At 37.3% G+C, this 144,179-nt stretch overlaps 6 protein-coding genes, 1 non-coding gene and 1 pseudogene across 11 annotated transcripts; 5 read left to right on the top strand and 3 right to left on the bottom strand.

Moving 5' to 3' along the window:
- Positions 1–20,943: 20,943 nt before the first annotated feature.
- LOC122276762 (probable methyltransferase PMT2) lies at positions 20,944–22,500 on the bottom strand. The gene is made up of 3 exons (XM_043086667.1): positions 22,474–22,500; positions 22,234–22,379; positions 20,944–21,421 (listed from the first exon to the last, which is right to left on the bottom strand). Exons 1-3 carry the CDS (start codon positions 22,498–22,500, stop codon positions 20,980–20,982), a joined length of 615 nt encoding a protein of 204 aa, XP_042942601.1. The 3' UTR covers positions 20,944–20,979.
- Positions 22,501–65,639: 43,139 nt separating this feature from the next.
- On the bottom strand, positions 65,640–67,511 carry LOC122276761 (zinc finger protein 3-like). The gene is made up of 3 exons (XM_043086666.1): positions 67,497–67,511; positions 66,393–66,431; positions 65,640–66,219 (listed from the first exon to the last, which is right to left on the bottom strand). The coding sequence occupies exons 1-3, from the start codon at positions 67,509–67,511 to the stop codon at positions 65,644–65,646; spliced, it is 630 nt and encodes a 209-aa protein (XP_042942600.1). The 3' UTR covers positions 65,640–65,643.
- Positions 67,510–71,689, top strand: LOC122276569 (cysteine-rich receptor-like protein kinase 10). Of its 3 annotated transcripts, none has more exons than XM_043086396.1 (6): positions 67,511–68,517; positions 69,313–69,374; positions 69,748–69,958; positions 70,210–70,447; positions 70,746–70,896; positions 71,009–71,689. In XM_043086396.1, the coding sequence occupies exons 1-6, from the start codon at positions 67,692–67,694 to the stop codon at positions 71,339–71,341; spliced, it is 1,821 nt and encodes a 606-aa protein (XP_042942330.1). In that variant the 5' UTR covers positions 67,511–67,691; the 3' UTR covers positions 71,342–71,689. The 3 variants fall into 3 exon arrangements, with proteins under 3 accessions (XP_042942331.1, XP_042942330.1, XP_042942329.1); XM_043086395.1 differs by having other exon boundaries at positions 69,313–69,578; XM_043086397.1 differs by lacking the exon at positions 70,746–70,896 and having other exon boundaries at positions 67,510–68,517; positions 69,313–69,578; positions 71,009–71,227.
- Positions 71,690–71,783: 94 nt separating this feature from the next.
- LOC122276582 lies at positions 71,784–74,317 on the top strand. 2 transcript variants are annotated; one of them, XM_043086415.1, is made up of 4 exons: positions 71,784–71,923; positions 72,019–72,301; positions 73,774–73,853; positions 73,935–74,317. In XM_043086415.1, exons 1-4 carry the CDS (start codon positions 71,908–71,910, stop codon positions 74,009–74,011), a joined length of 456 nt encoding a protein of 151 aa, XP_042942349.1. In that variant the 5' UTR covers positions 71,784–71,907; the 3' UTR covers positions 74,012–74,317. The 2 variants fall into 2 exon arrangements, with proteins under 2 accessions (XP_042942349.1, XP_042942348.1); XM_043086414.1 differs by having other exon boundaries at positions 72,001–72,301.
- A 1,048-nt stretch (positions 74,318–75,365) lies between these two features.
- On the bottom strand, positions 75,366–75,437 carry LOC122277915. Its single transcript, XR_006229219.1, has one exon. It is a non-coding gene; the product is annotated as a small nucleolar RNA snoR60 (small nucleolar RNA).
- Positions 75,438–97,147: 21,710 nt separating this feature from the next.
- On the top strand, positions 97,148–108,622 carry LOC122276568 (cysteine-rich receptor-like protein kinase 25). 2 transcript variants are annotated; one of them, XM_043086394.1, is made up of 8 exons: positions 97,148–98,103; positions 100,455–100,595; positions 101,257–101,375; positions 101,483–101,693; positions 101,910–101,935; positions 107,291–107,502; positions 107,801–107,951; positions 108,027–108,622. In XM_043086394.1, the coding sequence occupies exons 1-8, from the start codon at positions 97,269–97,271 to the stop codon at positions 108,360–108,362; spliced, it is 2,031 nt and encodes a 676-aa protein (XP_042942328.1). In that variant the 5' UTR covers positions 97,148–97,268; the 3' UTR covers positions 108,363–108,622. The 2 variants fall into 2 exon arrangements, with proteins under 2 accessions (XP_042942328.1, XP_042942327.1); XM_043086393.1 differs by having other exon boundaries at positions 101,254–101,375.
- A 298-nt stretch (positions 108,623–108,920) lies between these two features.
- On the top strand, positions 108,921–110,091 carry LOC122276581. Its single transcript, XM_043086412.1, has 2 exons — positions 108,921–109,419; positions 109,770–110,091. Exons 1-2 carry the CDS (start codon positions 109,140–109,142, stop codon positions 110,039–110,041), a joined length of 552 nt encoding a protein of 183 aa, XP_042942346.1. The 5' UTR covers positions 108,921–109,139; the 3' UTR covers positions 110,042–110,091.
- A 10,773-nt stretch (positions 110,092–120,864) lies between these two features.
- On the top strand, positions 120,865–128,892 carry LOC122276572 (annotated as a pseudogene).
- The last annotated feature ends 15,287 nt before the right edge of the window (positions 128,893–144,179 follow it).

Raw genomic sequence — 144,179 nt, 5'->3', positions numbered from 1 at the left:
ATTGATTAAAATTCTATCAAGCTTAGCCAAGCTTCTGGCTAATCCTTACTGCCCATTGCACCATGATAATTGTCTCCCTACTAGTGGTAGATCCATTAATCTGAAGTAGTTGATATACTCATTAAATTCTTCCATTGTTGATGGAGGTCTAGACCTGCCCCCCACTCTTTCCATACTGTATCATATTATATTAAAATCCCCCATCACCACCTAGGCCTCTGTGGTATTCGAAATTCCTTTCAGATGGTCCCAAAGTTCCATGCGTTCAGCTTGGGAACACTTTGCATATACAAAAGTAGTCAACAAAGTACCCCCCCGTTCTGTAACTACTGTCGTCAGCGATTGCTTATTTACATCCACTATTTCCATTTTTATTTCATCCTTCCAGCAAACCCATATTTTTCCACATGATTCTGCATTAGAGCAATAATTTGGGAACTGCAAACTAACAGCTCACTTGTGAAGTTTTGAAACCTCCTGGAATGGCTTCGAAACAACCAAAATCGATACCTCATATTTCCTCACCAATTTCCTTAGTCTTCTTTTCAATGTGCCTAACCCCTAATGTTCCACACCATAATTTTATCAATCATAGGTTCAGTTAAAATGGTGTCTTTTCTTGTATCAAACTAAATTAAGTTATACCTAATTATATTTTTATTTAAAAGTTATTCTTCTTACTTTTTGAGATGAAAAATTGCTAATTAAGTTTTTATATTCAAGTTTTTCTAATATCTCGCTATCAATTGATAATATGGCTAGTCTATTTAATCTTTCCTAAAACAATGTTAATAGGGGTGTAACTAGTCCGATTCGGTCCGGTTTTGGACAAAATCTAAGACCGAACCAGTAAGCACCGATTTTACATTTTTCAAAACCGATTACGCACTGGTTACCCTCCTAAACCGATACTCCAATTTTACCAGTTTTTTATCCAGTTCGGTTCTATTTTTCAGTTTTAATAAAATATAAATTTGTCATTAAAAAAAATCTGTTTTAAAAAATAAACAACTGATTTTAAAAAATATATATGTTTTATTAGAGTACAAGGCCTTTTCTTTGGAGTCAATATATATATATATATATATAGCAACCCTTGATGCAAGGTATTAGAATATTTCCAAAGTTGATACCAAGATTATGGAAGACAATTACCATGCACTTAGAATCTAGCTAGAACAATAACCAAAATCATCTCAACCCATAAAGGGACTACATTTATGTCGGCAAAACCATACCCATGAGACTACATTCTTTTCTTGGCAACCAATCAACCAATGAGGACCTCTTTTCTGGTTAGAACAATAATCAAAACCAACTAGCAAATGTTAAATGGTTCATTTGTTTGGACTTTGGATACCAAAACAGAATGAAAAATATTTTACATCCTTGATTTTTTTAATAATATGATTTTTAAGTTCAGTTGCTCGCAAGTGTATTAATTCATTTTGTATATTATGCCCAAGATAATGATTATGGATTTCACCATATTGAATACGTCGAATGTGTTCTTGCATTACTGGATCAAGCTTAGAAATCATTTCAATCAAACTTAAAAAATTTCTGTTATTTTCTTGGTAGATCTTTTCATTTTTTTCTTGAAATGATAAATTATTTTTACCAAGGGTTTTTACTACAACAACAATTCTCAGTAATACTTTTTTCCAATGATCTTTTTCTTTGTTAATTTGTTCTTAAGCTTTTTTGTCAATTGTTTCATTTCTTAACAATCTAATATCTAAATCAAGCCAATCAGTCATATTAGTAATATGCTCATTGGTTGTTTCATGGATTTTAAGCTTAGCACTAAGATTTTTCCAGTCATCAGTTCCTTCACTAACTAGTTGACTATATACTAGGTTTTGAATTAAACAACTTGCAACAAAAGTAGTATACTCTATTCAAGTCTTTTGAATACACTAACCATTTTCTATCATGTTTCTCCCCATTTGACAAGTTTCGTATATAATTGTAGTAGAAAAATGTCTAGAGTTTTCATCCTTAGGAAGAATTATATCGCTATATCTAATTGGACCATTTTGTACTAATAAATCTCTTAATTTTGTATCAACGTGTTTCCATTGACCAGGATCATAAATATTTGAAAGAATATAATCAGATATATCAACGTGTTTCCCACAACCATTCGGTTGATCCTTTCCACTACACCAAATTGATGTCAATAACGTGTTTCTTCATGGTCATCTCACCAAGCAAGTCTTCTTGCAATAACCAGTTGGCTTTGTTGATCAATCTAATTCTCATCATGTTTGTGCTATCCAAAAATCAATCTACGGTCTCAAGCAGGCTCCTAGAACCTGGCACAATGCTCTGAGGTTTGGTTTGTTAGAGTTGGGGTTCTTTAGTTTCAATTCTTATAACTCCTTGTTCATCTACAATAGGGATGGGATCCTTTTCTATGTCCTGTGTATGTTGATGATTCAATCTTCACGTGCAAGAATAGTCAGTTTTTGCAGCATGTTGTCAAATCTTTGGGTGATAAATTTTCTTTGAAGGAAATGATTGAAGTGCATTACTTTCTCAGGGTAAAATTCATTCTAGTCCAGTAAGGCTTGTTCCTTTCTTAGATTCGGTATGTTCATGATCTTCTTACCAGGTTGAAGATGACTGGTGCCAAGGAGGTGCAAACACCTATGTCAGTGTCTGCCAAGCTCCTTCTTAACTAGTGCACTCCAAGCTGTGATGCCACTAAATTAAATATAGACGCACCATTGGCTCTCTTCAATACCTATCCCTTACTCATCCAGACATAGGTTTTGTCGTCAACCGTTTTGCTTAGTTCATGCACAAACCTACTGTCTCTCATTGGCAGCATGTTAAACAACTCTTTTGATATGTCAAACAGACCATTCATTTTGGTATTTTACTATGACGCTAAACAAATATAGTTCTTTGTGCTTCTCTGATGTTGACTGGGGGGTGATTTTGATGATAAAAAATCCACTACTACTTACATAATTTTTCTAGGCAATAATCCCATCAGCTGGAGAACTAGGAAGTAAAAGGCAGTCGCTCGTTCCTCCACAGAAGCAGAGTATCGGACACTAGCTACTGTAGCTTCGGATATTGCTTGGATTCAATCACTTCTTGATGAACTTGATCTTAAGCTCTATGAAACTCCATTGCTTCTTTGTGATAATGTTGGGGCCACTTAACTCAGTCTCAATCCAGTTATGCATTCTAGGATGAAACATACTGCCATTGACCTTCACTTTGTATGTGACTTTGTTCGTTGTGGTCAATTGCGCATAGCTCATGTTCACACAGATGATCAATTTGTAGATTTACTCACCAAGCCCCTCGCAAGGTCTTGTTTCCAACCGTTACGTATCAAAATCAATGTTATTGATGAAACCTTAATTTCGAGGGGTCATATAAGGGAATCTGCATGATATAAGGGAATTCCCATGAATCTTGTTAGTTACGAATTTCCCTCAATATAATCAATCTGTATTGCACCTTCCATTCATAGCTGTATATTCCTTAATTAGCTACAGCTTTGTATTATATTAGGACAAGTAGTAATGGAAATACTATTGAGCATTTTTGCCAAATTACTTGTGTAAACCTTATATAAGCTAGTTTATTAAGTTTTATGTAAACTCTAGATATTTTTATATCACATTAATCATATAATACTATAATATAGACTTTAAATAAATTTTTTCTTGTTCAATAAAGTCTAGAGGATAAAACATCTTCACTATTTTCTATAGAGATCATCTATTTTAAATGATTTTTGTTGTACTTTTACTTTGGATTATATATTAAAAAGCCTAATATTATATAATAAAAAATTTTGGGATCCATATTAATAAGTTTATTATTTTTCCTAAACTTAGTTTTAATTTAATTTTAGTGAAACCACACTCTTGAAAATAAATAATAAATAGAAATTATACAAAATTTTGTGATTATAGTAAAAAAATTGGAGAGACATTTCTATGTATATTGAAATTTTCTAAAATTTTGTAGAGCATATGGAGATTATCAATTTTTTTGAGAGGGTCATTTTCTATATTTATAAAATCATAATTAGGGTATATTTTGATTTTTTTTTTTTTTTTTAAATTTTTGGGGAGGCCATGACCCCTTAGATACATGTAGGTCCGCCACGATTGTTATAAGGCCAGTGTTGAGATGTAACCTTAGCTTAACACGACTATTTAAAATATATATATATAGTTCTTTCTCAGTATAATTTATAATCAATCAATTTGATAGCATTGTCTTATCAAAATCAATATTTTCTAAAAATTTTAATCTGATTTAAATTTTAAATATTACCTAAATACTATTCATTTAAAATATAATGGTAAAATTAGTTAATTATTGTAAACTAATTGAAAGAGAGAGAAGAAAAGCTCAAGACAAAGAGAGAGAATGAGAGAGGTTCTTGTTATTGATTCATGAACCTAGAAATATCCCTATATATATAGGAGTACAAAAGTCTTATTGATGACTAAGATCTAGTCAATTATGACGGCTAAATTTGGTCATATAATACAAGTTGGTTTATAACACTCCTCATTTAGATGACCATATTTAAATAATATGCCTCGTTAAAATCTTGCCAAAGAACAACCCTGTGGGAAAAAACTAGTGGCGAAGGAAAAAGAGTACAGTATTCATGTGTACCGCCAAGTGCTTTAGGATTATCTCATTAAAACCTTACAAAGGAAAACCCAGTGGGATAAAACCTTAACGAAGGAAAAAGAGTACAATCAGCACAAGTCTTTAAGACATTACTTCTCCTGAAAAGTGCATGATAATAGGTCTTCAAGTCTTCACATTCCAATGTTCTGCATAATCTTTTTAAATGTTGCAGTTGGTAATATTTTAGTGAATAAATTTACCAAATTATCACTTGACCGTATCTGCTTGACATCAATTTCATATTTTTCATCATGAATTGCAATGATCTTTTTATGTGGATCTGAAAAATAACCTGTATCCGTATATCTAACTAATTGTGGACTTGATCCATGTTAATAAAATTATCACATATTCAGGGCTTCAATTGCACTGAGATAAGGTACTTTAGGACCAAGAATTTCTTCATTATCTTTATAATGACGAAATGGATCTTTCAGCTCATCAAATGATCGAGCAACCATTAGAGTACTCAGGGGATGAGCTTTGTCTATATAAAAGTGTTTCAAGACTTTATAGTGAAATTCACCATATTGACTCAAGATCATTAAATTCACTACTCTTCTGGAGTTGTGCTCTTCTGGAGTTCTTGTAAATAATATAGTTAGTGGAGAATTCATCAAAATTAAGCCGCTAACCTCATTTTTCAACAAAAACAGTGGCCATCTTTTTAGACCAGACAAGCACCGTAGGTTTTTATAACTCTTCTATAGCTGTCAGGCGCTGCAGGGTTATAATACTACATCTTTTATCTCTTGTAGAAAGATGCTTCACAAAAGATGCAGTGAAACAATAGAGATGCTTTGTTGTAATTTTCTCTATAAAAGAAATATTCAGCTCATCTTCATTCACATCTCATCTTCTTCATTTTTCTGTAATTAGTCTGTATTCTTACTCTGCAATCTCTTTCTGCATTCTTACTCTGCAATCTCTTTCTGCGTTCTTACTCTGCAATGGCTAAGCAATCTTCTCATGACCAATATATCAGGTATTCTGCACCTCGTTCAGCAGTTATTTCTGCTTCTTCCGTAGGTGCTATAATGCAATACAATAATGATCTGATTAATAAGTCAGATAATGAAGCTATCTACGAGCTTGTGAGTCTCAGTACCCGATACTCATCAAGCATTGTCGCATTTTCTCAGCGACTACAATCCAAAACTTGTGAGGTTGACAAACTCTACGAGAATATTTCTATCCTTCAACGACTTCTTCTGGAGTCCAACATGAAGATAGAAGTAACAAGTAAGAGAATATGAATTTAAAATTTTTGCTTAAATTTTCTTTTCGATTGCCCACTCCTTTAAATAAGGATGCTATGCAAATTCTTGAAGAACAAAAGCGTTTAAAGAATGAGGCGAAGAGCCTTAAATTTCTGTAATTTTGTTTCGAAATAATGAACTAATATTTCACAAATATTTATATTTGTATTTTTATCTTCTGGTAGATATTCTGTGTGCTCCATTTTATTTCTCTTTTAATAATGCATACTTCTTACAAAATCATAATATGAATCCGTCTTACAAATTGTATTTAAGAAATGGTATTTCAGAACTAATAATTTCATTCATCTCCCCCTTGAAGACGCAAGGGTTTCAGATTTATATTTCAAATATGTACAGTTTTCATGAGCTCTTCTGGAGCCTTAATGACATTTAAATCATTTATATAAACTGCAATAAGTTAATATAGATATTGAAAATAGCTTGTTCCACGTGTGTTTGGATTGTTTTAGATCATATAAGGATTTTTGAAATTTGCTATAATACATATTTCTGGATGTATTCAGATTAGAAGTTTCAGGCATTTTATATCCTTCAGGGATTTTCATATATATGCCATGCTCCAATGATCCATATAAATATGCAGTTAATCATGCATATCCAAACTTTTGGTAACTTTCAAGTTAATAAAAATCTCAATATAATTTCAACCACTTTAAAAGCATATCAATATTGTTTCTGCGAGAAATCGACTTGTGATTTATATATCACATTTTCAAATTAGAAATTTCAGGCATTTTATATCATTTATATAAATATATACTAATATTCAACAAGCATCACTTCTTTAAGTGTTTGGACTACGAATCCATATGTATCACATTTTACTAATGATATCAATTCTGCAGGAATTGTCTGCGAGAAACTGACTCGTGATTTATATATCATATTTTCATTTCTTTTATATAAATACCCACTGATATTCAGCAAACATCACCTTTTTATATGTTTGGACTACAAGTCTCTATGCATCATATTTTACTAGTGATATCAATTCTGCAGGAATTGTTTCTTTCAAATTTTGGCCAATATTTTTACGTCGGTATTCTTCGACGGTTCTTGATTCACTTTCTTCATTACTTCTAGTAATGTCAATTGCCATCTTATATGAAAATACGTTGTCGACAACAGTTTTATTTCTATCCAGAATTTCTCCAATATTCATGAAATGCATCGAGATCTCGTTATTTTCAGGTATCTGTCTCTCTTCAAGGGAAGACATTTCATGAAAAATCTCTTCAGGAGGTACTCTTCAGGAGGTTTATACTCTTCAGGAGTTTATATGGGAGAATTTTATATAGAAAACTTGGATGGATCTTATTCCTTATTTTGTGGGTACAGCCTCTTCAGGAGCACCAAATTATTTGTGCTTTTCTCTTTCAAGATGGTTTATCTTTTGTATCAATAGGTCTCACATGTTTTTAGACATGTCTTATGTTCATTAGACTATTAAATTTCTTAATTGTCCTACAGGGACTTCAATTCTTGCTGGAATTTTAGCAGCTAGAATATAAGACATTTTTATCTTATTGCATCCATAATTTAATTATCATTTGAACTTCCAGTTCATCTATAATAATCAAGATAACGTCGAATTATTTCATTTTATTTGCTTTTAGCAAATTTTTCTTTCCACTCCTGGTGGGAAGACTTTATAGTAAAAGAATCTTCTGGTTCTTTTATGGACGTCCATATGAAAATTTATTCGACTTATCGTAATTGATTTCGGATAATCAAGATAATCATGAAAAATATACAAATATTTTGAATCATATCACTTTTGATGCATCATAATATTTGATTCAATAGTTGTATAATATCTTCTCAAAGAGAAAGCTGGTAGTTTTTTCAATGCGAGCTTCTGGCCTGAAATCATAGAATTACTATAAAGATATTTATTAACACATTCAATCTCTTAGTTTCTTTGAATAAAATGTATCATTCTCTTCACTTCAGGGAATAAAATGATATAAATCCAATATCATTCACTTCAGGGAATGATATGGAACTATTAGGACATGACTAATGATTTCTTAATAAAAACTCATTATTTTGCTTAGCCACTAGAATGCCAGATATAAATTTAGAATATATTATGAACTTTTACACTCGATATTGCTACTTCAGGAACACATTCGAGGCATTCATTTTAAACATATATTTTTTAGTGACTTTTCTCTACACAATTTCAATTATGCAACTTCAGGTGCATTAATCATAATGAGCTTTTGGTACACGTATCACTCATTTAAACTATCTCACAAAATCAATAGATCTTTTATTATGAGATACTCAATAAAATTATTGGTTTAAAGAGATCCTTCAGGAATACTCAATTTCTATTCCAAGATAAATCTTAATATGAGATACTCAATAAAATTATTGGTTTAGATCGATCCTTCAAGGATGCTCTATTTTTATTCAAAGATAAAACTTAATATGAGATATCCAATAAAATTATTGGTTTAGAGCGATCCTTCAGGGATGCTCAATTTCTATTCCAAAATTAAACTTAATATGAGATACCCAATAAAATTATTGGTTTAGGGCAATCTTTCAGGGATGCTCGGATGCTCAATTTCTATTCCAAGATTAAACTTAATATGAGATACCCAATAAAATTATTGGTTTAGGGCGATCTTTCAGGGATGCTCAATTTCTATTCCAAGATGAATCTTATTATCAATAATTCATAACAAGTATAAAAAGTAAATAGAACTTGTATATAAACTATGTGAATAAAAATTTACCACAGATATAACTGAGATGTAAACTATGTGAATAAATATAAAATTTTATCAAGTAATAATAATGAATATAATCTTTAATACTCACCTTGGAGATTGCAAATAATATATTGAAAAACTTACTTGAAGTATAAGACTACTAACTTCAAAATCGTCAGAACCTTCATGCTGATAACTTATTGTAAACTAATTGAAAGAGAGAGAAGAAAAGCTTAAGACAGAGAGAGAATGAGAGAGAGGTTCTTGTTATTGATTCATGAACCTAAAAATATCCCCATATATATAGAGTACAAAAGTCATAATTGACGATTAAGATCTAGTCAATTATGACGGTTAAATATGGTCATATAATACAAGTTAGTTTATTACATTAATATGTATCTATCATTTCTATTTTTTTTTTCAGTTGTTTGTATAGTTGAGGACACCACACTAATCCAAAATTAAATCTTATAGTATAGTCCGAATTATGTTAATTATATCAACGATCACTTTAATTATTACTAACTAATTATTATATAACCAGAGGGGAGACTTGAATAATTCATATTCTAACCTAAATTTTGTCCGTAATCATATAACCATCATGTCTCAGAAAGAACTTGACTTGAGACTTGATAGCCAGGACGTTATAGTCTATCAGAGCTGATCATCTGAAAAATTAATGATTAAACTAAATGAAGTTTTAAGGCAGTTGATCTTTTTGTCCATAACCAGGGGCTAGATGGAAGACTTTTTATATTGAAAAAATGTAATTGTAAGTATAATTGTGTATTAATATGTACAACAATCTAATATGATTAGTCAAAAAATAAATTTTATTAAAAATAATATCATTTTAAATTTTAAATATAAATATATCAGTATTGATATGCAGATTAATATGCGATTATATTTGGATACCACTCTCAGTTTTAGCTGTTCTATACGTTGTAGTACATGAGCCTGCACTTGCACGCTATGGGTAGAATCGTTCAGCAGGTTGATCCTTTTCCCGTTAGAATTCTTATGTAAATGGGCTTAATGTTTCCAGTCTTTCTCCTCGTTGAACACTGGCAAGATTTCCTTTTCCCTTTTTCCGTACGTCTAACTGAAAAAGTTTTCATAATTTCTGCGAAATAGGAAATGGGTGCAAAAGTTTGCGTATCATGTGGAGGAATTTCTAACATGATATTCATGTATCTATGTAAAATAAACAATGGTAGTTCTTATTTCAAAATGAAGTTGGTGTTCTCCAATAGAAATGAGACTTTCAACATGATGCCAATAGGAAGAGAGAAAGAAAAGGATCTGTCAGTACCTGCATTCGTTGAATAATTTTACATATTCCATTGATGAACTTCCATGGTAATTAATCACATATCATGTGTAGACGAACTAATTGCCAATTGGGGTTGGGTTTTGGCAATTGCATACGAATTATTTTCCCTTGTCATTTGCAACAATGTTTAGCAATTAATTGTGAGTAAATAACGTAATTTGATTGAGTATAAATACATAATATTTATAAAAAAAAAAATACAAAGAGAAAGGGAATGAAATGACTGTATAGTGAAGGTAGAAATACGACGAGTCCGTACAAGCTTGAAATTCCCAATGTACCCCTGTAAAACCACGAAATTGTCTACCAATTTCCTTGAACAAATTAGTTAGATCTCAATTATAAAGATTATGAAATGAATCAAATACTTTAAAATAAATAATCAAACTTGCAAGACACAACGATTGGTTACGAAGGGAAACCCTTTAAAGAACTCTTTAAAGGAAAAACCCTACGGGGCAGCCAAATCCAGGAAAGTCAATCTCATTATTTGAAGAACAATTACAAGTAATAATCAATTACAAAACCTTTGCAATTCGACTCTCTTACTTGCCTAGACAAACGACCCGTTTGTCTTCTACCACAGTAGCAGCCAGAACCTCTGGCGATCTTCAAATGTTGACCTCCCTTCTGGAACTCCAAAGGCTGAAACTCAATCGATGTTGTTTCCCACTCAAAGCACGATCACACTCAAGAAGATATGTAAAATCCCATGAAAATTCTCAAGTGAATTTTCTCTCATAAACACACAGAATATCCTCTGTAAAATTCGTGGCTTGAAGTCCTTGAGGAGATACAAAACCGAGTCCCCTTTAAATAGAAGATCTGAAAAAAATTCTAGTTGCAGTAGGACTCTGCTGACGGTTAGCAACAGACGCGAAAACGCGTCCCGACGGACTGCTAACACTTCGGGATAACTTCTTCTGATATAGATTGAATTCTGTTCCGATTTCTTCTGGATAAGTGTACTGCTAACAGAACTCGATTTTGACTTCAGGAACTTATCTAAACAACTCCTAATATTTCTAGATAGACTCAACATTGTTTAAACATAAATCAATAATTATTTTTACATTCATCCAACAATAATAAATAAAATGATAAGATAAGCCTTATCATTTACTCATCTAATCCTAGCCAACTTTTTTTCCTTTACAATCTCTCCCTTTGGCGGATTGATGACGAAACCAGTTTGATGAATGTAGATTTCCTGAAAATATGTCAACTATCAAATCACAAAAAGTATAGAATATTATAAAGAGTTGTGATTTAATAAAACCAGAATGGTCAGTTAGCTTAATCAAAATACATGCCCAATTGTATCTGCATTACAGTCCTAAAAAAAAATAACATGATAAGTTTTTCAAATGTACTCCCCCTTAGATGTTGTTGCTCCCCCTCAAACGTTTCTCCCCCTTTTTGTCAACAATCAGCCATGGAGGGCTATACATCCTCGTCAGAATCTGCTACGCTTGCCATAATGTGTTGGACATCCAAGGACAGTTGAACTAGTCGATCATTTGCTTGTACACAATCAGAGCGTACTGCAGCCAATTGTTGCTCCAACTTGGACTGACTGGCTTCCCACTTAGCTGTGAAGCTATCCATCTTCTGAGATAACAAGGAGATTTGCTCAAGAAGTTGAGAGGTGGAGAGGATGCTGACTCAGTAGTGAGGGGGCGCTTCTTGGTGATGACAGCTGCTGATTTAACCACGGTTAAGGCAGAAATAGGCCCTGGCAGCTTCATGGTGGGTTCATTCGCTCGAAGGGGCACTTTTGCAATCATGGCCAATTTTGTAATTAGACTTCCAAAGGGGAGATTTAACTCTTTTTCCACATGTGAGCGATGAATAATATCAATGACATGTCGTGGAAAATCAATAGACACACCAGTAGCAAGAGCATACATAAAATAAGCTCTTTCTAGAGAAATTTCAGTGTGACGACTAATGGGCCAGAGATTGGTCAAGACAATTTTGGCCAGAAGCCGATACGGAGGAAGCATATTGTGAAGGGGCAGTCTGTGTGTCTTGGCAGTCCATTTGGGGCCAGTGACACCAACAAATAGATTGCGCATTGCAGTCTTGGTTGGGGCTCCCATGCCCTTATATGGATATAGAGGGGATTCAACCTCAGGAAGAGTAAATAGATTACGGAGAATAGCAGGAGATACCTCAATCTGAATCCCACGAATAGTAGAGATGATGCTATGATCATCTAAATTGAAGTGGGCTATATTTGAATAAAATTCCCGGACCACCTCAACACAAGGTGTAGGAAGGGCATGAGTGAGCTTCTCCCAACCTCTTTCAATGAATATTTGGCGGATAATTTGGAAGTCATCCGAAGGAAAGTCATGGATGCTTACCTCCCGCTCACCCAAGACGGGTCTCTTGGAAAAGGTATTTCTATAGGCATTTTCGGCTTCAATGGAGGTGAAGCGATCAATAGGTGCTTCTGTGGGCACAGGCACCGATGGTGATGGAGATGGAGGAGGGGCAGAAGTGTCGCCTAATTGCAAGGGTTCAAGTGATGGGACATCCTCACTTGAAGAGTGCTCGGATGGCACCGGAGTAGTGAACTTTTTGCGTTTTGCCCTTTCTTTGAATCTCATCTGACATAGTACAAGAATCAAGTTTAGAAAGATAATTCTCAAACCTTATAGAGGATAAGAATATATAAAACAAAAATGTGATATTAAAAGGTGGGTTGGTGTTTTTTTTTTTTGTTTTTATAAGCTTGAACGTTGAGAACAACCCAAACACAATATGTGCAGAAAACCTTACTATGTATAGATAAGAAAGAGCCATCCTAACAAGTGCCCAAAACAAAAGAGAGGTGAGTCAGGAAAAAACACAAACACTTGGTGTGCACCCGTGGGAAAAAAAAACAGAGAATCTGTGTGTAATAGAGATTTGTCCTCAATACATGCATAGAATGAGAAGAATCAATACACACAACCTAATTCCGAGTAGTGTAGCTCAATCCAACAACCAAGATAAAAAAATAAAACCCTTCACAGAAACTGTAGATATCAACAAAAACCGAAACTTGAGAGAAGAAAAGAATAGAAAAAAAAAACAGAGGATCCGAAAATACTTACCTTGAAGATGGAAGGATGGAGAAATGAGAGTGGAAAGAGCACCGTGTATGGAGGATTAGGGGGAAGGAAGCAAGCTGCCATGAAAATGGGTAAGGGGAGGCTGATGAGAATCGGGCTGAGTGTAGGAAACAAAGGCCAAGAGGTATGCTTAAGTGTTTTAAAAGAAGACCCTCCCCATGCACGTGCTGGACCAAAGAGTCCTATTAGGACTTCTACACTTTGGCATAAAAGACCCGATACATGTATGCAACACACTGGGAACCCCCTTTTTTTTTTTTTTTTTTTTTGTTTATTGCTCTCTTTTGTGTTATATTTTTGATACCTTTGTTCAAAGAAAGGTAATATATTTTTTTTATAAAGATGCTCACTAGAGTTTGTTTCTTGACCTTAAAACTCAAACTTTATGCTAGGGCCTAGATACATATGCATCTCCTCCAAACACTAGTTTTTACACCACCTTTGTTCATGTTGGTTGCTCATCTTTTTCCACAATGATTGGAGCAATGATTTTTTCTGTAAGAACTCAAGGTGATAGATCCGTGTAGGGTGTTTGTCTTTTTCCGCAATGAATAAACACCGACTTTTTCTATATGGATCACTCTTTGTGTTTGGCAAGAAGAGAGCTCTTTAAAGAAGTACTAGGTTCAACTAGTATTAGTCAATCCAAGGCATGAACTACCTCTTGATGAGCATCCTCTTTTTTTTTTAAAAAATAGAATGCTTACATATAGGTTCCTCACAGTGCATAAAGATGAACTTTGCCAAAAAGACCTATAGGGTTAGTACACTTAAAGAGCGCTGCACAAAGAGGAGTAACACATAAGATCAGAAAATTTTTTAAAGCAATTCCATACATGCTCAACCTGTGATGTAATAAACATGTACCTTAAAGAAAATACATAACCCAGTTTTTTTTTTTAAGATAAAAACAAAAAAAAAACTGAAACATTTATGCTTTTAAAGAAAGGAAAAAAAAACTGGAAGAAAAGATCCTAAACTAGTAGGATAGAAAACCCTCACTTGGGATCACATATGCCAATGGCTTTTCGTAAAAACTCAAATCTAAGTCCATCCAAAGGTTTAGTAAACAAGTCAGCCAGTTGATGTTCAGTAGGCACATGTTCCATGGATATAATTTTAGACTCAACCAAGTCTCTTATAAAATGATGTCGAATATCAATGTGCTTGGTCCGAGAATGCTGGACAGGATTTTTGGAAATACTTATAGCACTAGAATTATCACAATATATTGTCATAGTGTCTTGAGAAAAACCATAATCATCAAGCATTTTTTTCATCCATAATAGCTGAGTACAACAACTCCCTGCAGCTATGTATTCAGCTTCAGCAGTGGATAAAGAAATAGAATTTTGCTTTTTACTCATCCAAGCTACAAGATTTCCACCTATATAAAAACATCCACCGGTAGTACTCTTCCTATCATCAGCATTCCCAGCCCAATCAGCATCCGAATAGCCAACAAGTGTAAGATTAGTGTCTTTTGAGTACCATATCCCATAATCAACAGTGGCATTAAGATATTTTATGATTCTTTTTACTGCAGTAAGATGGGATTCTTTAGGATTAGCTTGAAATCTAGCACATACACCAACACTGAAAGCTATATCAGGTCTACTTGCTGTAATATATAAAAGACTTCCTATCATGCTTCTATAGAGAGTGGGATCAATATTTTTACCTGTGGAGTCATTGCTGATTTTTACTGAAGTGCTCATGGGAGTCCGAGCATTGCTTTTTCCTTCCATTCCAAACTTTTTTACAAGATCTCTTGCATATTTAGATTGTGAAATAAATATTCCTTCTTTACATTGTTTTACTTGAATACCCAAGAAGAAATTTAACTCACCAATCATACTCATCTCAAATTCAGATTTCATTTCATTTGCAAAGTTATAAGCAAGAGATTCAAGTGTTGCTCCAAAAACAATATCATCAACATATATTTGAGCAATTAAGAGTTGTTTACCTGATCTTCTTATGAATAAGGTCCTATCAGCTTGTCCTCTAACAAAATCATGATCAAGTAAGTAGGCAGTCAATCTTTCATACCAAGCTCGAGGTGCTTGTTTCAGTCCATACAGCGCCTTCTTCAACCTGTAGACATATTCAGGGTAGAGATGGTTAACAAATCCTTTTGGTTGGTTGACATATACCTCTTCTTGTAACACTCCATTTAGGAAGGCACTCTTGACATCCATTTGATATAATTTGAAGTCTAGATGACAGGCAAGTGCTAGTAGAATGCGAACAGATTCTAACCGGGCCACAGGAGCAAATGTTTCATCAAAATCAATCCCTTCTACTTGTGTGTAACCTTGTGCAACCAGCCTTGCTTTATTTCTCACAATAGTACCATGCTCATCGGATTTGTTCTTAAAGATCCACTTAGTCCCAATTATGTTAGAATTTTCTGGTTTAGGAACTAACTCCCATACATCATTTCTAGTAAATTGATGGAGTTCTTCATGCATGGCGTTGACCCAACTTTCATCATTTAGTGCTTCTTCGACTTTCTTGGGTTCAACCTGTGACAAATAACACACAAAAGAAACCTGATTTAGTACTCTTCTTCTAAGTCTCATACCTCCTTCTAGCTCACCGAGAATGTTTTCTTTAGGATGATTTTGAGTTATTCTTGAAGAAGGTTCTTTGATTTGTGGATTTTGTGGTGTTTCCTCTATATTATCTTCCTCATTTTGCACTTGTAAGTCTTCTCCACTGGTCTGCCCCAGTTCCTTCATATTCTCAAGCTCCTTCATGGTAGTTTCTGCTGAAATGTCATCCACAACTACGTTAATTGATTCCATAACAGTTTGTGTACGTAAGTTGTAAACTCTATAAGCCTTACTATTTGAGGAATAGCCAAGAAACAATCCCTCATCACTTTTGCTTTCAAATTTATGATTGTTTTCTCTGTCTTTTAGAATATAACACTTGCTACCAAAAATTCTGAAATACTTTACCGTAGGCCTTTTATTTTTCCACAAACCGTAAGGTGTTTGATTGGTGCCGGGTCTTAGAACCACTCGATTCAAGATATGATTTGCTGTATTCACAGCTTCTCCCCAAAAATATAAAGCCATCTTCTTGTTGCTTAACATTGTTCGTGCCATTTCTTGGATTGCTCTATTTTTCCTTTCCACTACTCCATTTTGTTGTGGAGTGATAGGTGCAGAAAATTCTTGGTGTATTCCCTGTTCATCACAAAAAGAAGTAAAATTAGTATTCTCAAATTCTCGACCATGATCACTGCGTATTCTAGAGATAGAAACTTCCTTCTCTATTTGTAGTTTCTTGAACAGCTTTTTGGCAAGATCAAAAGCTTCAGATTTTTCTCTTAAGAGCATTATCCATGTGAACCTTGAAAAATCATCTACAATCACCATGATATACTTCTTTCCTCCAAGACTCTCAGTTTGTGTGGGACCCATCAAATTCATATGCAATAGCTCAAGAGGCCGAGAGGTAAGAATATAAGAAATCTTCTTGTGTTGGGCTCTAGTTTGCTTTCCTTCTTGGCATGCTCCACATACTATTTTCTTCACTTTTATTACCTTGGGCAGTCCATCAATACTTTTTCTTTTTGAGATTTTTGACAAATTTTTAAAATTAATATGCCCAAGGCGTTGATGCCATAATTCAGCTTCATTAAGTGTGACTCTATGACATTTCTCCAATGGTTTTGGAGAAATTCCATAACAATTGTCTGTAGTTCTAGTACCTTTTAAAACCCATTCTCCACCTTTATCATATAGGTTGCACGCATCCTTTGAAAACTGCACAGAAAAATCATTGTCACAAAACTGACTAATGCTAAGTAAATTAGCTTTCAAACCATTAACAAATAAAACATCATGCAACACAGGTAGTCCTGGTATTTCAATACTCCCTTTCCCTTCTATGACAGCCTTGCTCCCATCTCCAAAAGTCACGGTGCCTCCTTGAGATGCTTCAATTTTTTTAAATAAGTTTTTGTCTCCAGACATGTGCCTAGAACAGCCGCTGTCCAGGTACCACAGACAATCTTCCTTTGATTTCAGTGCTATGTGAGCAACAAGACATACTGCATCTTTCTTTCTCACCCATTTTGTCTTGAGTATTGACTTGTGTTTTTCTTTGTTTTGAAGGCAAATATCTACTAGTTCCCCAAGCTTAAGATTTATGAGACTGATTTGTTGACTTATGTCATCAACTTGAGTCTGTAGGCTCTTCTCTTTTCTTTTTCCTTCAGATTTCTGCACTTGATTCATGTTAAAACAACGTGGTCTTATATGACCTATTATTCCACACTTATGACATGTAGGGACAAATTTATCATGCAGATTTTTTGAATAAACTGGCTTAAGTTCAGCATGATTTTGAAAACTCTTACCTTGACTTCCTTTAACAAAAACAATACCTTTGGAGGTTGTAGCAGCGGATGATGAGGCAGATTTTTCTTTTCCTTTAGAAGTCGTGTATCCTAGACCAGTTCTGTCACTATTCATTTTTTGAAGACTCAACATTTCTTCTAATTTTTGTGTTGCTGTTTTTTCTTCAACCTTTTTCAATTCCTTTTCTAGTGCAGTATTTTGATTTTCTAACCTGGCTATTTCATTCTCAGAGACTTTTAAAGCTTCAGACAGGTTGTTTTTCTCACTTTCCATATCAGTGAACTTTTTATACAACTTCTTGTTGAGTTTCTTTAATTTAATCACTTCTTCACACACATCATTGTAAGCCTCCTGTAAACTTAGTTCTTGATCAGCCTCAACAACTGATACATTTGAATCACTATATTCACAACTACTTTCAGATTTTGTCAGTGTAATATCAGGAAAATCATTCACAATAGTAGAGAAAGCCATAAAAGATTTTTCATCATCAGAGGATGAATTTTCAGAATCTGAACTATCACTAAGTGTGACATTCAATGCTTTCCCTTTATTTTTCTTGAAGTTTGGACATTCAACTCTTATATGACCATACCCAGAACATTCATGACACTGAACTTTATCTTTTCTCTCAGTTTTTTCTTTTTTCCAATTTTCAGTTTCATTTTTCTTAGAAAAAACATTTTTTCCTCGTTTTTGTTTACTACTTTCTTTATTAAACATGAACTTTCTGAATTTTCTAGCAAGTAAAGCAATCTCTTCATCATTCAGACTTTCTTCATCAGAAATATTTTTATAGTTTTCTTCTATAGTCTTTAAAGCAATGGACTTACCTTTTCTTGTTTGAGGAAGTGAAGATTCATATGTTTGCAAAGAACCCACCAGTTCTTCTACCTTTATTGCATCCAGATCTTTACTTTCTTCAATTGCAGTAACTTTGGGTCGAAATCTTTCAGGTAAAGACCTTAGAATCTTTCTTACAACTCTTGAAACTTCCACATTTTCTCCAAGATTGAACCTGGAATTCACAATATCATTTAGTTTAGAATAAAAATCATCAAAACTTTCCTCTTCCAGCATTTTAATCTCCTCAAATTTGGAAGTTAGCAATTGTAATTTTGAGTTCTTCACAATTTTTGTTCCTTCATGTGTAACCTCCAGGATATCCCATGCCTCTTTATCAATCTCACACATGGAGATTCTCTTAAATTCTTCTGGAGATACAGCCATGAATATAGCATTCAGCCCCTTGCTATTCCAATTACAGTTGGTGATTTCTTCTTTCGTCCAATCATCAATATTTGTTTCTGGTCTGGTCCAACCTCGTACAACTGCGTTTCACACTCGCTCATCTAATGATTTGAGAAAGGCTCGCATGTGTACTTTCCAATATGCATAATTTTCACCATTGAAGTGCGGTGGGGCAGTCAATGATGACATATTGCAGGGGCACGGATCACACTCGAAAGAGTGAACCACGCTCTGATGCCAATTGAAATTCCCAATGTACCCCTGTAAAACCACGAAATTGTCTACCAATTTCCTTGAACAAATTAGTTAGATCTCAATTATAAAGATTATGAAATGAATCAAATACTTTAAAATAAATAATCAAACTTGCAAGACACAACGATTGGTTACGAAGGGAAACCCTTTAAAGAACTCTTTAAAGGAAAAACCCTACGGGGCAGCCAAACCCAGGAAAGTCAATCTCATTATTTGAAGAACAATTACAAGTAATAATCAATTACAAAACCTTTGCAATTCGACTCTCTTACTTGCCTAGACAAACGACCCGTTTGTCTTCTACCACAGTAGCAGCCAGAACCTCTGGCAATCTTCAAATGTTGACCTCCCTTCTGGAACTCCAAAGGCTGAAACTCAATCGATGTTGTTTCCCACTCAAAGCACGATCACACTCAAGAAGATATGTAAAATCCCATGAAAATTCTCAAGTGAATTTTCTCTCATAAACACACAGAATATCCTCTGTAAAATTCGTGGCTTGAAGTCCTTGAGGAGATACAAAACCGAGTCCCCTTTAAATAGAAGATCTGAAAAAAATTCTAGTTGCAGTAGGACTCTGCTGACGGTTAGCAACAGACGTGAAAACGCGTCCCGACGGACTGCTAACACTTCGGGATAACTTCTTCTGATATAGACTGAATTCTGTTCCGATTTCTTCTGGATAAGTGTACTGCTAACAGAACTCGATTTTGACTTCAGGAACTTATCTAAACAACTCCTAATATTTCTAGATAGACTCAACATTGTTTAAACATAAATCAATAATTATTTTTACATTCATCCAACAATAATAAATAAAATGATAAGATAAGCCTTATCATTTACTCATCTAATCCTAGCCAACTTTTTTTCCTTTACAAAGCTAAACAAATTTAATCTAACAATCAAATTATTAAATATTTGACCATCGAAGCACTACAACAGATTGCACTTTTCCCGGCGATTTATAATCGCCGGGAAAAGTGGAAAAATCCCCGCCAAATACATATACCGGCGATTACAAAATCGCTGCATATTCACCGGTACTATTCAGTCATTTCCGATATACTGCGGCGGAAACTAAAAAATCACCGCTAAAACTAACGGATTTCCTAGCGAGTTTTGACTCGTCGGCAAAGAAATTTAAAAACAGAAAGTCATTTGCCAGCGATTACAAAATCGCTGCCAAATCCTTTGCCAGCGATTTTTGAATCGCTGGCAAAGGAATTTAAAAACAGAAAGTCATTTGCCAGCGATTAGAAAATCGCTGCCAAATCCTTTCCCAGCGATTTTTGAATCGCTGGCAAATGACTTTCGGTTATTAAATTCTTTTCCCAGCGATTAGAAAATCGCTGGTAAAGGATTTTCCAGCGATTTTTTATTCGCTGGCAAATGACTTTCTGTTTTTAAATTTCTTTGCCGGCGAGTCAAAACTCGCTGCCAAAGGATTTCCCAGCGATTTTTGAATCACCGCCATTAAATATCCTTTGCAGTTTTATCAGCCTATTCCCCGCGAAAAAATGGCCTTTTCCGGCGATATTTAATCGCCGCAAATAGTATTTTAAAAAATAAAAAAAATATATAATACAGTTGAACCTATATGGCTGTTATAGCCTAAAACACACAACATCCTTATCATATAATTAAATCAACTTATTATATCTTGTAAATTCATCAAAATCTATATGCATGAATATAGATCATTCTCCTAGATCTAGACAACTCCACAGTAGTAGGCACATATTAGTGGATTTATAACCCTACACAAGATGGGCCAATCTGAACATGTAGTTAAACAGATCACCATAAGCAAGTAAACATTTTCTAGTAAGTACTACAAAAACCATATACATTTAGAACAAAAGCGAATTTATATTTTTTACAAGCAAAACAAAAGCAAAGATACTAGGGCAAAAAGTAATTACAAAATGAGTAAGTAGGCAAAAATGATTATTCAAAGCTGAAATGATCAAACAGAAGCAGAAAGCTGGGAAAGTTGTACCAGTCATGATAGATGCCAATCAATCCTCGCTCATATATGACACCCAATGTATTTTTCTCAGATATAGTGGGCACAACATTCATGACCCACAATTTGGGAGATTCAAGTGCAGCAGCAAAACTTCCTAAACCAGCATTCATGTCCATGATGTTGCGATACCTTCCAGAGTCAATGAGTTTATTAATCTTCTTATAAGCTTTCACATGTTTCTTCCATTTACTGTTGTCCTCCTGGTATGTCTCAACAGAAACTCCAGGAACAGATCCACTAGAAATTCTAGGAGGAACAGAATAAAGCCTTTCTGGAAAGGCCTTCAATTCCCCACCAGCAACTTCATCTGGACTACTGACCACAGGGTATGGAGTTATGCATGCCTCCATTTTCTCATACCTGTATGAAATACATAGCATCTTCTTAGGTGGAATCAAAATATAAAACATAATAACATTAAATAACTCAAAAGAAAATATAGCAGTGTACATTGCTAGGTTAACAATACAGATGTTATTTGTTTGGATGATGGTAAAACCTGAGTTACCATCAATTTTTTTTAAGGCAATGCTCTAAAAGCATGCATACTAGACATTATCTAATTCGACATCTTTTGTCCTTATAATTTCTAGTTTGTTTCAATTTAGTACCTAAAATTTAAAAATTAAAATCAAATCCTCGACATTTCAAACTCATTACAATGATATACTTCACTCTTTTAAACTTGCTGATATGGCTTTTTTTTTGCCAAACATAGTACATCGGAAGACTAGATGGAATGTAAAATTTCAAAAAATGTCCATCTTCTAAAAGGACAACAAAAGAAGAAGAAACAGACAACTAAAGAGGAAAAACCAGATGAGGGCAGAATTTAAAACTTCTTATAAGTTATTGCTATGGCCATTTATTGATTTTTTTTCCCTGCAACAATAGTCTACCATACAACTTCAACAATAATCATGAAACGCAGTAAGTTTTATTGATCAGAGGATGACACTGCAACAATTTTAAAGGATTTACTTTTTTAATTTTGTAAATTTGACTGGATTGAAACTAGCTATAAATTATAGAGACCAAAAAGGTCTTGTACCCTAAATCCAAGGTCATTAATTTGGGTGGTGGTGAAACCTGGGTTACTCCCAAAACATATATAATGGATTAATATAAACTTGGATGAACTCCAACATTTTGTTTTCTAAACACATGCATACCAGACATTATCTGCTTCAACAGACTTGCAAAGAGGAGTCCGCAAATCATCTTTTCTGCCACGACATGAATCAGCATTTAACCTCTTCCTCCAAATGGCAATTTCACCCTTCTCATACTTCTTTTCCCAGCAAAGTAGTTTGGCAGTCTAAGAACTTGATCAACTTCCATCAGATAGATTCCATCTGTGAAGAGAAATATATCAGATCCAGTGTCACATGATACTACAGTGCTGCCATCACAGTTTCAGTACAATATAAAGGTGCCATATAGGACAGGATGCAGGGGAAAGGTATGTATATATATAGCAGTACAACGGTTCCTTAGTCTTGTTGACAAGACCATGCACCTCTTTCACTTTAAATATTCATGCAGAAAAAGAGACAAATACATAGATAATTAATTACAAATAACTAAATAGAAAGCTGTTATTGGTGCAGCTAGCAATGGAGAGACATCTCATTCTCAACCTTGGATCTTTTTTCATGCATCTGGTTTGAAAAAGGTCATAATGAGTACTTAATTGAAATGATATTCATAAAGGAAAAATGGATTGGATGTGTAACATGGGGATGTGGTTGCCCAGAAACTAAGACTTTTTGCTTTACTTATATCTTGTGTTTAGTATTTTTTAAAGTTATTTATTGACTGATTAAGAGCGATCCATTAGTCATTCTTTGCCTGCTAATTAAAAAACAATATAGATGCTGATTGCCTTATTCATCACTTGGTGTGTAAGGAACCTAATTTCTTTGATATAAGCACAATGAAAGGATAAGTGGTCGATGGATATTCTTAATTAAAAACAAGGAATAATACAAACCAGTTTTTATTTATTTTTTTCTGTGATGAGATCAGACAAGACAGATAATACAAACCATTACTAAAACATTAATTCAGTACTTGAGGCACATAAATTAAAGAAGATGCACAGGTAATTCATTGGCCACCTTATACCAATCACTATCAATATTAGGAAGATCAGCTTTAATAAAACACCAGCTGTGAGATGGAGAAAGGAACCATCTTTAATTACTTGGCACAACTTATATTGCATTGATCTTTTTCTTTTGCTCCATAATCAACACAAACTTTTTAACAGGTTGATGATGAGTACCATCACCTCTCTTTTCTTCACCAGCCTACAGTAGTTATATATAATATGATCTCTTTGGTAAATTTAAAATATGATCAGTACTATTCTAAGACCCCATTTCCAATAAAAATCAAGCTGAAAGAAACAACTGTGAACATTTTATTTTGGGGGAAGGATAGGTAGATTTTAGTTGAGATGGTTTTAATATAATGAAATGGGTAGATTCATGAATATTTCAAGCTTAAGGTCATTCATGAGAGTATTTTTATTCATATTCTCCTCCGTGGACTTCCTATATAAGAATATTTTTATTTTTTAATAATGATTAATTAAGGTTTTCACTGAGACTATGCAAGACTTATAAACAAAAATATAGTTAAGATATATTTAATATTGATCCTAACTAAAATAACTAGAAATCAACTTTTATGATCTTATAAAATTAGAAAAATATGAAGAAGTTAGTAGTCTAATAAATCTGAAACAGTTTTTAAAATCTATCAATTTGTCACTTATATGAGCTATCCCTACCTGAAGTTGGCCTATTTTTTCCTTTTAGGCGTTTAATATACGAAATTCATTCTGGCATAATATGTAAGAGTTGGTTTTTCCCCTTTACCAAATTAATATTTGTTCTTGTAGTTTGGTACATTTTCCTATAGGATTTTAACTGTGAACTCAAATCTCAGGACAAATTTTGAACGGTTGTTTTGCAACAGTTCAAAAAACAGTTCGACCTTAAGCTTGCTCTTGATCTAAATCTATATATAAACACTAAAAACAGTAGTATTACACAAAGAAAACCAAGCCTTGTTTCCAAAATCAGCACTTAAACCAAAAGGCAAACACACAACATTTTGAACCAAACAGAGGAACTAATACATCAGTTTCGCATAAACAAAAATATTGACCAAAAAAAAAAAATACAACTTTTGCAATGCAACCTACGCATGAAGGGGGAAAAACAAATAAATTGGCAACAAGAGATACCTGTTCGGCTTGGAAATATTCCAAGGAGCAGATGACGATTATACTAGACTGCGGCAAAAGTTCAACTTGGGAAATAAAATGGAGGCACAGAACCTCAGTTGGAACGGAAGGAAACGTAGGGACAACATCGTTACTAGCCGAAACAAAGGGAAATTGATTTTTTCATTTTGGAGGTAGTCGAAAATGGAGAAGCAACGACGGAAGGGAGAAGAGTGTGGGAAAATAGGACAGTGAAAACGAGGTATGGCTGAAGACAGAGGAGGTGACGCTGTGCGGAAATGCTGGGAAGGGGCCAAATGCAGGTGCTCGCAATCGAGGGTCCGTCGAAGTGGGTGTTGGGGGGAAATGTGTTTGGTGGGGAGAAAAATGGTGGGTCGGAGGCGGCGGGGGAAAAATTAAAAGTACTGAGAGTTGGCGCCCCGTCTAAATCAACGTAGTTTTGAGCGTTAAGAAAACATGTATATGTATTTCAGCGATTGACTATCGCTGTAAAAGTTCAAATTAATGACCCCTCAATTGATTTGCTGGATTTTATTTTAAAAACTACGGCGATTTTTAAATCGCTGCAAAAGTGTGAATTTTCTAACAATTTTATTGACAGCGATTAAAAAATCGTTGAAATAGATTATATTTCTTGTAATGAAGAGGCGGAGAGAGAGAGATATGATTATAGACTGGTACACCTGGCCTAGAGCTTTCACACGGTTTCATGCAATAATAATGATTACTCTAAATTTGTGATGTGATCCGTAGATTGATTACCCTTGAATCTTCCTATCTCCTAATATGGACGCGTGTCCTTAAATTTGCTTAAGAGCATTTACATCTCTTAACATGGACGCATGTGCTTAAACTTGCTTCAGAGTATTTATATTGGGTTCTCATCAAATTTTTTATAATTTAATTAAAAATAATATTTTTTATAAGTTTTTTTTTAAATTTTATTTATATTTTAAAAATCTCATATATCTTATTTTTTATATTTTTTATATTCTATTAAATTTTATTTTATTCTTCTTAAATTATTTAAATTTTTCTATTCATTATTTATATAACACATATTTGATAGGAGGAGAAAATAAATAAAAAATAATATCTGATGAGTAAAGAGTGAGAATAGTAAGTAGAATTTTCTTCTTCCAAACAATGCTTCCACCAACAGCATAAGCTCATCTTTCATTCTAGACTCAAGTGCATAAATTTGTTTATACAAGTTTCATATAAAATTTGAATATTTTGGTGACACATTGGTATATAATACTATAATTGAGACTTTAAATAAATTTTTTCTTTCTTAATGAAAGGATAAAAATTCTCAACTATTTTTTCATACAAAATATGTGACGCCCCCAAATCCCCATGCCCGAACACGGGGAAATCGAGACGTCCGGATGGTGACAACCCGGACCACCATCCTAACGACGTGTGCCAAGTGTGTGCAAGAGCGACAAAGTGCACAAGACAAACGCAGCGGGAAGCAAGTCAATAAATAAGTACCAGAATTTTTCTTAATGAAATACAAACTGTTTAAAACATACTTAAATAAAATATTACAAGAAACACAAATACAAGTTTGAAAACAGATAAAAAGCACAGCATCAGCAACCCGGCGGAGCCGCATCCTCGGGCTCAGCCTCCTCCTCCTCTTCCTCGATCTCTGCACCAAAAGCTACGGAACCAAGAAAGGTTCCGCAGGTAAGTATGACCCAAACACTACCAGATGAAAATACATACAACCCACACAACAAGAAAACAAGATCAAACAAACACACGCCCCGCTACACATATATTTTAACACGCACGCCAAAACCCAAAAGGCCCACCAACCTCCATAAAGCCACACCTCGCCATTATCCCAGATAATGGCCCAAACCACCATTTTTCACAGAAAAAGGATCATAACCGAAAAACCATACCACAACCCGCTCCGTATGCACCATGATCTCCCCTAGGGATCATCCGCACACCCTGGCTCAGTGCCACACCGTAGAGAACGGCTACGCGTGCGACACCTAAACGAGCGATGCCCAGACTCGTGCCATGCACGTACCGGGCCGGGCCATCCTCTAGCCCTCGCCAGCGAAGGGCCACGGGATCGGTGAATAGAGCGATGCCTGGACTCGTGCTCAGCACGTACCGGGCCAGACCCATCCTCTAATTTCCGCTCCCGGAGTCAGTGAGTAGAGCGATGCCTGGACTCGTGCTCAGCACGTACCGGGCCAGACCCATCCTCTAATACTACTCCGTCATCGCGCAGGGCCTCAGAATCGGTGAATAGAGCGATGCCTGGACTCGTGCTCAGCACGTACCGGGCCAGACCCATCCTCTAGTACCGAACTCGTCAGCGCCCAGACGACTACTCAGGGGATGTCACTCAGTATTGACCGCTCCCGAGTGATCAGAGGAGCTCCACCGTGATAATAACCCATCACGGCTTGGGCTCGTGAGACACACGCACCCAAACGCCAAAACGCCGATAAGCATGATGCACATGCACGCGATATGCAACGCACACAAATAAAATGCAACGCACGCCACACGGCCCAATCAAAACAACCAAACACAACCAACCAAACAAACACTCCGTCCTCAATCCATCCGACCCCCGAAACTCCTCGGACTCAGTCTGGAATCAACAACCAACAATAATCAATTAAATATATAATTAATTAAATAAAACCATTGAATGAGCAATATATATTAAAATCTGAAAATAGGGTTTGGAAAATACTTACAGCGCTATACGGTATTTTTAGAAAGCTCGCGGCGTTGCTAACGGCGGAAAAACAACAACGTCACAGTGAAAATTCACTGTGGCCGTGGGTCCGAAAAACCCACTTTTGAACGGGGACAAACTAGGACACGAGATTGATAGGGAATGGTCTAGAGGTGGTTGTGAAGCTAATGGAAGCGACGGACGGCCGTGGGTGGCGGCGGAATGGCCGGAAATGGCCGAAAATGGCAAATCGGAAAACAAGCTCGTGGGAGCTGCTCCGGTGGTCGATGGAGGCCGGAAATGGGTGGGTTAGGACGGCAAGAGGTCGGTGATGAAGTGGTGAAGAAATGGTGGCCGGAGGTGGAGCGACGGCGGCGGATCGGAGGAAAAACCGTGGAGGCTTTGGAGAGCTTTTCCGGCCAAACGGCCGGCCGGATGGGGGTGATTTTCGGTGGGGAGGTGCGCCGGAGGTGGACGAACCGAATGGCACCGGCGGTGAGCCGCACGGTGGCCGGACGGCGGTAGATCGGGGGCAAGACCAGTCCGGCGTGAGGGAGAGGGAGGAGAGAGAGAGAGAGCTCGGGGGGGGGGGTGAGCCGATCGGGGAGAGAGAAAGGGAGGGAAAAAAGAAAAGAAAAAAAAAAAAAAAAAAAAAAAGAAAGAAAGAAGAAGAAAAAAGAAAAAAAGGAAAAAGAAAAAGAAAAAGAGAGGAAAAAGGGAAAAGATGTAGGGAAAAGATGAGGTCCAAACCTCATTCCGGAAAGCAAAACTAACCCGCCAAAAAGATTAAAAAAACACAAAACAACTAAATAAAACACAACACCAAATAAAATAAATTAATTTAAAAACCAACATTAAAAACGCAAATAAATTAAAATAAATAGCTAATATATTAATTAAAATAAAAACAATTATTTCAGCGAAAATACACTCAAAAACGGGTCATCACATCCTCCCCTCCTTAAAAACAATTTCGTCCTCGAAATTGCAAGATCACCACCAACTTAAACCAAGCCACACCAACGCACATGAACCAACTGAGACCAAGATTAAAATACATACCTTCATCATTCAAACAAATATGGATACTGCTCCCTCATGTCCGCCACTCGCTCCCAAGAGATGTCTTGTGCTAGCGGATCTCCCCAAGCCACTTTAACCAACGGTATCGTCTTGGACCTCAATTGTTGCTCCTTCCAATCCAAAATCTGCGACGGAACAACTTCATAAGTGAGATCCGGTTGCAACTGAATACTTGCTGGGTCGACGAAGCGTGGCTCTTGCTGTCCAAAGCTTTTCTTCAGGGATGATACGTGGAAGACATCATGAACATCCCCAAAATAATCTGGCAAAGCAACTCTATAGGCGACGGACCCTACTCTCTCCAGAATCTGAAAAGGGCCGACATCCCTTGGATCTAGCTTCCTCTTTTTACCAAAACGCTTGACACCTCTCATGGGAGAGACTTTAAGATAAACCCAATCACCAACTTCAAATGACAATTCTCTCCTCCTGGTATCAGCGTAGCTTTTCTGGCGATTCTGAGCTGCCGCCATTTTATCTCTGATGATCCGGACTTGGCTTTGCATCTCTTGAATTATTTCGGGTCCAATCACCCTACTCTCCCCAACTTCATCCCAACACAAGGGCGACCTGCACTTTCTCCCATAAAGAGCTTCGTAGGGAGCCATCTGAATGGTCGCATGGAAGCTGTTATTGTAGGTAAACTCAATGAGCGGCAAATGATTTTCCCAACTCCCTTGGAATTCCATGACACACGCTCGCAGCATGTCTTCCAAAGTCTGAATGGTGTGTTCTGACTGGCCGTCTGTCTGCGGGTGATAGGCAGTACTGAACTTCAATTTAGTACCCAAAGCTGCCTGTAAACTCTTCCAGAACTGCGATGTGAACCTCGGGTCCCGATCCGACACTATACTCTTTGGTATGCCGTGTAGCCGCACTATCTCCTTGACATACAAACGGGTTAACTTACCCAAAGAGTCGGTGTTATTAACAGGCAGAAAATGAGCACTCTTCGTTAATCGGTCCACAATCACCCAAACAGAATTCTTCCCACTAGGCGTTCTCGGCAAACCCACAACAAAGTCCATCGTGATGTCATCCCATTTCCACTCAGGAATAGGGAGGGGTTGGAGCACACCTGCAGGTCTCTGATGTTCGGCCTTTACCTGTCGGCATGTGTGGCATTTTTCAACATGTAAGGCGATGTCCTTCTTCATTCCATCCCACCAGTAATTCTTCTTCAAGTCCCGATACATTTTTGTACTGCCTGGATGAACAGAATAAGGGGCCGCATGAGCCTCCGCCATGATCCGCTCTTTGAAATCTGAGTCCTTTGGAATCACTCTGCGATCTCGGAACCGTAAAATCCCATCACTATCCAAGCTATAGTGCAACGACCCTCGAGACTTTCGAACTCTTTTCCTGATGTTCAGCAGCTTCGAATCCTTTCTTTAGAGAGCTTTCAATTCTTCAAAATCGGTTACCCGAATATCAAGAACTGATGATAAAATCTCCACTTGCTGCGAACTCTCTAGTAGGAGCCTTCTCATCCCACAAAGTAACGAATCCACTTCCGACGGCTCAGCTTCGTCTTCCAAATGTGACTTCCGGCTCAAAGCATCAGCAACTATATTAGCCTTTCCTGGATGGTACTTGATCTCACACTGATAGTCACTGATTAGCTCCAGCCACCGCCTTTGCCTCATATTCAAATTTTTCTGGGAAAACAAATGCTTCAAACTCTTATGATCAGTAAATACCTCACAAGCTTCCCCATACAAGAAATGCCGCCAGATCTTGAGTGCAAAAACAATCGCAGCCAATTCTAGATCGTGCGTCGGGTAATTCTTTTCATGGTCCTTAAGCTGACGAGATGCATAGGCTACAACCCGTCCTTCCTGCATAAGGACACAACCCAACCCAAACTTGGACGCATCGCTGAAGACTACGAAAGGCTTATGCGGTTCAGGGAGTGTTAACACTGGTGCCGTCGTCAACCTGTTCTTTAATTCCTGGAAGCTTCTCTCACATTTATCTGACCATACAAATTCTGTATTCTTCCGAGTCAAGGCTGTGAGAGGTCCGAATAGGCGAGCAAAACCTTCTACAAATCTTCGATAATAACCGGCGAGCCCCAAGAAACTCCTGATCTCCCGTACTGTAGTCGGGCGTGGCCATGACAAAATGGCTTCTATTTTACTAGGATCAACTGCCACCCCGCCCCTGGAAATTACATGCCCGAGAAATTTAACTTCTTCCAACCAGAACTCACACTTGCTAAGCTTGGTATAAAGCCGGTGTTCTCTCAATCTTTCAAGTACCAGACTAAGATGATACACATGCTCTTCAACATCTCGAGAATAAATCAGTATATCATCAATAAATACCACCACAAAAGAATCCAGATAAGGTTGGAATACCCGATTCATTAAATCCATGAAAGCAGCAGGAGCATTAGCTAGCCCAAACGGCATCACCTTAAATTCATAGTGTCCATACCTCGACCTGAAGGCAGTTTTAGGCACATCCTGCTCTCTGATTCTCAGCTGGTAGTATCCCGACCTCAGATCAATTTTAGAGAACACGGCTGCTCCCTGAAGCTGGTCAAATAAATCATCTATCCGCGGGAGAGGATATTTATTTTTGATGGTCACCTTGTTCAACTCCCGATAGTCAATGCACATACGAAGAGTTCCATCTTTCTTTTTAACAAATAAAACTGGGGCACCCCACGGCGACGTACTAGGCTGAATAAATCCCTTCTCTACTAATTCTTGCAACTGAGTCTTCAACTCTTTCAATTCAGCCGGTGCCATGCGGTAAGGAGCCTTATGCACAGGAGCCGCTCCAGGTTCCAAATCTATAACAAACTCCATCTCTCGCACGGGGGGTAGTCCGGGCAAATCATCCACAAACACATCGGGGAACTCTTCCACAACTGGAATGTCTGCCAAGGACTTCTTCTCAGACGGCGTGGATACCATCTGGACCAAGAATGCATCCGCTCCCCATGCAATTTCTCTTCTTGCCTGTATCGCCGATATAATCATCGGTTTTTCTTTCAATTTACTCCCCGCGAATTCCAGACAATCACCATCCGGAAGCTGAAAGCTAACTGTCCGACTTCTGCAATTAATAGTCGCAGAATATCGGTATAGCCAATCCATCCCGAGGATGATATCAAAACCCAACAGCTTGAACACTACCAGATCAGCATCCAAAAACCTTCCCTCAAAATTTAACGGGCATCCCGAAGCAACTTTGGAACACCACACCCTCTCACCATCGGGTAGGGCCACTACCATAGCCTTCGGCAACGGTTCCGTGACCAAGTTACACACCCGAGCAAACGTGGAAGACACAAACGATTGTGAAGCACCGGAATCAAACAAGGTACAAGCATAAAACTCATACAAACGAACTCTTCCTGAACCAAACACACAACCCATGAAATCCAAAAAACAAAGAAAGAGCCAAATGCACCAAAAATTAAATCCAACTTAAAATTAATTTAATCCATACCTGTGATTACTCCAGCATCATGGGTCGCTGGTGCCTCATCATCTACCTCTCCGGGTGTGACAGCATAAACCCGGGCTTGCACTGGTTGTCTCGGGTTGGTTCTTCCACCGCGCCTACCTCCACGGTTCCCTTGAACCATTCTTGGACATTCTCGGGAAAAGTGGCCCGGCTGGCCACAAGTAAAACATTGAGCTCCACCAGAAGAGCACTCGCCCGCATGAGCTCTATTGCAAATTCCACATACAAGTACACGTCCTCCCATGCGAACACTTGAGGATGCTTGCGAGCGAGTCCCGGACCGCTGAACAAACTTCTGGGGCGAACCCGAGCTACTTCCTTCACCAGAAAAACTCCGCCTCTTTTGTCCTGGAGGGGAGCCCATACCCAGATTATTTTCCCGCTCTATAAGGGTGGCCACATCCACTAACTCCTGAAAAGTGGATATCCGGTGGCTGACCACCAAACGGCGTATATCAGGGCGTAGTCCCTCCTGGAAACGCTCTGCTCGCAACTCCTCAGTGGCAACAAGATGAGGAGCGAATTGCTCAAGTTCTATGAACCTCCGGGCGTATTGTTCCACTGTTGCGCCCCCTTGGATCAAATTAGAGAATTCTCTTGCCTTTTGTTTTCTTACTGAGGCGGGAAAGAAGCGGTCATTGAACTCCTTCTTGAAACGCTGCCAGGTCACTGCAGCGAAAGATCCCAACTCAGCTTCCAGCATCACCCTCCTGGTACCCCACCAATCAGAAGCGATACCCTGCAAAAGATAGCTGGCGTAGAGTACTTGCTGAGCTTCAGTGCATCCACACACCTCAAAGGTTTTCTCCAAGTCTTTGATCCATCTTCCAGCCTGAAGAGGATCCTCATTTCCAGTGAAGTGTGGAGTCCGATGCGCTAGGAAGCGCTCATAGGTGCATCCGGCTTGCACCATGCTACTTGACCCGCCCGAATACATCCAAGGCCCTCCCTGATATGGCCAAGGACCTCCTGGTTGTGGCCAATACACTCCCTGTGGCGGACAAGGCCCTCCGGGTGGTGGACAAGGCCCTCCTTGTGGTGGCCAAGGACCTCCTTGTGGTGGCCAAGGTCCTTGTGGTGGCCAAGGCCCTGCCTGTTGTGGCCTAATATTCTGTTGCATAAACTCCGTCATCTGCCTTATTGCCTCGGCTAAGGAGTCATCTCTGGAGGTATTGTCTTGCGGTTCCTGAGTATTTTTCCTTGGTCTTCCTGGTCTTCCCATTTTCCTGACACAACACCACACTTGACCCTCCTTTAAGAAAACAAATAAAACCATCACAAAACCAACATAAACAAAAACAACACAACACAACAAGAAACAAAAGAAACCGGCATGTTAAAACATAACTAAATAAATAAAAACAAGCAAACAAGCTCAAACAAATAAACAAATAAAACAACTATACTTAACATAATTTTTAAAACACAACTTTAAAACATTCTGGTACTACCTACGGGACATGTGGTTTTACCCAGAGCCAAACTGCTCTGATACCACCTGTGACGCCCCCAAATCCCCATGCCCGAACACGGGGAAATCGAGACGTCCGGATGGTGACAACCTGGACCACCATCCTAACGACGTGTGCCAAGTGTGTGCAAGAGCGACAAAGTGCACAAGACAAACGCAGCGAGAAGCAAGTCAATAAATAAGTACCAGAATTTTTCTTAATGAAATACAAACTGTTTAAAACATACTTAAATAAAATATTACAAGAAACACAAATACAAGTTTGAAAACAGATAAAAAGCACAGCATCAGCAACCCGGCGGAGCCGCATCCTCGGGCTCAGCCTCCTCCTCCTCTTCCTCGATCTCTGCACCAAAAGCTACGGAACCAAGAAAGGTTCCGCAGGTAAGTATGACCCAAACACTACCAGATGAAAATACATACAACCCACACAACAAGAAAACAAGATCAAACAAACACACGCCCCGCTACACATATATTTTAACACGCACGCCAAAACCCAAAAGGCCCACCAACCTCCATAAAGCCACACCTCGCCATTATCCCAGATAATGGCCCAAACCACCATTTTTCCCAGAAAAAGGATCATAACCGAAAAACCATACCACAACCCGCTCCGTATGCACCATGATCTCCCCTAGGGATCATCCACACACCCTGGCTCAGTGCCACACCGTAGAGAACGGCTACGCGTGCGACACCTAAACGAGCGATGCCCAGACTCGTGCCATGCACGTACCGGGCCGGGCCATCCTCTAGCCCTCGCCAGCGAAGGGCCACGGGATCAGTGAATAGAGCGATGCCTGGACTCGTGCTCAGCACGTACCGGGCCAGACCCATCCTCTAATTTCCGCTCCCGGAGTCAGTGAGTAGAGCGATGCCTGGACTCGTGCTCAGCACGTACCGGGCCAGACCCATCCTCTAATACTACTCCGTCATCGCGCAGGGCCTCAGAATCGGTGAATAGAGCGATGCCTGGACTCGTGCTCAGCACGTACCGGGCCAGACCCATCCTCTAGTACCGAACTCGTCAGCGCCCAGACGACTACTCAGGGGATGTCACTCAGTATTGACCGCTCCCGAGTGATCAGAGGAGCTCCACCGTGATAATAACCCATCACGGCTTGGGCTCGTGAGACACACGCACCCAAACGCCAAAACGCCGATAAGCATGATGCACATGCACGCGATATGCAACGCACACAAATAAAATGCAACGCACGCCACACGGCCCAATCAAAACAACCAAACACAACCAACCAAACAAACACTCCGTCCTCAATCCATCCGACCCCCGAAACTCCTCGGACTCAGTCCGGAATCAACAACCAACAATAATCAATTAAATATATAATTAATTAAATAAAACCATTGAATGAGCAATATATATTAAAATCTGAAAATAGGGTTTGGAAAATACTTACAGCGCTATACGGTATTTTTAGAAAGCTCGCGGCGTTGCTAACGGCGGAAAAACAACAACGTCACAGTGAAAATTCACTGTGGCCGTGGGTCCGAAAAACCCACTTTTGAACGGGGACAAACTAGGACACGAGATTGATAGGGAATGGTCTAGAGGTGGTTGTGAAGCTAATGGAAGCGACGGACGGCCGTGGGTGGCGGCGGAATGGCCGGAAATGGCCGAAAATGGCAAATCGGAAAACAAGCTCGTGGGAGCTGCTCCGGTGGTCGATGGAGGCCGGAAATGGGTGGGTTAGGACGGCAAGAGGTCGGTGATGAAGTGGTGAAGAAATGGTGGCCGGAGGTGGAGCGACGGCGGCGGATCGGAGGAAAAACCGTGGAGGCTTTGGAGAGCTTTTCCGGCCAAACGGCCGGCCGGATGGGGGTGATTTTCGGTGGGGAGGTGCGCCGGAGGTGGACGAACCGAATGGCACCGGCGGTGAGCCGCACGGTGGCCGGACGGCGGTAGATCGGGGGCAAGACCAGTCCGGCGTGAGGGAGAGGGAGGAGAGAGAGAGAGAGAGAGCTCGGGGGGGGGGTGAGCCGATCGGGGAGAGAGAAAGGGAGGGAAAAAAGAAAAGAAAAAAAAAAAAAAAAAAAAAAAAAAAGAAAGAAGAAGAAAAAAGAAAAAAAGGAAAAAGAAAAAGAAAAAGAGAGGAAAAAGGGAAAAGATGTAGGGAAAAGATGAGGTCCAAACCTCATTCCGGAAAGCAAAACTAACCCGCCAAAAAGATTAAAAAAACACAAAACAACTAAATAAAACACAACACCAAATAAAATAAATTAATTTAAAAACCAACATTAAAAACGCAAATAAATTAAAATAAATAGCTAATATATTAATTAAAATAAAAACAATTATTTCAGCGAAAATACACTCAAAAACGGGTCATCACAAAATATTAACTTTAAATTATTCTTTTAGTGTTTATTTCACTTTGAGTTTCATGTTAAGAAACTTAATATTGTGTAATAAAAAACTTTAGAGTTCATATTAATAAGTTTATTATTCTCGTGAATTTGATTTTAAGTTTTTTTATTTTTTATTTTTTAGAATTTACCCATTCAATTAAAAGAATTGTTGGGGACAAAGAAATTAATTTTGAATAGACCATGTAATGGTAATACGTGATATATAGAAATTAAATAAGATTTTGGGCCATATAGGAAAAAACTAGATAGTGACATTTCTATACATGTACATATTTTAAAAAATTTTAGAGAGTATATAAGGTTTAGCACGGCTAGAGGGAAACTGTGGCTCCCCCTAACCTCCCAAAAAAATCAACATTCAAATTCAAATAAAATTTGATAAAAAATAATATCGATCCCAAAATATTTTAGAACTTTTTAAAATCTTCAAAGTAATAAAAAAACTTATTCTAACTCCATCTAAAATTCTTGAATCTTCTTAGAAGTATGAAAAAATCAGTTTCTATATTTTTTATAAGTACATAAATTGTGCCTCCAAAATATAAACCTCCAGAAATTTAAACACTTGAAGATATGAGTAAGACAAAAAACTCAAAATTCGGTGGCTAAATTATGAGTATCTATAGGCGTTCATATATATATATATATATATATATATATATATATATATATATATTTCTTTTATAAAATCTAAAAGTCATTCATTTTAAGTATATTTTTCTAAACCTTAAATTTTGCATATTCTCTCTAAAGTTTCTTCAATTAATTAATCAACATTTTATTTAATGAAAAATAAATGAACAAAAATATATATTGGGATTTCTTAGTTTATTTGAGTTAAAAAATTTAAGATGATTAATTATCAAATTAAATAAAATATATTTGTTACAAATTGAAAAGATATGAAATTAAATTGCATTTATAATATATTTTTTATAATTATAAACCAAATGTCTTCTTATATATAAAAGCATTTATCCCAAAAACAATAGTATTTTTTCGTCCAACATTTACTTTTCAGTTTTATCCCTCTTTATTTTTCATTTTACCATATCGTCCCGTGCAGCTTTCTTTCACCGCTTGACTTTTTTGGAAGTTGAAAAACATAATATTTGTCTGTAAGTTGAAGAAGTTGAAAAACATAATATTTGTCTGTAAGTTGAAAAGTAATACTTATTTCGCACATTCTCCAGAAAAATTTTCCTCCCCACTTTCTCAAGAAACCTTTTGATGGTGTTGACGTTTATGTTCTTCCTTTGTGAATCTCAACATCAGTTGAGTAGATGTCTATTTGTTTGTCCTCTCAGTTGAACATTTTCCATTTTCACAAGATAACTAATCATTTGTCTCATCTTTGATTGAAAAAAGGGGATGAATACACATACATGAAATAAAACCAAATCAAACTAAACAAAATCTATAATATTTGCTTAGATCTAAAAAAAAAATATAGCGATGAGAAGATTGAAAGATGCTGGTTTAGATTCAGATATAGAAAGAAGAGAGATCTAAGAGCTGCTACATCCAAAATCGCATGATTGGTATCTTCTTTATTTCTCTTCAGACCAGATTGTGTTAGGAACCCTAACACTCTACCTCTTGTGATTTTGTAAAGGGTTGCGGTGGCAGCTGATGGAACTTCGACCAAACAGAGACGAGAGAGGAGGGGATCCAACAAAAGGGAGAACCCTAACACTCTTCCATACAGACGTCTCAGCCCCAATCAAAACCAAAATAAACCCACCCGACATAAATCCACTACCACAACCTTGCTTGCTCTTTTCCACGATATCCCAAAACACCTCTCTTTGTTTTCATTGTCGTAATAGAGAAATTGAAAATTATAAAAGAAAAATTGCAAAACGGGTTGCTTTTTCAAGATAAAGAGATATCAAGGCACAACAATTGAGGAATCACAAAAAGTACAATGGGTGATTAAGAAGTGGGTCCCACCCTGGTAAATGGAGGGGTGCCCACATGGGGCAGAGCCCTTATTGGGTTTGAATAATGCATGGCTTTAAGCCATGCGTTACTTGCTTATAACGCATGGCTTAAAGGCCATGCGTTACTGCCATTTATTGGCAGTTTAAGGCTGGCCTTTAAGGCTAGCCGTATAGCCCCCTCTTTTGGTTCTTGGTAATCATCATAATAGTGAAAATCTCTCACTTTTTTGTTCTCTCTTAAAATAGTATTTAGGCTGTGGATTTGTTAAGTGTTACTCTAGTTTTATACTACGTAGTACACTTTACCACCAAGTGAAAACTCTTGAGATTTGTCGATCTGGAGAAACTTGTGGAGCAACTTTATAAGCTGAGCTTGAGGTACTTTCCGCTGTGCATTCTTACATTGGTATCAGAGCTTTTATAATTGCTTCCAGTTTCTTTTTTGCATATGCATGTAAACTGTAACTGTGCCATTTTTTTTTTATGTTGTTCACGCACATGTGGTGCTGCAATGTTTTTAAAAAAAAAAAAAAATCCTGGGCTGAGCTGCTGAGCAGCAGTGCTGCGCGCACCACCTGTGCATGGAGGTGCAGCGTGCACCACCTGTTTGTGGAGGTGCAGCGCACACCAAGGGGTGCTGCGCGGCATCCCTGTGATGGTGCTGCGTGCACCATGGTGCCGCACACACCAGAAGGGGCCCACGATGCTCCGTGCACCGTGGGGGCACCATATCAGTGTTGTAAGCATTGCCTCGATGCTGCGACAGCACCCAGCTTCCTCTGGAAGCTGTTTCCGATGAACAGCAGCGCCAGTGACCTCCTTAAACGGCGGCTGAAGGTTGCTGGTTTTTGAGTTACTGTTCACATGAACAGTAACTGCTGGAGGAAGAAGATGACTTAAGTCATCTTTTTTTTTTTGCATGGGCTTGGGCTTTTCGGCCCAATATGTTTTTTCCTTCTAAATAAAATGGGCTGAGCCTTTAGGCCCATTTTGTTTTCCTATTTAAAAAAAAAAAAAAAAAAAGGAAAAGGGACATTGAATTGGGCCATTTTCGACCCAGTGTTTTCAGCCCATTTTTTTAAAAAAAGATAAGCCCATTTTTTTTAAAGGAAATAAAACAATAAAATGGCACAATGGGGTTTTGAACCCAAGACCACCTACTAAACTAAGGAGATGGGCGCATCACTGGGCTGCGAATATCCTTTAGTTTAGGTGGGGGTTTTTAAATGTTTTTATAATATTTTTTTTTTGTTAAAAAAAAAGTTTTTTTGGCATGATTTAATATATGCTTAGATATATTGTTATATTACATGTGATCTTTTATTTAATGTTTTAGATTAAATGTGATTACATGTGAATATTTGATTATATTCATACTATTTTTTTTCCATAATGTTATATTACATGTGATCTTTTATTTATTGTTTTAGATTAAATGCGATAACATGTATGTGTGTATTGAACATGTAGAAATGTGATTATTTTATCATCTATGAATGTTAGACTTGAATGTTTAGACATTAGTCTTTATTTCTTTTAGTGATAAAATAGAAAATCTCACTAAGTAGTCTTAGTTAGAATTGTCAGTGTGAATGATAGGCTGAAAGAATTGCAGTGGCCCCAATAAGAACTGTAAATGCACTGTATAGCCAAAAAGACTACAGTGGCCCCAATAAGAACTGTAAATGCACTGATGGAACAAGAAAAATAGACTGTAATGGTCTTATATGAACTATCTTTGTAGACTGGCCCAACAGGTTACTGTAGTCTGGCTGTCTTTGTAGACTGGCCCAACAGGTTGCTATGGTCTGGGTAGCTGTCCCTGTAGATTGGCCCAAAAGGTTACTGCGATTTTAGTAGGTTATATCTTTACATGTGACTAGGGCTAGATGACTACTTAAGATAGTGGGAGTATAGTTGAGATTTATGATGATAAATTCTCTCATATTTGGTTTTTAAAATTTGCGCGGGAATTAGGTTAGAAATTTAATAATTGGATATTGTGGCGCAAGAGATGATTCTGAAGCCTAGCAATTTTTTGATCTTGCGACATATCTAAATTATTCTTTTTCTAGCTTGAAAGGATGCGGCAGATTTCTTAGGTATGTGAGTAATATCCCTTCTTTACGTATTGTAGTGAAATGACATCCAAGAATATTGTTGTCAACTTAAACAAAGGGGAGAAATTAGATGGGGAAAACTTTGACATATGGCATCGTAAGATCCAATATGTCTTAGATGAGCAAGAGGTATTGGAGGCCTTATCTCACACCCTTACTGTGCCTGGGGAAGGAAACTCGGAACAACACAAGATAGATCAACAAGCCTATACTCAATGGACTAAGAAAAATCGGTGCGCACGTATAATAATGTTAAGCAGCATGCACAATGATCTAATGTGTAAGTTCGAGGTCTATGACACTGTCCAAAGCATGTGGGAGGCTTTCAAATTGAAGTTTGGTAGAACTTTAGCCACTAGGTTGCTTGGATTAACCATGAGGTTCGACTCCTATAAGATGTGCTCTGACCACACGATGAAGCAGCATCTTAGGGCTATGTCAAATATGATCCGTGAACTTAGGTCGGCAGGAAACAACCTGACAGATGAATAGCAAGTACAGGCAGTGATAAGATCACTACCGAATTCTTGGGAGAATATGAGCCAGAACCTGACGCATAACGAGAATATCAAAGACTTCGATGATGTCTCGCATCACTTGGAATCGGAGGCTGCTAAGCCCAATCATACGGCCTATGTGGCTAATGCTGGTTCGCGCAAGGCATCAAGGCCTAGGCGCAAGAAGTCCAAGAATGGGGTAGCTGCTGGACAAATTAAAAATGTGTCAGAAACTTCTCAGTGCACCAAGTGGGGCAAGCGTGAGAAAAACAAGTCAAAATTAGAGTGCTTCAACTACGGAAAGATTGGCCACTTTGCTCGTGACTGCACTGAGCTGAAGAAGGTACAATCTAACTTTTCTCGTATTGTTTTTGTAACTAGTCATGTGATGGTTGCTCACTCCTATCCTTTGTGGACTGTTGATTCAGGAGCGACCGAGCACATAGCGCGAGATAGAGTCAGATTTGTGGAATATCGCCGGATTCCAACTGGGAGCCATGATATCAAGGTGGGGAATGGAGCTAGCGTGGAGATACTGGGACTTGGTACCTACAAGCTGGACTTGCAGGGTGGCCGCACTCTTTTCCTCCACAATGTGCTATACGCTCCCGAGATCCGACGAAACTTACTTTCAGTTGTTACTCTATCAAAACTTGGTTTTCGGATTGTTTTTTAAAACAATTATGTTTCCTTTTATTTAGGCCATGTGTTTTATGGCAATGCTTTTCTGCAAGATAGTTTTATGATATTGGATTTGGTTTATTCTAATATAAATGAATCTATTGCTTTTCTTTCTTCATCTGCTAATAATTTAGATTCATATACATGGCTAGGGGTGTGCTCCGATTCCGACTCTGTCGGAATCGGGATTCCGACTTCCGAATTCCGGTTGGAATTCGGAATTTCGATTCAAGTCAGAATTCGGAATTCCGACTTCCGACTTCTTTATTTTGATAGGTTTTATCTTCTTTTAAATTTAATTATATACTAATTTATGTATTAGTTTAATGTGATTAATCAAAAAGTAAATTTTATTAAAAATAATATTAATTTAAATTTTAAATATAAAGAAATCAGTATTTATACGTAGATTAATACACGACTCTGCTTATAATTTCTATGTAGTAAAATTCTTTATAAAAATATAGGTCTTGATCAGTTTTTCACGCTTTTTTATAATGAAGTCAATCTTTTTATAAAAGACTTGAATTTGTATTTTTGAAATTAGTACATGGCATTTCTCTTTTACCATTTATGATTAATTTACTAATTAAGGAGACTTGCATTACGGGAGATATAGTACTTATATATATATATGTGTGTGTGTGTATAGGCGGCTCATGATCTAGCTAGCTCCCTTTGCATTTTCGAGCGAAAATCACAAAGAAATTTCCTGCATGCTTGAGGCAGGTACTACTAGCTAGTACTATTTTTTTGGAAAATCTTATAATAATTATGGGCATGCATGCAATGATTTGCTGATTGCTTTTTTTTAGTGATCGTGATCAGATAGATCAAGATAAGTGCATACAACGTCACAATTAATACCGTTTACGTTAGATGGGTGCGCATACTGGTATACAGAATCGTTTACGACAATATATTTCCTTTATAGCTAGCTAGGAGCTAATTATAAATAATTCAGAAGATCATAAACAATGAATAGTAGAAATAACAGCCGAGTTCAAAATTTGATTAAACAGTCCATAAGAATAAACATTTTGATTCAATTAAAAAAAAAAAAAAAAACATCATTTGCAGCATCGTAGTTGGTCATTTGAAGTACCTGAAATTAAGATAAAAAAGTATTCAATCAATAAATGTAACCAAATATTGATCCAGAAAATTGAACACAGTAAAAGTAAAATTTAATTACCATTAATACCAATAAAGATTAAGTTAATTCTGATGTCAACTTATCTTTATCCATACTCCATCAGTCATCGGCAACTATACTAGGGTTCACAATTAAATCTGTGAAATGATAAAAAAATATAAATTAAATAATTTATGAAATCATAAAAACAATTAAAATAATCAATAAAAAAAAACAAGTAAAATAAGGTTACCATCTTCAAGCCTATAGCTCTCATCATCAATGCCAATGCTATCTAGTCCAAGGGGTGTATCACTGATCCAGTTCTGTGTGCAAACGAGGGCCTCCACAGTTGACGGTGACAAAGAACTCTGGAAAACATCCAACACTCGACCTCCAGTGCTAAACGCCGACTCAGATGCAACCGTCGTAATAGAAATGGCTAGCATATCTCGGGCAATACGGGAAAGGATTGGATACTTGATAGAATTAGCCTTCCACCAAATGCATATCTCAAATGCAGGACTAAGTGCCTCGACCTCTTCCATAAAATACCGTTCAACCTCTGAACTACACCCCATAATATTCTTCGATGCAACGAGCTGATGATACTCATTCATGATGTCGTAATTCCTACGGCGTCGAGGCAATGTGTCAGTCGGGCTAAAGTCATCAGAGGGAGGTGTCGGAGTCACGTGTGAGGTACCCACTGAAGATGAAGGTTGTCCACTATTTTTGTAGTGGTTGTACAAGTCATCGAGATCAGTTTTCAGCGCTGTAATAAACGATGCAGCCTTTATTGCTCCGAGGACTGAATTTGCCCAATAGTCTATCACAACCAACTTGATTCGGGGGTCAAGGATCACAGCCACAAAGAGTAATCTATTTATCTTTTCAATTTGTCCCCAATATTTATTATATTTGGACAACATCCTCTGAGCCATACCAAATAACAGTTCGCTAGGGTCATCACAACCATCTTCCAAGTGGTGGTGTAGTGTCGAGATCTGACTGAACCACAAGTTTGCAGTCGTGTATGCGGATCCAGATATTTTCATTGTAATATCATAAAAAATCTGCAAAAATGTGACAAAGAATCCTACACTCGTCCAATCATGTGTGTCCGGCGGACCGAGCCCCTTTCCTGCAGGCTCCAGCAAAGCATACCGCAGACCCCCATCTTCCACCTCCATCCGCTCAAACACTTTTTAGTACCTCTATGCCACATCCAACATCATGTATGTAGAGTTCCATCGAGTGGGAACGTCCAAGCACAGCGTCTGAGAATGTTTTATCCCAAGTTGTTCTTCTATTGTCCTGAATTTTTTTAGCCTTTGCGGGGAAGCCCTCACATACCGCACAATGTTGCATACTTTTGTAATGGAATCATCAACCTCTTTTAACCCCTCAGTCACAATCAGGTTGATTATGTGAGCACAATAACGAATATGGATAAACTCATGGTCCTGGATGACATCATCTCTCACTCTCGTATTCCGCTTGAACCATTCAATTGCAGTATCATTGGCACTGGCATTGTCAACTGTAATGCACAAAACTTTCTGAATTCCCCAATCTTTCAAGCAATCATCCATCACTGCCCCAATTGATGCACCCTTATGATCACTGATTTCTTTAAATCCAATAATCCGTTTTTTTAAAGTCCATGAACTGTCAATGTAGTGTGCTATAATACACATGTAGGAAACATTCTGTATAGACGTCCATGTGTCAGTCGTAAATGAGACTCTCTGGCCAGTCCTCACAAACATTTGTCTCATCTCAGCCTTCTCTTTTAAATGCCTTTTCATACAATCCCGCATCACTGTATACCGTGACGGCAATGGGAATCGTGGCTCAATGAGCTTGATAAACTTTCTGAACCCTCTTTTCTCAACTGTAGTAAAAGGCATCTCATCTTCAATGATCATCTCGGCAAGCGCATCTCTCAACATCTTCTCACTGTATTGAGGGATGACCATTTTCTTAACTTGCATACCATCAGTCGCAGTAGAAGTTTCATAACTCAGTGTTGTCTGATCCTTGGCCGCCAATCCCTTCTCTATCTTATACCTCTGGCAACCATTTAGATGTGATATCAAACAAGTAGTGCCTTATTTCTTTGAATGAAAAGCAACTTCTTGGCCACAATGGTTGCAAGTCGCGTGCGGTTCCGAGGGATCACCGTCAACCTTGGTGAAATTTTTCCACGTCCACGATCTTTTTTTATTTGATCGTGGACGTGGTGGCTTGGCCCTTGCTGATGGAGGTGGTACATCCGGCTCATCCCCAATACCCATCTCAACCTCCTCATTAAATGTATCCTCATCTTCTATATTTACCGGGAGTGGGAATCGACTACTTGCACATGAAGTTTGTGTTCTGGAAGTGGGTCTTGATCTCGGTGCTGGGGACGACATTGTGGCATCTTGATCCTGTTCTGGGGTCCCATATGGTTCTTCCTCCATAGCTTCAAATTTGACACATATATAGAAGACCAAATTAATAAGTTTATTAAAAAAATAATAAAAGAATCTGACACATATAATAGGTGATGCAATTGCTCCTTTGTGATGTTATATGGTTGTTTCCACTGAGACAAAATGCATTGATTGGTGTACGTGTATCTTGTACATGAATGAATTTTTTTTTATTATTATTTGTAAGCATTAGACAGTAAAACTATCAATGCATAAACAAATTAATATCATTGATGGTAAGTGATAAAAAAAAATCATATTTCTTGTAGTTTGTATTAAAGCAGTATGTAATAATTAATATCATTGTAGTCATGCATGGATCACAAAACGTACGTACGTATATATTTAATTTTCTGGCAAATGTTTTCTAGACATTAATCGAAAGTGGTTTAATCCATATTGACGTGATCATTACTACAGATTCTTGCATGGTGAATGAGGCTCATGATTATTAGATTGCTGTAGTTTTTAATATCTTTATCTCATGATAATTTTCAAAGAAGTTATATATATATAATATACCATGTTTTCCTCATGATTTTTAGATTAATCTCTGTAATAATTTGGTATTAACTGTTGACAAGTCTTTTACTTCCACTGCACATTTATCTTTAATTTGACGTAGTTTAGTGTTTATCTTATATTCAAGCATGCATAGGCTTTATATAATATTTACTAATTTTATATATATAATAAGCTTGATTCTTGGGATTTTCTTATAATATTTACTAATTTATATTTGAACTGGCCTAACCTTTAGTTATATATTTTTAGATTTTTAGCTAATGTATTATGTATATATATAGTGCCACCCCTGTAAGCCAAAAGATCTGCAAAATTTAACTTTGATTAGGATTATGATAAGATGTTATCTTAAAACAATTAACTTTGGGTTTTGATGTTTGTATAACAACCTTAATCAGACATTGCAACAACCAATGTTCTTTCATCACAAATTTTTTTTTTTTTTGGATGGAAAATGCTTCACTGCATATATTCATAAACGAAGTTACAACTGTGACTTAACAAACTGGAGAACCAGACTGTAAGCCAACTAACGCAACTGCTCAGGAGCTTCCCCGTCAACAAATTTTTTTGTGACGGACATTGTCTAAACTTCTATATCTCCTCTCTTGACAGCAGTCAAGAGAAAAGGCTCTCTGTTAAGACAGAGATAAACGACCTCTCTTTCGACGAAGAGAGGTACACCCACGCTCCATCCTCCCAAGGAGGAGGAGTACAACCACACTCTCTCCTCCCAAGGAGGAAGAGTACCAACACCTACCTTCCTCCAAAAGAGGAATAGGACAAACACCCACCTTCCTTTAAAAAGGAGTGGGACACTAGATAAATTTTTATTTATAAAAGCTAAAACAGAACAAAAAAACAAAAACCAAATACAGAACCACAAAAGGGCAAGAAAGGGCTGTGCAAACAGAGAGCCCAGCCCAAGCCAATGACCCAAGCCCAAGCCAATGACCTAGCCCAAGCCCAACCCGTTACAAAAAGAGGCGCCTAAGGATCGGGCTAGGGTTTCATCACTACAACCCGCCGCCCCTTCTTCCCTCTCTGTTACTGTGCAGCGTGAGCTGCTGCTGCTGACTACCACCACAAGGCATGGGAAGACCCACGATGCCTAGATAAACCCATCAAAATCGTCGACCAAAACCAGATAGAGAAAACCAGCAGCCTCATCGTTATACGAAACCCATCACTCTGTTACAAAACAGAGTATCAAGCCTCTTGCCATCGAGCCACCCCGCCGTATCCTTGCCTCTCCATAGTCCATCGCCGTCAGCCTTGCGTCAACAAGAAAGGGTAGCTAGCTTCTCACCCGTCCATCGCCCTCTCCATACGTCTCCTCTGCAAAATGCCATCTCACAGGGTTGCTCGAGGCCCTTATCGGATAACCTCGCTTTAGGCTGGCGCTGTAAAAGGGCCAAGAGCTATCTGTTATGCCCTCTCCGCACGTCCCCTCTGCAAAGCGCCACCTTGCCGGTGATCCTCACTTCAGGATGGTGCTGTAACTAGGGGCGAAGAGCTAACCACCATAAAATGCAAGAGCCGACTGAGATAAAACTAAAACTAGCCACAAAAACAGACGACACAAGAAAAAGAAATAGAGAAACTAAAGAACAAACTAAAGGGAGGCGAGAGGGAGGAAGGGAGGGAGGAGCCGAGGCTCCCACCTTCCTCAACGGCGAGAGCCAATTTGTTGTCTTTCTAGAGAGGGGGCAGAGCTTCTCTCTCTATTATTTCGTGCGTCCCCTTCTGACTTTTCATCACAAAATTACTTTACTTTACATATGGTGTAATAAATTATGGAGAGGGGTGTCGGCAAGCCCTTCAACCAGCTTTTAAATTGCCAGGCTTAACGCTTGGCATTACTCAAGTTGGTATGCCTATAATTAAGGGGTAATGAAGGTTGGCCTTTAAGGATGATCATGTGTATATTTTCTTGAGTTCTAACATATGGACTTGGCAGCCTCTTTATGTATGAATTCAAATCCAACAAAAAATATTTCTGTCTCTCTCTTCCCCATTTTAGATCTTAGAATTTAGATAAAAAAAATAATATTTTAGGCCTGCTTTCTCTAATGTGTACTTACGTTTTCTTACTAAGACACAAGCTTAATCATTTTTTATTATGTTCCTTTGATGATGTTATCACCAAAATCCATACAAGATTCAATCCTTCGTACCCAATTCATCAACACTCATATTCGGATATTATATATATATAAAAATTAGGACATATATATTATAATGTATATATAAAGTGGACCCCAACATCCACCAAACCACGGCTGAATATAGCCCATTGCCAAGGAAGCTTTTATCAATTATTTCTTTGTGATATTTCCACAAACAGGTGCCTTCAATATCCAAAATCACAAACAAATAAAATACTGAAAATGAAAAACGGTTCCTCAATCCATAATCATTTCACAACTCAATTCACCATTCACAGAAAAATTTCATACATCAAATAATCCGTTTAAAATTTTAAATAAATTTCGGAATACACAAGAGTCACCTATATTTACCTTTTGGAAAAAACTAGTCGGATTCGGCACTGCGGCAGTGCGGTGATGGCAGTCTACTGCGGACGGAGTCACGGTGGGGGGCGGCCGCTTCGTGCGGCTTGAGAGGTCTGTGGAGCAAAAATCAAAATCGGCGTGAGAGCACTGAAGTCTCTGTCTGACTGTCTTGAGAGCGAGAGGCAAGAAACGTATTGAGGGATTGAAACCGTGAGCCGTCCGGAGTGAGGCAAGTGGGAAGTTAATTCAAAACGGCGTCGTTCCCATTTAAATGGAACGACGCCGTTCCACTTTTTTTAAAAAAAATATTCCAGTTGCAAAACGACGTCGTTTTGCAGCTGGATTATTATTTTTTTTTTAAATCAGAAGTCGGAATTCGAAAGTCGGAACCAACAGGGTACCGATTCTGATTCTGACTTTCGAATCAGAATCGGAAGACTTCCGATTCCGATTCCGAGTTCCGAATATTCTGATTCCGCCGGAGTCAGAATCTGAGCGAAAATCGGTCGGAATCGAAAGTCTTAGAATTTTGAACACCCCTATACATGGCATGCTAGGCTTGGTCATATAGGACAAGATAGAATGACTCGGTTAGCTAGAGAAGGCCTGATAGGCAATCTCGCTAAGGTCATCTTGCCCACGTGTGAACATTATCTAATGGGAAAAGCTAAGAGAAAACTGTTTGGAAAAGCCACTAGGGCATCTTTTCCATTGCAATTAGTCCACTCAGACATCTGTGGTCCAATGAGTGTGAGGGCAAGGCACGGAGGTGTCTACTTCGTCACTTTTATAGATAATTTTTCACGTTACGGTCATGTCTACTTAATCTCCCATAAGTCTGAAGCATTGGAATGTTTTAGGTGATATCTAAGAATGGTTGAGAATCAGTTAGACAAGAGTTTAAAAAATCTAAGAACTGACCAAGGACGAGAATATCTCTCTGAGCAATTTAAAAGGCTCTGTGATGAAAAAGGAATCAAAAGACAGTTAACGATGCCGAGTACGCCACAGCAAAATGGAGTGGTGAAAATGAGAAATCGAACACTGCTTGAGATGGTTAGGTCAATGATGGCGCAAGCAAACCTACCAATTTCTTTTTGGGGGGATGCACTTTTGACTACTGCCTACATTCTTAACCGAGTACTCTCCATCAGTAACTTCCACCCCATATGAACTATGGACCGGCAAGAAACCAAATTTGAGTAACTTGTGGCCATGGGGTTCAACGGGTTTTGTTCATGATCTTTCTCATAAGTATGGGAAATTAGGCCCTAGAGGAAAGAAGTGTATCTTTATAAGGTACTCAGAACACTCTAAATGGTATGTGTTAATAGGTGAACAAACTGATGGAAGTGTAACTGAGATTGAATAGCGAGATGTGGACTTCATTGAAAATGAATTTCCAAGTAGAGGTGAGGTTGATAGGAGTTTAGAACTTCATGAGATTGTGGAACAAGAGGAAAGTGCTCCAAGGAATTTAGTTGAGAATGAGGAAGAAATTCTTCAAGCTCCTACAAATAATAAAAAGGACTTAAATCCTATTGGGAGCACACCACTTGTCAATCAATCACAACAATCTCAGCCTCGTAGAAGTACACGTGAAAGTATTCCTCGTCGTCGTTTTGAGATTGAAGGGGAAGCTTTTATGATAGCTCCGCATGATGATAATGAGCCTAGGACAATTCATGAGACTCTCTCATCTTCTACTAAAGATGAGTGGATAAAAACTCTTAATGATGAGATTGAGTCTATGAAGACTAACCAGGTCTGGGATTTGGTTGATCTACCGACAGGGCGTAAGACTATTGGGAACAAATGGGTTCTTAAAGACAAACGCAAGTCGGATGGATCGATAGATAAGTACAAAGCTCGCTTAGTGGCGAAGGATATACCCAACAGGAGGGTATAGACTATGAGAAAACTTTTTCACCAGTGGTGAGGTTTGCTTCAATTCGCCTGATTCTAGCTATAGTAGCAAACATGGATTTGGAACTCTACCAGATGGATGTTAAGACAGCATTTCTCAATGGAGAACTAGATGAGGAGATCTATATGGATCAACCAACGGGTTTTCTGGTCAAAGGTCAAGAGCGCAAAGTGTGCAAGCTCAAACGATCAATATATGGCCTAAAACAATCATCTAGGCAATGGTACCTCAGATGCCATCGAGCCGTTCTTTCGAATGAGTTTACGATGATCACAGAGGACCATTGTGTCTATGTCAAAAGGTCTAAGAAGAGTTTCATTATGTTGTCATTATATGTTGACGACATACTACTAGCTGGAAATGATAAAGGGTTGATAGTCGCCACAAAAGAGTGGTTATCCTTCAATTTTGAGATGAAGGATATAGGTGAGGCAGAATACATTCTGGGAGTTAAGATCTATAGAGATCGCTCAAAGAGACTTTTGTGTTTGTCCTAACAGACTTACATAAAGAAAGTCATCGAGCGTTTCCTAATGAATGGATGTAAATCCATTGACACCCTTGTTGCAAAAAGCGAGAACTTATCTAAAGATTTGTGTCCTAAAACTCAAATAAAAAAAGAAAAGATGGCTCGTGTCCCTTATGCTAATGCTGTGGGTAGTCTGATGTACCTAATGATGTGTACTCGGCCTGACATATGCTATGCAGTTGGCTTAGTGAGTAGATTCCAATCTAACCCCGGACTGGCTCACTGGAAAGCAGTCAAGAGAACTATGCGATATCTCAAGGGAACTGCAGACTATGTGCTATGATATCAAGGTTCAGATTTGCAGCTAAAAGGTTACAGCGATGCCGACTGGGGCAGTGACCTAGATGAGCGTAAATCAACCAATGGGTATGCCTTTCTGCTCAACAATGGCGCCATTACATGGAGCAGCAAGAAACAACCTTGTATAACTTTATCCACCATGGAGGCAGAATACATAGCTTGTTCTGCAGCAGTTCAAGAAGCTGTTTGGTTACGGAGATTCCTCAAGCATTTAGACATTGGCACAGATACTTCAGATCCAGTGACAATATTCTGCGATAGCACGACTGCTCTCGCATATGCTAAGGACTCTAAATACCATGGAAGAACCAAACATATAGATATCAGATATCACTACATCAGAAACATGGTAGCACAAAAGAAAGTGGTTCTGAAACACCTCTCTACAAGTCGCATGGTTGCTGATCCCTTAACGAAGCCCATAGCAAGAGATGTCTTTGAGGCTCATGTTAGGAATCTAGGACTACGTAGACTGTAAATGTATTTTGTGTTTCAAATGACATTGAGATGTAACCTTTCCTTTGGGATATTAATACAATATGATTCAGTTATTGTCTTTATCGTATTGTTTTTCTAATTCACACACAAGATATGTCAACAGGCTTAGATCGGCTCACTCACACGAGCGATCGCCTCTAGTACTTGAGAAGCGAGTAGAGATGAGACATTGTGTTCTTAGATACTTGTCCAAATGGATAAGTTAGTTGACACAAAGATATGTCATTTTAGTGGGAGCTAAGATGAGGTCCAATGAGAGGACTATGCATAGGTTACCCCACAACCTATGTAGCCTGTGGTTAGCCAGATGTGAGATCCTCTTTGACGCCTTGGAGGCGAGCAAATGGAGGAACTCGGGTTAGACGCTTAAGGAGCGGCTAGACTAAGATCTGTACAGTGTTGATATAGACATATGCTCTTTGAGAAAGAGAAATCCACCATAGCATGTGTTTTATACTACATGTGCTTATTCGACCAAATGAGTAAGTAAGTAAATGGTTCCCCTCTTTCTCACTGTGTGAGTCTCATTTTTTTTAAGTGTCTTTTACTTTTGACTATGTCACGAGATGGAGGTTATGATGTCTGCTACTTTGGCATGTTGTCTATGGTCATGATTAATACGGTCTAAAGAGGCATTCTTGGGAAAGTGGTTCGACCAAAGTTGAATGATATGAATGCAAAGGGAAGATTCTTCGATATCGCATCTTCACTAGTGTTTGTTGACGTCAAACTATGACGTACATACTAGTAGCGACTAAGGTTGTGAACATATTGAAATGATTTGGAGGTAGTCAAGCATTGTTCTGAGTTTTCTGAACTCAAGAGGATTTTGAAAATGCTTGATCTGATGCGATCGAATGAGTCTAGGACATAACCAGACACTTTAAGGATGTTACTATGCTAATATTCTCTGAGAGAGATTTAGTGTATGTACTCCCACCTTTCTACAGATGTGCTTCGTGGTCGCATGACCTATTTACTTGTATGAATAAGATTGAGAACATTAGAGAGATGCTGACCTGGGGTCATGCCCACTGTGTGCGAGTGAGAGATGTTAAATGGAGAGACGCCCACGTGGGGCAGACCCCTCATTTGGTTTGAATAACACATGGCTCTAAGCCATGTGTTACTTGCTTATAACGCATGGCTTAAAGGCCATGCGTTACTGCCATTTATTGGCAGTTTAAGGCTGGCGTTTAAGGCCAGCCGTGTAATAGCCCCCCTTTTTTGGTTCTTGGTAATCATCAGAATAGTGAAAATCTCTCTCTTTTATCCTCTCTTAAAATAGTATTTAGGCTGTAGATTTGTTAAATGTTACTCTAGTTTTATACTACGTAGTACACTTTACCACTAAGTGAAAACTCTTGAGATTTGTCGATCTGGATAAACTTGTGGAGCAACTTTATAAGCTGAGCTTGAAGTACTTTCCGCTGTGCATTCGTACACATCCAGTTAGAATATTTGGAAAAAGGAGCGGGAAACTCTGCTGTCTGAATAGCACTGCTTCATTTGACTGCTAGTTGCTTTTTATTTTTTTTTAATTTTTCTTTTCATATTTTTTTTAATATATTTTAAATATTTTCAAAAAATAAAAAATTTATTAATATACTTAAAATTAGTTCTTTAATCACTATATAAAAGAAAATTACCAAACGATATGCTTGAGAGGTACCTTTGGAATGCAAAGTAGCACAGGGTACAAGGAGACACTACCACGCCTCATTATGACTCTATGCGGCCTCTCCCTAAAAAGATTATCCAATACATGAATGCCTACGGGTTTATGGTGCATACATTACACATCTAGAATAAAAAATTTAAAATCAATTCTCTTATAAAATGGGTAATAATCTGAGTGGCCGAGGGCGTAAATATAAAAAGCGTGATCATACAATTCAAATTTAAAAAAAAAAAAAAACAACTACTTTTGTTCGTGTCAATGGCTTGTAAAGGTGAATAGAAGAAGATCATTCCTACCGTCCTTTTAATATAGCAGGAACTAGGGCTGGGCAACTGGGCCGGATTTTTTTTCGGCCCAGTCTAGAACCCAGATAACCGGGTTCCGGTTACGGGCACCGGCCCGGAAAACACCCGGGCCGGTACCCGGTTTCTAAAACCCTGTGTACCCGGGTTTTTAAAAAACCCAAACCTAGTGCCAAAACGGGCACTGGGTTATATGCCCATCCCGATTCCCCCCCACCCCCAATCTGACTCTCTCTCTCTCTCTCTCTCAACGAATTTTCCCGAAACCTTAGCCTCATCCCGTCGTTGCCATCATCCCGTCGTCGCCGTCAAGCTGTCATCGGTTTCATCTGGTCATCCTCAGAAACACTACAAATCAGATTAGTTTTTGATAAACTCTTCTTTCATTTCGGTTTCTGATTTTGGGTGTGATTTGTTTAGTGGGTGTGATTTGTTTGGTGTGGTTTCTGATTTTGGGTGTGATTTCTTTTGGGTTTCTGATTTGGGTGTGATTTGTTCTTTCACAGTCGATTTATCTATTAGAGACTTAGAGTTGATATTTGGGCATTCTGTAATTACCGTTAAAAATTGGTTATTCTGTAATTGTCTCTGTCATTCTTTACATTCTGAATTTTACTTTGGGTCTATTTGATTCATTTTTGTGCTTGAAATAGTGCTAGCACATTGGTTCAACGATAAAACTGAGCCCTGTAATACCAAATATGTTTCTTTTTAATATGGGATATAATCTAACTTATTTGCAATTTTTGCTGCTGTTGAGTCAAAGATCAATGTTTGCTAAGAGAAATTCTGTTATTTTTATTTTTCTTTCTATATGTTTGAGGATATAGAATCAGCTTCTGAGTTCTGGTTGTGTTTTTCCTTTGTGATCCATCAGTTACATAATTTTACATCTGGATGGACTTTTATGAAGAATCAGTATTTTTTAAAGAAAAAATATTTTAAAAAAGTATGTGAAGAGTGCAATTCTCCTTGATTAACTTTTTTTTTATAGGTAAAAGTAAGTTTTATTAATAAAAGAGGCATAGCCTGAGTTTTATTACAATACTTTTCCTTAATTACTAAAGGAATTATTTGCATGGGCCTATCCTCAACCCGCACCCTTTCACTCGACATTGAAGTAGCAAGTTTTGCTAGCATATGAACAATATTGTTTGCCTCTCTATAAATAAAACAAATGCTCCAGTTGTGTCTTTCTGCAAGTATATTGTGCACATCCTCAATCATTATACCATAATTTGCATTGATTTCCTCAAGGCTATTAGTTGTTACTACCACCTTTGAGTCACCTTCTAACACAACATTAGGCCGTCTCGGTTCTTGATACAGATTTATTGTGCTTCTAAGTGCACATGCTTAAGCTATTACAGATTTTATTGAGTGATTAATATTTTGACACAGAGAGGCCATAAGCTCACCTTCATTATTTTTTATTACAACCTCAACTCCCTCTTTGTTTTTTGTGTTGTCCGCTGCAGCATCCCAATTTTCCTTGTACAATATCTCGGTTGGTTTTTGCAAGTGGTCTGTTATCTCCCTGATCCTCTTGAGTGGATTTCTTCCTTACTGTTTCTTTGTGATACGATAAATTCTTCTAGACTTCATTTTGTTCACTGAAACAATTGTCTTGGGTGTCCAAACAAGAGGGAAATCCATCTAAACCACATCCTCCCCATTTTATGAGCTACCAATTCAATATCTTTCTCTATTTAGTATGTCATTTAATCTCATCTATAGCTTCAAGAAATTTACCTCCATATTGGACCATTTTTTAACTGGACACTTTGTTTCAGCTCAGACATCATTTTATACAGGGCAACTCCATAGTGCATGAATTGTAGATAATGTCTCCCTCTAGCAGACTAGGCACAAATATGTACAATTTAGGAGTGTACAGGAATTGAAGGGACTGACCATCTTTGACGGGAACTGGCATTTACTTTTACCTATCAAAAAAAAAAAATCTCTATCATTTACTTTTGAAAGTTTTGATTTGAAAGTATTGATATTCAGATGTCGATTTCAATAAAGAGCCGTTAGATGAGTAGTGATTAGTTGACTGGACCATTTAACTGCAAATGAACCATATTAGTTGTTATGCCTTCAAACTCACCTCCTTTTGAGTTTCAAGAGTTTCTTTGTCATACTTGTGTTTTAATTTCCTGTTTTTTTTTTTTTTTTTTTTTTTTTTTTTTTTTTTTTTCTGGCATGCTCATTCCTGCCCTCCTCCTCATCTAATCATTTCTGTGATATGGGGTATTTTTCTAACAGGAATGCCAGGATTCACGAACGAAAATTGGCTGAATTGGTTCACAAAAACCAATGACTGGATGAAAATTAATGATCAAACTATCAGTACCAGTGATCCTATGGCATTACTGATCTCTCCCTTTTCCCCATTACAAATATGTTTATTTTATATTACTACTGGAAAGAGCTAAATTTTTCTATTCATCATGGAGTAGATGATCACAGCATTGCATCATTAATTTGCCAATAACACGTCAAACTGCTCAACAAGATTATCTCAATGATCATAGCGCAATCACCATCCGTTAATTTTTATTCATATGCTGATGTGTGTGACAAAATACACTAGTGAGCAGTATAAGTGGGTCTCTCTCAAAAACAGTGTCTCTACCATAATATTTTTTTCCTGAAAAAAGTTTAATAATACAGGCTTAAAGAAAAAAGAAAAAAAACCCAGGTAGAGGCCGGAACCCGAATTTTCGGGTTGTAAAAACCCGGATCAATCAGGGTTCCAGCCCGGGTCATAACCATGGTATATCCGGGCTGGATTCAGGCCAATCCGGCCCGGATTTGGAATCCGGGTTTCGGGCCGGGTATACCCGGATACCCGGTCCGGTACCTGGTTGCTTAGCCCTACTCTTGTTTTAGAGTAGTCTCATTGGATTATCTATATCTAAGAGTAAGTGTACTTTTTAACTATGGGATAGAACATTCACTTGCAAGTTTGCAATAGATTAGTCATTAGCAAATTTTGTAGCTTTTAACTATAGTATTTGTAAAGAGAATATCAAATTTGATGTGTACTATACATAGAGCAAATTGTTATTTTATTATTTATTTGCAACTCTGCCTCTATCTTCTTTCAACATAACTGTCACCGTTTATTTCTCTCGAATTCTTTTTTCTATTTTTTCATGATAAAATAAAATAAATTAATAATTAAAAAAGTTAAATTTTTTTTAATTATTAATTATTCATTACTATATAATGAATAAATAGATAATCTAATGTGGAGATTTGATGTAAATAGTCAAAGTCAAATTTATCTCTTATTATTTTATTGTTATATAATAATAAAAATAATTATTTCAATGTGGAGACTTATGGAAAGGAAATAGTCAAAATTTAAATTTATCTTACATTTATCAAAAATATCCTCTATATATGCATAATCCATTAACAATGCTCTTATATCTTGTGCGGGGCGGTGGCAGTCAACTTAAACTAAATGAGTGGCCCATGGATGGGCTAGTGGCTGATCGGCCACCCTTCAACCGCGTTGGAAAAGTATATGCACACACTCACCCTAGGAGCCATTAAGGTCCATGTTTAATCAATTATCATTTAATATCTAGATATGATTATTATTTTGGCTGACTTTTCTTATTCTTCTCTACCACTCACGTCTTAATCATTTGTTTTTTTTTTTTTTGAAATGGTGAATTCATTCATCATGTCAAAGTTACAAATGTTACTTATCAATAAAGAAAAAACCAGACTATAAGTCAACCTATGCATCAGCTCTAGAGCATTCCCGCGCACAAAGTGGCGGACATTATCTTAACTTCTATAACTCTCCGAAGAGATAGAGCACACTCTGAATAAACAGAGTGACAAGGCCCCTTCATCTCCCTAAAGAGACGGAGTATGGGATATTACTGCTATGGACACTAAGTCCAACAGCCTATTACTACAATATTACTAATAAAACTACATAATACTATACTACAAAACAATAACAAAACAACCAAAACATAAAACACAAGCACCAGCAAGAGCCTCGACGGCACACCCTCTACAAACATCGGCATCATGAGCCCAGGAACGACATGAGTACCCAGTTCGCGTATGGACCACAAAAACCTCCACTGCAGAGGTCGGTCGTACGTCCACTGGCCATAACTTCGTTCGCCACTCTCGACTAGCACTAGCCCCAGATTGTGACCGATCAAAACACTCCTCACCCTGCTCGGTTAAAACATAGATCAAGAATAAAACACCAAAACAGCACCAGAGCAGAGGGATGAAAAATAAAACAGAGGTTGTGGTGCAAGTATAGCAAAACCACTCTTGGAGGAGCACCAACGGTCAGTCTATGTTTTCCCTGAGTCTGAGGTCCCAGAAAAGCCAAGATTTGAATCGGCCAATGGCTCCCCGGTGGCGCGTGGTGGCCACGCTCTGGTGTCGCAGAAAAACCAAGACTACGTCCCGCGCGTGTGGCTACATGCCACTCCGTTTGGCGCCGCGTTCGGTGGACTTGAAGATCGGCTGCTAGCCAACATTCTGACGGGAAGTGTGTTGGCGGTCGACGGTTAGAAAGACAAGGTCAGCACTCCACCCTTATTTGCCTGAAAACACAACTATAAATGAAAAAACAAAAAAAAAAAAACATAGAAAGTAGAAAAATGAAATGAGAAAGGGAGGGGGAGGGAAGAGAAGGGAAGAGGGGGGGAGCCGAAGCTTCCACCCCCCGTCGAGGGTCAGGGGATTTAGGGTTAGGGTTTGTTAAGAGAGAAGGGAGAGAGTCTAGAGAGAGAGACCAACTTATTCAGAGTTAAGAGTCTGGTTGTAGTACTGTTAGTGAGAATGATTTCTAGGACGTTGAAAAAGCAAAAACAAGTTGGTAAGCATTCGCTCTTTTGAAAGTTGCAAAGTATACACGGTGAATTCCATCGTCAATGTAGAAATTAAGAAATTTTATACATAAATGATGCTAAAAATATGGGTCCCTCTACGGGGACTATGGTGTGCACTGATAGATGAGTTTTATATATATATATATATATATTTTTAAATATTAAAAAAAACACACAAAATACAAAATCGCTGTACACCATCGGAGCACTTAATTTTTTCTAAAACTAAGATTGTAGTCTTATATGACTCTTGATTCAATAGCTATGATTCATCTGATGTGCTTGCACCCAGAACCTAAATATATCCAACTAATATACAAAGAATTACCAAGTCAAAATCACAAATCATTTTCTCTTACATTGGAAAAGAAATTTTCATAGCATTAGTACAAGAAAGATACCACGCGTTAGCTCAAAGCAAATATGCACCGCCTTACTGTTTCTCTCACTACAACAAAAATTAGATTTAGTGACAGATAAAACTGTCACAAGAAATGACCAAAACGTCATGAAATACATTAGGTGACGGTTGTAAACCATCACCACAACCGTCACGTAATGTGCATCACAGAATACATTTGGTGACAGTTTACTGTACAACCGTCACTAAAAATATTTTTAGTGACGATTGGTGGTGTGCTAGTTGATATAACGTTCAAACGTTTCCTTTTCTGTGACAGTTAGAATTTGTCACAAAAAATTACATTCGAATGTAAACTAGACCAATTGACATCCGAATGAGAGAAGATAACATTTGTTGATTATAGTTCGAACGTATTATATTTATGTTCAAACGTTTATACGTCCAAACATTACGTTCAAATTTAGATTCCAACATAAACGGACCAATGTCCAAACGTACATATCATAATGTTCAGACGTTCATTCGAATGTTAAGAAAGTAGAGTTTGAACATTCGGAGGTTTGGAACGTTAAACGTTTAAACATTCGAACGTTATGTTCATTTGACAATGAGAACGTTCGAACGTTGTGTTATAATTTTGTGTAGTTACGTTTGAACGTGTGTTCGAATGTGAAATACTGTTCAAACGTATTTTATTTACATTCGAACGTACATATCAGAAATACTAAACTTATCCAATTAAAAAACATACCAATTATACCAATTGTATCATATTACATAACATATTTCACAACCAACAATATTTGCAACTGTTTTCAAATTAGATATTAAAAATTTAATAGACTGATAAAATTCATTTCTTTTTCTTTCCCCATCTACCACAATTCTGTTGTAATGACATAACACGCTCCATTTGTAGCATCATCTCCCGTTGCACTTACTCTTGGACCTCACTACGTATTCTTTCCTCATGGTCTCTTTGTTGGTCCTGCAAACGCGTCTCTAAATGAGACTGTCGCTCCAAGAGCGACTCCAACTCTTGTTGTCTAGACCTCATATACTCATTCTCGCATCGTGCAGCTTCTAAATCTTTGGTAAGATTATTAATTTGTGAAGTCGATGAAGTTGAGGAGGATGAACTGGAATGCTTGAAAGATCGTCTCAAACCTCTTGCCATAGTAGAGTTGGGCCCGAGCACTTGCGTGAAAATATCTATGTCACTGGAAGAGTATTCCCCGGAAGCTAACTGCATCTCCATCATTTTTTCCTATAGTTTGAAAGATCAAAACACATAATAAGTAACGTATTAAAAGAAATACAAATAAAAAATAAACTATTCACATGTTGCATAATTTATTTAACAAAAGGAACACCGCTTACATAATTAATTGCAACGGCAGGATCCATCCACTCACTATGCTCATTAGTGTGAGCAGCAGCATAGACATGAATGAGGAAACAGTTTTCAGGATCGTCACATTTCTAACAAAATGACATTAGAAAATTTAAAAAGATAGTGTTAATACTTATATAAAAGAATAACAAGAAAATAAATGAATTATATAGTTTATTAATTACTATTTTTTTAGCAAAACGATGGAATGATCTTGAACTAGCAATATGGTGAATAGATCAAGTTGAAATATATATATATATAAATATTTTGAATAGATCAAGTTGAAATATATATATATATATATATAAATGTTTGTTATTTATCATCCTACACATTATATTTATTTTTATATATTTTTATTTATTTTTATTTTTCTTAAACTAATTGAAGTATTATACTCGTCATAATTAATACACTACATATTTAGGTAAGAAAAAAAATCTAAAAATAAAAATAAAAATAAGTGTAATGTATAGTGTGTGAAAGTGATGAGTAGAATTTTTCATATATATATATACTAGTAGAATTAAAACATCCAAGGGACGTTTGCCTAGTGGAGGCAAACTATAAATGTAAAACTTTTCCATGAAAGCAAATAATAGTATAAAAGAAAAATATAGCAATTGTATTAAAACAATTGTATGTCTTAGAAAACAAACAGGTTGCAGTTTTTTTTTTTTTTTCACTTAGTCTGTGAAGTGACTTTTTGTTTTTGAAAACGCTGCAGCCTGATCTCCTTTCATTAAAAACATAAAAGACAAAAAAGAGGAAAGACTTCATGAATCCATTTAATAAATGACAGATCATTTCAATTAGGGCTGCCCACTTGGGATACCCATACCCTGTTTTCATTTGGTTTTATATATTGTTTGCTTTTGTTTTAGACACAAGTGCAAGATTTGGTGATGACTTTGGAAGATATCACACAGATCTCGAGCACAGGCATATCAATAATGCATTAGAAAGACAGATAATAAAGGAAGGAACGTCGAGATAAGGATGGGTCTGAGTCTAGAGAGAGAACTTGGGAGGAATACGAAGCCGAGAATGAAAGATTTTGTGTGGTCTGAAATTCTTTTGAAAAAATATCACTGACACAATCTCACTAAAGACCAAAACATCCTTATATAAACGGACACAAAGAAAGGAAACAAAAGGTTAAAAAAGTAACTATGCAAAACTTTCCCATGAAAGTAAATAATAGTAATCAGCAACACGTTCAGCAATCAGCAACACCGCTATGCACCGCTCAACAGCAGGTAAGAGAGGGGTGAAATGCCCTAAAATAAAGAATAGAAGAAATAAGTACATCTCATTCAGAATACTGAAACAACTGAGGTTATTTATGTGAATCAACCTGTTTAGAAGGAGAGCAGCAGCACTGTCATGATTGTTGATATCTTGATGCCGTGGAATTTTTTCAAATAACAAGCAAAGATTTTACAAGTGAACTGTAACTAACAAAATTTGTAAAATGAGAAGCTTCAGTTGGGATTTAGAAAACATTCATGAAAGAGATGAATGAAATTATTAGATCTAAAATACCATCTCTTAAATACAATTAGTATTTCAGATTCATATTACGGTTTTGTAAGAAATTGTGCATTATTAAAGGAGAAATAAAATGGAACACATAGAAGATCTAACAGAAGATAGAAACACAAATATGAATATTTGTGAAGTATTATTTTATTATCACAAAGTAAAATTACAGAAATTTAAGGCTCTTTGCCTCAATCTTTAAACGCTCTTACTCTTCAAAAATCTGCATGTCTTTCCTATCTAAAGGAGTAGCCACTCGAAAAGAAGAGTTAAGCAAAGATTTTAAATCTCTATTCTCTCGCTTTAGTGCTTCTATCTTCATGTTGGACTCCATAAGAAGCCGCTGAAGGATAAAAATATTCTCGTGGAGTTTGTCAACCCCACCAGTCCTAGATTGTAGTCGCTGAGAATATGCGACAAGGGTTGATGAGTATCGGGTACCAAGACTCACAAGCTCGTAGATAATTTCATTATCTGACTTTTTAGTCAGATCATTATTGGATTGCATTATAGCACCTACGGAAGAAGAAGAAGCATAAACAACTGGTGAACGAGGTGCAGAATACCTCCTATATTGGTAATGGGAAGATTGCTGAGCCATTGCAAAGTGAGAAAGCAGAAAGAGATTACAGAGTAAGAATACAGACTAAATTTAGAAAAGTGAAGAAAATGATATGCGAAAGAAGATGAGCTGAATAATTCTTTTATAGAGAAAATTATGACAAAGTATCACTCTATTGCTTCATAACATCTTTCGTGAAGCATCTCTCTACAAGAGACAAGAGATATAGCATCATAGCTGCGGCGCCTGACAGATACAGAAGAGCGATGTAGTATCATAGCTGCGGCGCCTGACAGCTACAGAAGACCTGTAAAAATCTTACGGATCAGAGTTGTCTGGTCTAAAACAGAGGGTCACCGTTTTTGTTGAAAGAGAGAAAGAGAGAGAGAGAGAGAGAGAGAGAGAGAGAGAGAGAGAGAGAGAGGTTAACAGTTTAATTTTGATGAATTCTTTACTGAGTATGTTATTTAGAAGAACACTTAAAGTATATCATTTATGTTTTTCTAAAGCAATCGAGAGTTTACCACTGAAATCGAAGATGTTAGACATGGGTACAGCTAAAAAAATCCCGGGAGGTCGAATCCGCACCGTTTTCCATCAGAAAACCCTCCAAACAGAGCAAAAAAGAGAAAACCAAAGAAGACAACAGCTAAAATCTCTTCATACAGAGCTTTATCAACAAAAACGGAAACCCACATGCAAATTCTATGAGATAGGGCAAAAAAAAAAGTAGAGAAAATAAGTGAGAGGAAAGAGAAGGTGAGGAGCGAAATGATAGGAGTCGGGGTGGGTCAATGGAGAACAGTTTTATTTCGTGAGAGGAATGTGGGAGGTTTGTGTACGTGATAATACATACAAGGGAAACCCACATGCAATGTATTTGTGATGGAAAAAAAAATGAGCAGTGGGGGCAATTATTGAATTATTTCAACCTCCAACCAGCATGTTTCCTAATCGAGTGGGATCCACTCCATTATTCAAATCCCAAACACAGAGTCCAAATCTTATACTCTGAATTATATTTTATTGACCGGAAACGTGTTTAATTAAATCTAATTTTTAATTTATATATTAGGCAATGATGTACCTAACACATCGCACTTTTTGATTTATATATCCTTTAATATAAATTGCTAATATATAAAATAGTTTATGATGGAGTGCATACCTTGATGTAATTACTAATTAATTAATGATGTATCCTGCATGATGTTAGCTAATAATTCCATTAAAAAAATAAATTAATAATTTAAAATAATGAAGTTGAGATTATTTTATTGAATAAAAAGAAAAAAATCAGACACAAAAAATTGTTAATTTATTAAAAGGGCAATATATATATTTATATATTATATTGGCTAAGTCAGGTGTACTCATGATTTGCTTTGAATTATTGCAATGGGCCTCTCAAGCCTCAGGAGTCAAGAACCAAACGACGTGCGGAATTGTTGGCCAAGTTGACGCAAAAAAATGATTTTATTGGTCTCAATCACCATGATGCTGCTGTCACTGCAGCCATTGCCTAGACTGATCGACGAATCCAAGGGGGGCCAGGGGGCGGCGGGGTGGGGATGATTAAGAGATTAGAGTAAGTGCAATCCCTGCATTTGATCACGTATTTTTTTAAAAAAAGTATCCCCATGAATATATAATTAATTGAGGCAAAGACTAATTAGTCGTTCATAATAAAATAATACAATATTTATCTCTAAATGTTTAATGGGTAGATGCATGGTAGGAGCACTGACAAAGTGGAGAAGACCTCAAGTCAATATACACGTGGAAAACTTATATAATTAGAGCTAGTAATAATGTATTCCTCCAAAAAATATATATATATATATATATATGGTCCTTAGCGGCTGATTAAGAACTTGAGGATCTGAGGTGATGTCGGCATCGTAGGGAAATTTCCTCAAAAAATATTTTAAGCATATAATTTTTTAATATAATTTTTATTTTAAAATTTGAAAAATTTATATTATTTTTTTTGTTTTGTTTGAAAGTTTAAAAAAATTATACTGATTAAGTAATAAATAGGTAAAAAAATTTAAAATTTAAAATTAAATAGTACTTTTATATATGTGAACGATCCTTACAAATTAAATTATTATATCCTAAAATCCTTTTAATTGGGAAACCCCGAGATTAGTGTTAACGTTTAAATATTATGGTATTTAATCCTATTTTCCTATATGTCCAATTAAATCAAGATTCAAGACCAATATGTAAGTAATGATGATAACAAGCTAGACGTTGCAAATAGAGATGATAACCATGACAATAGTGTTTGACAGCTAGCTATAGCTAATATGAATGAAGTAATATTATTTGTCATGTAGTAATAGTAGTGATTTTTTTAAGAAACTGGAAAATAATGCACCTCTTTAACTTTTCCATTATAAAGTAACGATGGGCAATATTATTAATTAATTAATGATATATACCCAACTTTCTATATACTCTTCTTCCTTCATCCGTTCCACTACCAAGTTTCTTTATTTATTCATATATTCCTTTTCATATTATAAAACTGTTTTCCATAGCACAGCAGGACCTCAATTATTGATATCTTTCAGTTAAATTATTATTATCTTAAATAAAGAAAAGAAAGACCTGTTTTTTTTAGTCATTCTATATGATTAAATATTTCATGATTGTTCCCACTTGCGGGAATGTTTGGCATTACCGGTAATAAATTAACGTGATGACATTCACTTTTGTTTTTTATTACCATATCTTGGGACAAGATATCTTTTTACAGATCATTTGCTTGACTTTTTTGTTCGTTACTTTGCTACTTTTAAATTAATTCTACAAATAAAGACAGGAACGGTGGGATCTTATGACAGGAATCGAGTCATCCTCCATGCCCGATTCCTAAAAACCAAACTCACATCTTCCTCATCCGCCTCAAATGCGTAGGCGTATGGAATTTATTTATTTAATTAGTTGCTTTCATTAGTTCATATGTATGATTCTGTGAACCATTATAAAGTAAGCAATATTATTTCTTTCAGTGACAGATGGAAAATAAAAAAATAAGTAGTGAGGGAAATTATTGAATTATTTCAATCTCCAACCAGTACGTTTCCTAATCGGGTGGGGTCCACTCAATTATTCAAGGTTACTGTTGTCCTCAATCATCCAGATGTCTTATCACCCTTCAAAACCACTGTTGCAACCAAATCCTTCTGCGGATTCAAGATGACTTATAATCTATTACTGTTATCAATTCACCACGTATGCATGCAAACTTTCCTGAGTTATCTAGCTGTCTCTTTTTAGGTAATTAATCACAAGAGGTGGGTTAATTAAGATCTTAGTAGAAAAAAGATCAAAAACTCTCGATTTCATGGGTAAAATGGCCTAGCTAGATAGCTTTGTTTGATTGATTGATTAATTTATTTATTTAATTAGTTGCTTTCATTAGTTCATATGTGTGAACCATTATAAAGTAACAATAAGGAAATAATTAATTGTTTGATTGATTGATTAATTTATTTATTTAATTAGTTGCTTTCATTAGTTCATATGTGTGATTCTGTGAACCATTATAAAGTAAGCAATATTATTTCTTTTAGTGACAGATGGAAAATAAAAAAATGAGTAGTGAGGGCAATTATTGAATTATTTCAATCTCCAACCAGTACGTTTCCTAATCGGGCGGGGTCCACTCAATTATTCAAGGTTACTGTTGTCCTCAATCATCCAGATGTCTTATCACCCTTCAAAACCACTGCTGCAACCAAATCCTTCTGCGAATTCACGATGACTTATAATCTATTACTGTATATCTTTAGTCATATTTGTATGACATTTGCCCAATTACTTGACACCATTGTCTTCATTACAGAAGACAAAATTTAGTGGAAGATGGCAATACATTTAAAGTATTGATTTAAGATATTAGTAGAAAATTACTATTCTTCTGCCATCGAAAGATCACTAATTAACTTCCACCTACGACATAATTTTTGAGATTTCCATTTTTTTGTTGTTTAATGTCATGAGGGCAAGAACTTGAACCCATTTGAGTCGATCGACATTAAAAAAAAAAAAAAAGTATTGAGAAATCATTAATAAATCTTCCATTCACACAAGATATCACTTTGTTATTGATGGGGTCAATTCTATGATGCCATACGTCCCTGTCACGTTACTAAAGCAAATTCATCGATCCCCGCACCACCGTCAGTTGAAATCAAGGCCCTGCACGTCTCTACACGCTACTGTTTATATACAACATTAATTTCTATAAAAAAAGAAAAAAAAAAAAAAGACGAAGCGTGCAACTCTTAAAGCTTGAGAGATAAGTCAAGCTTCTTCATCTCCTCTTGATTAGTCCTGTAAAGAGCAGCACTATCTACAGACCAAAATCCACTAAATTCATCATCATGGGCTGGAGAACCATTCATCGTTCTTAGCAATCCAAATCTACCAACACTGCCTCGCGAAAGCGATCCTACTGCTGCGTGAAAATTCCCAACTGCTGGTTGTTGGACAATGAGGGGTCTTGACCAGCCCTGAGGTTCCCAGAACCCAACCGAAGATGATTTGTGAGAAAGCTTTTGGATCATAGAATGCGCCTGAACTCTGAACGATCTGTTATTGTAATTAGCACCATGAAGAGGAAGAGAAGCCATGCTTGGGTAGTGCTGGTGCTGGTGCTGGTGGAGGGAGTGTCCAAAAGCTTCTGCGGAGGCCAATATGTGTGCTGCTATCTTTTGTCCTCTTTTTGCTAGATCCTTTCTTTTGTGGGCATTTTGGTGGCCTCCTAGTGCTTGCGAACTATAGAATTTTCTTTTGCAATAGGTGCACAAGAAAACTCGTGGCTCGGCATAAGAAGCCTGATCATCATGGGGAACTATCGTCTACGGCGTTGTCTGGGTTGAATCGGGAGAGACCGACAGAGTAGATCTTGAGGTTTTGGCAGAGAGCTGGGTTCGTGAGCTTCAGAGAGAGAGAGAGAGAGAGAGAGAGAGAGGTTCAGCAAGAAAAAAGTAGAAAGAAAAAAATAAGCAAAAAGACATGAAGTTGAAATTACCACGATCTTCAAGCCAATCGGAGTGATATTTTCCTTCTTCTACAAACAAAAATCACAGATCATCAAATTCATAAACAAAATAATACATAAATTCAAAAACGGAGAGAGAGAGAGAATAGAGGATGGGTCTGAGTTTAGAGAGAGAACTTAGGAGGAATACGAAGACGAGAATGAAAGATTTGTGTGGTCTGAAATTCTTTTGAATGGCACAATCTCACTAAAGACCAAAACATCCTTATATAAACAGACACAAAGGAAAAAAACAAAAGGTTAAAAAAGTAACCCTGCAATAAAAATGGAAGAAAAAAATGGAATGCAATAATTTACTACTCATTCTTATAGAAGCGCGATAGGCGCTTATTATTATAGATAGATATATTATATGCATATACTTATGAACGAGACAAGACAAAGATATGAATCGTATTACCACTTTGTATTAGGTTTACTTCTGACTTTTATAAATTTATCAGCTGTTGCAATTCTGTATGGATTTAAATTCTTTTTATTGTTTACTGTGGAGTGACAAGTGTGGACTTATTATTTGTTTTTACAAGAATCTTTGACTTTTAATAATAATTCTTGTATTTTTGCAGGTGGGCCCAAGTGCAGTCAAAGGTCGTGGGCCATTAGGAGACTATGTCCAGTAATTGTTTATTTATTTGCTTTATATTGTATTTATATTTGTATGGTCTTTACCTTTTTGCCTCTAAATAAATAGTAACTATTCATAAAAATCTGGTAGAAATATAAAACATTTAAAAAATAAATTGTAATGTTATATAATATTTTATTTCCTTTGCTTTTGAGTTATTTATATATTATTTTTCTCTTTGATTAATGATTTTTATTTAATGATTTATTTATATATGTCATTTTTAATTGTAAATATCTTTTTGATTGTCGGATAAATATAATAGTTCATTAACAAATCTGATATTAATAATACTATTTCAAATAGATTTATAAATTTTAATGTAATATGATTTGTTTTTCTCATTTCTTGTAGCATTTTATTTCTTTTATTTTTATTTTTTTAGTTTTTCCAACTGGACGTACGTGCCGTGTACGTTGATCGTTGACTAGTATAATTTAAATACCTACACAAATGCCCAGCATGATAGTCTTGGACCTCACAGCCTAGGTCGATATGCTCCGTTCCGCTGCCGCCCAACGGTACGTTCTATCTACCGTGCAACACGAATGTGCTCCTCGTATATGAAGGAAGAGTGAAATGAACCCTAGAGCAGCATTCGGGTCAATTAAGGTGCTAGCCAGCTAGCAAGAGGGTTCGTCGTCATGTTTCTGGGCTTTTTGCAGTTGCTCTCCCCCTCCTCCAACTTCTGCGTGAGTGTCTTAATAATGATCTCTTTGCAGATCAGTTTCGTTAGTCAAACCATAACCGAAGCGGCTGCAACTTACATGCTTCATGGCTGCTTAAACGCCATCACCACCCCCGATACCACCTACCGATATAACCTCAATCACCTCCTCTCTTATCTCTCATCTAATGCCACCCGCACCACCGGATTCTACAACGCCACCGCCTCCTCTGGAACCTCCCAGGACACCGTATATGGCATGTTCCTCTGTCGCGGTGACCTCCCCGCCGACTCCTGCCGCGACTGTGTTTCCGGCGCAACCAAAGACCTTGTCCAGCGCTGCCCCGAGATGAAATGGGCCATTGGATATTACGAGGAATGCATGCTACACTACTCTAGCCGGTATTTCTTCTCCAGTTTGGACGTCGACCCGTCCTATTTGATATCGGCCAATAAGAGTATTTCGGAGGCAATCCGGCTTGACGAGCTTCTCAGGGCAACATTCAACGAGTTGGCAATCGGGATCTCAGATCTTGGGCCTGGGGCCAAGAAATTTGGAACGAAAGAAACGAGACTCGCAGCTTCACGAATCGTGTATACCCTTGTGCAGTGCACGCCGGATCTGACGGGTTCCGAATGCAATCGGTGTCTTAATACAGCGATTACGTATTTGCCGAGTGGTGGAAAGGAAAGCGCCTCAGTTCTCTTTCCCAGCTGCATAGTTAGGTACGGTGTGCGCCCGTTTTACCTGAGTGTAAACGAATCCGGGGCAAGGCCCACTCCACTCGTGCCTCCACTACCTGGTAAAGTTTAATTCTTTTCTAGTTCTTTTTTAGAGGATAAGGAAAGGAATCCAAAATACAGAAGGTAAAGTTGGTTTCTCGATTATGATTGGAACTTGGCGATTTTTGTTGTCCTGTATATATGTCTTGGTTGTTGTCAAGATGTTGTGCCTTGGCAGATGATATCACCAAGTAATTAACATGCGAAAGTCCGGCCTTTTCTTCTTCTTTCTTCATCCTTGAGTTTGTCATCCCCAATCACCCTGTCTTTACTCATACAGCCGAAATACAGATGCGCTACAATTGTGTCTCAAACCCCCAACATGCCAATACTGGCAACTGGTCGCACTAATGAACAATTATAGTAGTGGTACTTATGGCGTTTCGGGCCCAAAAGACCTCAAATCCGAAAGGTTTGTTAGGGTTTGACCTAGTGTAAGTGTTGCCTGGTGGATTGATGATAATTGAATTGTGATCTGATAATGAGTGGCTTTATATGCCAGTCGCTTAAAGGAACAACCACTTAAAATATGCCACAGTGTGGCTGAGAATGACAAAATCATGAATGGAGAATAACATTACTTTTATTTAAATTATTGAGAGTGTCCTTAGGCTACAGGTCTAAATACAAATAAAACATCAAACGAGCTACGAAAATATTGCTGGATGATACCATATATATAAAAACTGACACTTCATTTTCTCATTCCACATGGCAACTTTGTAGTTTTAACTTCAGAACATAGGTCACTATCCTTGCCGATATGTTAATGTTCTGCAAAAATAATTGATAGACTGCCATTATTGTTTATGCAGGAAAAAGTCGAATCTCATCACTGACTATTATTGCCATTGTTGCTTCTATTTCCGTCTCTACGGTGCTATTCGCTATCTACTGCTTCCTTAGTAAGAGAGCAAAAACAAAGTATATACAGGAGGAAAATGGTAAAGAAAGTGGAGCTATGGATAATATTACCACTGTAGAGTCCTTGCAATTTAATCTTGCTACAATTGAGGCTGCTACAGAGGGGTTCTCAGTTTATCACAAATTAGGTGAAGGCGGATTTGGTGTGGTTTATGTGGTAAAGGATGAGTTCTCATTGATAGTTTACTTTTCTTTTTGTGAAATTCTACTCATTGAAATGTAGCTAATTTAGTGGATGCAAAACATGATAATGCTGATGCTTTTGATGTTTTATATGAATAGGACGGGGTACAATATTCTAATGGTTGGTTAAAGTATGTTGCCAGGGTACACTTACTAATGGACAACAACTTGCTGTGAAGAGGTTATCGAAAAGTTCCAAGCAAGGAGGAGATGAATTTAAAAATGAGGTTGTATTGGTAGCCAAGCTTCAGCACAGAAATCTTGCAAGGCTAGTGGGATTTTGTTTGGAAGGAGAGGAGAAGATACTTGTCTACGAATTTGTTCCCAACAAAAGTCTTGACTATTTTCTTTATGGTTTGTCTCTTTTAAGCATATTACTAATTTCAAGGAAATGAACGTGTTGAATCCACTTAAATAGGGCGTTGTTTGCATTTTGCTAGTCAACAAATTTATTGAGTTTTGTAAAACTTAAAAGAAGATAATTGATTAAATTTCGGTTTCTCAAATGATCTTTGGTGTATTTGTTTTAAAGCCGACTGAATTAGTTCAATATGTATCTGCCTTAATTATTCAGCCCTGACTATTAGGTTCTAATGAATGTGTAGACCCTGAAAGGCAAGGACAACTGGACTGGTCTAGACGTTACAAGATTATTGTAGGGATTGCTCGAGGAATTCTTTATCTTCATGAAGATTCTCAGCTTAGAATCATACATCGCGATCTTAAAGCCAGTAACATTTTGCTAGATGGGGATATGAATCCTAAAATCTCTGATTTTGGCATGGCGAAGATTTTTGGAGTTGATCAAACACAGGGAAAGACCCGTAGGATTGCCGGCACATTGTGAGTTCTGAAACTTTGTTTATTTCGATTACAGAATATGAAATCTAGATTTGTGAATTTATTATCTCTTCCAATTAAAGTTAAGTGTTGTCGGGGAAAAAAGTGAAAAAGGCCATACAATATACTGCTAGAAATTTCTTACAAGTTAGAGAAGCATAGACACTCCAATCTTCATCGCATCAAAGATCATATGCATCAAAGTAATTTTGAAACATGGACCATATGCTTTACATTGTTTAGGTACCAAGTTAGCATGTATTATAACTAACATTGGTGTATCAATAATGCTGGTTTGTAGCGGTTACATGTCTCCAGAATATGCCATGCATGGAAAATTCTCTGTAAAGTCTGACATGTATAGTTTTGGAGTCTTAATTCTAGAGATTTTAAGTGGCAAGAAGATCAGTTCTTTCTCTCAATCAGATGGTGCTGGACACCTATTGAGTTATGTGAGTATGAACCAAATATTCTGCTTTTATTTTTCCATTTTAATGCAAACATCATCACATCCATTTGGGGAGGAAGAATAACATTAGAACGTTACTTGACCAATTGGTGCAGGCTTGGAAACATTGGAGGGATGGGACACCCTTGGCGTTGTTGGATCCATCCTTGGGAGATTCTTACTCGATAAATGAAGTCATTAGATGTCTCCATTGTGGACTACTTTGTGTACAGGATGATCCAGCTGACAGGCCAACAATAGCATCGGTAGTTCTAATGCTAAACAGTTACTCGGTTACTTTGCCATCGCCTAATCAACCAGCATATTGGCTTCATAGTCGAACAGAGCAAAAACTGCCATTAAAGGAACTGGAGGCGGATCAATCCACAAGCAAATCAGTGTCATATACCGTTAACAAAGTATCGGTTACTGAACTGTATCCTCGATAGTATGAGCAGCAGAGGATTCAGGATAACCTGCAATACTCAGTTGCCAAGGGCTTGAGGGAAACTGATGGCCTGGAGATTCCGAGGAGCAAAATGGAAAAAATCTTTATAAGTTGACTCGGGCCGATTTACCAGCTTAATACCATTCTCCCTATATAAGAACGCAGGTACATTACCATCCTGCTCCGTGTAAGTTGAGTGAATAAAATTACTGCTTTTAAAGTATAAAATAAGGACCCTCGTGACTAAAGAGTCATTTTCAAAAGACTGCAATGTAAATTAATCCCTGTTATTTCTTCATACTTGGAGAAATAATAGTGTAATTTTCAGTAGTTCTTCCTGAACCAAAATCCTGCGTGATCGATGAGTCTCCAGTCATCATGTAATTTTAGCTGTTATTCATACTTTGACTACTGGCGTCAGTGATGGGCTGGCAGCCTGGCATAGACTTTGTAGGCATCTGCAAAAAGAGAGCGTACGTGAGGGGCAGCCTCGTGGAGCGCACTACCGACCCATCAAGTCTGGGCAAGTCATAGTGGGCTCCAGTCCCAAGTCTTCCAAAATGGACCATGTTTTTTTTGAAGAGTAATTCTACATATAAGCTTTCATTTCACCCACACCACACACCAGCTGAGCTGGATTTTTTTATTTTTTAATTCCAGAACGTGCGTTTTGCACAGGACGGTGTTTTACCCACCCCCCTCCCCCCAAAACAGATCCTACAGCACAGAATACCCATTCAAAATTTTTCCATATCCCCTCTCCCGCCTACGTTCTCCCTCCTCCACTGAGGAGAAAGCCGAGCAAAGTTCAACTCCACATCGAAGACAGAGAAGAACTCGACCAGGTCCGCAAATGCATTGCTGCCTCCACCTCTGCCACCGCTCTCAAGGACCATGGGATTGACTATTCGTACTCAGAGAAGTCCAAGTTCGCGATTTTTCGGTCCTGGAAGTTGCCATAGTGAGTTTTATTTTTGGATGTTGATTTCTTGTTCGGATGGTTGCCGATATGGTGCTTGCATTTGCGATTGATGACATTTATGTTCCTACTGATTGGATTTGTGGATATCTATTTGTTTGCATATTGATAAGAATATTTTTGTTGGATAAAATTTTTAGGTTGCGATTAAATGTAGGATTGTTATGGTTCGACAACTCATCGGAAAAAGATAAGATTTGAATGGGGAATGAGGACAAAACCTTTCAAGTTTACACGTTGCTTGGTAACATGATTCTATTTCTGGTTCCTTCACTGTTTCCAAAATCGAGTCACTTACATTGCACTGCTACTTTTTCCAAAATGCTATAAGTGGATTGTATGGGTAGTACTTCCCCAGAGTGCCTAAAGTCGTACAATGATCACTTTCAAAGCTCTGGTTTGCATTAAATCATCGGGCATGATTATTTATCCTTACTAGAGATGACTCATGACCATCTCTGAAATCTGGAAGTGTCTATAAAGACTTGGTGGGCTCCAAGCTTGCTCCTCTGTATCAAATCTTTAAAGACTTCATGCTTAAAATGACCTCATAGTGAATGAAAAAGGCAAAGACTTGAAGGGTTTATAGTATGGTACGCTTTAGTTGGGTCAAGCTTTTATTTGGTTGGATTGAGTGTAGCATGCCCAAATAAACTAATGGTGGTTTGTCTTTCCTTTGGGTCAAGGTTTAGTTTATTTGACGTGAGTATGGTACGCCCAAGTAAACACTAATTGTTGTTCTATCTTTACCTTTATGCAATCTTCAAGTGAACATTTTACTTCCTCTTAGAGGTTGTGATTGTGATCTTTGACGGTTGTAGTGCCCGTTTGGTTGAGTTTGAAAGCATGAAAAGTATGTACTTTCAATAGCTTCAAAGCTCTTTTGAAGAAAAAATTAGCATGCTTGGTAAATTTATAAAAAATGCTTCAAGTATCCTAAAGAATCTGAAAATCCACTTAAAATTCTAAATTGAAACTTTTGTTGAAAAGCACCTCCAAGAAGACACTGAAAATAACTTTTAGCAACTTTAAATGCACATAATTTCTTTGACTTACTTATTATTATTTTTTAATCTAGGACTATGTTTGGCCTCTCACCCATTATTCTTGATCTGTTTGTTTTTGGGCCTAATTCTTCCACCTTTACTTTTACATGATTTTCATTCCTCAGTTATTTATATCCTTGTGAATCGATTCTCATTTGCAGTGGTAGTTTGACTGTGATGTTTTTTGTTTAAATTGATTATTCATAATTGTCCAAGCATTGCCAACATTAATTTTTTCCAAATATGATTTGATGCAGTGACCTATTGATAGCTTTATGTTTACATTCATGTTTAGTCACTTGGTTCGTTTTCACAAATATGAATGTGATTAACTTCCTAGGTGAATACTGCTCTTAGAGCTTTGTGAATGAACGCATTACACCCCAAGACTTATAATATCCTTTACAGCCTTGCAGAATTGCTTAGCTATAGTTTCAGAACTCACAATGCAATTCGTTCTCGTTGGCCTGCGTCAGAGCTCATCAAGAGTTAGGTAGCAATAACCATCAGCGATTTCAAGTGCTTTAGTCACGGCATTGCTTGTTCAAACATCATTTTTTACCTCGCAGAGTTGGGTAGATCTGCTTCAACTGGTAGAGGAGAAAATTCTGACAAGAGAAAATGCACTTCAGAAGAGGAAGGATGATTTATTATTGCTCGAATGAGTTTTGGAGAAAAAAAGATAAACTAATACAGAGAGAATGATCTGCACAAACAAGAGGATGAAGTTCGAAGGCAAAACATAAAAAATAGATGTGCACATATATTAATGTGTCTAAACTAGGTGTTATCTATTGTAATTATTTTTAGTTAGCTCGGATGATAGATGTATCATGTTACTATTAACTGTCACTGGATCATTTGACCGTAATTGTAATTGTAGAATGCACTATGAATATTTTGTAAATTTGTGCTTGTTAAGATTTGAGTTGGATATGGATGTTAAATGGTACCGTACGTGTACATGTGTTTGGGTTAGTTTTTGTGTGAATGATATTGCTTGGACCAAAGTACTCATTAGTTGCTTGCAAATGGAATTTTGTTGGAAAGTTCTTATGAGTTGCTTGGAAATGGAAAACTGAGTAGGGAAAGATGCAAATGGAAATTAAGAAAATTAGGGAAACTCGAATGCATTGATCATGGACTATAATGATGGTGTATATTCCTGTCTGTGACATGCACCGTCCCTCTAAAAAAGATCCCTAACCAAAAATCTGATAGGTAATCAAAACACAAGTCTATCATATTCTTTACAACCACAACCAAAAATCTGATAGGTGATCAAAACACGAGTCCATCACATTTTTTACAACCACAACAAAGTAGCCACTAAGCCTCACAGCCACAAGTCCAGTTTGCATTCTTTACAAGTCCAGTTTATATTCTCAATCCATCTCCACATTCATTCATATTTTGAGATGAGGGAAGCAAGTATAAACTCATTCATTTTTTGAGATGAGGGAAGCAAGTATAAACTCATTCATTTTTTGAGATGAGGGAAGCAAGTATAAACATCAGATTTGGGGTGCTTTCCTTCCGCAGCTCCCTGCACTACACCTCCATAGTGGTGCACATAATTGTCTGCATGCACACCTTGTACTGCATTGAATATTTACCAAAAACAAAATTAACTAACCAACAAATTGAAAGGAAGTAAATAGGCAGGACGGTCTTTTTTTTTTTTTTCAATAAATAAAATCTTATTGATTATAAGAATAGGCAAGAGCCTAATTAATAGGCAGGATGATTTTGTCTGAGACAAGATATAGTTGCACCTTGAAATTTCATCCTCTTGATCCATGATTTGATTTAGACGCAGAAACACGAATTATACACGAATTTTACATATAGCAAAAGCAATTAAACTCAAGAACTCAAACACAACAATCAGAGACCAAACTGCAGAATAATTTTTTATTTTATTTTATAAGACCAAATAAGATATAAGACTTGAGAGAATATACAAAAAATGCCAATAAAAGAAGAAATGCCTTTATAACACCATCAGAAACTCGATTTTGCATCACCCATTATGTCTTGAAGGGGAATCCGAGTTAACCCATCATATGGTCAAGATATAAAACGGGATATAAAATGTAAACGATTAAAATACTTAATTTAACAAAAACACACATGAAGCTTACAAATCCCAAGTCCAAAAGTGTACATAATATTTGAAGAGTTTCGAAAACCATCAAATTTTTATACAAGAAACAAAAAATTTATCAAAAATAGAAGAAACTTAACTACATGAATTATTCAGGAGTAACAAGCGAATTAAAAATATAAAACACGTGAAATAAGTTTCATCTTCAGAAAATAAATTTGCATTAAACCACAGAACTAAATCTTTCCTAAAAGCACAAAAAAATTCAAGAGATAAATTTGGCAAGTAATTTAAGAGGAGTTGCAGAAAGGAACTCGACGACAAGGTACAAAAAACATTTGCTACAAGATGTCACACAAGAACAAGAACAAACGCATCTACCAAGAACAATTTCACAGATTTAAAAAATATCAATTTTACCTATAAACCTAGCATAAGCTGCTGAAAGACATCATCTTTGGGAGCATAGTTTTGAGAAAGGAACAAATCTTTGAAGCAAAAGCTTACGAAAATAAGTTGGTTACGGAAGTGAGAAGAGGGAAGAGAGGAAGTGCGGCCTCGAGGGTGAGAGATGAGAGTAAGGGCTACGGAAGAGGAAAACTATAAAATAAGTGTAAAAATAACCCAGCCATGTACACAGAGAGAGAGAGAGAGAGAGAGAGAGAGAGAGAGAGAGAGAGAGAGAGAGAGAACCTCAAAGTCGCTGGCGGCTGAACGCTGCAGTGACAGCGAGCGGAGGAGGGAGAACGTAGGCGGGGGGAGAGGATTTGAAAAATTTTTGAATACCTTATTCTGTGCTGCGGGGTCTGTTTTTGGGGGAGGGAGCTGGGTAAAACACCGTGATGTTCAAAACGCACATTTTGGTTATAAAAAAAAAAAAAAAAAAAAGATAAATCCAGCTCAGCTGGTGTGTGGTGCGGGTGAAATAAAGGCTTATGAGTAGAATTACTCTTTTCTAAAGCAAAATGCTACCTTTTTTATTTTTTATTTTTATTTTTAAATGGTTTAAAGAAGTGTTTTTAAATGATATTATAATTTTTAAAAAAATTAAAAATAGAAAAAAATGTATAAAAAAATTACTCTATTTGGTGGTCACTTTCGGTGAAATTTACTTGTGGACGTAGCAGCATCCTATTTTTTAAGCTCAAACCTCATGCATATGACATCAAAAATTTTATTAATTACCTCCACACATTATATATTATATTTATTTTTATATTTTTTTATTAAATATGTAGAGTATAGATAATGAGTAAAATAATTTAATTAGTTTAAGAAGAATAAAAAATAAAAATAAGTAATATGTGAATCCGAATTCGAATCCATATTTTTTGTCAAACATGGAGGAACTGTCAAAGAAACAATTTAGTAAGAAAAAAGCTAAAGGCAGTCGGCTAGTGTAAGCGCGGGGCAAGCGCCGTCTGATGTGGAAAAATAAAAACGCACCATTTCAATGCTTGATCTCATTTTTCCAGATTTTCATTTCTTTCTCCTTCCACTCTGTGTCTCTCTCCCTTTGTTTCTCTTTCTCGAAGCCTTTCCATTTCCTGCAGAGTCGAAGCATTGCATTTGCAATATTAGGAGTCTACTTTTTCGTCTGGAGAATGAAGAAAAAAGACTCAGTAGAAGAAGATGATTAAATCTTACACAGTCTTTAGGAAGTACCTGGGGTCCTGGAGTGATTGGCCACTTTTGTCAAAGCATCTCGCCAGACATCTACAAAAGGAGAAATTTTTGGCCACTTTTGTCAAATCATTCCATATCATTTGCCCCCAAGCTTGAACTCGTAAAGATGAAGGCTTTCCTACCTCTCCGTGTAACTGATTAAGCTCTACCTTCTCTCTTTCTCTCTCTCATGAATTTCTTCTTCGTCTTGTCTATTGTGAAGACTGGTCCCTGACTCCCTAGAGTGTGATTTGTGTGATTGGCACATTTTTGTTTTGGTGCGTGGTTTTGGGTTTTTTTCCAGTTATTTTATCTAAGTTTTGGTTGATTTTAGATTTAGGAGTTCGATTCTGAGTTCTATTTCTTCGTAGCTTTGTTTAGGTTTATAATTAATTTTCAATTTTGGAGCTTGGTTGGGTTTTCTTCTAGTTTGTCGACATGGGTTTTGGTCTATTTTAATTTTGGATTTCGATTTCAAGTTTTTTCATCTTCAATTTTAATGGATTTTTATCAATTTAGCTTTTCCCCATGTTGATTCTAATCTCCCGTAAAAGTCTCCCTGATGCCGAACATTGCTGGGATCCACATGATAGAAGATGGGAAAATTTCTCATCCCTCTCTCTTTCATCCTTATTTTGAGTTCTTCATCGTCCTTAAAGGTGACAATCCCTTTCTCGACCAAGGCCTCACGTAGACGTTGAGTAAAAATATAACGGGTGCCTTTACCTCTGAAACTAAGGAAACTTTATATTTCTATGGTGATTTAGAAATAGGAGCAGAAATATCAAATGATGATGGGAGTATTTGAACATTGCTGGCGGAAGCCATTGGACACTCTGCTAAGCCTAAGAAATCATTTCCCGGAAAAGTATCATTTTTCTCTTTCTTATTTCTCCCCAGATCAGATGAGCAAGAAGATGAACACTAACATGAACATGCAACTGAAAGCCCAGACGAGCGGGAAGACGAATATCCAGACGATGCCAAGCTCAGTGTCTTTTCTCTTTCTTTCTTATTTCGGTTTATAGCAAGGCTTTTTTTTTTATATGTCTTTTTTTTTTAATCTGATGTGGCGTTGCCGACTGCACACCGACTACAAGTAACGACTGTACGTAGCAGAATTGATTTTGTAAAACTATAATTAGTTGATCGAGATGTTATGATTAGAGATCTCGGGCATTGAAGGGGAACTATTGTTGATTGTACTGCAAATCCTTGTGTAGTGAATGTTATAAATAAGTAAATAGTTTGTTTGATCATATATGAATGTCGACAACATGCGAAGAAAATACACGAATTTATCAACGCATGCGAGGCATGGAGCTCGTGTGTCGCATGCGTCATATTGGTTTGGTGGAATGAGAGGGATTTTGTCTAGGACCGGCTCAATGGGTAGGCAAGTAAGGTTCTTGTCTTTTTTTTTTCTCTTTTTATTAAGGGTGAGGGTTTAAACAAGATTATCTCATTTAAAGATAAAATCTTATGTGACATGGTTCAAAAGACTTCCCTACCCCAACTTTGAATAGGCCCCAATTATAAAAATAAAGAAATAATTTGTGTAATTCCTAAATGGACAAATTCTGCATAAGCCTTTATAAAAAAGTTAATCCATATTGAAAAAAAAAAAAACTAGTTTTTAGTGGGATTCACTTTTTTTACAAAAGACGTGCAGAGTTTGTATATTTAGTGCTTGTACCTAGCATTACTCATAAAAATATATTATAACTCTGATAATAGAAATTATAGGAAAAAAAGAAAAAAAGAAAAAAGATAGTGTTGATGTCGTGTTTCGTAGCCTGGGCAACTCAGCGATTCCTTCGTGCGACCTGTAAGACCTAATGAGATGAGGGCTCGGGGTGATAAGGGACATTTCTAATGTCTAAGTCAGAATTATCTACTTGTGAGGGAATGTAAGGAGAAAATGTTTAGATACTTCTACTTAAGCTTGATACGTGTTTATATACATGGTCGTGGTGGTCCCCACCCACTTCTGGTAGATCGTGAAGGGGTGTACAGGACATTGCGCTGGTGGCAGGTTTCCTCCCCTATCATGTCAACCGTTGCCCTACCACACTACGCATGGGTCGCCAGTCTGTCCCTTGCGATAGGTAAGGAATGTGAGGCGCACACACTACCTTGTCCACAGAAGTGAGTGGAAATCTGGTTCTGTCGTTACGTGCTGGCTTTCCAAATCATTTAATGTAATGTGTTTGCTATCCAGTGATATGGGTTGTGGTTTGAGCGGGTGACGTGACTAGTCTTGGTATCTAAAGGGCCTCCTCAAGCCTAGCCCAGTCCTCTTCCCTTCATTGGTTTTGTATTGGGCCATCTATTGGCCTGTTTGGGCCCTAAAAGGGGCCAAACCCCACACGTCCCAAGTAAGGTGGTAAATCTCTTTCTCAAATAGGTTAGCATAGAAAATGAGAAAATCTTGCCTAAAATAAAATCAACTTTAAAAGGTAAAATTTGGTAAAAGTAAAAACCCAATAAATTTAGAAGTTTTACTAAAACAATTTCATCCAAAATGTAGAGAAATGTTCAAACAACGATGAAACTAGAATAAAAAAGCGTCAAAATAATGATGTATTGCTCTTGAATATTTTCAAAAATGTAATGTATATTTTGAAATTGATGGTATTGCTTTATTTTCAAAATTAAGTATTAAAAAAAGTATTATGGATAGAAAATAATACTCTACTTTCATAAAAATTATGTTCTCTTTTTGTTTTATTTCTTGTAGATGCTATTACTCAAACCAGGAATGCAGGCCCAAGCTCAATAGGCCTGAACTAACCAGATAACCCCCTTGGCCCACGGGGGGCATCCAAGCCCTAAATAAAGAAGAACAAGGAGCACACCCAAGTTCCTCAACTATGCCGCCTAGTCTAGGAAGGTTCGAACAGGCAGGCCGACTGTACAGGTGAGAGACCCATAATCCCCTGACAACAAGCAAAAAGGGAAGGGTGACCTGACGTATCGCACTTGCCACAGGCATACTAGATAGAGGGCCATGCTGCATTTATGACACCTGACCGAGGGCGCAGAGGAGGCGGCATGTACCTCTGGCACAAAGAGTAAGCATCTAACCCCAAAAGCCAGGTATATAGCCGATCCCCAAATATCAGGATTCTCTCTCTGGTCTATTTGAGCTCTCTTTACTCACTTACACACTTCTCTAAGGCGATACTAACTTTAGCATCGGAGACTTATCGGCCACCATCACAGCCAAAGTCTCACAGTGTTTTCTTTGTATTCACGAGTCCAAGATTGTTGACCCAAGCTACTAAGGACTCAGTTCAAAGGTGTACGAAACACGACGTTAACAGTGGTGTTGTCCATGGGATATCGATAAACTTTACATGTCTTTCGTATGCCTACGAGAACCGTTCTCAGACAGCATGGGAATAGGATGGAACAAAAACTTTGGTAAGCATGGAAACAAGGATCGTGGAAATAACGCAACGAGGGGGGAAGGAGAAGGAGAAGCATGATACAGTCGTCAATGAGCTGAGAGATAATGTGACCCCAAATGAATGTGTGAACTCTGGTGGTGTTAGAGGGGGAGCTAGCACCGTGAGATAGAGGTAGCACGCGCAGGGCATCCTCCCACGCCCACCTGAGTGCCCTCCAGTAGAGGGTGAAGCCAGGGACGAGTACACACTTAGGAAGGTGAAGCCCAATGAGCCACTAGAACTGGTCTTGCTAGATTCGAGCTGCCCAGAAGCCACCATCAGGATCAGCACAGGAATGACCCTCGAGATGAGGGCTGCTATACAACAACACCTCATGGAACATCCTGACATCTTCGCCTAGAGTCATGAGGATATGTTAGGAAGCAACCTAGAGATCATGCAATACCAGTTGAGTGTAGACCCAGAGCTAAGGGGGTAAGGTAGAGACGCAGAAGCTTCAATGTAGAAAAGAACGCAACCATTACCAACCTCACCAGATTGCTAGAAAATAATAATACTGGTACTCTTATTCCAAACTTTCATAATAATCCTTCATTACAATGAGAAACAAATATATATGGAAATCACAAAAGGAAAGTAGACAATTGATAAAGGAAAATACTTAGAAAATGAAACAATAAACTGAGGCAAATCAAGGTGAATCATTGTGAAAACAAAAACAATTCCAAAAGGCAAGTTGACGCCGCAACTTCAGGCAAGTGACATTTTCGTAGTGCATAGCTGGAACTCCACCTTCCCTCCGCTTACTTGGATGTTCAAGAATCATAACATGTAGTTGCTACATTGACTGTATCCACGTCCTGCATCAATTCCCCACCACTTAGAAAGAACTCATCTTAGAGTTTGGGTCTGCCTTAAGTTGCTCATCAGGAGGATGGTAGTCAAACAAGTCAACTACATTGAAAGTGGAAGAGATGGACATATCTTCTGGGAGTTCAACCACGTGTGCATTATCAGTAATTTTTATCAAAATGCTACAAGGGCCATACTTTCTGTCTTATAATTTGTTGTATGTGCCTGTTGGAAAACGACTCTTACGTAGATGGAACATCACAAAATTCCCATCTTGGAATATCTTGGCTCGTCTATGCTTATCCACAGCCTGCTTATAATTCATGTTAGCCTTCTCCAGATTGCTTCGCACCTCAGCTTGCACTCCTCAAATTTTTTCTGCCAAATTTTCAACTGCTATGCTTAGTCCAGGATATCTTAGAAGAGGGACTAAATCAAGAGCATATCTTGGAGGTGTAGTGTAGACTATTTTGAAGGGGCTCTTTCCAGTTGATATATTCTTCATGCTGTTGAAGCAAACTCGACTTGAGGAACACTCAAGTCCCACTACTTTGGTTTGTCACCAGAAATGCAATGTAGCATATTGCCAAGCGTCCTATCGGTCTAGCCATCAGTTTGTGGGTGACAAGTGCTGCTATACTTGAAGGAAGTTTCAAATTTTCTCCACAATGTGATCCAAAAATGACTAAGGAACTTGGTGTCCCGGTTGGAAGTAATTGTCTTTGGAACGCTGTATAGGCGAGCAATTTCTTTGAAGAACAAATGGGCCACACTTGACGCATCTGAGGTCTTTCGGAAAGGAATAAAATGCTCCATCTTCAAAAATCGATCCATGACTACAAAATTGGAGTTAGCACCCCGTTGAGTACATGGCAACCCAAGCATAAAGTACATACTTAAATCCTTCCAAATGTTATGAGGGATGGGCAATGGTGTGTACAACCTTGTATTTTGTGCTTGTCCTTTCTTCAGCTAGCAAAAAGGGCATCTCTGTAAAAATTGCCCTACATCTCTTCTCAATTGAGGCCAAAAATACCACTCGGTTACTAGGGAGATTGTTTTGTCACGACCCACATGGCCTCCTAATCCTCTCCCGTGCAACTCATGTAGAACATATTCACGCAGCGATGTCCAAGGAATATAGAGTTGACTTCCATGAGAAAGGTACCCCTCCTGTATATGAAAGTTTGCTTTTGGATGTCCCGCCGCACATTGCTTCCAAACCTCAACAAAGTCTTCATCATCAACATACATGTTTTTAAGTTGTTCGAAACTAGTGATCTCGGTCTTCGTAGTTACAAGCACGGATGCACGTCGACTAAGAGCATATGCTACTTTGTTTTGCTGCCTAAATTTGTGTTTAAGCACCATGGTGAATTTTTGCATAAAACCAATCTGCCTTGCATGAATATGGTTCAAGCTATTTTGGGTATTTATGAATTTCAGGGCATGGTGATCATTGTAGAGAAGGAATTCACGCTAAATCAAGTAGTGTTCCCAGTGCTTCAAAGATCTTATAACCGTATAGAACTCCAACTCATAGGTGGTCCACTTGTGCCTGGTTTCATTTAATTTCTCACTAAAGAATTCCACAGGATGCCCCTCTTGGGACAAGACAGCGCCTATACCGACCACGGAGGAGTCGCATTCAACCTCAAAAAGTTTGTCAAAACTAGGATGGGCAAGCACTGGTGTAGTTGACAGCTTTGCTTTGATAGTGTTGAAGCTATCTTCTTCTTCTTTCCCCCCAAGAGAAACACCATTTCTTCATTCATTTTGTAATGGGGGTTTCCAAAGATTTGAAATTACGTATGAACCTACGATAGAAGGTTGCTAAGCGATGAAAGCTACGAACTTGTGTGACGGTGGTGGGAGTTGGCCAATCATGAATTGCACTCACCTTCCTTTCATCCATGTGTATTCCTTTGGCACTCACCACAAACCCCAGAAACAACAATTTGCTACTAAAAAAGGTGCACTTTTTCAAGTTAATCAACTTATGATGAGATAGTGCCAATAAAACCTCCCTGAGACGACTCATGTGATCACTCTCATTGTGGTTGTAAATAAGAATTTCTAAAAATAGACCACAACAAATTTTCCGATGAAAGGCTTGAGGACTTGGTGCATGATGCGCATGAAAGTGCTTGGCAAGTTAGAGAGGCCAAACGGCATTACTAGCCACTCGTACAAGCCTTCTTTGGTTTTGAAAACTGTTTTCCACTCATCTCCTGGCCGAATGCATATTTGATGATACCCACTCTGTAAATCAATTTTTGAGAAAATATTGGACCTTGCAAGCATGTCCAACAAAATAGTTAATCGTGGGATGGGAACCAGTATTTTACTGTTATTTTGTTGATGGAGCGGCTGTCCACACACATCCGCCAACTTCCATCTTTCTTTGGCGTGATTAGCACTGGTACTGCGCACGGACTCATGCTCTCCCTGATCAATTTCTTATGAAGAAGGTCTTCCACTTATCCTTACAAAATATGGTGTTCACTCGGGCTCATTCTATAGTGTGGCAGATTCGGCAATCTAGCTCTAGGAATCAAGTCAATGTGATGTTGGACATCACGCATGGGTCGCAGCCTCTTGGGTAACTCCTGTGTTGTGAGACCCTTAAATTCAGTCAAGAGGTACTACACCTGTGGAGGGATGTCGTGGGAGTCAGCTACTTCTTCACCCTTCACCTCCAATGTCCATATTTCTCCCGTTTCCTTTGCCTTTTCCAGGAATTGATTCTCGCTTATGGTAAACAGGGTATTTTTTTCTTCAACCTGCAAGGAGTTGGGGCCTTTATCCTTGATATGCATCAATATAATCTTCCCATCTCGCCACCAAAAGGAATACACGTTGTCCTTATAGGTGGCGTCTATGTTGAACTGCCAAGGCCTCCCGAGTAGAATATGGCAGGCATCCATCTCAACCATGTCGCACATGGCCTCATCTTGGTAGTACTTCTCAATGGAGAAAAGGACACGGCAAACACTAGTAATCCTAGTTTCTACCCCCTTTCGGATCTAGCTACTTTTATAAAGGCGCAGATGCTTGTCCATCTTCAACTCCAGTGCACTCACAAGGGCCTTTGACGCTATATACTCGCAACTTTCACTATCAGTAATTACATTGCTTACTTTGTTTCTAATAGTGCAACGTGTCTTAAAAATGGAGTTCTGTTGGTTTCTTTCTTCTACTTTTGGCGCCAGCAAAATTCATTTAATGACACAATTGATAGGCTCCCCTTCATCCCCTTCAATGAATTCTTCGGTTACATCATCCTCATTGATGTTCCCCTCTCTCGGATTCTCTTCACCTTCTTCTATCACATGGACCAAACGGCATGCGGGGCACTCATTAAAGCGATGCCCAAATTGGTTGCACTGAAAACACTTCCTAGTCATAGGCCTCATATATGGATTATTGCTTCCCCCTTCTTTGTGTATTGGGGCTTTTGTGTTTTGAGTACTGTTCTCGCCCCTTTGCAACCTGCTGTATGGTGGTGGACGTGAGTCATTGGACTATTGTTGTTGGGTGGCAGGCTTCACTTGTGGTACTTGGTTCGGTACCTTCGATGGTGGTCTGGCCAGCTGCATTTCAATCTTCATAGCTAGATTGACTGCCTCTAACAGAGACCACACAGTGTGCAAGGATACCTTGTCTCGGATGGCTACACATAAACCCCCCATATATCTTGCGGTTTTGGTATTGTTGATAGAGAATTTGCTCATAGACTAGAGGAAGAAATCTAGCCCTCATCAGTCATTTCATCTTGGGCCATACATGCACTGGTTGCTTGCCTTGCCTCCTCTTGTTATTTTGCATTTGTTCCCACCAAGCCGAGGCACCATCATGCAATTTATAGGCAACCAATTTCACTTGTTGTGCTTTGGGAATTTGTAGATAGTGGAAAAAAAATTCTCCAACTCAAGCATCTAGTCAAGAAAGCTCTCAACATAAGATGACTATTGAAGCAAGGCAGGTCAATTTTAATTCTAAAATTGTGGTTAGAGCTCTCTTGCCATCTTTGTTCCCATGGACGAAGCCTTCTAGTTCTTCATCACTAGAAGAATCGTCATGTGCTTGATCCATTTGCCGATGCACTGCAATCTCCCCTTGGATAGTTTGCACCCACATTATCTTGATTCATGTCACCACCAACACAAACACCTGTGATGGTTGTTTGAATCTCTTGTAACTTGCGTTTAATTCCTTCAAAATGCTGTTGGTTTTTTTGATCTTGAGAATTAACGATTGCCCAAATGGCCTGCATGCCTAGGGGCATAAAAAAAAATAAAAATAAAATAAAAAAAAAACCGGTAAACCAAACCAGACCGATTATTTTTTTTTAAACTGGTCAAAATCAGTTCGTTTTCGATTTTCTTTTTCTAAAACCGGACCGGTTTATATATGTATTTTAATTTTTTTTGTTGTATATAATTTTTATATATAATATATAATTATATTTAAAATAGTTTTGTATTATATAATAAATTATTAATTAATATAATATTAAATTTTAAAATCATATATCATTTTGTTTATTGTATTAATAGTTATACTAATACTATATCACTATATATTATAATATAATATAATATAACACTATAGTCTATAATATAATTATTATATATTATAATATACTACAATATATTATCACTATAATATTATATACTATAATATACTATATCATAATATAGTACATTAAAACTAGAAAATCGGTAAAATTAGAGTACCGGTTTAGTAGGGTAACCGGTATATAATCAATTTTAGAAAATGTAAAACTGGTACGTAACAGTTTGGTCTTAAATTTTGTCTAAAACCAGATCAGACCGGACTAATTACACCCCTATGCAGCATGCCACGATCTTCATCTTGAGAATTATATGGAGAACCAAATATATATGGAAATCACAAAAGGAAAGTAGACAATTGATAAAGGAGAATACTTAGAAAAGCAAACAATAAACTGAGGCAAATCAAGTGAATCATTGTGAAAACGGAAACAATTCCAAAAGGCAAGTTGACGCCGCAACTTTAGGCAAGTGACATTTTCGTAGTGCATAGCTGGAACTCCACCTTCCCTCCGCTTACTTGGATGTTCAAGAATCATTACATGCAGCTGCTACGTTGACTGTATCCACGTCCTGCATCACAAGAAGATCAGTTCTTTCTCTCAATCAGATGGTGCTGGACATCTATTGAGCTATGTGAGCATGAACCAAATATTCTGATTTTATTTTTCCATTTTAATGCAAACATCATCACATCCATTTGGGGAGGAAGAGAATAACATTAGAACATTACTTGAGCAATTGTTGCAGGCTTGGAAACATTGGTGGGACGGAACACCCTTGGAGTTGTTGGATCCATCCTTGGGAGATTCTTACTCGATAAATGAAGTCATTAGATGTCTCCATTTTGGATTACTGTGTACAGTAGGGCTGAGCAAAAATCTGAAAATCTGACTCCGACTCCGCTCTGGCTCCGACAAGTCGGAGTCGGAGTCGAAGGATTTTTCCGGTGGGAAGTCGGAGTCGGAGTCGGAGTCGGAGGCCAGGCAGATCCGACTCCGACTCCGCTCCGATCCGACTCCGATACTCCGACTCCAACTCCCTATTCCGACTCCGACTCCGCTCCGCTAATGTACATAATTTATAAATAATAAATGTGTTTTTCTATATATTAATCATATAAATATAAATATAATAACATGTAATATTAATGTATAAATACTAAAATGCTTAATAACATGTAACATTATAATACTAATGTATAATATAACATATAACACTAATATATAAGTAATAAATTTATAATAGCATTTAATACTAATGTATAAAAATTAAAATTGATTATATAGATTTTATATAACTATATCTTATATATTAAAATCATTAGTTAAATTCAATAATATACTAGTAATTCGCACTAGTTATTAGTTATAAACTTATAGTAAATAAGTTAATAAATATTACTAATTTACTATATACTAATAGACTAATAGTATTAGACTATTAGTATATAGTAAATTACTAATATATTAATATCTTTAAGTTATTATCTATTAGTACTAGTGTAACTAGTGTTATTACATATTATTAGTTACTAGTTATTACATCTAGTTATTATTAGTTTAGACTATAGTAAATAAGTTAATAAATATTACTAATTTACTATTATACTATAGACTAATATACTATTAGTTATATATATATATATTAAATTAATATCATTAAGTTATTATCTATTAGTACTAGTGTAACTAGTGTTATTACATATTATTAGTTACTAGTTAGTAGTTATTACATCTAGACTATCTAGTTATTAGACTATAGTAAATAAGTTAATAAATATTACTAATTTACTAATTTAATAGTATTAGCATTAGTGTATTACTAATATAATATATATATATATAAATTATAATAGTATAGTATTAGTTAATATATATTAAATTAATATCTTTAAATTATTATCTATTAGTGCTAGTGTAACTAGTGTTATTACATATTATTAGTTAGTAGTTATTACATCTAGTTATTATTAGTTATAGACTATAGTAAATAAGTTAATAAATATATTAGTTACTAGTTATTACATCTAGTTATTTGTTATAGACTATAGTAAATAAGTTAATAAATATTACTAATTTACTATATATTAATAGACTAATAGTATTAGTATTAGTATATTACTAATATATAATATATATAATAGTATACTATTAGTTAATATATATTAAATTAATATCACAAAATAATTACATAATTATTTAAATATATTCCCTTGGATATAACAACAATAAAAAAAAGTTGTCAAATTTCTAATATATAACTCTCTAAGTTAGTAATAATTAATAAAGTAATAATTAACTAGTGATTTTTTTAGTGAGTTAATTAAATAATACACATTAAATTGTTACTTAATTTTATTTTTACTAACTTAAAATATATTTTTACTCACTTATTATTTATTAATTTATTTTTATTGTTTAGAAGTAGAATTTAGAAGTAGAAAGTGCTAAACGGCGCCGTTATTGAAAACTGGGTTGCGTGCCGTTTCACGCAACCCTTTATTTTTTTTCAAATTCTGTCACTGAAACGGCGCCGTTTGGGGTGAAAATAGCCCCAAACGGCGCCGTTTCAGTGTTTTCTATTAGATCTTTTTGCCCCCCCACCCCTTTTCTCTTCTTCCCCCCCGATTCCCTCCCCTTTGAGTCCCCCTGCGCCGAATCCCTCTCTGCCTCTCTCACCTCTCATCTCATATTCTCTCTCCCCCCCGATTCCCTCCCCTCCCCGGCTCCCCCTGCGCCGGAATCCCGATCTCTCTCACCTCTCATCTCAAAACCTTATTATTAGGTTTCCCGGCCCCCCCTCTTCCCCCCCACCCCCCCGATTCCCTCCCCTACCCCTACGCCGAATCACTCTCTCTCACTCTTTGATTTCTCTTTTCTGTTATGGTTTTGGTTTTGGTGTTGATTTGGTTTTTTGTTTTTTGGTTTTGATTCACTCCCCTCCCCCTGCGCCGAATCTGTCGTTTGGGTTTGTTTTTTTGAAAATTTCTCACCGACTCCATCCCGAATCCGCTCCGACAAGTCGAAGTCGGAGCCGGAGCGGAGCATATACCCTTCAGAGCCGGAGTCGGAGGTCGGACTCGGCCTCCGGCAAAGTCGGAGTTGGAGTCGGGCGACCCAGATACCGACTCCGGTTGTGTCGGTGCTCAGCCCTAGTGTACAGGATGACCCAGCTGACAGGCCGACAATAGCATCGGTAGTTCTAATGCTAAACAGTTACTCTGTTGCTCTGCCCCCGCCTAAACAAACAGCATATTGGCTTCATAGTCGAACAGAGCAAAAACTACCATTAAGGAGCCGAAGGGGGATCAATCCACAAGCAAATCAATGTCATGCACTGTCAACGAAGTATCTGTTACTGAACTGTGAGCAGCATTGGATTCTGTATAACCTCCAATACTCAGTTGCTAAAGGCAACTTAACTAGAGGACCGGAAATTCCGAGGACTGAAACTCTTGTTAAGTTGATTCGGGCCGATCTACCTACATAAGAGCGTAGGTACATTACCATCCTGCTCCGTGTATGTTGAACGAGTAAAATGGCTGCTTTTAATCGTGTGCGTGCATAAATAAATAAATAAAAGTATCAGTTTCTATTGATTGGACATTGAAGAGTTTCTGGTCCCTTGCATGGTCCCTTGTAATTAGAATTCAAGATAATTTACCAAATCAAATGACTAATTAATCCACATTTTATACGTGCGTACACGTGTTACATGCACATATCAAGCTTCAGCCATGAAGTCAGACTTGTGGGCTGATTTCTTATCTTATTAATATTTTAATATTGGTAGAATTGTTCTCTCTCTCTCTCTCTCTCTCTCTCTCTCTCTCTCTCTGTGATATGTATAGAGTAGAATTTTTCATTTTAAATTTGTTGACTTCTTGAATTTCTTGTCATGTTGTTTCAATTCTTAAGTTTCTGTTTACATAACATGCCGTCAGTTTCAGAATCATTCTACTTCTGCCTAGAACCACATTATCATTAAGACATAAATAACCAGTTATTAACATCCTTTATTTTGTTTCCACTTGTTAAAGAGTTTCCATTGATGGCCTGAGACACTCTACAATTATTTATTTATTTTGATCATCACTGGGTCTGATCTTGTCGATAGTGTCTAATTGTCAATATTGTTTGCGAATATATGCTCGCTCCAACGTACAGATGTAACATTTTCAGGTTGACAAATGCATGTTGCGTTACGTGGAAGGTGTCATTCATTTTTTGTTGCTATAACATTTAAGTTCGTCAGCAAGGCTTGAATTAAGCGAGATGGGGCAAAAAATTTTCGGAAGTGCTGGAAACAGGACATTTAGGACATATTGCATCTTGCACAGCTTTCCTTCTTAATAGACTCAATTTTGTGGGCAGTATCGAGTTTAAAGCTTTCCACAGGAAATGTTTTACCTTGCTTGGCACATTCAATTTCCACACTGACTTCCACATCTGTTTTGTCACCTGCCAGTTCGAACACTCCCCCCCCCCCCCCCCCCCCCCCCCCCACCCACCTCTTCCTCTGCCTTTTTCTTTTCTGCATAGTATGCACTTCTCACTGTATATCTTCCATCTCTTGTATGCCCCCAAACAGCTTTGTATTCCCCACCTCTCTCACTCAATGGGATACTACAAATCTGGATAGCTTTGTATCAAATAGTTCTTCTATTAATCTTTCCTTCCAGCTATGACATTCCTCATTAATTAATTTTGCCACCTTTGCATCTTCTTGATAGCATTTTAACGGGAGATCTGACTTTATGTGAAACAGGTTGGGGTATCCATTCATCATGCCAAATTGCCACTCGTTTCCCATTCCCTACCCTCCATGTCAATCCATCCTTCACTATAGATTGTGCTGCCATTAAACTTCTCCACATATAAGATGGTCTAACTCCAAGTTTTGCTTCTATGAACTGGGTTCTTTTGAAATATTTGTCTTTAACCACTTTTGCAACCAAAGAGTCCTGGTCCATTTGCAATTTCCCCTGCTTGGCCAACAATGCTCTATTAAACACCTCAATTTCCCTAAACCCCATCCCACCTTCCACATTATTCTCTCCCATCTCGGACCATTTCCTCCAATATATAGTCTTCCCCTCAAAGCTGTTCTTCCACCGGAATTTTGATATCAAAGCATTGATGTCTGTACATAATCTTTTTGGTAACATGAAGACATTCATTGTATAGGTTGGTATCGACTGTGCGCAGTACTGCTCTAGTCATAATTTCTCTCCCAGCTGACGATAGTAAAGAATTTTTCCAGCTATGGATTTTCCTCCATATTCTTTGCTTTATCACTTCAAATGTGTGAGACTTAGACCTGCCTATCATTGTTGGAAGCCCCAAATACTTTCCATAATCCCCACACAATACAGTGCCTTCACTATGAAATATCTCTCTTTGTTTCCATATTTGTATTAGCACTAAATAGTATGGAGGTCATTATTGAAGTTAATTTATGTTTTCAGAATTTTTTCAGTTTTCTAGTTTACTATTATTAGTGTTTGCTATTGTTAGCTGGTTTGGGAAGTTGTATTTCTACATTAATGTATTTTGTAAGTCTCTATGTAAGTTTTTATAAGCATGATTAATGGAAGATGAATGGCAGAACCTTTAGAATCAATTTGTGAATAGTAGGATTGAGGTTTATCAGAAAATACCTTATATTTTCCTCTGTTTTCCTGCTGCTGGTTTGCTATTTTTTGCTTCATTACTTAATCCAACAATTGGCATCAGAGCTAACCAGGTTCGTTTGAGGGTTGATGGTTGCTTTTGGAGCATCAACACCAGTTCCTGTATTCAGTGGTGAAGGATACGAGTATTGGAGCATTAAAATGAAGACTTACTTCATCTCTCAAGATTTATGGGATGTAGTTGAGAAGGGGATGACAGTTCCTGCAGAAGGAGCCTCGGCTTCAACTCAATCCAAGCAAGAAAACACTAAGGATGCTAAAGCATTGTTCATCCTTCAACAGGTAGTGTCTGAATCAATTTTTCCAAGGTAAAAATCATCAAACTTCAAGGCTTTAGAAGGGAGTTTAAAAACTTGAAAATGAAGGCATCTGAAGTAGTAAAAGAGTATGGCTCTAGATTAATTGATCTAGTAAATCAGATGCGTGCTCTAGATGAAGAAGTGACTGATCAAAAGATAGTTCAAAAGATTTTGATTAGTCTACCCGAGAAGTATGATCATGTAGTAGCAGTCATTGAAGAGTCAAAAGACCTGCAAACACTTTCAGTTATTGAATTAATGGGATCTCTCCAAGCCCATGAACAAAGGTTGGCTAGAAGGAATAATGATACTTTAGAGCATGCATTTCAATCCAAAGTGAATCTGAAGAATAAGAAAGTAAAAGATTATAAAAGGAAGCCTCAAAAGGATTACAAAAATTTGGATCAAGCTCAAAAGGAAAGCAAGTTAAAAGGAAAGATGGGAGAGTTTCCACCGTGTGGCATTTGCAAAAAAACAAACCACTTGGAGAAAAATTGTTATCATGCCGGGAAACTACAATGTTGGAATTGTAAAAAATTTGGGCATGTGGAAAAGGATTGCAGGTACAAGAAAAATCAGCAAGCTAATTATTCAGAAGAGAAGGAGGAAAACGAGCATTTATTCTTTGCTTGTCAAGCCCTCACTCAAGAAGAGAAGATCTGGTTTATTGATAGTGACTGCAGCAATCACATGGCTTCTGATGAAGGCATTTTCACTAGCTTGGATACTTCAGTTAAAATAAAAGTGAAGATGGGCAATGGAGAGCTCGTTAAAGCTAAAGACAAGGGGACAATAGCTATTTCAACAAAGAAATGTACCAAACTCATCAAGGATGTGCTCTTAGTTCCATCTCTTGATCAAAACTTATTGAGTGTAGGCCAAATGATGGAAAATGGCTACTCTTTAAGTTTTGAAAATAACTTGTGCAGAATTTATGATGAAAAGAATAAGGTGGAGTTGGCTGAAATAAAAATGGGGAGAAGTAGGAATTTTCCTATTCAATGGAGTTTTTCTAATGCTATGGCAGCCATTGTTAATGAAACAATGTTATGGCACCAAAGATTTGGGCATTACAATCTCAATTCCTTGAGATTATTGCATCAAAAGGGGATGATGAGAGACTTACCTCTCTTGGAGAAAGAAACTGAAGTATGTGAAGGTTGCATGATTGGAAAGCAGTATAAGCTTTCATTTCCATCCGAGAGTAGCTGGAGGGCCGAAGAAAAATTGCAACTGGTCCATAATGATGTATGTGGTCCAATGGGAACTCCAACTCACAATCACAACAGGTACTTCATTCTTTTTATAGATGATTTTACTTGGATGATTTGGGTTTATTTTCTCCATGAAAAATTTAAAGTTTTTGGAATATTTAAAAAGTTCAAACTTTTAGTTGAAAATCAGTTTGGTCACAAAATTAAGTGTCTAAGAAGTGATCAAGGTGCTGAATACAATTCCAAAGAATTTGAAAAATTTTGTGAAGCTGAGGGGATAGAACATCAGTTATCTGTGGCCTATTCTCTTCAACAGAATGGAGTGTCCGAAAGAAAAAATAGGACAGTTATGGAGATGGCTAGGAGCATGTTACATGAGAAAAATTTACCCAAGGAATTTTGGGATGAAGCAGTAAATACTGTTGTATTTTTGCTAAATAGGGTACCTACAAAAGCTGTGGAAAAACAGACTCCTTATGAAGCTTGAAGTGGAGTAAAACCCTCTGCAAGTTTCTTAAGGGTGTTTGGTTGTATGTGCTATGTCCATGTACCATCTCAAAAAAGAACTAATCTGGAAGAGAAGGCTGAGAGAGAAGTCTTTGTGGGTTACAGCACAGTTTCAAAGGGTTTTCGAGTTTTTAACTTGGAAACAAGAAAAATGGTGATAAGTAGAGATGTTAAATTCAATGAACATGCCTCTTGGGATTGGGAAGCTGAGAAAGTAATTCAAAAAAATGTTGAAGTACCATTCGAGTCTTTAACTGAGATAAGAGAAGAAGAAACAGTTGAAGAAAGTGTTTTTCAGCAACCTGGAAAATTGGAAATAGAAGCCATACGGATTCTCAATTGTATTCAGATGATAGTGATGAAGAATCATCTCCTGAATCTCCCATAAGACGAACAAGGCTGCTAAGTGAAGTGTATGAGCAATGCAACTATGCCACTCATGAACCCGTGAGCTTTGTTGCTGCATCAAAAGAAAGGGTTTGGCAAAAAGCTATGGAAGAAGAAATTAAGATGATTGAGAAGAATAACACTTGGGAGTTGGTTCCTCAACCTACAAATAAGGATGTTATTGGAGTAAAATGGATTTATAAGACAAAATTAAATCCGGATGGTTCTATATTGAAGCACAAAGAAAGGCTAGTTGTTAAGGGATATGTGCAGCAATATGGAATAGACTACAATGAAACTTTTGCTCCTGTTGCTCAGATGGACACCATTAGAGCTTTGGTTTCACTTGCTGCTTAAAAGGGCTGGAAAGTGTTGCAATTAGATGTGAAGTCAACCTTTCTAAATGGGGTGTTGGAAGAAGAAGTCTAAGTGGATCAACCCGAGGGGTTTGAAAAAGAAGAAGGTAAAGGTTATAAACTGAAAAAGGCCTTGTATGGATTAAAACAGGCTCCAAGGGCCTGGTATGGAAGAATTGATCAATACTTCATTGAGCAAGGTTTCAGGAGGAGTAAAAGTGAACCTACATTGTATACAAAGTCTCAAAACAACAATGATTTGATTATTGTATCACTTTATGTGGATGATCTGATTTTTACAGGAAGCAATGCTGAAATGCTTAAAACATTTAAAGAAGATATGATGGCCAGCTTTGAAATGAGTGATTTGGGAAAGATGAATTATTTTCTTGGCATGGAAGTAAGTCAAGGAAATGATGGGATTTTCTGTTCTCAAAAGAAATACACTGAAGATTTGTTGAAAAAATTTAATATGGTTGGCTGTAAATCAGTAGCAACACCATTAATTCCAAATGAAAAATTGAGAAAAGAAGATGATGGGAAGAAGGTGGATGCATCAACATATAGAAGTTTAGTGGGAAGTTTGCCATACTTATGCAACACCAGACCTGACATACTATATGCCACTAGCTTGCTTTCAAGGTTTATGCAAAGTCCTAGTCAAATTCATTTTAGTACCACTAAGAGAATTTTGAGGTATTTGCAAGGATCAATCAATTTTGGCATTTGGTATGAGAAAGCTGCAAGAACAAAGCTGGTTGGATTCACTGATAGTGATTGGGCAGGCTCAACTGATGACATGAGGAGTACTTCAGGTTATTGTTTCGGCTTGGGTTCAGCTATGTTTTCATGGAGCTCGAGGAAGCAAAGCAATGTGGCACAATCCACTGTAGAAGCTGAGTATGTGGCAGCTGCAGGTTGAGTAAATCAAGCTCTTTGGTTGAGACGAATACCTGAAGATATGGGGAAGAACAGGAGGAATCTACTGAAATTTTTTGTGACAACAAATCAACCATTGCAATTGCCAAGAATCCCATTTAGCATGGTAGAACTAAGCACATAGCAATCAAATATCATTTCTTGCGTGAAGTAGAATCAAGTGGGGAAATTGTTTTGAAGTTTTGTTAGTCAGAGGAGCAGCTAGCTGATATATTCACAAAGGCACTTTCAAGAGACAAGTTTCCGTTTCATAGATCACAGCTTGGGGTAACTGAAAAAATAAATTAAGGAGGAGTATTGAAGTTAATTTATGTTTTCAGAATTTTTTCAGTTTTCTAGTTTACTATTATTAGTATTTGCTATTGTTAGCTGGTTTGGGAAGTTGTATTTCTGCATTAATGTATTTTGTAAGTCTGTATGTAAGTCTTTATAAGCATGATTAATGGAAGATGAATGGCAGAACCTTTAGAATCAATCCGTGAACAGTAGGATTGAGGTTTCTCAGAAAATACCTTATATTTTCCTCTGTTTTTCTCTGTTTTCCTGCTGCTGGTTTGCTGTTTTTTGCTTCATTGCTTAATCCAACAGTCATTTGCTTGTTAAGTGCAGCATGTTTTATGTACCTGTCCAGCTGCCAGTGATGTATGGGCTGAGAGATCTAGTGGTGAAGAGACAGATTTCATGCAACTATGGAAGAAGCTGATGCAGAATCTGGACAAGGAGCAGTTGGAGACAGTAGCTACCATTTTTGCTGGCATATGGTACAGAAGAAATAGACTTGTGTTTGATAACAGATTCGAAGGACCAAGTCCAGTAATCAAAAAGGCAAAACAGATGCGGAATGAATTCCAGGAAGCAAGACAAAACCAAAATGGACAGATAAGAAGATTGGGAACAAGCAGAAGGTTTACAAAGTAGTTGCCACCAAATGAAAGATACATAAAAATAAATTATGATGCCTCAGTTGACAAAGCAGAAAAAATGATGGGAGTAGGGGTGATAGCAAGGAATCGGGATGAGGAAGTGATGTTTTCCTGTGGTGCTGCAAGGAAGTTCATGGGGGAAATCGAAGTAGCTGAGACACTAGCATTATGGAAGGCTATGGAGATGGCAGCTGAAATGAACTTGCAAGGAGTCATATTCGAAGGAGATGCACAGAATGTAGCAAAAGCAGTTAATAGCAAAGATAACCATTGTGGGTGGATAGATCAACAGGTAATGGATATGAAGGAAGTACTATCACATAGACCTTCTTGGTCAGTTCAATCCATCTACAGAGAAGGAAACATTTTAGCACATCTGTTAGCAAAGAGTGGTATACAGAGGGACGAGGAACTTTACTGGATGGAAGATGTTCCTGCTGAGTTATTATCTTTTGTAGCAAAGGAGAAACCTTGTAATGAGCCATGCTCAATTATCACTCAGTGAAATGAAATCCGAGTTTGTTTGATCAAAAATAAAAATAAAAATCTAAGATCAAAATATTCGTACCCCGTCAAACAGTTGAAATCATTATTTAAATGAAGGTATACATTCAACATTTATATACTTTCATTCTACGTCACTTACTTTGCCTTAAATGCCACGAATGGCGAATCTACTTTATTTCTTAATTTCCCATGCCTTATTTTCCACGTCTCAACCTTCTTTTCTGCCGGTCAGGAAATAGAAAAAATAAAAGACGCGGCTTGACCATTGACTGGGAGTCTGGGGGTCAACCCCCTTGTCCTGGGATGTAATTGTAAACGTGTCCAGTAGCGCCACTGATCTCGTTATATATTGTGATTCCTAGCAAGCATTTTCGAAGAAAGATCAGAAAATTGAAACTCTTTATAAACCTAACCCTCTTCCACGTTCCAAGATACTGATAATTAAAGAAGAAAGAAGAAGAAATGGGCTTGCTCTCTTTCGACGTCCCCATGATCCTAATTATGGTTCTATACTTGCTCGGTTTCCTTAACCTTACCAGTGCAGCAGTACCAAATTACAGAAAGCATATATGCCCAAATGATACCACTTACACTCCAAACAGCACCTACCAAGTTAACCTCAGCCACCTGCTCTCTTTCCTTTCCTCAAATGCCACGCGTGAAGGTGGTTTCTACAACGCTACCGCCGGCCAAACTCCTGAAACTTCAACTTACGGCCTCTTCCTCTGCCGTGGCGACCTCAGCACAGATGTCTGTCGAGATTGCGTGGCCTTCGCCGCCAAAGAGATTGTTCCGATGTACTGCCCTGTGGAAAGAGTGGCCGTGATATGGTATGATGAATGCATGTTACGTTACTCAAACCAGTCATTCTTCTCCACCATGCAGGAAACACCTAGAGATTTTTTGTGTAACGCGAGGGATGCAGCACAGCCAGATCAGTTCCGTCGGCTGGTGGTATCCACATTGAATGACTTGGTGCCTCGGGCCGCAAATGCTACGTCCCGTGCTAAGAACTTTGCCGTGAAGGAGGTCACAAATGCTTCGGGATTGCAGGAGTTGCAAACCCTATACAGTCTTGCCCAGTGCACCCCGGACATAAATAGCTCTGATTGCAGTACGTGTCTTCGGAAAGCCATCACGGGCCTCCGCAATTGTTGTTCACGTGATCGGAAGGAAGGGGGTAGAGTTCTGAGTCCAAGTTGCAACGTTAGGTTCGAAACATACCCATTTTACTTGACACAATCAGTCGCTGCACCCGCACCGACACCGACACGTGTGCTCCTTCCTCCGGCACGAGGTACTGTCTTTAGACCGAAAGGTCAAATCAGAATTTACTAGCAATTTTCATATATTAATATAGTAGTGTTTTTCATTGATATATATCATTCTAATACGATGGCATGTAAGGCTGTAATCGAGGTAAATCGAGTCGGTTTTTGGTTTGTCGAGCTCAGTTCGATTTAAAATATTTGAGTTTGGGTTCGAGTCTGAGTTCGAGATTTTTTTAAAATTTTTGTTCGAACTCGACTCAACAAGTTAAAATCTTAACTCGAGCTCGTCCCACAAACGAATTCGAGTCAAGCCGAGCTCGAACTTGAATTGTTTTTTTTTTAATAAAATTTAATAATTAATAAATTAAATAAATAAATAAAAGAACTAATATCGAATTTATACAACTAACAAGTAGAACCTCTATTAAATTATAAAATTTTTAAAAAATAATTAATATCTAACTAGTTAATATTGATCTAAAATAACAATATATTATATACCTACATATATTATAAATACATACACTTAATATGATAGCATATATCTATTTCATATATAGTTGCCACATACTAGTATATGAAATTATTAAATTTTATCGACTAATTATTATACAAATTAAAAAATATACCTATGAAGTATATTCACTATATAGACATAAGTAATTAGAATACATATTATATATTTAATTATAAAAGTGGTATGCTTATATTATTAACTAATACATATATACATGCATAGGTGCATGTATATATTTATCAATATATGAATGGGTTTTAATCGAATCGAGCTAACGAGTCGACTCGAGCATAAACGAGCGAACCTAAATGAGCCTTAGCCGAGTCAAGTTTTGTCGGGTATGTGTAATTTACAAATCGAGCGGGTATCTGCTTTCACGAGCAAGCTTTTTTTTTTTTTTTTTTCTCGAGTCAAGTTCGATTCGAGTTTAACCGAGCAAGTACCAAATGGACTATCGAATAGACTGGTTCATTTATAGTCCTAATGGCATGCATGCTTCATAAATCAGGACAGGATTGACCTGGTGAAAGTTTGGGCCTTGAATTGTTACCGAGATGAAATTAGAAATTTATAAATAGAATTGTAATAGTTTGAATTAAGATTTTTATAATTTAAAATATGAGAGAAAAATTTAAGTAAAAAAATTATAAAAAATTAAAAGAGGGTTAGAATATTATTTTTATTTTGAAATCTGAAAAAGTTGAATTATTTATTTTATTTTATTTAGAAGTTTGAAAAAATTGTAATAATTAAATGAAAATGTTAAAAATTTAAAATAAAAAAATGTTTATTTTTTTTAATAGTATTTAGTTGAAATGCGATGAAACCAAAGTAAGCTTTAGTGCCAACTTTTGAACTTTTCTCTTTCAGATCCAACGTGGTTTGTAGTTTGTTCTGATATATACCCTATTGATTTTAGTGAATATGGTTATTTTCTTCTTACTTGAGGCAATTTATAGAAAATAATCGGAACAATAAGACGTGGTAAAGACCCAGCCTTACAATCATTAATTTCTGTGTCAGTGGTTTTGGGCCAGCCATTACATGCACATTCCATTTGGTACAATATTGGAAGGGAATTCGCCTTGTGAAAGGAATACTGTTGAGGCAAAATTAGATCGACTAATGGAGGGAAAATCCATTTCTGCAAGCAAAAACTATACTCTTATTATTTACAAAGAAAGTGTTCTTATAACTTTCATGAGATCCTTTGTATTGCATTCTGCATATTTTTTCGTTATTTATCACGGTGTTGCTAACAGTTCCAAGTCGAAATTGAAATACATTGAGAAAAAAGTTATATTGTGTCTTTTCTTTTGTTTATACTTTGTTAACACTTTTGGGTAAGTAATTCAACATTTTTCAGCATACTTCACTACTATTCATTATTTTATTATTACTTTCTATCTACTTTTTCACTACCATTCATAACATACCTTAACATTTCTCAACACTTAAACCCAACCTAAATGGATAAGAGTTTAATATATCTTATGATTCATGCTTTGGTCTCTCCCAAAGAGAAATCATGATTTCGTCCTTCATCCTTCATAATAGCATGCTTTGAGAAACTTAAATAAATTGGTACGATACATTTCAATTTCAAAATGATGGGTTGGCAACCAAATAGCCACCGGTTGACATTGTGTACTGAATCCTTTTAGCTAAAATGAAGTTCTTTACCTATTTTCGGATAAGTTAAGAATCTCTTTGTCCTTGAAGTTCAACTACCTTTTGCTTTAAGATGGACTTTAACTTCTTACAAGTTATAATATAAGATTGTACATTGTTGATGCCAACAGCTATTGTACACTGTACAGCTTGGCATACTCATGAAAACATTATGATTGATTTATGCAGGAAAAGAAGAAATATCGACGCTAACAATTGTCATCATTGTTGCTTCAATTGCTGTCTCTCTGGTGATCATCTCTGTGAGCTACTGCTTCTTAAGAAGGAGAGCAAGAAAGAAGAAGCCCAATGCTCTACCCGAGGAAAATGGTAAACAATTCATAATTATTGAATTGAATTTATCCAACGTGTAATTTCCTCATGTCTGGAAACTTTTCTTGTAGTGTAATCCTTTTATATGTTTGTTGGTAATAACTGAATCCATAACTTTTCTATTTGAGTGTTTTTTCAAAAAAATATGTAAGTTTAGATAATGGAAGTCACTGAAATATTGAAAATGTGCATGAATGAAAATATAATAAATTCGAGAATAAGAAGAGACAGTCTAGTTCTTGGTTTCATCATACGATATGGTACTAAAGATCCCTAATTGTTAGGGTACACAGATCAACTGCAGAATATAGTGGACAGATCAGCTATATATATTGATGTAAACATGAAACTAATATGAAGTTTTCTCATTCTTTTAATATCTTCAATTTCATTTCTTGATTCTAGGTGATTGGATCACCTCTCTGTTCTTTTTGTTCTCTGTTTCTACACTTACAGAGAAAAAAATATATATTAACAAACAATTGCAAGCACGTACTCACATACATACCCCCCCCCCCCCCCCCCCCCCCCCACACACACACACACAATAACAAAGAATTGCAAGCACGTGATACTCAAAAGAAGTATTTTTTTTATATGCTTCCCTGCACAGCTAAAATTTCCAACAATGTTTTAAGGCATTTTGTGTGCATAGCAGCCAATGAGATTACAACTGTCGAGTCCTTGCAATTTGATTTTACCATAATTGAGGATGCCACAAACAAGTTCTCAGATGATAACAAGCTGGGTGGAGGTGGATTTGGTGAGGTTTACAAGGTAGGAATTACGCATTTCTTGTTACTGTTGATTTATTCAGTGCTTCTGAGGTGGGGAATTTATGGATTCTATTTATCTATTCTGATTGCGTTGAACTACATTATCAGGGTACATTTCCCAATGGACAAGATATAGCTGTAAAGAGGCTCTCGGGAAGTTCTGAACAGGGCGCAGAGGAATTTAAGAATGAAATTGTTGTGGTAGCCAAGCTTCAACATCGAAACCTTGTGAGGCTATTGGGATTTTGCTTGGAAAGGGGGGAAAAGATGCTCGTCTACCAATTTGTGCCCAACAAAAGCCTTGACTATTTTCTGTTTGGTCTGTCCTTTCTAGCCATTTGTCCAATGTCCTCTGTTTCATGATACGATCCTCAAATGACTGATATTAACACGTCAGTAATTTGAGGATCAAATTCATAAAAGAAGGGTTCATTTTAAGAGCATACTGGAACTCATGAAGATGCAAGAGATAGAGTAGTGCAAGTACTCTGATTCTTCTATTCTAATCCGAATGTTGAATTTCGATGATCTGTAGGACCTGACAAGCAAAGAATATTGGATTGGCCTGTTATGATTGGAGACAATGACTAATGGCTTAGTGGGTGGTGCACTAGACAATAAACTAGTGGCTTAGTGGGTTGTGCACTAGACAATAACTAGTGGCTTAGGCACCCACCCACCATTATCCTCTAGTTTAATCAACCCACTTCACTAGTTTAATCAATCCTCTAGTGCATTAATTGATGCAACCCACGGATTGCTCTCCTATAAATAGGAGAGCTTAATTGTGCAAAATATAGAGTGAAGAAGAGAAGTGGGTGTGCGGAAGAAAGAAGAGTGAATGCAAGTGGGTGAGAAGAGAGAGTTTACAGAGAGAGAGAATTTGTTGTAAAAATCATTTCGTAGTGAAATCACAGCAGCTGTGGACGTAGGCAATTGCCGAACCACGTTAAATTTTGTCTCTCCTTTCATTTAGTTTCATCTCTGTCTCCGACCAGCACCTAACAACTGGTATCAAGAGCCACTAGGTTTTTTTTTTTGGGGTGGAGTTTTGGTGTGGTAGTGTGAATACGTACAGTCTAAGGAGGTTCTGTCTAGGAGATTGGAAATTTTAAGTGTGTCCATTGTGACCCTCCAATCTTTCCTGGGAACTTACTTAGTGAGGTACTATTCATTTCTACGGTAAAAATTCAAGTTGCTCAAAATCAATTTTTGACAACTCCAGGGTGTTCCTTGCATCAAGACGAATCCGTTGCCGCAAACGGAATCGGAAACGGAGGTCGGAGGAGCCCACACGGGCCCCGAGAAGATGAGCCGAGCCGTTTGACTGAGCCGAGCCGTTTGACTGCCACTTGTCGCACTCTGGTTGGCTGAAACTGTTTTGGCCTATTTAAACTCAATTTTGATCCAATTTTGACGATTCCGGACTCGTTTTCAACTAATTCGAGTGTTTCGGACGCAACGGTGATCTTTGTTTATTCAAATTTGAATTCATTTGTAAAGTTATGGCTGGAGAAGAAGCTAAAGGTGCTGGTATCGAGAAATTTGACGATACAGACTATGGCTACTGGAGAATGCAGATAAAGGATTATCTCTATGGGAAGAAACTACATCTTCCACTCCTAGGAAGAAAGCCAGATGACATGAGCAATGAAGATTGGAGTCTCCTTGATAGACAAGTGTTGGGAGTCATTCGACTAACACTGTCAAGATCAGTTGCACACAATGTGGGAAAGGAAAAGACCACGGCAGATTTGATGAAAGCTCTATCAGACATGTACGAGCAGCCATCAGCCAATAACAAAGTGCATTTGATGTACAAGCTATTCTACTTGAGAATGGCAGAAGGAACTCCAGTTATTCAGCATCTGAATGAGTTCAACACCATCATCAATCAATTAGCTTCAGTGGGGATTGAATTTGATGATGAAGTACGTGCACTGATTGCTTTGGCTCAATTGCCAAAAAGCTGGGAGGCCATGAGAACAGCTGTTAGCAATTCTTATGACAAAACAAAGATGAAGTATCAAGAAATCCGGGACCATATTCTTAGCGAGGAAGTTCGCAGGAGAGATACAGGAGAAGCATCAACTTCCAGTTCTGCCTTAAACCTCGAGACAAGAGGTAGAGGAGCTAGTAGAAGTTCAAATCGGGGCAGGTCAAAGTCCCGAAGAGGCAGAAGTAAATCAAGGTCCGGAAAACAAGTACAGTGCTGGAATTGTGGCAAGATTGGCCACTTCAGAAATAATTGCAAGGAAGCAAAGAAGAAGATTGAGCATGACTCTGCTAATGCCACAACAGAAGATCTCCAAGATGTCTTACTCCTTTCAATCGACAACCAAATTGAATCTTGGGTGTTAGATTCAGGAGCCTCATTCCACACTACAGCACACCGAGAAATCATGCAGAATTATGTCACTGGTGATTTCGGGAAGGTGTACTTAGCAGATGGTGAAGCGTTGGAAATCGAAGGCATGGGAGATGTACAAATTAATCTGCCCAATGGAAGTGCATGGTTGCTACAGAAGGTGCGACATGTTCCCAAGCTCATGGGGAACCTGATTTCTGTAGGACAACTTGATACTGATGGGCGCTCGGTACTATTTACCAGTGGCACGTGGAAGATAACAAAAGGAGCTATGGTAGTAGCTCGAGGCACAAAAACAGGTACTCTATACATGACTTCAAGCATTAGAGATACTGTTGCAATTGTTGACGCAAATGCCAACCTATGGCATCAAAGGCTTGGTCACATAAGTGAGAAAGGAATGAAAGTACTATTATCCAAGGGGAAGTTACCAAAGTTGGAATCAACTGATTTCGACATGTGTGAAGGTTGCATTTTTGGGAAACAGAAAAAGGTTAGTTTCTTGAAAAATGGCAGAACTTCAAAGTCTACAAAGTTGGAGTTGGTGCACACAGATTTGTGGGGGCCATCCCCAGTCGCTTCTCTTGGAGGATCGCGGTACTATGTTTCTTTTATTGATGACTCAAGCAGGAAAGTATGGGTTTATTTTTTGAAAAATAAATCTGACACATTTGACACTTTCAAGAAGTGGAAAGTCATGGTTGAAAATGAAACAGGCTTGAAGTTGAAATGTCTGAGGTCAGACAATGGCGGAGAGTACATCGATGGAGGGTTTAAAGAATTTTGTGCTGCAAATGGGATTAGATTTGAAAAGACTATTCCCGGGACACCCCAGCAGAATGGCGTAGCTGAACGCATGAACAGAACTCTCAACGAGCGTGCCAGAAGCATGAGGCTAAATTCAGGATTGCCTGAATGTTTTTGGGCTGATGCAGTTAACACTGCAGCCTATTTGATTAACCGGGGACCTTCAGTTCCCTTAAAGTTCGATCTACCAGAGGAAGTCTGGAGCGGAAAGAAGGTAAATCTTTCCCATTTGAAAGTTTTTGGCTGTGTATCATATGTTCACATAGATTCTACTGATCGTAACAAGTTAGAAGCCAAATCCAGAAAATGTTTTTTCATCGGTTATGGTGATGAAGAATTTGGCTATCGATTTTGGGATGATAAAAATCGCAAAATCATCAGAAGTAGAAATGTGATTTTCAATGAGCAGATTCTGTACAAAACTAGGTCACAAGCTGAACCTGAGGAGCAGCCAAAGAAACCTGAGGTTGTTGACTTTGATGTTACTCGAGTCAATACTGATCAGAACGAGGATCAAGAGAATGATGATCCACAGATCGAACAACTTACACCACTCACTGTTATTCGAAGATCTTCAAGGACAATTAGGCCACCACAGCGGTTCTCACCATCTCTATACTACATCTTGCTAACAGATAGTGGTGAACTGGAAAGTTATGATGAAGCTCTACAAATTGAAGATTCGATCAAGTGGGAGAAAGCCATGCAAGATGAAATGGAGTCACTGATGTCAAATCAGACATGGGAGCTAACCAAGCTTCCAAAAGGCAACAAGGCTTTGCACAATAAATGGGTGTACAGAATTAAAGAAGAGCACAATGGTAGCAAGCGCTACAAAGCCAGAATGGTCGTGAAGGGGTTTCAACAAAAGGAAGGTGTCGACTATACAGATATTTTCTCCCCAGTTGTAAAGTTGACCACGATCAGGCTAGTGTTGGCAATTGTGGCTGCAGAGAATCTACATCTTGAGCAGTTAGATGTGAAGACTGCATTCCTTCATGGTGATTTGGAGGAAGACATCTATATGCACCAGCCACAAGGATTCTCAGTGAAGGGAAAAGAGAATCTAGTTTGCAAACTGAAGAAGAGCTTGTATGGCCTAAAACAAGCTTCGCGACAATGGTACCGAAAGTTTGACAACTTCATGTGCAGTAATGGATTTACAAGACTACAGGCTGACCATTGTTGCTATATGAAGAATTTTGACAACTCTTATATTATCCTACTGTTGTATGTGGATGATATGCTCGTTGCAGGATCAAGCATCGAGGAGATCAATAAACTGAAGAAGCAGTTGTCAAAGCAGTTTGAGATGAAGGATTTGGGTGCTGCAAAACAAATCCTTGGTATGAGAATTATTAGAGATAGGACTAATAATTCTCTTAAGCTCTCGTAGGAGGAGTATGTGAGGAAGGTGCTCAGAAGGTTTAACATGGACAAAGCAAAACCAGTGAGCACACCCTTAGCTAGTTACTTTTGACTAACTAAGGATCAGTCACCAAAGACGGAGGAAGAGCAAGAATGCATGAACATAATTCCCTATGCATCTGCTATTGGTAGTCTTATGTACGCCATGGTCTGTACAAGGCCAGATATTGCACAAGCAGTGGGAGCTGTGAGCAGATACATGAGTAATCCAGGAAAGCAGCATTGGGAAGCAGTCAAGTGGATTTTGAGATATCTACAAGGCTCTTCAGATACGTCACTATGCTTTACGAAAGCAGGTTTAAAACTACAGGGATATGTAGATGCTGATTTAGCAGGTGACGTTGACAGCAGAAAAAGTACTACTGGATTTGTGTATACGCTGGGTGGTACAGCTGTATCGTGGGCTTCTAAGTTACAGAAGATTATTGCTCTCTCAACTACAGAAGCGGAATACGTTGCTATAACTGAAGCAGGGAAGGAAATGGTTTGGTTGCAGTCATTCTTGGAAGAATTGGGAAAGAAGAATGAAAAAGGTATTCTGTACAGTGATAGTCAGAGTGCTATTTTTCTTGCAAAGAATCCAGCCTTTCATTCCAGAACAAAACACATACAGTTGCGATACCATTTTATCTGATCTCTTCTCGATAGTGGACAACTGATACTTGAGAAGATTCGAGGAGTAGAGAACCCAGCAGACATGCTCACAAAAGGGGTTACTGCTGACAAACTGAAGCTGTGTGTAGCTTCAGTTGGCCTCCGTACTTAAAGGCATGACTTGAAGTTGCTGTGATGGTTGCTATGAAGATATGTAGACTCATTTGTCTCCAAGTGGGAGATTGTTATGATTGGAGACAATGACTAATGGCTTAGTGGGTGGTGCACTAGACAATAAACTAGTGGCTTAGTGGGTTGTGCACTAGACAATAAACTAGTGGCTTAGTGGGTTGTGCACTAGACAATAACTAGTGGCTTAGGCACCCACCCACCATTATCCTCTAGTTTAATCAACCCACTTCACTAGTTTAATCAATCCTCTAGTGCATTAATTGATGCAACCCACGGATTGCTCTCCTATAAATAGGAGAGCTTAATTGTGCAAAATATAGAGTGAAGAAGAGAAGTGGGTGTGCGGAAGAAAGAAGAGTGAATGCAAGTGGGTGAGAAGAGAGAGTTTACAGAGAGAGAGAATTTGTTGTAAAAATCATTTCGTAGTGAAATCACAGCAGCTGTGGACGTAGGCAATTGCCGAACCACGTTAAATTTTGTCTCTCCTTTCATTTAGTTTCATCTCTGTCTCCGACCAGCACCTAACATGGCCAACTCGATACAAGATTATTAGAGGAATTGCTCGAGGAATCCTTTATATTCATGAAGATTCTCGCCTTAAAGTCATACACCGAGATCTTAAAGCCAGTAACATACTGTTAGATGAGGATATGAATCCAAAAATTTCAGATTTTGGTATGGCAAGGCTTTTTGGAGTTGACCAAACTGAAGGAAATACCAATAGTATTGTCGGGACATAGTAAGTATTAGATAAAGAAAGTTACTAGAAATTAATGAACTTTACTATTTTTTGTCTTCCTAACAAATCAATCTCATGAAAAAACAGAAAGAAAACAGGTCATCGTGAACTGAAAAAACTTGATATATAGTTTTTTTTTTTTAATGGATAATTTAGAGATACATACATTGTTACACATTAGATATAATAAATGCATTACATTTTCAGTAGAACCCAATTGGCTTGATGATACACACAGGTATCAGATATAATTCTGTAATTTCATAGTCACTTAGTAACATTGTTGATATGTTTGCAGTGGTTACATGTCTCCAGAATATGCAATGCAAGGACAGTTTTCAGCGAAATCCGATGTATATAGTTTTGGTGTCCTAGTACTAGAGATATTAAGTGGCAAAAACAACGCTTCTTTCTATGAATCGGACGCTGCTGTGGACCTGTTGACCTATGTGAGTATGAAGAACATATGCTGAAGTTTCTTTTCTTTGTTGAAACCAAGAATTAATATTGACTGCTTGATGCAGGCTTGGAAACACTGGAGCAACGGGACATCCTTTGAGTTATTGGATCCAACTTTGGAAGATTCGTACGCAATAAATGAAGTGATTCAATGCATCCATATTGGCTTACTTTGTGTTCAAGAAAATCCAGACGACAGACCAACAATGGCATCAATAGTTGTCATGCTTGAGAGTTACACTGTTACTTTGCCAACACCTGAAAAGCCAGCATTTTTCCTCCAAGATAGATTGAATCAGTCAAGCATGCCGACCAAAGAGCTGGAGTCAGATAGATCTACGAGCAAGTCAATTCCATTGTCTGTCGATAAATCAATGATTACTGAAGTATACCCTCGATAGAGTGAGTGCAACAACTCGACCTCCAAAATTAGGATCTCCTCTTATAATATGTCATAGAATACCAACACTATATGCTGCATATTGTTACTTGAGAAATGAGACTTCATATATGTGTAATAAGCTTGTTATGCAATTCCTCTCAGGTTGGTTTGGTTTGGTTCTTAGAAATATTAAAATGAATCCAACGTCGAACGGAACAATGTTTGGGACATAGTGATATCTATATTGCGAGGTAATAAATTTGCTACCTTGAATGAATACCTGTTATCTAAAGAAAAGACACAGGACGTCTTCCAGGAAACTACGGCCAATGAATTAGAAGTCCACTGAGTTTTCTTTTGTTAATTGAAAATGAAGGATAATGTCGATCCGACGGGCCACTAATTTATTAATTTCTTACGCCAAACAGGGATGTAATTTTCAAGAAATTTTCAAGTCTTCGTTAGTGAAAGTCAATCGAGCATAAAATATTTGCGTAGGTTGTTTCGTGGCAAAGTCTATGACAACGAATTGATGGAAGTTTGTAAGTTTGGTTAATGTATAATGTTCTTAAGTTTCAAAAAACAGAGGTTGAATTTAAGCTTAAAAAAAAAAGAAGAAAAAAAAAGAAAAAAGAGTTCCAATATGTTACGATAAACTTCCGAGCTGCTTCAAAAGCGGCACCCACGACTCCGCCACAAACTTAAATTTGAGCCCACTTACTTCACACTTCCAACGCGACCTCCTTCGTTAAAAGCCTCTCTCTTTATCGGAGGCCTAAACCTTGGCAGTCCGAAGATGAACACGTGGCCGGCAATGGTTTCCTCAAGATTGCTTCTCTTCAGCCCTGCTATTTTCATGCTAGTTGCTGTAGTCGTTGGGCAGCCAGCCTTTGATCTAAACTGTTCATCTGGAGAGAGCGACTGCACTGCTAAACGTACATCGGACGCATGCTTCCAACATCGCCTCCGCCGCTCCTCCCCGTCATCCTACTCAAATGGTTCGGCCCGCGTCCATTTGAGATCACCCCACTCGAACGGCTCCAGGAGGAGCCTATCTCATGCTGCAGCAGCACCTGGTAAGTTTGATGGGCTCCCGCGACCTACTTACGATGATGGTATCGGAAATATCGGCTCACATATGAGGTGGCATATTAAGAAGTGCTTGTAGTTTAGGAACAAACTCATCCTAAATTTTATGAAGAATTACTCTATTCCTCTTATTAGGCTTTTTAAAAAGATAAATAAGTGTTTCTATAATTTCATGGAGGAGCCTACCTCGTGCTGGAGCGGCACCTGGTAAGTTTGATCCAGACAATATGCTAATTAGGAGGGTGGGGGGATGGATTAGTGGCTTATATTTTTGCTCTAGCTATAATTTTTATGACACTTCCATGTTATTAGAATAATAATTCTCATCGTTTGACAGGTTTCTACAACACCTGCACTGGAGAGGACTCGGATATAGTCTATGGACAGGCGCTTTGTAGAGGGTATGTCAGCTCCACAGTTTATCCGTATGACTCGGTTCACCAACATTACATCATTGATTATTCAACTCCTTTTAACACCTCGGGTAAGTTCATAAACCGACGGTACTTCGCAAGTAATAAAACCTATAAAGTGTTTGATAAAATGACAAAAAGGGAAACGAGAACAGAGGAGACCAATTCTGAAATACCACTTTTCATTGATTCTTAATTGTATCATTTACACTAGAATTTATAAAGCATGAGGGTCAGTCTTTTACAAGAGGAAAATAATTCCAAAGCATTCGGTTGTAAAGTTATGGCTGGAGAAGAAGCTAAAGGTGTTGGTATCGAGAAATTTGACGGTACAGACTTTGCCTACTGGAGAATGCAGATAAAGGATTATCTCTATGGGAAGAAACTACATCTTCCACTCCTAGGAAGAAAGCCAGATGACATGAGCAATGAAGATTGGAGTTTCCTTGATAGACAAGTGTTGGGAGTCATTAGACTAACACTGTCAAGATCAGTTGCACACAATGTGGGAAAGGAAAAGACCACGGCGGATTTGATGAAAGCTCTATCGGACATGTACGAGCAGCCATCAGCCAATAACAAAGTGCATTTGATGTACAAACTATTCTACTTGAGAATGGCAGAAGGAACTCCAGTTATTCAGCATCTGAATGAGTTCAACACCATCATCAATCAATTAGCTTCAGTGGGGATTGAATTTGATGATGAAGTACGTGCACTGATTGCTCTAGCTCAATTGCCAAAGAGCTGGGAGGCCATGAGAACAGCTGTCAGCAATTCTTATGGCAAAACAAAGATGAAGTATCAAGATATCCGGGACCATATTCTTAGCGAGGAAGTTCGCAGAAGAGATACAGGAGAAGCATCAACTTCCAGTTCTGCCTTAAACCTCGAGATGAGAGGTAGAGGAGCTAGTAGAAGTTCAAATCGGGGCAGATCAAAGTCCCGAAGAGGCAGAAGTAAATCAAGGTCCGGAAAACAAGTACAGTGCTGGAATTGTGGCAAAATTGGCCACTTCAAAAATAATTGCAAGGAAGCAAAGAAGAAGAATGAGCATGACTCTGTTAATGCCACAACAGAAGATCTCCAAGATGCCTTACTTCTTTCAGTCGACAACCAAATTGAATCTTGGGTATTAGATTCAGGAGCCTCGTTCCACACTACATCACACCGAGAAATCATGCAGAATTATGTCACTGGTGATTTCAGGAAGGTGTACTTAGCAGATGGTGAAGCGTTGGAAATCGAAGGCATGGGAGATGTACCAATCAATCTGCCCAATGGAAGTGCATGGTTGCTACAGAAGGTGCAACATGTTCCCAAACTCATGAGGAACCTGATTTCTGTAGGACAACTTGATTCTAATGGGCATTCGGTACTATTTACCGGTGGCACGTGGAAGATAACAAAAGGAGCTATGGTAGTAGCTCGAGGCACAAAAACAGGTACTCTATATATGACTTCAAGCATTAGAGATACTATTGCAATTGCTGATGCAAATGCCAACCTATGGCATCAAAGGCTTGGTCACATGAGTGAGAAAGGAATGAAAGTACTATTATCCAAGGGGAAGTTACCAAAGTTGGAATCAACTGATTTCGACATGTGTGAAGGTTGCATTTTTGGGAAACAGAAAAAAGTTAGTTTCTTGAAAAATGGTAGAACTCCAAAATCTACAAAGTTGGAGTTGGTGCACACAGATTTGTGGGGGCCATCCCCAGTCGCTTCTCTTGGAGGATCGCGGTACTATGTTTCATTTATTGATGACTCAAGCAGGAAAGTATGGGTTTATTTTTTGAAAAATAAATCTGACACATTTGATACTTTCAAGAAGTGGAAAGCCATGGTTGAAAATGAAACAGGCTTGAAGTTAAAATGTCTGAGGTCAGACAATGGAGGAGAGTACATCGATGGAGGGTTCAAAGAATTCTGTGCTGCAAATGGGATTAGATTTCAGAAGACTATTCCCGGAACACCACAGCAGAATGGCGTAGCTGAACGCATGAACAGAACTCTCAACGAACGTGCCAGAAGCATGAGGCTGAATTCAGGATTGCTTGAATGTTTTTGGGCTGATGCAATTAACACTGCAGCCTATTTGATTAATAGGGGACCTTCAGTTCCCTTAAAGTTCGATCTACCAGAGGAAGTCTGGAGCGGAAAGAAGGTAAATCTTTCCCATTTGAAAGTTTTTGGCTGTTTATCATATGTTCACATAGATTCTACTGATCGTAACAAGTTAGAAGCCAAATCTAGAAAATGTTTTTTCATCGGTTATGGTGATGAAGAATTTGGCTATCGATTTTGGGATGATAAAAATTGCAAAATCATCAGAAGTAGAAATGTGATTTTCAATGAGCAAATTCTATACAAAGCTAGGTCACAAGCTGAACCTGAGGAGCAGCCAAAGAAACCTGAGGTTGTTGACTTTGATGTTACTCGAGTCAACACTGATCAGAACGAGGATCAAGAGAATGATGATCCACAGATCGAACAACGTACACCACTCACTGTTATTCGAAGATCTTCAAGGACGATCAGGCCACCATAGCGGTTCTCACCATCTCTACACTACATCCTGCTAACAGATAGTGGTGAACCGGAAAGTTATGATGAAGCTCTACAAATTAAAGATTCGATCAAGTGGGAGAAAGCCATGCGAGATGAGATGGAGTCACTGATGTCAAATCAGACATGGGAGCTAACTAAGCTTCCAAAAGGCAAGAAGGCTTTGCACAATAAATGGGTGTACAGAATTAAGGAAGAGCACAATGGTAGCGAGCGCTACAAAGCCAGAATGGTTGTAAAGGGGTTTCAACAAAAAGAAGGTGTCGACTACACAGACATTTTCTCTCCAGTTGTAAAGTTGACCACGATCAGGCTAGTGTTGGCAATTGTGGCTGCAGAGAATCTACATCTTGAGCAGTTAGATGTGAAGACTACATTCCTTCATGGTGATTTGGAGGAAGACATCTATATGCACCAGCCACAAGGATTCTCAGTGAAGGGAAAAGAGAATCTAGTTTGCAAACTGAAGAAGAGCTTGTATGGCCTAAAACAAGCTCCACGACAATGGTACCGGAAGTTTGACAACTTCATGTGCAGTAATGGATTTACAAGACTGCAGGCTGACCATTGTTGCTATATTAAAAACTTTGACAAGTCTTATATTATCCTGCTGTTATATGTGGATGATATGCTCGTTGGAGGGTCAAGCATCGAGGAAATCAATGAACTGAAGAAGCAGTTGTCAAAGCGGTTTGAAATGAAGGATTTGGGTGCTGCAAAACAAATCCTTGGTATAAGAATTATTAGAGACAAGTCTAATGATACTCTCAAGCTCTCGCAGGAGGAGTATGTGAAAAAGGTGCTCAGAAGGTTTAATATGGACAAGGCGAAACCAGTGAGCACACCCTTAGCTAGTCACTTTCGACTAACTAAGGATCAGTCGCCAAAGACGGAGGAAGAGCAAGAATGCATGAACAGAATACCCTATGCATCTGCTATTGGTAGTCTTATGTACGCCATGGTCTGTACAAGGCCAGATATTGCACAAGCAGTGGGAGTTGTGAGCAGGTACATGAGTAATCCAGGAAAGCAGCATTGGGAAGCAGTCAAGTGGATTTTAAGATATCTACAAGGCTCTTCAGATACGTCACTATGCTTTACAAAAGCAGGTTTAAAACTACAGGGATATGTAGATGCTGATTTAGCAGGTGACGTTGACAGCAGAAAAAGTACTACTGGATTTGTGTATACGCTGGGTGATACAGCTGTATCGTGGGCTTCTAAGTTACAGAAGATTGTTGCTCTCTCAACTACAGAAGCGGAATACGTTGCTATAACTGAAGCAGGGAAGGAAATGGTTTGGTTGCAGTCATTCTTGGAGGAATTGGGAAAGAAGAATGAAAAAGGCATTCTGCACAGTGATAGTCAGAGTGCTATTTTTCTTGCAAAGAATCTAGCCTTTCATTTCAGAACAAAACACATACAGTTGCGATACCATTTTATCCGATCTCTTCTCGATAGTGGACAGCTGATACTTGAGAAGATTCGAGGAACAGAGAATCCAGCAGACATGTTCACAAAAGTAGTTACTGCTGACAAACTGAAGTTGTGTATAGCTTCAGTTGGACTTCGTACTTAAAGGCATGACTTGAAGTTGCTGTGATAGTTGCTATGAAGATATGTAGACTCATTTGTCTCCAAGTGGGAGATTGTTGCAGGTGGAGACAAAAACAGTGAACAGTGCACCGAAAGACACCGAATGCACCGTTGCACCGTTTACTCCTTTGTATTCTTAGGCACCTCCCCACCTCCCCAAGAATCATGCAGCAAATTGCTGCATCGTACTGATCTGCTCTCCTATAAATAGGAGAGCTTAAGTGTGAGGAGTGTGTGTGCAGCAAAGAAGAGCAGAGAGAAAATAGAGAGTGCTGCGTGTGTGCAGAGTGCATCAAAGTGGGTGAGAGAGAGTTTTCTGTAAAATTATTTTCATAGTGAAATTACAGCATCTGTGGACGTAGGCAATTGTCGAACCACGTTAAATTTCGTCCCTCCTTTATTTAGAATCGTCTCTGTGTCAGAACAGCTCCCAACATTTGATTCAATAGAGCTCAGTCTTAAACACTTTGATTCAAAGGTCTATCTGCCCCAGAAAAGAAGAATAAAAATAAAAACATGTATCAGTATTCTATACTCATCCAATTAAAGTTGTTCTGTGACCTCCACTTGTGAGAATGATGAAGATAATAGTAAATTATTTCTATCATATTGCTAAATCACTAATGGTATAAACTTTGCGTCCTCATGTCTGCACAAATTGCTCTATAATCTCTTCCTTTTTTGGGATACATAGCTGCAAATGAAATTGCAAAGGAAATAGCAACAACAGACTGCTTGCAATTTGATTTTGGAACAATTGAAGCTACCACCAACAAATTTGTCAAAACCCCAAGGCAGGAGGCCACGGGCCATGCCTTGACAAGCACCCTCCCATGCTCAGATATCATGTCAAGAGCACTATTGGCATCGCTTGATTTCCCACAGACCGAGCCCTTGGAGAATATTAAGCTATGGTCACCCTCAACTAGACAGTGCACAGTCAACGCGCGTGCAAGCGAGGTTGTCACACCATGCTCAGCACGCGACTAGACTGCATGCACGCCTAGTGTGTGTGCGCAGCGTCACTCATGGGCTAGGCGCACACCCCGCGCGCTGCATGGGCTGTGCACAAACACAAAGCCCATATATGGCCTAGACGCCAACGCAACGTACGCATGCACACCCATGTTTGAATTGACAGTGCGGTTGCCCAGCAAGCTCACGCAGGCTAGCATGCCGCTCAACGCCCTGGCTTTGGCCAGGGCCTTGCTGACCAATGCCCAAGCCCCATGGCCTGGGCCATGCTGATCAACGCCCAGGCCCCATTAGCCTAGGCCATGCAAACCAACCGCCTAGGTCCCACCGGCCTGGTCCACGCAGCAGCCTGCCATGCTCGAGCCCAACACGGTCCAACCCAGCAACTCACTAATGGTGCCTAACCCACACAACCTGGGCTACACATGCAGGGACCAACGACTAGTTAGGGCCAACCCAGCAGGCCAACCTGAAGACCCACACACACAAGCAAGCAGCCCATGCTGTGGGTTCATCTAGGCCACCCATGACCCATTGACAGCATGAGGCCTTAACCAAGAAGCGTGGATCCAGTAACCATTTTCCTTTTGTAATCATTTAATTTGCTTTCTAGTATAAGTAAGGCACTAGGCTATCAGTTGGTTTTTATCTTTAAACAATTGGACGAATTTGGCTTGTAAGCCCCCATGGACACATTGGTGCTTTGTCACTTAAGCTCCATTGGGTGCAAACCATGAATCCCAAAGGAGAAGGCTCACCCTGTGCAATTCGTGAATCAGGGTTACCTATACTTTTCATTGTTTTGCCTTTCATTAATGCATTGTTGAGGTATTTCAGCATTATGATTTGTGTCTATTGCATTGCATTTGCATTTGCTTGCTGATCGTTTTGCACTACTCGAGTGGGGCATCGCATAAGATAGCCACGAGTTGCCATTGAAGGGCATCTGGCCTGCACCAGGCATCCTTGGTCGAATATGGAGCAAGGTCAGGGACAAGCGGACAATTATTGGCCACCATCCAAGCCACTCGCTCAGCCATAGACACTTGTCCAGCCATAACCGCTTTCCTACTTTGTAGGGAGTAACCAACCACACCATAAATTGCTCAGCCACCACCCACTTGGCTAGCCCACAAAAACCACCCATAGCCACGTGTGCTTCACCATCAGAAGACACCTATACTTGACTTGGTCGGCCCACCATCAAGCGACTTCTGTGCTTGACTTGGTCAGCCACCATCAGGAGACACCTGTGTGCTTAACTTGGTCAGGCCACCGACAAGAGACACATATGCTTGACTCAGTCAGCCCAGGCACTTAACTGCCTTATCCCACTCAACCGCTTTAGCCCACTCAGCCACTGTACATGCATGCACGCATGCACAGCCACTAGAATTTCGCCCACCATCATCCTTTGAATATTCATACGAGTTTAGCAAACACCACCCATAACCATCACAGTCAAGCAAGTGGCAAATCACATCGATCATCAAGGCACAAGGAGAGGCACGACAGCTTGATGTCTAGGATCTTGACCGAGGACCCTATCAAAATTCTCAAATGACAAGAAGTTAGGTTTTGGTGGATTTGTGGAGGTTTACAAGATACTAAATTAATCAATATTCATTTATTGACTTTCATCATTTTTTCTTTTTCCAATTTTCTAATAGTTCTCAAAAGAACCATATCTATCAAATTTATTGCATTTCAATATGAACAAATTCAGAATTTTAAAAACCTTTTGAAGTCGGGATTTTATAAATTCTACAATGAAAATTATTCTAAAGCTGTTGGTTGAAGTACCAATATTGGCCGGCTACACTTCCTACTGGACAAGAAATGGCAGTAAAGAGGTTATGGAGAAGCTCTGGACAAGGTGCAGATCAATTTAAGAACGAGGTTGTACTGGCAGCGAAACTTCAACCCAAAAATTTAACAGCGCTATCGGGATTCTGCTTGGAAGGAGAAGAAAAGATACTTGTCTATGAGTTTCTTCCTAATAAAAGCACTATTTTCTATAGAATAATGCTAGAACTTACCGCTGCCAGATTTATTTATTTTTTTTAATGATTAAGAAAAAATGGTTTAATATTATTGTAAATTTTTAATTTTTTTACATATTTAAAAATATTAAAACATGATGTGAAAAAAAAAAAACGAAGATCCCAGAAGCCGGCGGTTGCTCTAGCGGTCTTCTTTTCTATATAGTATGTCGACTGGAACATCTGTCTAACACTTTTAGAGCATCCTCATCCGGATCCTCATCCTCATCCCTATAATTTAACTCAAAATCACCTTTCCTCAAATTTATCCCTAAATTTTATTCATCTTCTAAAAACCTCCCACATCTCATTCCCCATCCCTATCTCTATTCTATTAAATAATATTTCTCTATTCTTTTTTTATTACTTTTTTCTCTCTCTTCCATTTACAATTTTAACTACTAACTCTTTCGTCTTATTATCTTTTTTTTCAAATATCAATTTCTATAAAATTTTTTTACGGTTTTGACTATCAAATACAACATTTTTTAAACCGAAATTCGTATTATAAAAATAATAATTTTTTTTATTTAATTAGTGCATTTTCTAACGTGATGGCCATGTTTTATTATTTAGTATTCTTTATCCGTTTTTTTAATGGTTTTGAACCAAATCACGTATTGAATATAAAATTTCACGTATTTTTGCTAAAAATCTGCATAAAAAACGCAACAATAAGGGAACCACATCCAGCACTTACTTCGTTGATGAATCGCCTCCTGCAAATCTGCTACCGTAGCCTGCAAATTAACACCAAGACATATATATCACAAGCTGCATCCCCTGGACTCCATCGAAAAACGTTAAAACGATGGTGGAAGGAGTGGAAGGAATATAAACACGATAATTAAAAGAAAGTTTTAAAAAAATCGATCTTCCAATTAAATTGGACCCAACACCACATTCTGACCAGATGAATCGAGTGTCTTCGATTTCTTGGGACCCAGAACCGGAAGTATATATCAAATACAGAAGAACATCAACTCACACTAGTTTAGGAATTACAAAGATAACGAACAAGAGAAAAAGAACAGAATCGTACTGAATCGCTGAGCTCAAGGCCACCCTTGATAACTTCTCTACCACTCCGTGAAACGACAGTGACCTTCATCTTTGAGAGCAAAAGAGAGAAGACCCACTCCACAAATACCGCAAGCGACGAAAATTCTTGGATTTGCCAACGACTGCACTAAAAAATGCAGGAGCAAAGAACCAAGGTAACCTATAGGAAACTCGAATGAGATCCCAGAAATGGGGCTAGGACCTAAAAATATCAGTACAATTTATTGCAGAGTTAACACCCACGCTATTTACCTAACCCCAACCCCCAATCTCTCTCATTAACTTTAGGGTACGCGTCCAGTTTCCGGAGCTTGTGAAGGACTTTATCCATGAGCACCGGATCCACACCACACGCCCTCAAGCACCAAACTTCCAACCCACCCCTTCGGACAAAACCCAGAAGAAAAACAAAAACCAATTCGGACAAAACAGGGAAACCCAGAAGAAAAACAAAGCCAAATCAGAGAATAAATAGCACTTACAGTTGAGGAGGGCAGAATCCGGCCGTGCTGCGTTGCGAGGGAGGGGGGGAGGGGGGGGAGAAGAAGACGCGGGCTGGAAGGGCAAACCGTTGGGGCAAGAGAGCGATGCGGATATACAGTGGGTCCTCAAATATGGGGACCTCCGGTAGCACCCCTAATTTTCATCCCCATTTTGGGGAACGGGATGGAGAGGGTTTTTGAGCCAAACCGCATAATTTTTTCCTAAATTATAAAGATAGGGGTGAGATGCAGAATGGGATGGAAATGCTCTTACATCAGTATCCATGTGCATCTGGTCCTCTATTTATTGATTGAAAGTCTCTTTCATCTCGATAAACTTGTAAATCCTAAGAGACAAGGACAACTGGATTGGTCAAAACGTTACTCCCATGTTTTGAATATTTCAACCTATGTTTTTGTTTTTTCTAATCAAATCACCAATATTTCAACGCATGTTGTCTCATCACTCACATGTTTTGAATAGAAACATGGTAATCAGTTGTATGAAGAACCTAAAGATCTCTGTCGGAATACAATTACTTCATATATTTTTATATTATTTTATTAATATTAATAAAGTATTTATTATTATTCTTATTATTATTTATAAAAAATAATATTATATACAATAATAGTAGAGTATATAAGTATTATTTAATTCTTTTAAAAAATAAAATTTATTATTAAAAATTTAATATTTTCACGTAAATCTCTTATTTATTAATTTTTTTTTTTTTTTTAAATTATGCGATACTTACCTTATGCGCGACTGAAAAAAAATATTTCTCTTTACAAATCATATGAAGCCAATATCTGCACGTATTTTACTCTAGCTGTGAAATGGGTCCACGGTGATGCCAGCCATTTTTGAATTATGTTAACCGCAGATTCCTTTGGCAAATACATACATATATAAATAATGTTTAAATAATGTATTAAGTAAATATCTTTTAATAATATTATGAATTTATTTTCAAAAAAATTGTTCAAAGATATAAAAACATATATGAAAAAAAAAATTTATCCATTCGGAAGAATTTGTCTGACCATAAATTGGGTGTATCACGAAGAATAATGATAGTCTTACCACTCTTTTACCACCATTTTATCATTTTTTTTAATTTTTTAATTTTTAAAATTTTTTTTTACTTAATGATTAAGAAAGTGATTATTAATAAAATTGTATATTTTTTTAATTTTTTTAATAATTAAATATATTTAAAAAATACTTAAAAGGAAGTAAAGAAAAAATAAATGCATTACAAAGAAAAAATATAGTTGCAAGCATAATTGTGCACTAATCTGTGCATCAATGTGATGTGATTAGTCAAAAAGTAGATTTTATTAAAAACAATGTTAATTTAAATTTTAAATATGAATGAATCAGTATTGATACACAAATTAGTACGCGAGTGTGTTTGTATATAGCAAAATTCCATTACAAATGATAAAATAGTGGTAGAAGAATGGTAACTGTACCATCTCCTTATCACGAATCTCTATACTGTATATATACACTGCTTTCCTCGGACGCAGTGTATACATACACTGAAATCTGAATTATGAACCAAGTTCTAGACGATCGAGACCCGAAGAAAAGTACACTCCTTGAAATACAGGGTAAGTTCCCGGCTGCCTCCGAGAAAATGCCTAGGCAAAATGTTCGTACTTCGTACGCTTCAATGCTTCATGGGAGATATGAGAGAGTGAGAGAGACGTCATTGTCCATCAACGATATCACGATATCTTATCTCCTATCCCACGAGGATGTCCTTCTTTTTCTTATTATTATTGAAATTTAATTTTTCAGTTAAATAATTTAGTTTTTAATTTCTGATTCCACCTTGTCGGCTTTGCCACGGAAGAGTGAGATATCGACGGATGTTTAGAAATATATTTCATTTTATGTCATTCATTTTATTTTATTTTTAATTATTATTTAAATATAAATAATTTTAAATTAATTATTATAATTTTTTAAATTAATTATTATAATTTTTTAAATTTTTAAATAAAAATAAAAAATAATACAATTTTTTTAAAATAAAAATAATAAAAAGTTTGGCTCGCCCTTCAGTGCCTTCACCAGCTTTGTTGACTGCGTCAAGAAGACCCCAATTCCCGAAGGTAAAATGTCTTGCGTTTTCACCACTCAATTCCAGGATTTGGCTTATAGAGATATTTTTATAATTTTAAAAAATTTTAAAATAAAATTATTTAGGCTATATTGCAGTCAGGCTATATTTAGCATTGCCCTGCGTATACCTATTCTGTTTCCTGGTCGATTACACAATACGTAGTACGTACCGCAAATCTTGCACAACTTCAAAGTGGAAGAGATTCTTTCATCAAAATGATTCCCTTCAATCCTTTCTTTCTTTCCGTCGTGTTACTTCTCATGCTTGGCTCCCTCAGCCTGACCACACATGCCGCCGACCCAGTTTCTCTCTACCACTTCTGTCAAAACACTACCTTCTCCCAAAAATAGCCTCTACAATTCCAGTCTCAACTCCCTCCTCTCTTCCCTCTCCTCCAACGCCAGCCGCAACATCGAATTCTACAACACCACCTCCGGCCAGAACACCTTCGACACTCTCTATGGCCTCTTCCTCTGCCGAGGCGATGTCAATTCCCAAATGTGCCGAGCATGCGTGGCTGCCGCGACCAAAGAGCTCGCCGCTAAATGTTCAAGGGAGAAGGTTGCTGTTATTTGGTATGACGAGTGCATGATTCGCTACTCCAACGAGTCTATCTTTTCCAACGTGGCCGTAAGGCCCAGGATTCATCTATTCATCGATATAACCGGCTGGTAAGCATGAAGTTGACTGACTTGGCAAGTAGGGCCTCGAACTTTCCAATCGGAGACAAAAAATTTGGAACCAATCAAACGAAATTTTCCGAGTCTCAAAATCTGTACAGCCTTGTACAGTGCACGCCGGACCTGTCTAGCAGCGATTGCAGCTGGTGTCTGATGCAGACAGTTATCGGCCGTCTTCCGATATGTTGTGATGGGAAGCGAGGGGGAAGGGTTCTGTTTCCTAGTTGTAACGTTAGGTACGAATTGTACCCATTTTACACGGATGCATCTACGGCGCCCCCTCCTGCGCCAGGGCCTGCATCTCCGACTCCACCTACTGGCTCTGCACCTGGATCAAAAGGTAAAGTGGAGAACCAGTTTGGCTGCTTTTCATTCTCCTATCATTATTAGATAAATGCTCCAGCAAAGAAACTCAACGAAACTTGCAACAAAACTAGACTTATAAAGCAGGCTTCGTTTGAACGTTGAGTTAAATTATTTATGAATAATAATAGATTGAGTAGTTAAAGGGAGTTATATGAAAATCATTTAAAATGAATTTAGATGTGTTTAAATATTAAGATAAGTTTAATATTATTTATAAAAAATTGAAAAATGTTATGGGTCTCATGTATTAAAATGTGTTGAATTGAAAAGGGTTATGAGTCTTATCATGTATAAGGGAGTTTTGAGTTTAGATGAGTTTAATAATTTGAGAGTTAGATGTTTAGATGTTAGACGTAGCTTAAAATTAAATTGAATTGAGTTGATCTCAACTGAGTCTTGCAATTAAATGGAGCCTTAATCTGATACAGTAAGGTGCGGTTCGATAGTGAGTTGAGAAAGATGAATTAAGATAAAAGTTAAAAATTAAATAAAATATTGTTAAAATATTATTTTTAAGATTATTATTATTTTAAAATTTAAAAAAGTTGAATTATTTAATATATTTTGTGTGAGAATTTTAAAAAATTATAATAATAAAATGAGATGAAATGAAAAACTTTTTATATTCAAACAAAGCCTAAGTTGATGAATAATGATATGCTTATTACCTCGTATTATTTATTTACTATTTCTTTTGTATTTTAATTTTTGTATTTTTGTATTTAATGATTAAGAAAGTGACTTTTACTGAAGTTATATATATATTTTTTAATTTTTTCTTAATTATTAAGGAGGATAAAAAAATACTTAAAAAAATTTAAATACACTATAGAATAATAAATAGATAGTAAAAGATAATAAGCTTATCTTTATTTATTTGTTTTTTGTTTTCTTGTTTTACAGATAAAATGAGATGAGTTAGGATTAAAGTTGAGAGTTGAATAAAATATTATTAGAATATATTTTTTTAATATCATTTTTATTTTAAAATTTTAAAAAATTATAATAATGAGATGAGAGAAATTGAAATAATTTGTGAAAATAAATAGGCCTAAATGTCTAAAATATTACAAATCAAGAAAAAAAAGGAACCTAAGCCGATAGGAACACCGTGTATCACACTATCACTCTCTCCTAGCTAAATAAAAAATAGCCCAAAATAAAAGCCCATTATCACTATTTACATTAAAAGCTCATTTATTTTTGCGCAGAAAAATAAGTATAAATTCTTTAAAATATAGGAAAATTGGGTACAAACGTGGAAGTCATGCCTAGCTTGTTGGGTCGCAATTATGAGTGATGAACTACCTGATAATGCAGGTATAAAAAAGACAGAGAAAAAGGTAGAATCATGGTATAAACATTCATTTATTAATTCCCTCCTGCCTAAAAACTAAAAACCGAGTGGCTTCACAAATTTTTTAAGCTGGTCCTTCTCTTCTCGGTTGAGAGAGTAAGGTGGTAGTTCGATTATTTTCTCAGCCTAGTCCTAAGTTTTGTGCATGGCAATGGAGCACGATGATTTTTAAGGAGACGAGAGGGTTTCCATCTCACGGAATGTGAAAATAAAAGTGATGCGGATAGTAGATGATACTGTTAGAGATTCAAATGTTGGAGGAGAACATTGTTTGATGGTGTTACTTATTTTAGATGAAGGTTTTAGCAGAGAAGCTTTTAAAGCTACTATGTCCAAAGTTTGGAAGTTGGATCGATGGGTGGTTTTCAATGAAGTTGGTGATAGTCGTTTTATCATATATTTTTAGGAGCAATCTGATAAAGACAAAGTTTGTATGGTAGGCCATGGTTCTTTGATCGTGCTCTTATAGCGCTCCAGACTTTTGATGGTGGCATGGCTACTATAAAGGATATCCCTTTTTCTCATGAACCGTTTTGGGTGCAAATTCATAATCTGCCATTGGCATCAATGTCTCAAGAGATTGGGATGCAAATTGGCAGGAAAATTGGGGTAATGCATGAAGTGGATGTAAATAAGGAAGGCTTGGGATAGGGAAAGTGCCTTCGAATTCATGTGGATGTAGACATGACAAAGCCTCTACTTTGGGGTAGAATGCTAAGTATAGGTTGAAACAAAGTCTGGCTTCCTTTCAAATATGAAAGATTGCAAAATTTTTGTCGGACTACTTGATGACAATGGTCATTCAAGTGTAGAAAAACCTAACCTCTATGGGACAACTTGATAACATTACAGTTTTCTGATTAACCGTTGGCCATCAGCTTCATTAGAGTGTAGACTATCTAAGGAGGTTTGGAGTGAAAAAGAGAGGGGGGGGGGGGGGGGGGGGGGGGAGAATTTCTCACTTAAAAGTCTTTAGTTGTATTTCTTAGGTTCAGATTGATTCTGATGCTCACAGCAAGCTCGATGCCAAATCAAGAAATTGTTTCTTTATCAGCTATGAGGATAAGTCATTTGGCTACCACTTTTCAGATGATTAGATGTAGAAAACCATCAAGAGTAGGAACACAATTGTTAATGAAAAAGCCATGTACAAGGATAAGTCTAGTGCAGCAATATATACTGCAGATGCAGCTTCTCACCAGTCTATGTTTTTAAGCCTGGATGAACTTCTTGTGATCCCAGTGCAAAGCAAAAGTATGAGTGACAGGGAGAGTGAGCCTAATGCATGCATTCCTATTGTTCTGTAGTTAGATACAAAGTTGTCTACACCTATAGTTGCTATTGGTAGGTCTTCCAAGGCTACCAGACCTCCATAGCTGTTTTTATCCACCTTGAATTATATTCTGTTGATTGATGGTGGTGAGTAGTAAAGTTATAATGAAACCTTTCAAGATGATATTTCGAGCAAGTGGAAGTAAGCAATGAAAGATAAGATGGGCTCTTTGTTATGGAATCAGACATATAAGCTAATTGAACTTCTAGCAGGGAAGAAGGTTTTGCACAACAAGTGGGTATATCGGTTGAAAATTGAGCATGATGACAACGAAAGCCAAAAGGTATAAAGCGAGACTTGTTATGAAAGGGTTTCGGCAGAAGAGAGACATTGACTACTCTGAAATTTTCTCTCCAAGTGTGAAAATCACAACTATCATATTAGTACTATGAAAACAACATTTCTCGATAGTGATTTGGAAGAAGACAACTATATGTATAAGCTAGAGGGGTCCTTTATTGTTTGCAAACTAAAGAAGAGCTTGTATGGCATGAAACAAGCTCCTAAGCAGTGGTACAAGAAGTTTGACAATTTCATGTGCAGTTCAGGGTACACCAGATGTCACCATTGTCGTTATGTTAGGTATTCTGATGACTCTTGTATTATTCTATTGTTGTATGTGGATGTTATGCTCATTGCAGAGTCTAGTATTGAAGAGATCAACAATCTGAATAAGTAGCTGTCAAAACAGTTTGCACTGAAGGATTTTGTAGCTGCAAAGCAATTCCTTGGAATGAGAATTATCAGAGACAAAGTCAAAGGCACATTGAGGCATATGGAGTATGTTAAAAGAGTCATCAACAAGTTCACTATGGACAAAGGCAAACCAGTGGCTACACATTTGGGAAGTTATTTTAGACTTACGAAGGATTAGTCGCCAAAGTTAGAGGAGGTACTTGAAAAATATGAGTCAGGTACCCTATGCTTAGCTAATGGTTCTCTTATCTATGCTATGGTCTATACGAGACTAGACATTGCTCATGTAGTGAAAGTTGTGAGTAGGTACATGAGTAATCTAGGAAAGCTGCACTAGAAGGTAGTAAAATGGATTTTGAGGTATTTGTAGGGTTATTTAGATATGTGTCTTTGCTTTACTGGAGTAGGTATAAAACTACATGGTTATGTTAATGATGATTTAGCTAGTGACGCTAACAATCGGAGAGTTGTGTGTTGGGGTTCCAATTTGCAAATGACTGTTGTGTTGTCTACCACAAAAGCCGAGTATGTTGTTGCATATGAAGTCTCAAAGGAGATGATTTGGTTACAGAGTTTTTTGGAGGAGTTGGCTAAGAACTAAGAACAATGAGGATGGTACTCTCTACATTGACAGTTAGAGTGCCATATTCTTGCCAAGAATACAGCATTTCATTCCAGGGCCAATATGTATTTAGATTAGATATCAAGTTATTTGATCTCTTCTTGATGATGACTAGTAGATACTTGGGGAGATCTGTGGAATACGTTAACTAAGGGTGTTTCAATTGGTCTTCTAGCTTGAAGATAGGAGCTACGAGCTGCTAAGTTGGAGATTTCAGTTTTGGAGGCAGATGATTGATACATGTGGTTGTACCGATCTCCAAGTGGGGGAATTGTTGGGTTTTTTGTGTAGAACTTGGTATTTGGCTTGTCAGGGAGTCGAGCAAATGCAAGATAGAAAGTCTACTGGGCTAGTCACTTAAGTGAACTTCAAATAGAGAGTTTGCTCGACATTTAGCTCAAACGAATTTCAGATAGAGAGTTTGCTCGACATTTAGCTCAAACGAATTTCAGATAGAGAGTTCACTCGATACTCGCTTGAGCGAAATAATTGATAATTGTTTTGATTTGGATTTCTCCCTCCGCACGCGCACGGACACACACACACACACACACACACACACACACACACATATATATATTGTAATTCTGCATGGCTACATAGAGTGAACAATAGTTCCGCACAGTGTATTTTGACTTTTAAGAGAATAAAAATCATTTGTAGTTTCGTGGATATAGGCACGTTGCTTAATCACAAAATTTTGTGTTCATGTTCTTGATTCTCTTTTTTCTTTATTTTCTGTCTTATCGTTCTCAACATTTGCAACTTTTAAATCATCATTAATCTCAAAAATTCAAGCTGATGAGAAGAGATATGAGAAATTTATCTTTTAGCAACCTATCTCACCTCCTCCCATAAAAGTATAATAAATTTATAATCCTCATATATCCCGCATAGATGAAATCATAATTACTTTTATTGTGTTAGCGTAGGTGCTGTCCTTACTCTTTATGTTGCACGTGATAAGTTGTGATTTGAGAGATAAATTTGACCTTTTCAAGATTTGTAGTTGGCTTGGCTTTCAAAAACAGCGTGCTTTTGGTTTTCGCAGGTACTATGATAAACACCACAACTCGATCTGTCGTCGTCATTGTTGTGCCCACTCTTGTTGTTATCATACTGGCCGTCATCAGTATTACTTATTTTTTTTTAAGAGGGAGGAAACGCAAGGATCATTTTGAAAGTAAGTACAACATAGTTCTTGTATTCTTTTTTTTTTTCTTTTTTTAGATTTTGAAGGCTATTTTCATATATTATATAACAGTTACGAAATTCTTGACTTTCTTTTTGCACTTGGGTAACAGTACTGGGTAACACTGGGTTTCAGGAAAAATAAATTATTTTTTTCTAGTGAATGCTTCCACTGTCTCGAATTTGTTACTAGAGATACGAACCCACAAATCAAATTAGATGCCATACCTTGTTGTATGCTTTCATATTGAGCAAATTAATAAATCATTCGAATATGTATCAACTCGGTGGTTCCTTCTCTTTTCTGAAGCCATGGATGAAATGGGAGACATGGAATCCTTGCAATTCAATTTCGACGTTATTAGAGCTGCCACATGCGACTTTTCTGATGCAAATAAGGCTGGAAAAGGTGGATTTGGGCCCGTTTATAAGGTATGAAAACAGTACGGTATAAAAAGTATTACCAAGCATCTATTGTCAAAATATGTCATACCATTGTATTTATTTCCTGAAAATTGGTTCGAATTCTTTCATTTGTGCCTTATTCTCTCACTATTCAGGGTAAGCTTTCCAATGGACAAGAGATAGCAGTAAAAAGACTATCGAAAAACTCTAGACAAGGAGATTTGGAATTTAAGAATGAGGTTGTATTAGTGGACAAGCTCCAACACCGGAATTTAGTTAGGCTCCTTGGATTTTGCTTGGAAGGGAATGAACGTCTTCTTGTGTATGAGTTCGTTCCAAACAGAAGCCTTGATCACTATATATTTGGTACCACTGCATTCTATGTTTACATTCATGCGATGAAGATTATTTCATTCATTTCCCTAAAAAATCATAAATTTTAAATATTTGATTGAGTACGATTTCATGCATATGTAGATCCCAAGAAAATTGCAAATCTAGATTGGGAGAGTCGATATAAAATTATAAAAGGCATTGCTCGAGGGCTTTTATACCTTCACGAGGATTCTCGACTTTGGATTATTCAGCGTGACCTCGAAGCTGCTAACGTTCTATTAGATATAGAAATGAATGCTAAGATTTCAGATTTTGGCATGGCAAGGATGTGTGTACTGGATCAGACTGAAGGCAGTACAAACAGAATTGTGGGGACCTAGTAAGTTTATAAACATATCCAAATAGGTTAGAGCTAAGGACTACAATTTTTCATTTTCTATTAGAAATCAAATCGATTAAAAATAATAATCAAAGCTCTACTGCCTTCAAATTGAAGTTGAGTTTATTAATATTGATATGCAATGCAGTGGATATTAATATTAATATTGATATGCAGTGGATATATGGCATCGGAATATGCAATGCTTGGGCAATTCTCCATCAAGTCAGACGTCTTTAGTTTTGGTGTGTTGATGCTGGAGATTGTAAGTGGTCAAAAAATTACATCTTTCCATGAAGGGGAGAACAAAGAGTATCTTCTAAGCTATGTGAGTGTATACATAAATTATCAGACCCCTGTTCTTTGTTAAAATGAAAATCAGCAATATTCTACACTATTTTCTTTGACATGTATGCATGAATTAATGTATAATTTCAAGCTTGGAAAAACTCGAGAGAGGGGACAGTTGCGAATCTCATAGATCTCACATTGAGAAGTGGTCCATTGAGTGAAATGATACGATGTATTCACATTGGATTGCTGTGTGTTCAAGCAAATGTTGCCGACAAGCTAGACATGGCTTCAGTTGTTCTCATGCTTAATAGCAATTTCATCGCTCTCCCTTTGCCCACACAACCAGCAAGTTTTGTGCAAAATGAGATTTCATTGGCTACATCAATGAAACTGGACACTGATTGTAGGCTGGTGAGTCAGAACGAGGTTTCGATTACCGAGTTAGATCCTAGGTAGTGATTTGTGAGTGTGATCATGGTGTATGTGTTTTTGTGCAAATTTCACTAACTATTATATATGATTCATTTGATGCTTTAAGGTTGTAGTCTTCTCTGACTCCTGATTCAATAGCTATGATTCATGATCTTATGTGCTTGCACCAAGAACCTAAATATCCAACCAATATACAAAGAATGTAAGTCAAAATCACAAATCATTTTCTCCTCCAACGAAAAAGAAATTTTCATAGCTTCAGTACAAGAAAGAAACCACACACTGATCAAGATGTTGATCTCCGTCAAAGCCTAAGACTATAGACTTGCTCATATTCTGAAATTACCTAATAATTAACAGCCTTTTATGTATCTCTTAGTACGAATACAACTGATGCAAGGTAATATTTGAAGAGCATTTGCTCAAGTATGATACATGCCTATTCAAGTTACAACGTCATGTCAATTGTTTTTGTTAAGGGAGGGAGTGCTGTCAGTACTTTTGTGATTTGGGAAAAACAAAAATTAAGTACCTGTCAATCGAACAAATTTATAATTTGATGTTGACATTGCAAATCGAGCATTAATATACGTATAGGATAATATAAGATATGTATTTCGCTTAATTATTATCAACTGCATCCACTGATTATTATTATTAATTAAGATATGTATAATACATAATGTAGATCTTGAACTTGTACAAATTATTATTATTATTATTTTGTTGAAATGAAATGATTGGTTTCCTTGTTTTATACATTTTATATTCTCCCTTTTCTTATAACACTACAACAAAAAACATTTTTTGGGACGAAAATTTTCGTCCCAAAATATATAGATTTCGTTCCGAAAGATTTTTTGGGACGAAAAAATTTTGTCCCAAGGTCGTCCCAACATCACTATCCCAGAAGATATATTGGGACGAAAATCACAATTTCGTCCCAAAATATATCTTTTGGAACGATTTTGAAATTGACCGTTCGATACCGTTCGAACGATGGATGTTTTTGTCACGGTTTAAATTCGTTCTAGAATAGCGTTCGAATGCTTCTCATATAACGTTCGAACGTTAACGTCTCTTTTGAACGGTTATCAAGATACGTTCAAACGCTCAGTAGAAATACGTTCGAACGTTAAATGAGACGGTCGAACGGTATAAGAGTTCGAACGGTGATGATCAATGTTCGAACGATATTGTAATGTCATGCGTTTGAGCGGTTTTTTGAGCATCTGGTATCGTTCGAACGGTTTGCGCATTGTTGTTTGAACGGTACATTATCGTTTGAACGGCATGCCCATTAATGTTCGAACGTGACTCGGTCGTTCGAACGGATATTATTTTTATTAAAACCAATAATTATAAAAAAACTAAATACACATCCATATTATTTGAAAAACATAAATTAGGAACTGTTTAATTACTCACAAAAGTTTTATAATAAGTGCGAAGAAATAAATAACCATAAAACTAGCATTGTTCATACATAATAAGATAATGTCATAAGCTAGACGTAAAAAACCATCAGTTGGTTGGAGGCCTGTACTGTTGCATAAGCTGTTGCATTTGGAGTTGCATATCTCTCCTGAACTGTGCTTGTTCTTCTTCATGTTGTTTGAGGCGCATCTCCATGTCTCCTTGTCTCGCCAATTGAGCCTCTAACTCTTGTTGTTTTGCAACCAATTCTTCAATTCTACGATTCGCATTCTCTTGAGCTATAGAGGCGGACCCGGAAGAAGAGGAAGAGGGAGAAGGTTTTACACAGCGACCCAAACCCCTCAAATATCCTGAACGTTCACCCAGAACTTGTGTAAAAATCTCAACATCTGTATTTGAGGAATTTTGATCTGACGCAGATTCAGCACGCAGGGCAACCATTTTATCCTACACATAAGATAAAGAGTTAATATCATCATAAATATTCAAATATATTTATTTAAAACAAATTATAATACTTACATAATTTTCACGGGCATCAGGATGACTCCACTCTCCATTACGATTAGTATGTGATGCAGCATATAATTTTGTCAGATCATAATTGGCATCTGAATCTTGCTATAATAAAGATTTGTTAAGATATAAAGTCATTATGATTGATATATTCAGTTAACTATATACAAATGAAAGAATAGCAATACCAATTTTTTAGAGAGGCGGTGGAAAGATCTTGAGCCTGCATGATGAGTAATCTTCAATTTTGATCTATTTGTTTTGTTTATAGAACTTCGCTCCTACATAAGAATTGAAAATATTAGAAAGCGAAATTAAAAATAGGACTAAAATAATTAAATTAATTATACCTTATATGATGGATCCTCAAACATGTCACAAAGTTTTTCCCAATCAGAAGGTTGCACATCTTGAAAAGGATGTTGGCGTGCTTCTTCACTATTCTCAAACTTATTATAATGCTCATGACACCTCGCCTTATACTTGCGGAATGCATTACTCATAAGCTCTTCCACCGTTTTACACTCCTCTCTCCGACCAAAATTTAATTCGAAATCATCCTTACAGAAAAAAGTTTGGACAAAAATATTATCATTTATAATATTCTAACTTTAAAGTAAAATAAAATTATAAGTCCAATTAAATTTCATTTATTAAACATTACCAAACAACGCTTCTTGATAAGGTCCTTAACATCTTGGGGGACTTTCTTCCATGAACTTGTTGCCAAAAGTGCATAAGTTCGTGTAAGAGCACCCACATGCGATGCAAGCCAAGCTGCTGGTTGTCCTTCGCCTCCGGTATGTTCATCAAGAATGTTAACTTTGATCTTACCCACCTTACGATATTTTTCCAACGTCACGCCTCTCGTAGTGCCTCGACCTTGACGAGATTGTACTGTGAAGTCATCATGATATATAACATTATAATCAATTTTCTATTATAATCTTAATTAATAACTTTTATGACTATTAGAATTTTACCTTGTTCTGTAGAGTCAATCTCTAATGGTGAGTCTGAAGGAGAGCTAGGAACAGGTGGAGATGGGTTGCGCACTTCCTTTCTCTTCGGAGGCATAATTTCAAAAGACTGATACAATATTCATTAAGTAAAATAGTGTTCATCATCACGTAATGTGAAAATATAATTCGTCAATCACTATCTGTATCAGTATCATTTGACAATTCAGTCTCATCTTCTGTAGATACTTCAGATGAATCAACACTTTGCTCAAGTGTCGCATCAACAATTTCAGCCTCAATATCTTCTCTATTCAATGGAATCATCTCATACTGGCTCAAATCCACAAACAAATTAAAGACGGGCTGACTCTCTTGGTATGCTTCTTGAGTAGAGGCATCATCTTCTTCTTCATCTCGCCCTTCTGCCTGAGGGATAACATCATATATATTTCTTGGAGCATATTTTTGTACTACTCGCCATTGAGTTCCCAACTTCGGGTCATCTAAGTAGAATACTTGAGATGCTTGATAAGCTAAAATAAATGGATCATCCTCGTACCATTTTCTTGATGTATTAATACTCAAGAAATATTCATCATCACGGACTCCAGTTCGAGGATTGCTTAAATCCCACCAATCACACTTAAACAGATACACTGCAAGCTCCCCCAAATATTTCATTCCAATTATATCAACAATCACTCCATAGAAATCAATATTTTCTCCATCATGACTTCCCTCAACTAGTACACCACTATTTTGTGTTTTCCTATAATGATCTCGATCTATTGTGTGATACCTACTACCACGAGAAATACATGCAGAATATCTTGTAGCCCGTCTCGATGGGCCACGCGCTAATGCATACAATTCATCTGATATATCGTTTGGATTATTGGCATGCATTTGTACAACCTACATATTAAGTAAAACGTCTATTATATCAATAAAAAAAACAATCAATATTTTCTATTTGTATTAAATGAAGTGTCGCATATGTAATGTCATTACCCGTTGTTCAAACCATCTCGGAAACTCCTCTTCATGTTTCCGGTCTATATCATTTACTCCTAGTTCCTTGAGCATGTTAATATGATCACTGAAATTGATGATTACTACATGTATTTTATATTATTAGAATTTTGCGAAAGTAAATGAGCGAATACTAAATTAAGAAAAGATTAATACTTACTTCAAGTAAATCTCTATTTCAGGGCAATTGTTCAGCACGTACCACTGAGCTTTCTCAAACTCTCTTCCACATAAGTCATAACCACGCACTGCACCAAGTGGACGTACTTGTTGGGAAAACACAGAAAACACATTTCGTTGTCTTGCTCTGTCAACGTCAAAGTTTCTTTCTGGCCGATCAAACCTAGTGTCAACTCCGTGGAAATATTTGGAACAGAAGGTATGCCACTCATCATCAATATATGCTTCTGCAATTGATCCTTCTGGGCGAGCTTTATTACCAACTGTTCATTTCAACTTCCCAAGAAATCGTTCAATGGGATACATCCATCTATACTGAACTGGTCCTGCAAGTCGAGCCTCACGTGGCAAATGGACGGCCAGGTGAACCATGACATCGAAAAATGACGGTGGGTAAATACTTTCTAGCTTACACAATATGATGGGAATTTCCCGTTCCATTCGATCCAAAGCTTCTACATTTAATGTCCGTGCACATAAGTCTTTGAAAAATAAACCCAACTCAGTCAAAGCCACGCGCACGTCTTTAGTCAAGTACCCACGTATACCAATAGGCAAGATACGCTGCAAAAGGACATGACAATCATGACTTTTTAACCCAGTTATTTTCCAGTCATTTGTTCGCACACACCTTGTCAAATTCGAGGCATAACCATCCGGTAATTTAATTTTCATTATCCACTCACAAAAAGTAGCCCTTTCATTCCTTGACAATGTATACCACCCAATCGGCATGTAAACGGACGAACCATTTTCTTGCAACTGCATTTCCGGTCTTATTCCCAACCGCTTCAAATCCTTCCTTGAGTTTAATGTATCCTTCGTTTTTCCTTCGATTGACATCAATGTTCCCAATACGGATTCGCATATATTTTTTTCAATATGCATAACATCAAGACTGTGCCGTAATTTTAACTTTGACCAGTATGGAAGATCAAAAAATATACTCTTCTTAGTCCAATTCAACTCAGATGTAGCTCGTTTTCTCTTTCGTTGTTTTTTACCAAATTCATTACAACCAACATCTACAAATTGTGCAAGTAAATATTCACCAGACAAATATGATGGAGGTTGGCCCCATTCAACAGTACCATCAAACATTTGTGAATTTCCCCGCCATCTATGATCACCAGGTAGAAATCGACGATGACCCATGAAACATAATTTTCTCCCGTAAGTGAGCCATTCAGATTTAGTATGTTTGTTACAAGTTGGACATGCCATTTTCCCCTTAGTACTCCAACCTGACAAGTTTCCATATGCTGGAAAATCATTTATTGTCCATAAAACGGCAGCATGCATCTTGAACGACTTGCATGTTGATGAATCAAATGTGACAACCCCATTCTCCCACAAATCTTTCAATTCTACAATCAATGGCTGTAAGTGTATGTCTATATCATTTCCCGGCGATCTCGGACCTGGAATGAGCAAACTCATCATGAAATATGGATCTTTCATACACTTCCACGGTGGTAGATTATACGGCATAAGTACGACTGGCCAAGTACTGTGACTAGTACTCATGTTCCCAAACGGATTAAATCCATCTGTTGCCAACCCAAGTCTCACATTACGTGGTTCTTCTGCAAACCATGTATGCTCCTTATCAAATTCCTTCCACACTTGAGAGTCAGCAGGATGTGATAAAATATCATCGTTTCTAACTCTGGCTGATGAGTGCCATATCATGTCTGCAGCTGTTACACGTGACATATATAATCGTTGTAATCTAGGTGTCAATGGAAAGTGGCGTACTACCTTTTGCAGCACATTTTGTTTGTCAGATGTCCATCTTGACTCGTGGCATATGGGACATTCGTTCAACTGCTCATTCTCTTGCCAAAATAATATGCAGTCATTCTTACATGCATGTATTACGTTGTAATCAAATCCAAGTCCTCGTTTCAATTTTTTTGCTTCATAGAAGTTACGAGGAAGTGTATTATCTGATGGCAGTGCCTCCTTAAACAACTCAAGTAACATATTGACAGCCTTAATTGATAATCGGCACATTGATTTTATGTGTAGCAGTCTTATGGTAAATGACAACTTACTGTGTCTTCTGCATCCTGGATATAGCTCACGTTGTGACTCATTCCACAATCGTGCAAAAGTATTATGACCCCCATCATTTGAACTTGATGTGTCCGTGCCACCTTCATTCATAAACATTCCCGCACCGATGTCACCTAACATTTCTTCCATATCCTCATCATACTCATCTCCAACAACATCTGGTTGTACATCTTCATCGATAGCTTCTTCTTCAAGTGGAGCATCGAATGAAGTTGGATATGGTTCCCCGTGTAAGACCCAATCAGTATAACCCTTGTCAATACCTTTTACAAACAGATGCTCTCTCACCAAGTCTATCTTATGAGAGCGCAAATTCCTACATTCTTTACATGGGCATCTAATACGTCCATCACTATCACATGTACCCAATGCAAACTCTAAGAATTTCTTAACACCTTCAGCATATACGTTGTAATTCTGACCCAAACGATCGCTAACTCGCATCCAACTCTTATCCATGCTGACTATCTTCATTATAAACAATCACGTGTGCATCAACAAACAAGCAAGCGCAAATTCAATCAAGGAGTATGCCACCTTACACCGGGTAGTTGGTCCTATCCCATTCGGAATTGTAAGATCATAGTCGCAAACCTATCCTCTATAATCTGTCACGCCCAACAAAATTTCGGCAGCATCTCCCCATAGTTCTCCAAATATGCTCGTCTGGTTGTGTGCACCGACTTATCCATCGTCGATACAACATCACCGAAACTGCATATCCAGAGAACAAGGGATAAATCTGCCAAAATCTTAATGCTGGACGTATAACAGATATAGATCGATAGTTTGCGAGAATGATCTTACAATTCCAAACTGTCCACTCTGGACAATTCAAGAGTTATCAATCTTTCAATTAAGGCGGATTGATAACTCTCGAACGGGTCTAAGGCTAATATTGATGAACAAGCAATATAAGATATACCAATATTTAACATGTATCAAACAAATAATTCAACATCATAAATAATTAAGTTTTGTAATAAATCTTAGATGATCTGTAATTTAATTCATTCTCATTTGATTATTTGAATCTTTTAAGTATTTAAGTATTATTAAATGTAGATTATAATTAATTAATTTTTAATTACACTCCTACATTTAAAATGATAATTATTTTAACACTGCCCAAGAAATCGTTCAAACGGTGCTCGTCACCGTTCGATCTAATATATTACGTTCGAACGGAACACGAATACCGTTCGAACCATTCGGAATACCGTTCGAACGGAACACGAATACCGTTCGAACGGATTACTTCCAGAAATCACTCGTCTTCAACCTCCAAAAACCCCAACATTTACAGTCCATATTACATCAAAAGATAGCAAACTATATGACGAACTCATGTAAGCAAACGAAAACACTTATATAAAAACTAAAATGAGGTCAAATTTAAGGAGAATACCTGATTTGGAGAGATAAAGTGGAAAATCCACCAAACGGTAAAAACTCTTCACCAAACGGTAAAAACAACCTCTTAATCCGAAAATATAAGAGATTGATAGGAGTTAGTAATATTTGAGGGCTAGATTGAAGAATAATGGCGTTGGTTGGAAGAAAATGAGCATGGGAGTGATATTGAGTCGACTGGAACGAGTTCGAGATTGTGAGGTTCTGTCGTGTAAATGTAGAACAAAAACGTTCGAACGGTTGTTTAATGACCGTTCGAACGTCAAATCGACTAGCGGGAAAAATTTCCCCCGCTAATTTAACGTTCGAACGTGCAAATTGGCGTTCGAACGTTTTTGTTAAACGTTGGAACGGTTATATTAGACCGTTCAAACGTCAAATCGATTAGCGGGAAACATTTCCCCCCCTAATTTAACGTTCGAACGTTAATATATACGTTCGAACGTATTATTAAACGTTTGAATGCCAATAGTAAACCGTTCAAACGTTTAAGTTATATTGTTGCATAAAGTATTTTTTTTGCACTATACCTTTAAATATAATAATTTCTAAATGTACTATAGTTTAGAGCCATAGTAATATAACTATATAATATATAATCAAACATATATTATATAGTTTAGTAACATATATAGTATAAAATATCATATTACATCTAATATTATAGTCAAGTACTACATATATTAACCTATTATATATAACATATATATGGTATCATAGCATAGGGTTATATGTATCACATGCATATATATATAATGTTTATTTCTATAATATTAATAGTAGATATTTAATAATAGAATATCTACTATTAATATATATAGTGTCATCTATACTAGTATATATATGTGATACTAGTTAATATCACATATAATATATATGTTATATAAATACATGAACATAGCTTCATGTATATAGTAGTCTATATTATATTAATTATACTATATAATATAACTTATACTATATACTATATAATATTCAATAGTATAATATATTTTAGTACTAAATATAATATAATATATACTATATATATAAAAAAATTATATATATAATACATAGTGTTTAATAATATATAAGTGCATTAAATATATTGCATTTAATATATTTAACAATTAAAATATATTATAATTGAATTAATTATTATATTTAATATAATTAATACCGAATATTGCATTTAAATATTATTTATTATCATGAAAACCGATTAATTAGGGATGGATATTAATATTCAGTTAATGCGTTCGAACGGTATAACTTACTGTTCGAACGGCACTGCATATATAAGCCCATCCCGACGTCATTTTCACGCATTTCCTCCTTTCTAAGCCTCCAAACCGTCGATCTCCGCCGTTGAACGCCGTCTTCGCCGCCGTCAACAGTGCCCACTCGAAGCCCCTACCTCTAACAACCGGTATTTTTCATTTTTAAAGCATTTTACCGTTTAGATTTAGGTTTTTGATAGATTAATTGTTTAAGTTAGGGTAAACTGATTTATACATCAAAATAATCGGTAGATTTGCATAAATCCATGTTAGGAACGTTTATTTAGGTTTCTATTGCATTTATTTTGGTGTAAAATCCAGGGAATCGAAGGATTCCATGGATTTCAATGGCCGAGTCGACTCGGCCTGGAATCCCGATCGACACGAATATCGTTCGAACGCTATGCGTAGCGTTCGAACGATATAACTTAACGGTCGAACGGTTTGTCTGAAACCGTTCGACCGTTACAGTAAACGTTCGAACGATTTAGCGTAACGGTCGAACGGTTTGTCTTTAACCGTTCGACCGTTACAGTAAACGTTCGAACGGTAATTAATATTATATTTATATTATTAATATTGATATTGAGAAATATATTTATTGTTGATAATGTTGTTCAGAATATCAAATATTATTAAATTGCTGTTTGTTTCAAACTACTGTAAATTGTTCTTTATTGTATTTTTCTTGTTAATGTTATATATCTAGTTTGTAATTATAAATTTCAGGTTGATTATAATGTCTACTTCTAGACCGGCACGTAAGCGACGCAATCTTGGTGAGAGTAGTAGTGGTCCAGTTCGGGAGAGGACAGTTTCACTGGAGCGACCAGTGAAGATTTCTGATTTCCAGAGTCTTCTCTGGGAGGGTCATTCATTGCCCTCAATATTCAGTGATCGTGGTTGGGGACCTATCTTGGATGAACGGGAGGAAGCATGGGAGCCAGTCTCCTACATTGACATTGTTGCTGAGTTCTATAGAGAACTCGGCAGTGCCAGCGCAGATGATTTTGGGGCCTACAGTATCACTGTCCGAGGAGTACCCGTTGTATTTTCACGAGATGGACTTGCTGAGCATCTCGGTATTCCTAGGCTGCCAGATGCATATCCGAATGTGGTGCCTAGAGAGACTGATCCTTCAGTTGAGGCGGAGACAGCTGAGGAGGAGGCATCAGTTTATACTGATGAGGTCGATACCCTTGCTGATCACGAGGTGAGGGATTTGGTTGTCGGTCCAGATGCTCCACCGTATGACGGGACGAAGAGCATCAAACAGGCAGATTTATCTTCTTTCTTTAAGATATTAAATTTGATAATTGTCAATAACATTGACCCTCGGCAGCACAAGACAGAAGTTGGCATTGATCAGACGAAATTTATGATACGGGTCGCTCGTGGCATTCCTATCGACTTGGTGGGGTATATATTCGATAGGATTCGATCAGAATCTCGGTACATTTCGATGGATATACTACCATTCGGAGTCCTGATCACCCGATATCTACTATGTGCTGGTGTTGTGCCAGATGTTGCTGAGCGTAAACGGGAGCCGATGGGACCGATAAACAGCACCACCCTCTCACGCAGCACGGGACACTCGAGACTGCGTTTTCGTGCACATGTTCCAGAACCAGTTGATCCTCACGGAGATGCACAGCCGGGAGATCATGGAGTCTCAGCTGCAGCTGCAGAGACATCTACACGGGCCGAGGCATCAGTCCACAGTGTTACTCGTGAGGAGATGGCTGACATAGTGCGTGCAGCGATCAGCGAGCAGACATCAGCAGTGATCGATACAGTGCGTATGGAGATCCATTCTGCTGTGTCTGAGCTTCGTACAGAGTTTGCTGGCATGTCTGCGACTCAGGTCACCATCAGTACTCGACTGACACAAATAGAGGAACGTATAGCTGCAGTCGAGGAAGTGTGCAAAGACTTGGGGTCTTAATTACTTTATGATAACTTTTATTTATTTATTTCCTGTTTTTTGTATGGACAATATTTTGTGTTTTGTAAATTCAGTATTTAAGTTATATGAAATAGTATTGTTTTATATTTTCTAAACTAATTCTTAATTTAGATTATTCATATTATTTAATTAACCAATTTTTTATAATTACTAGTTAATCTAAATATAATTTGGCAAAAAACTTAAAAAATTAAAACTCTGTCACCGTTCAACCGATTAAAATAACGTTTGAACGGTGAATATGCATCGTTCGAACGGTTAATATTAACCGTTCGAACGTTTTATCTATTTCCCTCCAAAATATTTTTGCCTATCGCGCCAATATTACGTTCAAACGGTAAAAATTAAACGTTCGAAGGGTTAATCATTAACGGTCAAACGGTTAACTTATTTGGGACAAAAAATTTTCGTCCCTAAGAATACCGTTCGAACGGTCTGGCATAACCGTCGTCATTTTGGAACGAAATTCAAATTTCGTTCCAAAATCCCACTTTTTAGGACGATTTCCAATTCGTCCCAAAGTAATTTCGTCCCAAAAAATGTTTTTTGTTGTAGTGTAATATCCTCATCATTTTTCTCCTATCCCTAATTACTTATCAGAATTTAAATTCATTATTTAAAAAAATCTCTAAAATTCTGGAGTTGATCAGCCAAAAGTTCCATTAAAAAAAAAAAAAAAAAAAAAAAAGCTAACTACAACTTCATAATGCTGGAGCTCAAGCTACCAAAATGTCTAGCTAGTTCAGTTCATGAACAAAGTGTTGGTTTATATATATATATATATATATATATTTATATCTTTTAACATTTGGCTTGGTGTTGATCAATATTATATGGGTTCTACTCTATGGAGATATTTAACATTTTCTCTTATATTTAAAACAAACATCAAAGAATATTTGATAATTTCTCTATTCATATAAAATGGAGTACAATATCGATTATAATTAAGAGGAGATCAGTGAATCAAAATATTATATATATATACACTACCATTTATCTAGAATCAATGGCAACCTCCTCCAGAGGGTGTCTTGAAGTTAAACATTGATGGTGCTCTTTTTAGTGATCAATGCAAAGCTGGTATAGGGGCTGTGTTGCGTGACAAGGAAGGGAAGGTTATATTTGCGGCAAGCAAATCTGAACCTGCTATAGCTGATCCTATGGAAATTGAACTTCTTGCTATGTTAAGGGGTTTGCAATTATGTGTGTCCCTTGGCATTACATCTCTTCAAGTGGAATCAGATTCTTTATTAGCAGTTCAAGAGCTGGAGAAGGAAGGGTATTCTACTACCTTATGGGGTGGATTGATTCAGGAGGTAAAATCTTTGCTTCAAAGGTATCCAAATTGGTCAATTCAACATAAAGGAAGAGAAGCTAATGGAGTTGCTCATTGCTTGGCTCGGTTTGCATGGAATTTAGATGACATTTGTATTTGGTGGAACTCAATTCCAGATTGTATTTCCCAAGCTATTTGGGTTGATTCATCTTTGTAATGCTTGAGTTTGATGAATAAAAGTCATACTTTCCTATCAAAAAAAAAAAAAAAAAGAATTGATGATTGATCATAAAGGTGAGAAATAAAAGCGCCACCATTTATCTGTACTTTTTTCTCCCTCAAACAGACAATAATACATAGAGAATAAGCATTGTATCTAGCTAGCTTGTACGTGTGTATATCATATGTCAGAGTTCATGATTGGCAAATCAAAACTTGGTGTAAATAAGTATAATATCTTAGGGTAAAAGTTTCAACAAAATAATTGAAATACTTCAGGATGCTTGGCTCTTTTATACAAGAGATCGAATAGATATATGTTTCAGAAATTTACGTGCGTAGTATATAAAACGTGAGGCAGACGAAATAGAATGTACGTTCATTGTCTGGCTTTTCCATTCACTTCCCGATTTTCCACAACCAGTGCCACTCAAGTCGTGATCAAGATCCACTACAAGAGATTGTGTTTTTTAAAACAAAACATTTTGTCTCAAAAAACTCAAATTTTGTCCTTAATTGTTTTTAGAAATGAAAAAATTTAGTCTCTATTTTGTCTAAAAAAGCCTGTCTAGAAAGTTTTTGGAGATAAAATCGAATTTCGTCTCAAAAAATAATTTTTAGGGATGAAATTGGGAAGAACCATTCGAACGTGTTCGAACAGTTTATTTTGTTGAGAAACTTTTTCGTCTCAAAAATCCATTTCAATGGCAAAATATCTGTTCAAACAAAATCTTATTGTTCAAATGCTAAAAAAATTCATTGAACAAATGACCATATTTGATTCTGTTCGAACCAATTTTATGCATTCGAACAAATAAATTTATCAAATGACTTGTGGTCAAACATAAATTAAGCGCGTTCGAACAGAATATTTTTTTTTTTAATTCTTTCCATTCGAACGCGTTATTTTGTATTCGAATGAGTCTGTTTTTGTTATAATGAATTTATAAAAGGTAATTGACTGATCAAACGGTATTAATCATACAGTACAAAATTTAATTAAAACAGAATACCAATAGTAAAGAAATTGTAATTCAAACATCACAATTGTTTTAATGTTTTGGAACATCATAATAGAAAAACAATTAAAGAGAAAATAAATTTTAAAATTGTGATGGTGGCATAGAGTTTTGGGACATCAAGATTGACTAGAACTGTTCAAACATTTGTTGGTTATTCAATTGCAGCCTCTCTTCTAATCTTGCCTCAAGATCCGCTGCTTGATCTAATCGGATCAGCAACTCTTTTTCCTTGGACCTCAATCGTTCTATCTCAAGTGTTGCTTCCTCCAATGCCTTAGTTTTTCGTCATTCGATCTGGCTCTAGAAGAGGATGATTGTGACGCCCCCAAATTCCGTTTGGGATTGGACGGACATTTGAAGCGTCGAGACATGCAACACCAGGTTACCTGCCCCCGTTCATGATATATAAGATGCAATGTTCCTAACATGCATCTAACATTATGCAATATTCGCAGCGGATAATTTTTTTTTTTTTTTAGCAATACTATGCACCAAATTGAAAATATCCCAAATGCTTAAAACATACTTCATACATAAAAATCCATTGAATAACTAAGATCACAGCACTGGGCGAAAATAGTTATGATCCAAAAGTACTGGAGATGCAACTCCATCGTACAAGTAGTAATTTAACTACTATATTAACATTAACGACGCACCGTCGTTCAGTCGACTGTGTCTAGTTGGTCAGCTCCTGATCCTCCTTCAGGTCCTGTAACAAGATCTACCATTCGGGGGGAATGGTAGTTGGGACTACCATAGTGAGATTTGATTACAAATCTCAGCAAGTTAACAAAAAACTTCCACACAGACTAATGATGCATGGATGACAGTAAAAGCATAAATCCATAATCAAATTCATAAGTAATTAAAGCATAACTTAGCGTACAACATAGCATAATTGACATAACTTAAATTGAAACATGAACTGAACTTGACTTGACATGAACTTGATCTGAAACCTTGACTTAGCATGAAAAATACATACTCCACAATTGTTGTGGCCCCATGTATTCTACACAAACTTGACTTAACATGAAAAATACATACTCCACAGTTGTTGTGGCCCCATGTATTTTATGTGTAAATACATACTCCACAGTTGTTGTGGCCCCATGCATTCTACACATCACAATGCAGTTAAATACATACTCCACAGTTGTTGTGACCCCATGTATTCTACATAAACTTTACTTAACATGAAAAATACAAACTCCACAGTTGTTGTGGCCCCATGTATTCTATGTGTAAATACATACTCCACAGTTGTTGTGGCCCCATGTATTCTACACATCATTATGCAGTTAAATACATACTCCATAGTTGTTGTGGCCCCATGTATTCTACATAAACTTGACTTAACATGAAAAATACATACTCCACAGTTGTTGTGGCCCCATGTATTCTACGTGTAAATACATACTCCACAGTTGTTGTGGCCCCATGTATTCTACACATCATTATGCAGTTAAATACATACTCCACAGTTGTTGTGGCCCCATGTATTCTACACATCATTATGCAGTTAAATACATACTCCACAGTTGTTGTGGCCCCATGTATTCTACATAAACTTGACTTAACATGAAAAATACATACTCCACAGTTGTTGTGGCCCCATGTATTCTACACATCACTATGCAGTTAAATACATACTCCACAGTTGTTGTGGCCCCATGTATTCTACATAAACTGAATGTACTCAAGATGAAACGTGACTGGAATATGAAAGGACTGAAGCCTTGACGTAACATAACGTGACTTGAACATAATTTGAAATACATAACCAAGTTGAGATAGTAACATTTCGTAACATGGCATAACATATAACAGACAACATATTTAACATGACATATTTGTAATGTATAGTAATACATGACAGAATATATTATGTAACAGATAAAAATTGATGACAGAATAAATTCTGTATAATAGACAATTACATGATAACTTGGCATGGTATGACATATATGATAACATACATACATACACTGTAGTTCTTTTACTTAGCAT

The sequence above is a fragment of the Carya illinoinensis genome, chromosome 9 (assembly GCF_018687715.1).
Source record: "Carya illinoinensis cultivar Pawnee chromosome 9, C.illinoinensisPawnee_v1, whole genome shotgun sequence".
Taxonomy (NCBI): Eukaryota; Viridiplantae; Streptophyta; class Magnoliopsida; order Fagales; family Juglandaceae; genus Carya; species Carya illinoinensis.
Note: the sequence above shows the minus strand (reverse complement) of the source record. Positions and strands in the feature narration are given on the sequence as shown.

Bases quoted from the DNA above. Each gene is read 5' to 3' on its own strand.
- LOC122276762 (XM_043086667.1), bottom strand. From the start codon at position 22,500: ATGGCACCTTTATATTGTACTGAAACT. The intron at 22,380-22,473 runs GTGATGGCAGCA...TCAAGTTCTTAG, and splicing joins CTTTATATTGTACTGAAACT to ACTGCCAAACTACTTTGCTG. The intron at 21,422-22,233 runs GTATGCATGTGT...TATTTCATACAG, and splicing joins GTTGAAGCAGATAATGTCTG to GTATGAGAAAATGGAGGCAT.
- LOC122276761 (XM_043086666.1), bottom strand. The intron at 66,220-66,392 runs GTAATTTCAACT...ACAACGCCGTAG, and splicing joins CGATTGGCTTGAAGATCGTG to ACGATAGTTCCCCATGATGA.
- LOC122276569 (XM_043086395.1), top strand. From the start codon at position 67,692: ATGTTTCTGGGCTTTTTGCAGTTGCTCTCCCCCTCCTCCAACTTCTGC. The intron at 69,959-70,209 runs GTTTGTCTCTTT...ATGAATGTGTAG, and splicing joins TCTTGACTATTTTCTTTATG to ACCCTGAAAGGCAAGGACAA. The intron at 70,897-71,008 runs GTGAGTATGAAC...CAATTGGTGCAG, and splicing joins CTGGACACCTATTGAGTTAT to GCTTGGAAACATTGGAGGGA.
- LOC122276582 (XM_043086414.1), top strand. The intron at 72,302-73,773 runs GTGAGTTTTATT...TATCCTTTACAG, and splicing joins CGGTCCTGGAAGTTGCCATA to CCTTGCAGAATTGCTTAGCT. The intron at 73,854-73,934 runs GTTAGGTAGCAA...TTTACCTCGCAG, and splicing joins TGCGTCAGAGCTCATCAAGA to AGTTGGGTAGATCTGCTTCA.
- LOC122276568 (XM_043086393.1), top strand. From the start codon at position 97,269: ATGGGCTTGCTCTCTTTCGACGTCCCCATGATCCTAATTATGGTTCTA. The intron at 101,694-101,909 runs GTCTGTCCTTTC...GATGATCTGTAG, and splicing joins CCTTGACTATTTTCTGTTTG to GACCTGACAAGCAAAGAATA. The intron at 107,952-108,026 runs GTGAGTATGAAG...TGCTTGATGCAG, and splicing joins CTGTGGACCTGTTGACCTAT to GCTTGGAAACACTGGAGCAA.
- LOC122276581 (XM_043086412.1), top strand. From the start codon at position 109,140: ATGAACACGTGGCCGGCAATGGTTTCCTCAAGATTGCTTCTCTTCAGC. The intron at 109,420-109,769 runs GTAAGTTTGATG...ATCGTTTGACAG, and splicing joins TCATGCTGCAGCAGCACCTG to GTTTCTACAACACCTGCACT.